General features: G+C 41.1%; 1 protein-coding gene across 1 annotated transcript; it reads left to right on the top strand.

Moving 5' to 3' along the window:
* The first annotated feature begins 16,562 nt into the window (after positions 1–16,562).
* Positions 16,563–91,344, top strand: LOC140187165 (bMERB domain-containing protein 1-like). The gene is made up of 6 exons (XM_072242179.1): positions 16,563–16,641; positions 34,145–34,265; positions 69,537–69,610; positions 72,885–72,999; positions 73,771–73,844; positions 89,413–91,344. The coding sequence occupies exons 1-6, from the start codon at positions 16,563–16,565 to the stop codon at positions 89,529–89,531; spliced, it is 582 nt and encodes a 193-aa protein (XP_072098280.1). The 3' UTR covers positions 89,532–91,344.
* Positions 91,345–131,707: the final 40,363 nt, after the last annotated feature.

Here is a 131,707-nt window from a genome sequence, read left to right as displayed (position 1 = left end):
CGTCAGGCTAACCAGTCTATAATTCCCTGTTTTCTCTCTTCCTCCCTTCTTGAAGAGAGGGACAACATTAGCCACCCTCCAATCCACAGGAACTGATCCTGAATCTATAGAACATTGGAAAATGATTACCAATGCGTCCACGATTTCTAAGGCCACCTCCTTAAGTACCCTGGGATGCAGACCATCAGGTCCCGGGGACTTATCAGCCTTCAGACCCAACAGTCTATCCAACACCATTTCCTGCCTAATATAAATTTCCTTCAGTTCATCCTCTACTCTAGGTCCTTTGGCCACTATTATATCTGGGAGATTGTTTGTGTCTTCCCTAGTGAGGACAGATCCAAACTATCTGTTCAACTCATCTGCCATTTCCTTGTTCCCCACAATAAAATCACCTATTTCTGTCTTCAAGGGCCCAATTTTGGTCTTAACTATTTTATTTTTCCTTTTCACATACCTAAAGAATCTTTTACTATCCTCCTTTATATTCTTGGCTAGTTTACCTTCGTACCTCATTTTTTTCTCCGCGTATTGCCTTTTTAGTTACCTTCTGTTGCTCTTTAAAAGTTTCCCACTCGTCTTTGCTATGTTATACTTTTTTATTTTTATACTGTCCATTACTTCCCTTGTCAGCCATGGCCTCCCCTTAGGATCTTTCTTCCTCTTTGGAATGAACTGATCCTGCACCTTCCGCATTATTCCCAGAAACACTTGCCATTGCTGTTCCACTGTCATCCCTGCTAGGGTATTGTTCCATTGAACTTTGGCCAGCTCCTCCCTCATAGCACCATAGTTCCCTTTGTTCAACTGTAATATTGACACTTCCGTGTTTCCCTTCTCCCTCTCAAGTTGCAGATTAAAACTTATCATATTATGGTCACTACCTCCTAATGGCTCCTTTACCTCGACGTCCCTGATCAAATGCGGTTCATTTCACAACACTAAATCTAGTATTGTGTTCTCTCTGGTAGGCTCCAGTACAAGCTGTTCTAAGAATCCATCTCGGAGGGACTCCACAAACTCCCTTTTTTGGGGTCCAGTACCAACCTGATTCCTCCAGTCTACCTGCATGTTGAAATCCCCCATAACAACTGTAGCATTACCTTTGCAACATGCCAATTTTAACTCTTGATTCAACTTGCACCCTACATCCAGACTACTGTTTGTGGGCCTGTAGATAACTCCCATTTGGGTCTTTCTACCCTTAGAATTTCTCAGTTCTATCCATACTGACTCTACGTCTCCTGATTCTATGTCCCCCCTCACAAGGGGCTGAATATCATTCCTCACCAACAGAGCCACCCCACCCCCTCTGCCCATCAGTCTGTCCTTTCGATAGGACGTATACGTATTTCTTAGGCACCAGTATAATTGAAGTCTGCTTGAAGCAGGTGGGTACCTCAGTCTGCCAAAGTGAGAGGTTAAAGATGTCAGTGACACTCCAGCCAGTTGATCAGCACAGTTCTTTAATACTTGACCAGGTACCCTGTCTAGACTGGATGCTTTCCATGGGTTCACCCTCCTGAGGCTCTCACATCAGCCTTACAGACTGAAATCAAAGTGTCAGCAGGGACTGTGGGAGCTTGTGAAGGTGCCTCTATGTCTTGATGGTCAAAATGAGCATAAAAGTCATTGAACTCATCTAGGAATGAACACTTGTCACCTTTGATTTCACCTTGTAGTAGGTGATAGCATTCAAACCCTGCCACAGTTATTACCCATCCTTCAGTGATTCCAGTTTGGTCTAGAATTGCCACTTTGCACGTGAAATGGCTTCCAGAGATCGTTCCTGGACCTGTTGTATCTGACTTGGTCACCAGACCTGAATATCACCGATCTAGCTCTCAGCAGATTGCAGATCTTGTGGTTCATCCAGGGCTTCTGGTTGGTAAGACACTGTATGACTTTGTGGGGACACACTCATCTAAGACTGTTCTTATAAAGTCCATGGCAACTGTGGTGTATTTGTTCAGACCCTCTGAGTCCTTGAATATGGCCCAGTCTATCGACTCAAAGCAATCCCACAGCTGCTGCTCAGCCTCACACGACCACCTCTTTGCTGTTCTTGTTTCTGGAACCTTGCTCTTTGCACTCTGTCTAGAGGTAGGAGGTGATGCAATCTAGGCATGGAATGGTGAGCATTTCTAGTTGTAGAGTAACAGTGGTCGAATGTGTTGGAATCTCAAGTGCTGGTAGTGATATGTTGATGATAATTGCGCAAGGCTTTCTTCAACCAAGCCTGAATGAAACCCTTGACTATGATTTGAAAGGCGTCAGCGTAGGCTATTTATTTGCTGATCAAGTGCTTTTTTTTAAAACATCTGCCTTTGGCGGTATGTAAACTGCGGTAAGGATCACAGAGGAGAACTCTCTTGGAAGTAGAACAGATGTCACTTAATCATCAGATGTTCCAGGTCAGGGAAATAGAGTGCAACAAGACCACTGGGTCTGAAAGGAGATTATCATGAAATACAGACCCCCACATTTTGCCTTCTCCAAGTCAGCAGTCCAGTCCATCTGGTGTATTACGAAGCTCTTGGGCCTTACCAACATATCTGGCATGTCCAGAGTGAGCCATGTCTCCGTGACACATAGAACATAGCAATTCCTTATTTCCTGCTGATACAGCGATCTTGCCCTTGGGTTCTCAATCTTGTTCTCCAGCAACTGTACATTTGCTAACAAGGTGCTGGGTAGAGAGTTTCATTCCTCGGTGTTTCAGTTTGGCTTGGAGACCACCCCTCTCCCTTCCTCTGTTTCAGCTGTGTCCATGTACCTTTGTCTGCTTAAAAGTGCTGTGCATGCATGCTTGAGAGTTAAATCTACCGAGTCCTTCAGAAGATCATTGAGTTCATTACAGCAGTTTACAAGTGCAGTGGTTAATGGAAATTTCAGGCTGCAGATCGCAGTGAGAGCAATTCAAAAGAAGTACATAATCCTGTTAGGCAAAACAGGCCTGGTTTGTGGAAGACCAATAATCTCCATTAAAGCGAACAGGATTTTATGTAGAATAGTATTCCACCTGCATGATAATGGGGACTCTTAATCTGTTTAGATTAAAGACAAAAACCCAGGAGTGTTGTAAAACAATATGACAAACTTTGACAAAGTCCGATAGATGTGTGGTGGAGAGTATATTGACTAGTTGCATCTTGGCCTGGTATGGAGCACCAATGCCCTTGAATCGAAAATCCTACAAAGGGTAGTTGATATAGCCCAGTTCAACATGGGTAAAGCTCTCTCCGCTATTTAGCACATCTTCATCAAGTTCTGTCACAGGAATGCAGAGTTCATCATCAAGGACCCCCACCACCCAGCCATGCTCTCTTCTTACTGCAGCCATCAGGAAGAAGTTATGAAGCCTCAGGACCCACACCATCAGGTTCAGGAATAGTTATTACCCCTCAACCATCAGGCTCTTGAACCAGAGGGGATAACTTAACTTAACTTCACTTGCCCAGTCACTGAACTGTTCCCACATCTAAGGACTCACTTTCAAGGACTCTTCATCTCATGTTCTCAATATTTATTGCTTATTTATTTATTATTATTTTCTTTTGTGTTTGAATTGTTTTTGCACTTTGGTTGTTCATCTGTCCTGCTGGGGGTGGTCTATTGATTTTATTGTGTTGCATGGATTTACTGTGTATGCCCGCAAGAAAATTAATCTTGGGTGAATATGGTGGCATACTCTGTATGTACTTTGACAATAAATTTACTTTGAACATTGAAATGTAGGCACTGCAATTCTAGTGCAGAGCAAACCAAAATTTGGTGCAGTGAGTTGGCTTGCGAATCAGGGACTTCAGTGTTTATTGCCATGTTTGAATCCGGTAAACACTGGTGGTCAGAATTAAGTTGAATGTGAAAGTCTTCAACTGAGCCTCTAGAATACAAGTCTTATTAGGAATAATGGAAAGCTCAGGGGTTAGGTTTCCCATGATCAAAGTCAGCAAATATAAAGTGAGATTGATGAGAAGTATTGTGATCCTAGTGACAAAGTGAAACATTAAAACTTATTTGTTAGCCATGCACTCAGAAATCCCTGCGGTTTGGTGCCTAGTCATCTGGTGATGTTTTCTATTTTCCTTTTCAGTGCACCTGGGTTTGTTTCTCATTCTTCACTGAAACTCACCAGGGCTCTGTTCCTTACATTCCTATAAAATATACTGGTGCCCATTTTCCTGCACTCCCTATAAACTGGATCTTTTAAAAATGTTACTGTGTAATTGTAAACTAAATTTAATGTTGGTACACAATCTTAGCTTAAATAGCCTTGTCTAAATTAGTATTCATTCCAGAGGAGAAATTTCCTTTGTTTCTTTACAACCAGTTATTAAGATGCAATTTACCCAGAAAACTACAGCTTTATGGCAAATATTTTAAACTTGAGTTTGGTGCCAAAAATGAGCCAGTTAATATAGTTAAGGAGTCCATTTATGACATCCGCCTTCCCTTTCTTTCTTTCCCGTTCTGTCTCCTGTACCTAATCAAAGAACTGAGAAATGTCTCGTTCCCACCCAGCAGATTTACTACCTGCAGCCCTACAGCAGCCAGTAAATTCATCTCACTTGTCTCCTAATTGGTAGTTTTAACGTACTAATTGGCCCAGAATAAGTGTTCCTGACTTTGGGAGGACCTAAATATCATGTAATTTACTAGTGCAGTTAGTGTAGTAAGTTCGAAGTTTTGAGCCGAAACCCATACTTTCTAAGCACAGGTCAATCATGATCTGTATTCCAATTAAGTTAAGGCTGTTCTGCATTTTAACCTCACATAATCTGTAAGAATCTATCAAGCTCAGTTTTGATTTTTGATAACCAAGTGTCTTTTGAGAGAGTGTGTTCCAGATTCCTACTGGAGGAAGTTGAGGGATCTTGTGATTTTCTGATCCACAGGTTCTTTAAGGAGTCCAAGAATGAGTGAAAACTTGTTGCTTCACAGTCATTTATTTGGAAGATTAAACAAAGACAAGATATAGAACACATGAAACTAAAAGAAACTTAAGGCAAAGACAAGATGGCAGTTTTTGCAGAGATTTTTATACTGAGTAAAGCAAATTCCTGAGATAAGGAAAGGGTTGATTAAAAGATGCACAGTCACAGCACGTGTGTCATGAGCTTACACTTAGCCAATGAAAAATGAAAAGGTGATAAACCATTATGTAACTGCTGTACTGCTTTACATCCAGTAGGTGGAGACAAATACCAGATATAATGAAAAACACAGGTTAAAATGTTTGTACAACTACAATTGCTAAAAAAGAAATTAATTCAGCTAATACTCTATTAAAAAATAAAAGCAGCTCATTCCAACAAACTTTTCAAGTCAGGCAGCATCTCTGGAAGCGGAGAGACGGCTGACATTTTGGGTCGAGGTCCTGCATCAGGACTGAGTGTAACCAGGAGATAGCCAGTATATGGAGGTGAGAGGGGAGGATTGAGGCAGAAGTTGGCAGGTGGTAGATGGAATATAAGGCAAATGATTAGCAGATAGAGGTGGGATGGGAGGATGGAGGCAGAAGCTGGCAGGTGATAGATGGAATCAGATAAGGCAAATGAATAGCAGATAGAGGTGGGATAGGAGGATGGAGGCAGAGGTAGGAAGGTGATAAGCGGAAACAACAAACTGCTGCAGATTTTGGAAGGTGATAGGTGGAACTAGATCAAAGAGGGAAATCAGGCAGATGGAACCACTAGGGGATGGGAAAGAAGCTGGGTAATAGTAGACAAGGTGAGGTGTAAGAGAACCTGGTCGGATAAAAAAGAGAGAGGGAAATGAGCGTCGGGTTTTGTGTTACCTGATCCCAGAAAATTCAAAGTTCATGGCATTGGATTGTAGATTATGCTGGTGGAGTATAAGGAACAGCTCTACTTTGCATTTTGCCTCACTTTGGCAGTAGAGAAGGATAAGTACAGGCAGGTTGGTGAGGGAACAGGAAGAGGAGTTGAAATCAAGAGTGCAGAAGGTAGTTTTGTTGTCTAGTTCTTACCAATGTTGGGGAGGCCACATTGGCAGCTCCAAATGCAATAGACCATTGCATATGAATCTTTGTCTCACTTGGAAGGATGACATTTCGGGAGGAAGGTCCTGCCTGTTGCACCTCCTGCAGTTGCAGGGGAAAGTGCCAGGGAAGGAGTGGTTGTTGAGTGATGAGCAAACTGGGGAATCATCGAGCCAGTGCTCTCTGCAGAATGGGGTGAGGAAGGGAAGAAGTGACTGTAGCTGGGATCGTGTTGCTGCTGACATAAATATCGAAGATTGATGTGCTGAATGTGATCACCAGTAGGGTGATAGGGAAGGACCAAGGGAACTCTGTCTCTTCTCTTTTGAGGACATGGAGTGAGAGCAGAAGTGTGTGAAATGGAGGTGATGTGATTGAGGGCTCCATTGACCACACTAGAGACGAATCCACATTTCCTGAAAAAGGGACATTGCAGATGTCCTTAAATGGGAAGCCTTCTCTCAAGAATAGATGTGGTGGAATTGGAGGGAATGAAAGAAAGGAAGGCATTCTAACAAAAGGCAGGGTGTGAGGGGTTGTAGTCTAGGTAGTTGGAGTTTATAGTAAATGTCAGTTGAAATGGAGGCAGAGGATAGGAGGGGGTAGGAGGTGCCAGATCCTCCCTATACATTCTTCATCCAGACCTGAAATATGTTATCCTTCTGCTTCCATGGATGCTGCCTGAACTGCCGATTTCCTCCAGCTGAGCGCGTTTATTTTTTTTTTGCTTCATATTCAACACCTGAAGACTCTTGTGTCTCCAGATTCCCATTGTTACTGCAGAAAGGGTCTCTGATATTTGCCAAGCTCCACTTGTAAATTTCCAGTCCGTTGAGGAAAAAAAATTTCTCACCACACCATGTTCAGTCACAGTTAGTCATATTAATTATATCAGCCTCTAATTTTCTTTACCTGAAGCTTCATTTTGTGAACTTTTCTCACAATTCAATCTTGCTAATTGTACACCCATGATATTGCTTCTAATGAAGGATATAGATTAACTATTATACAAAAAGTTAATGTTTTCTTCCCACAGCTGCAACCTGATGGGTATTTCTTACATTTTATTGTTTTTTCATTCCTCACAAGTTTTTTTTTTCTGACACTTGAGTGTTGACGAAACATGTTCAATTGAGGCCTGTATGTCAATAGATTCCAAAGGAACATTTTTATATGACAGCAACCATTATAGTTCCGAGCATCTTCCCTAGAAAATTAGTTAAACTGTTCTGTAGATCAGCTTATTTCCTCTAGAAATGTAATTCATCACCTATTGACACTGTAATGTCTTGTAAGAGTAAGTTGAGTTATGAAGTCTGAGATCAAAGTTGCTTAATTACTAAATATATTCATTTGATTATAAATCATGTTTTAAGTCATTCTTTGTTTAGAAATTTATTTCAAAGTTCAAAGTAAATTTATTATTAAAATACATACTGTATATGTCACCATATACAGCCCGCAGATTCATTTTCTTGCTGGCAACCGCAGTAAATACAAGAAACACAATAGAACCAATGAAAGACCATACCCAATAAGACAGACAATCAACATGCAGAAGACAACAAACTGAAAATCCAAAAAAAAGGAAATAATAAATAAATAAACATTAAGTATTGAGAACCTAAGATGAAGAGACCTTGAAAGTGAGCCCACAGGTTGTGGAATACTTCAGTGATGGGATGAGTGAAGTTATCCCCTATTGTTCAAGAACCTGATGGTTGAGGGGTAATAACTGTTCCTGAACCTGGTGGTGTGGGTCCTAAGGCTCTTGTGCCACCTTCCTGATGGCAGTAGTGAGAAGAGAGCATGGCCTGGGTGATGGGGTCCCTACGATGGTTGCTGCAGGATTTAACATTTTCAAGAGTCAAGTTTGATTGATGTAGTTTCCTGTACACAAGTGTAAAGAGAACAAAATAGTTACTTCTGCAGATCCGATGCAGCACAAAAAAAACAGAATAATAATAATTTTAAAAATACAATAAACTTAGAGCAGCATGCACAAAATGCTGGAGGAACTCAGCAGATCAGGCAGCATGTATGGAAATGATGAAACAGTCAATGTTTTGAGCTGAGACCCTTCAGCGGGACTGAGACGGAAGGGAGAAACACCAGTATAAAAGGTGGGTTGGGAGGGGAAGGAGGATAGCTAGAATATGATAGGTGAGGCCAGGTGGGTAGGAAAAATAAAGGGTGAAGAGGAAGGAATCTGATAGGAGAGGAGAGTGAACTGTAGGAGAAAGGGAAGGAGGGGAAACTCAGGGAGGTGATAAGCAGCTGAAAAGAGGTAAGAGGCCAGAATGGGGAATAAAAGTAGAGGGAAGGGGGAGGGATGGTTAGTGGTAGAAGCCCTTCCGAGATGGCAGAAATTGTGGAGGATGATGTGCTGGATGCGGAGGCTCATGGGATGATAGGTAAGGACAAGAGGAACACTATCAGGACATTTACAAAGACAGGTGTGAGAAATGAGCCCGAAAGATCACTGGAGACCCAAGTCACCCCAACCAAAATCTATTCCAGCTGCTACCATCGAGGAAATGGTATCGTAGCATAAAAGCCAGGATCAACAGGCTCTGGGACAGCTTCTTCCACCAGGCCATCAGACTGGTGAACTCACTGATCTGAGTGTATTTCTATGTTACAGTGACTGTTCTATATATTATAAATTACTATGATTGCACATTTAGACGGAGACATAATATAAAGATTTTTACTCCTTGTGGTGAAGGATGTAAGAAGTAAAGTAAATTCAATTCAATTCAATGTTAAGGGACAGTAGGCTAGGGTGAGTGCAGATGTTTGGGAGATGGAGGATATCAGGTGAGTGCAACATCAAGGGTGGAGGAAGAGAAACTGCGTTCTTTGAAGAAGGGGGACATATCTGATGTCTTGGAAAGGAAAGCCTCATTCTGGGAACAGATCCAGCAGAGACAAAGGAACTGAGAAAAGGGGATAGCATTTGTACAGGAGACAGGGTAGAAAGAGTTATAGTCAAGATTATCATAGGAATCAGAAGGTTTTTAAAAAGATGTCAGTCGACAGTTTGTCTCCAGAGATGGAGGCAGAGAGCTTGAGAAAGGGGAGGGAGGTGTCAGAAATGGACCAAGTGAGTTTAAGGGCAGGGTAGAGGTTGGAGGCAAAGTTGATGAAATTGATGAGCTCAGCTTAGATGCATGAAGCAGCACCAATTGTCAATCTAGTGGAGGAAGATTTGGGGACCATTACCGGGGAAGGCCTGGAACATGGATTGTTCTACATTGCCAATGAAAGGGCAGACATAGCCCGGGCCCATGGCTACCCCTCAAGTCTGGAGAAAGTGGGTGTAGCCAAAGGAAAATTTGTTGAAGGTGAGGATCAGTTCTGGCAGATGGAGGAGGGTGGTGGTGGTGGGGGGATACTGGTTGGTTCTTTTATTGGGAAAGAAATGGAGAGATTTAAGACCTTGATTGGGGATAGAAATGTATAGGAACTGGACAACATCTTGAAAATGAGACAGAGAGGTCCAGGGAATTGAAAGCTCCTGAAGAGATTGAGAGCATGAGAAGGGTTGTGCATGTAGGTGGGAAGGGACTGTACCAATGGGGATAGAATGGAGTCAGGGTGTGAGAACATGACTTCAGTGGAGCAGGAGCCTACTGCCCATTATGCCACTGCCATTTAGGGCAGCAATGAATGTCCTTCATCTCAGGCGGAGTTCAGGACTTCCTTTATCATGTCAATAGCTCATTTTTCACTACTGTTAGTCATGCAAGGGTCTGGTGGAATACCACCGCATTCAGATGTAGAAAGGTTCCTCATTGCTGTTTCTGTAACTGTTTTGTTTTACCAGTCAGGGCTGTTAACCCTGAGTTGAACCCCTGAACCGGGAGGACTGGTGGACACATAGACTAGCCTCTACCCTTTTTGACCTGTTTGACATGGCTGACTCTACCAAGATCCAAAGCATAAAACCCTGACTCCAGCCAATGTAGCTGTCTGGGTCTTTGAGGTACGCAAGCCTCCTAACCCTACCACGAATTTGTGGTCCTCATGGAGGAGCAGAGCAGGAGCAGGCAGAGACAGTAGGTCTACTTGGGCAGTCAGGATTGTGGATCTAAACTTAAACTATTAGATAGCTTATATACATTGATTGTATGTCTATTAAGAGAGGCTAGCCTATGCATAATGTGACTTGCTGTTGTTTCATATGGCAGATTTTTTTTTCTCTCTTCACACTTCTAACTGGTTTTTGTCAAGCCGCTCCTCCAGCTCATGGCCGATATTGAAAAGTTGGCTTGATTCACGATGAAGTGTGGCCTGGGAGAGGCAGGGGTGAGTCCGTCTGTTCAGGAGCTGGGGTTGAATCAATCTTCATCTGCCATCTTGTCCACAGCCATTCCAACATTTGTGGCCCTGAGTTGGCATTGCCTGATAGAGTCTTTGAAGCACACAAGCCTCCATGCGATGTTAATGTGTTAATCCAGGTTGTGGTGGATAAGGTGATTGATGGGAAATAATAAAGTATTGGTAGAGTTATTGGGTGGAGTTGATCAGTCTTACCACTTGGGGAAATTAACTGTTTTTTTAGGCTACTGGTCCCAGCATGGATTTTACGTAACCTCCTCCCTGATGAGTGTGGGACAAACAGCCATGAGCAGGGTGTGTGGGATCCTTCATGATGTTACTAGCCTTTTTCCAGCACCTTTCTGTATATATGTTTTAAATGACATTATGTCGCTGGTGGTATATGTCAAAGAACTGAAAGATATGAAACATCCTGTTTTTATGAACAGAGCTTTCAGCATACAGGAGTACTGTTGTCATGGTAACACAGAACGATGTGAGTTGTGTGTTTCCAAATCTGTCAAGTCGTTTAGATTAAATTTAAAAATTGACAGAAAAAGTACATGTAGGTGCTTATTTTCAAAGAGAACCAAATTGTGCTCTATATAATCACATCACAATTACCTAATTTATTCTAACCAAGGCTCTCAGTTACTAAAGGATTCTACTCTATTTCTAAATTGCAGGGCCAAATTCCTGCTTGCCATTTCATAACCTCATCATTGCCCATATTAACTAATGATAATCTGTCATGTGCACAGTTTCAAATACCTTACAACTTACAGTGAACAAATTTTGATGTACTAAATTTTCCTGGCTTATTCATTTTAAAACTATTATAAACACTTTTTTTTAGAAAATAAAGGAGTGTCTCTTTTGAAATTGTCTCTGCTTGTAACTTCTGATTACTTCATGCTTCTTTCACACTGAAATGGCCATGAAATGCTTGCATTGTACCCTGTTGGCACCAGCACATTATTCACATTGTGCGTCTATATCAGAAATAATACATTCAGGGATTCATGCATTTGAGTAGTTATCAAATTCTAGCAGTCTACCATTTAGCATGTCTGTTTTCTGCAAACATCATGTCACTTGGCAGCAGTTTATATACAATATGCATGGCAGCCTCATAAATATAAGTGGGTTATTAGAAATTCAGAATAAATATATCTACCATGAGGGGAAAAAATGCAATCTTCAATGAGATACTACTAACAAACATGCCTTACTTTCTCCTACCATTTCAGCATTCCAAAGAGATGATTATCTCTGCAAGCCCTTGTTCACTCTTATTCTCAACCAACTGACTTTTATCCCACACAGTAACAGGAAATGGAACATCTACCTTCTTACCTCTTTCCACCATCCAGGTAACAAAGCAGTCATTCCAGGCAAAATAGCAATTAATTTGCACTACTTCCAATCTAGTGTACTTCATTTAGTGTTGATGATGTGGTGTCTTTCACACCGGAGGAAACAATTGCAGACTGCAGGACCCATATACTGAATTCCTTCTTCAGTTCATAGTTGCCCTATCCCTTTCCTATTCTGACATGAGTCTCAGGACTCAATGTGAACTTGGCACATCACTTCATCTTCCATCTGACTATGTTACAACATTGAGAACCTAATATTCAATTCAATAATTCGTGCACAATTCTGATTTGATGGAGACGGACGTGAGAGTACGGAGGAACATCTGGAAAGCTTCTGAAATGCCCGCTTCGCTGCTGCTGCTACTGTGTGGTAACCGGAATCTCCAGAGCAGAAAGCTTTGAATCCTCAGCTTTGCTTGTTTCAGCGGCCGGGGCTAGGTCAAAGGCACTCGGCAGAGGATGGCGCTCGGGAGGCTGTATCGGAGGGGCTAGTCGGAGGCTCGAAGTTTTGGAACAGATAGACTCACTCAGTGTCGGCTGTGGTCGGCTGCTTCCAAGGCATCGGCAAGTTGATGGTGCCTGGCGGTTAATGGCAGGGAGTTTCTCCCTTTTGCTGCCTATCGGGGACTCGGGAGTCGATCGACTTGGGGACTTTGATACTTTTTTTTTACCGTGCCCATGGTTTGTTCTTCATCAAATTATGGTATTGTTTTGCACTGCTGTAACTATATGTTATAATTATGTGGTTTTGTCAGTGTTAGTCTTTGGTTTGTCCTGTTTTCTGTGATATCACTCCAGAGCAACATTGTATCATTTCTTAATGCATATAGGCATTTCTAAATGACAATAAAAGAGGACTGAGTGTTCTCATAATCTAATTTCAGGCAAACACCCCTTTATTTTTCTTTCCACAGATATGATGATACCTGTCACTGTGTTCAGATATGGCCCAAGTGCGGAGTGAGAAACACTGAAGTAGGTCAATAGTTCACAGACTTTAATGCGAACAGAGTTAGAGGGAAAGAAAACAATACATGCTAAGCCAAACAGGGCCATTAACTAAAACTCTCAAATGGAAAATGAGGCCTACACTGCAGCTGAAAGAAATAACTAAATATAAAATGAACACAGCTGGTCTTCAGAGTCAGCAGACTCTACAGTCCAATTTCTCAGGCAAGGCCAAATGCAAGAAGACAGCAAAATGTTGCTGTGCTTTGTTCAGGTCTCAACAAGCGCTATGATGAAAAGAATGGAGTTGAATACCATCACAATGAAATAATAATTAGCTGACATGTGCATGTTCACGAGCGCAATTGCAATATCTGCTGTGCTGCCGACTCTGTGGTTGTGACAATATCTTCTGTTTCAATTAGTTTATTTTTTCCCCTCTCTTCTATATCTAACCACAAGGTTTTAAAGTTATTGTTACCTCGACAATTTCAATCTACACCTTATCATGGACAAGCGCACTCAGATTTTTCTCCATTATCCTCCTCTCTGCAGCTTTGAACAAGCCTGTTTTCTTATGTTGAATCATTGACTCTCCTCAGTATTTCTTCCCTCAGATGCTCTTTGACTGAGTGCTATCATTTATTTTGCTCCACTAAGGGATGCTCAGTTTGCTTCAACTCAGAAGTAGTAGGACAAAGCCAATCAAGCAGCCTTTTGCAGTGTGATACTAGACTGCTGATTCTCCTTACCTGTAAGTTTCTTTGTGAAGGAAAGGGTGGTAACTTAAATACAAAGTTGTTCCTGTTTCAATCTAATTTATGTAATGAAAACAAATCATCTTCTCATAATCCTGAAGGGTTGCAGCATTGATGAGTTTGCTCGCTAGGTGTCAGTAGTCTCATTTACAAAAATACTACCACCATCACAAATGGTAACTCTACTGACCAATCAGATTTGTGATGTGTTTTGTTTGTCATCTGACTGACGTGTAACTTAACAGCTGAAGTCTAAATGTAAAATGTTTCAAACAATGAAAATCTGAAACGAAAATGAAAAGTTGAAATAAATAGAGAAGATTGATTATTAAAGTAAATGAGAAATTCCACTATGTTTTTGATGTACACATGATAAATAATCTTCAATCCTGGATCTTGAGATCAGACCCCATCCATAGACAAGGAAACAGTTAATGTTTCAGTCAATGATCTTTCATCAACGCTGGAAAAAAGATGGATTTTTTTCCTTATTTCCAACAATTCTGAAGGAAGGTCATCAGAGTGAGGCATTAAATTCTGTTGTCTCTCCGCAAATGATGTCCTACTTGCTCATTAAGAGCTGGTATTGATATATGGTTGACTCCTTGTTAGAAGAGTTCTACTTGGTTAAAAATAATGTAAATAAAATGTCAATTAAAATAACATTGGATCTTTACCTAGTGCTTCCCTTTTGGGCTGCTTCTTCCCAAGCTTAATTTAACCTAGAAATCTGCAGCCTGATTGCTTGTATACTTATAAAAGATTCCTATAAAGGATTTTGCCACCAGGCAGGACATCAGCATTTGGAATTACAACTCCAAGTTCACAATATACTTGCTACATAGATATTCACTGAATATGTCTGGATCATTGTTGACAATAAATTCTCATTTATTGTCTTGCTCTTTCCTCAAAAACATATTAAGCTTCGACTTCCTGTGTTGTGTTTTTGTTGCTCCCATAACAATTTACTAATATACCCCTCTTCCCTCCATTTTCATATAAAGTCCTCGAGATACTTTTTCCCCCAAGATGGGCACATAATAAACACATTTTTGTAGTACAAAAATACAAAACAATTCCTAAATAAAAATTGCCAACCTGTTGGAAATAAGAGAAAATTCCAGATCTGTTTTTTTTCTTTTCAATCACCCCCTCGCCCACTCCAGGGACTGCTGGGGAAGGGGTTGGTGACGATGGCAAATGACAGATTTGACAATTTGATGGATGTGGGGAAGCGGAGTTTGGGGGGGGGTGAGTTCAGTTATATAGTTGGAAAGTTATTCAGATTGTATAAATAATGTGGGGGAGGGGTGATAATGTTGAGAATGAGATAACCTTGACGTTGATCAGTAAATGTTGGGAAGTTAAAGGCCTCGTGCGCAGGAGAGAGAGGGACTTGTTGAACTTTGAACAGCCAGCACCAACATGAGATTCTGGAGCTGGTGGAAATCTTCAGCAACACACAAAATGCTGGAGGAACTCTGCAAGTCAGGCAGCATCTATGGAGGGGAATAAACAGTCAACACTTCAGACCAAGACTCTTCATCAGGACTGGAAAGGAAGGGAGCAGAAGGCAAGGGAAGGGAAGAAGCACAAGCTGGCAAGTAATAGGTGGGCAACACGCACAAAATGCTGGAGGAACTCTATGGAAAAGAGTAAATAGTCGACTCAGTCATGATGGAGGGTCTTGGCCTGAAATGTCAACTGTTTACTCTTTTTCGTAGATACCACCTGGCCTACTGTGTTCCTCCAGCATTCTGTGTGTGTTGCTTTGGATTTCCAGCATCTCCAGATTTTCTCATGTTTTGGGTGAAACCAGCTGAGGAGGAGGGGGAGAGCAAATGAAGTAAAAAGCTGAGAATTGATTGGTAGCTGAAAATGTGGGCAGAAGGACAACACCAAAGCGTGCTCATCCCTCAGGATAAGGTTTGTCTCAGCATTCTTAGCAGGTTGAGAATGCATAGGAGAAAATCACTAGTGTTTTGTACTCTACACAGTATAGCCAGCAACAACTCTTACTTGCTGCCTTCTGCCTTGTTCCGAAATTGGCCTTCCAAATCTGAAATTTTGGGCATCCCAGATTAAAAGTATTAGTAACATTTATGCTTTATTTCAGAAGATGTAAATAAAGGAAACTGTGTTTCTTTATGTAAGGATCAAGAAGCAATGGCAGAGTTGAATTGACAATAATTATGTTTTCAGTGGGATCAAAGGGTGAAATGATTTTTGGTCTGGGTGTTTTTATTTTGGTGCATACTGTGTACACACAGGAAGTTGCATTTTACTGATGCCCGTTCTAAACAGTGCACCAACAAAACAAAAGCAACTCCACATCTTTAAAATGAAAAAGAAATCTGTCACAAAAGACAATAGTCTAATTTCATGGGTCACTCTTCTTTCGATGTTCACTATCCACTTATAGGTGGTTTTGTTTATTTTTAACCAGTTCTAATTGTGAATATACATCTATATTAAGCAATTAAAATACTGCCAATAGAATCCAAGAGGCTTGCAAATTTAGCAAACTGGAAAATAGAAATCAAAATCAGGTTTATTATCACTGATGTACTATATGTGGTGAAATTTGTTGTTTTGTGGCAACAGTACAGTGTAAAATATAAACATTTAAGTTACAAAAAATAAATAGTGCAAAAGAATAATAGTATGGTAGTGTTCGCTGGCGTGAGAAATGTCTATTAACATCAGAAGAGATAAATTCAAATAGTTACCCCTAATTCTCTGTCCACTTTACTCTACTAACATTTGAAATGCTTTTAAGATATTTGTAATCAGAAAAAAAATCTTTACCAAGAAAGAAAAGATCCTCCCATAAGAGACAATTCCTATAGAAGCCACCAGATGTCTCTACAACTCACCTCTGTGGTAAAACCTGCGCTCACCGCCGTGGTCAATTTCAGAATTGAGACCAGAGGAGCATCAGATCCATCCAGCTCCCACCCTAAGTGCTGCTGCTGTCTCCTGCTAATTTACTGAATTGTTGCACGCGTTTAAATAATGATGTAAATCATGCCATGGTATTGTAGGAATCTACTTTAGAAGATCACTGACCAAAAAAAACCTGAGGCGTGGGGAGGGGTTTGGGGCACGGCGGAAAGTACATGTGTGTTTTTATCATTGAATTTAGAAATGATGGAGAATGAAAAAGCATGCGCAAAACATTATGGATCTCTTGAATCAACTGCGTGGAGTGCAGACGTTGAAAAAGGTAAAAATAAAATATCAAATCCGGACATGGTAGTTTTATTATACACTGTCGTTCCAGAGGTTGGAACGGTGTAAAGAACACAGAAAATTGATGTTAAAATAATTTCTTAACCACGTCACTGATACAGGGTTTAGACTAGTGCTTCGTTTGCTTTGATGGCAAAGTTAACATTACCGAGTTGCCTTGCACATCATTGCTTCTTACTATTTATTTAAGAATGCTATTTGTTGCTGGTGGCTAAATCTTTCGAACCGTATCTCTTGATTCGTGCAAAACAGATCTTAAATGCCGTTATGCAGATTATTGAAATACTTGAGTATGCGAAATATCAGTAATGGTCATAGTTGTGCTGGTATCAAAACCACTTCAAAAACCAAAGTTTGGCATGCCATTCTGCGGGTGCGTGCTGGAAGGTGCCTCTATCCTTTCATTGTAAGGACCGAGTTGAAATGCTTGCAAGAGCGGAGGACGGAACATTTCATGCTCGCACACCGATGGAAGATTTTCGATCTTGCAGGGGGCTCAGTGGACAGAGGAGACAACACGAATCTACTAACTCCAGAATTTAGATTCCCGTTGCTCTACCACAGTCCAAATTAGCTGCTAGATTTCAAAGAATAACTATTAACTAATTATGTCTGTATGATGTTGCATCACGCTTTGCCAGTATCATTGTTTTTATTAATATAACATATTTTGATCTAGTTATAGGCGGAATGATAATTAATTTCCTGCATTAAGAGTGTATCATATTATACCCTGCTTTTGATCTGGAAGCACTGCTATACTTAGCACCAAACCTAACTTTTTTATAATCAAATATTTGTTTGGCAGGAACTGGATTAGAATCTAGTTTGGGTTTTAGAAGATCTAATATTTGTTAGTTGGGGTCACCCATGACCCATGAATCACTTTTGTAAGGATGAAACCCGTTGTAAAAGCTTTATTCAATGGCCAGCTCGCCTCTTTCTAATTTGTAGGAACTTGATATTCATTGCCCCTACAATAAATGTTTTATGCCTCCTCAGTACAATCCTGAATCTTGAAGGTACAAAAATGATTTCTTTGTAAACTTGCTGCATCCTTGGCATATGGAAAAAACACTTTTAGAACGTTTGCTGTATATAAATATTTGATTTGATTGTTATCTGCTCCTGATCTCATTTGCATAACAATCATTTGCATCTTGTCCAGTACAAATGACAAAATTATCAATAGCAATTTACCCAGCAAGATGAACTTTTCAGAACTAATTATCAGATTTCCATTTATTGAGAAAATGTTCAAACAGCTGTTTTTAATTGACTTCTAACTTGTTTACTGAAGGAGTGGAAGTCCACTTTATCACAGTGTCACAATTGGGGGGCACTGGTAGCGGACCCAAATGCGAGACACAGACACTGAAGTACAAGGAACAGAACTTGACTAGAGTAGGGACGTGACAGGAAACAGATAAGGAGCAGGGACAAGAACACAGACTTGGACTAGGACATGGACAAGACAGGGAATCCTGACAAGGAACTATGCACTAGGAGCCTGGGCTTGGGCTCCGAGCCAGAGACTGGACAAGGACCCAAAACCTGGGTCTTCCCTCGGGCTCGGGCCCTAGAACCAGGCAAGGACATGACATGACTATGGGACAGGATGTGGCTGGGGTCTAAAGGCTTGGGGCTGCAGGCTGGGATCTTGGTCTTGAGGCTTGAGGCTGGGGTCTTGGTCTTGAGGCTTGTGTTCTTGGAGCTTGGCTTGGCATCTTCGAGGCTTGTGTTCTTGGAGCCTGGCTTGGCATCTTCAAGGCTTGTGTTCTTGGAGCTTGGCTTGGCACCTTCGAGGCTTGGGTTCTTGGAGCTTGGCTTGGCATCTTCGAGGCTTGTGTTCTTGGAGCCTGGCTTGGCATCTTCGAGGCTTGTGTTCTTGGAGCCTGGCTTGGCATCTTCGAGGCTTGTGCTCTTGGAGCCTGGCTTGGCGTCTTCGAGGCTTGGGTTCTTGGAGTTTGGCTTGGCACCTTTGAGGCTTGGGTTCTTAGAGCTTGGCTGGGCATCTTCAAGGCTTGGGTTCTTGGAGCTACACTCGGGCAGGACGCGGAACTTCACCCCACGGAGGCAAGGACAGGGAGGGACAGACCCAACTGCAGGTTAACGACAAACGGCCTACTTACCCGATGGAGACAAGGGACAGGAAGAGACAGAACCAACCGCAGGGTAACAGCAATTGGCCTGGCTTACCCAACGGAAGCAAGGGACAGGAAAGGACAGAACCAACCGCAGGGTAACAGCAGTTACAGCCTGGCTTACCCAATAGAGGCAAGGACAGGAAAGAAGCTCAATCCGGGATGGCTCTGAGTTTTGGGGGCAGCCAGCAACCTTGGCTGGCTACAGAAACGGCCGAATCCATACCATGATGACTGCTCTGACGAGTGGTAACAAGGCTCCATGAAGCAGTGGTCCCCCAACCAGGCCTAGAGATCACGAATGGTTTCTCTAGCCTTCCATCAGCAGGTTGCTCCAGGGGGGACTGACGAGACAAACCAGCAGCTCACACTCAACCCCAAGGCTACTTATAATCCAAGCCCCAAGATGGGAATCGGGTGCCTATGTTTAACTCAATCAAAACAAGGGACAGCTGGAAGACCCAGAGTCCTGAGTCCATGGACCGGACTGTGAACCGGAATGCGGACTTCATGGACCAGACCATGACACATAGCTAATGCACTGACATCAGGTAGAAAGCCCTTTGCACCTTTCTACTGTGAATAGCTTAATGTTAGTTTTCTCTTTGAGTAAACCAAGCTCTAATTTTCAATATGAATATTTTATTAAAATATAAGCTTTCACAGATAGTACTTTTCAAAAATGGTCATATTTATTACTGTGATAAGTTGCTATTGTTGATAAATGTTTCACAATTTATAAGTAAATGGTAAAAAAAGTTGTTATAGTTGTTATAATCCTCTGGGCAATATGAGGTACCCATGTCAACAGTTGAGGATTTTGAAGGAAAGATCAATAGCTACCTTGGAAGATGACTGGGCCTCCCACATAGCCTGAACAGATTTGCTGACTATGGGAAGAGGAATAAACTGCAACTTCCCTTCCATAACTTAAGAAGTTTATGGTTTTCCGTACAAGAGAGTTGCTGTTGTACAGAGATTGCAGTGACAGCAGGCACTGAGGTTGAGACAAGCGGGTTGGAAGGCTCAGGATGCAGTGGAGATGGCTGAGTCATGTCTGAGGTACAGGGACCTAGTAGGAACGGTGGCATCTGGTCAGGTGGGGCTTTTAGCTTCCCTTCAATCTGCTTCATCAGGGCCCAGGGCAGGGAGAGACACAATCTGGTCCAGGAAGGAATATGAGTGGATTTCCAGGAAAACAGCAGGTAGCAGGGAGCTTGGAGAAGGTCGGAGGGTGCACAAGCAGAAGATTTCCTGGTCCACCATCAGGTAGGCAGAATCCCAGTGCATCAAGTTCATGATCTGACTGGCAACAGAAAGCTGATCTTGGCAAGTATTTAAAGTTCCCTGACTTCATCGTATTGTCATCCCTGAGGTCTGACATGGTCATTATGTTAGAAACTTTGAAGCAGGTAGCCATGGTAGAGCCGGCAGTGCCTCAGGAAGACCAGATTAAGGAGGCATTCAAGTGTAAAAAGGCCAAATACCAGGAGCTGGTAGAGCAGTGCCAAGTGGAGGGCAAGTTGAAAGCCTATAGAGCAGGGGTGTGGAGGTTTTGCTAGCTGCTCACTCTGCAGAACCTACTGTCTCCCAGGATTTCCGGGTGAGTGTGTCTGATGTTGAAAGATCCACAGCACTCGATGACTCCAGATTACATCACCGATGATGTGTCCCAGCACCTCCGAGGATGTATCTCGGTTTCACTTCTGGTCTCTCACAAGGAATTTATGTTCCATAAAATCATTTTATGATATGCTGTGAGTCAGTCAATAAATATTAGTGTGATCTCTATTTCAACTCAATAATACAAAATTTAATAAAACTGTATGGTTACAGTCTGAGCTATCTCCCAGGATCACATGAAGTAGCTATGAGATTAGTTCTTAAATTAATCTACAGTCTATGAGAGATGGAAAGGAAGATTATAAACTAATGGACAGGTTTGACTGACTTATTTACAAGTACTTGAATTTCAGTCAGTATTGATAGACTGGATTGTTACAACTAGGTAAATAGAGCGATTATTTTTTTTCTGTGTAAGCCAGTGGTGCCACACAGCTGTAGAATATACTTTTACTTCTTGTAGCCTTTTATGGAAGTTCCTGACTGTGTGGGATAGCAGGCCAGGCCACTTCCAGAAATTCCAACTGATCTGAGAGAATATTGTCTGGCTGAAGAAAACATAGAAATTACCTCTTCAGTTTCTTACTCATGAATGGTTTAGACCAGGGAAAACCTATTTAGCAAATAGTTTAAAATAAAATATTTTTCATGAACTGCTTAAAAAGAATGACAGAAATAAAAGCCATTTGGCCACTTTATCCCGGCTTCCTGCTGAATCTTTTACCCCCAGTTCTGCATTCCTGTATTATCCTGATGGTGCGTGATTGCCAGAATATCTTGAAGTTTATTTTTCTGCACTTTGTAAATGGTCAGCAGCTTAGTCTTCACAGACCTTTTGGTAGTGAATTACAAAGGTTCACCGCCTACCCGGTGTAGAAATTTCTCCTCATTGTCACGAAGGGACAGTTTTTCATTTTGAGAATATGACAACTGGTTCTAAAAATGCCGATGGAGAGAAACATCAACTTTGCTTCTACCTTTCAAACACTTTTTTAATAAAATTATTTGTAGTTTCCAATGAGAGAATCTCTCATTCATCAAAAGACTAGAGAGTACATGCCGAACCTGCTTAATCTCTTTTCATACAACAAACTTGTCAACATTAGAACCAACCAATGCTGCACTCCATCTATTGCATGTATACATTTTCTAGGTAGGAAACTATATATACACAGATGAAGTTTCCTGAGGGGTCCTTGTAATGGGTGTGACGACAAACCAAGTTATCAGACGATTGATGCTGATGAGAGAGATAAGGGAGACAAATGGAGAAGCGTTCAAAATATTAATGAGAGAGGAGAGAGATAATGAAAAGAGACGCAATTCAGAGTATTGACAGACCGGTTGCTTTGAACCTGAACTGTTTGAAGTTTGATGGACAGGCGATACCCCAGCAGGGGGATAAAAAGAACAGGTTCGCTAAGGCACCACACACCACAAGATCACGAGATAACAAGACCCTGGAAGAGCGGTGTGCCCCCACAAGTTGGTGGGAGTTGGAGGTCTGGTTCGCGGGAACCGACCATAGACGCACAAGGTGAAAAGGGTACGATCGGTGGGAACCTGCTGTGTGTGTCCGCCCTTGCCTGGGTGCCGGGTTCACAGTGGAAGAACGGTTGTATCCGGAATGGAGGGGTCACAGTCGGTGACCACAGAAGACATAAAAGGGTCTGCCCGAAACCACCTGTGAACATCAAAGGTCTGCTGAATCAAATTTGCATTCTCTCTCTCTCTCTCTCTCTCTCTCTCTCTCTCCCTCTCTCCAACGGCACAACAGCGATTACTGCGAACTGTACTAAGCTGAACTGAACTCTGCGTCACTTGAGACTGATCATTTTACCCCTAGACTGCGATAGAGCTTGATTGATTCCTATTACCCTAGTTCTGTGTACATGTGTGTTTTATCATTGCTAACCTGTTGCATTTATATCCGTACGATTAGAGTACTGTGTTACTTATTTCTTTAATATTAGCTTCCAGTAATCCAGACTCCAACTAGTGGTGCATTTCTGCTGGTTTGGCAACCCAGTTACGGGGTACGTAACATAGGCCAAATATGTCTTACAAATCTTCATACCTAGAATGTCTTTGTGTTTGCTGCCTTGCTTACTAAACCTGTTTATAAACTTTAGGTGATACACGTACAGGGCACTTTAACCACCAACGCCTTTCACTCTCACCATATTCTCTGCCATTTTATTTTTCTGCCAAAATGGTCTTTACAGTTGTCTGTGTTATATTCTATCTGCCATCCTTCTCCATTCAGTTACCCTATCTGTATTCCTTTGTGGCCTCTCGGCATCAACCTTGGAACCCACACTGCCACTTAGTTTAGTCTCATCAGCAGCCCTGAATATATTGCACATGATCCCCTCATCCAGGTTACACAACTGTGGCCTTAGTTCTGATCCCTGAAACATCTTGAATCCTGTAGCCTACAACCTCTCAACCTGAGATGACCTAGTCATTCCTACACAAAAGAATTCTGCAGATGCTGGAAATCGCGACCAACACATACAAAATGCTGCAGGAATTTAGGAGCTCAGGCGGCATCTATGGAGAGGAATAAGCAGTCGACGTTTAGGGCCATTGAGACCCTTTGTCGGTACGGCTCGAGTTATTCCTACTCTCTTCTTTCTTTCCATGTCAGGATATTACCCCCATGTTACACAGGATATGCCCTCTTCTCATTGTTATCTTCAGGAAGGAGGTACAGAAGCCTGAAGGCACACTCTTGGCAATGCAGGAACAACCTCTTCCCCCTGCCATCCGATTTCTAAATGGACTTTGAATCCACGAGCGCTGCCTCACTTTTTAAATATTAGTTTTGTTTTTGCACTATTTTTAATTTATCTAGTTAACATTTGCATATATACTTACTGTAATCGATTTGCTTATTTTACGTTTTTTTTCTATATTATCATGTATTGCATTGTAATGGTGCCACTAAGTTAACAACTTTCCCGACACATGCTGGTGATAATAAACCTGATTCTGCTGTGTGCTCAAATTATATTTAATGATCTCATGTGGCACCTTAGCAAGTCCTTCTGTAATTCTGAATCCACCACATCATGGATTCACTCTCGTCTCTCCTAGCAGATTCAATCTCCAAAGTATTCCCAAAGATTTGTCACATATGATTTTCACTTGCATTAAATCCATGCATCTCTCCCCAGTGCCACATTTATCTTCCAAGTGCTGTGATGCCATTTTCAGACATCCCACCCTGCAAAAGCTCATTTCAGTGAGGTAGCACCATCAACTTGTGGGAGACTTCCGGGAGAGGTGGGATGTCTGCAATAGAGTAGCTCCTTAGCAGCTAGCCAGCTAGTTTAAATAATGTTAGCTATGCTAATCAGCGAATGACACCTGTTAAACTCACCTCAACACGTCTTTTACAGTCTTGACCCACCATGGGCAATAGAAAAGTCATTGTTGCTAACAGTGCTGCGAGCAACACTGTCATTATTTTGACCCCTATTAGGCAGGGGTACACTTTAGTGTAGTCTGGGCTGATGTATGTTTTATGTATTTTTTTGGAACACTCTGCCATTGCGCGCTCTCTCTCTCAGGGTCGCTCGCGCGCTCTCGCTTGCTTTCTGTCTTGCTCTCGTGCGCGCTCTCTCTCGTGGTCACTCTTGCGCTCTCTCTTGCTTTTCTCTCACTCGCTCTCCCTCTCTCGCTTGTGCGCTCTCGCTTGCTTTCTCTCTCGCTCTCTCTCGTGCGCGCTCTCTCTCGTGCGCGCTCTCTCTCGTGGTCGCTTTCATGCTCTCTCTTGCTTTTCTCTCGCTCGCTCTCAAAAAAATTGATTTCCGTGATATTGTATATAATTTGCGGGCATCAGGGAGCCAATATTAATTTGCAGGAGACTCCTGGAAGTTCCGGGAGAGGTGGGATATCTGCATTTTCTTGGTCAAAGATTCAATCACTTTCTCTACCACTGATGTCAGAAAAGTCAGATTTAATATCAATTGTTGCATCTATTAATTAATTGTTATTTGTTCTAAGGATGTTAGTGCTGGTAGCAATTCTACATACAGTATATTGCCTGTCCTAGTTTTCCCGAGAAGGCGTTAATAGGGAACATTCATAGGATATAGTCATTGCTTTTGGACTAAGTGAAGGCATTTAATTTTATGACTTATTTGGAACATAGAACATAAAAATAGAATATTTTCACACAGTAACCAGCCCACTGGCCCAGAATCACAAACAAGAGAAATCTGCAGATGCTGGAAATCCAAGCAACACACATAAAATGCTGGAGGAACTCAGCAGGGCAGGCCAGGCAGCATCCATGGAAATGAACAGTCGACATTTTAGGCTGAGACCCTTCGGCAGGACTGGAGGAAAAAAGATGAGAAGATTTAGAAGGTGCGGAGGTGAGAGAGAAACACGAGGTGCTGGGTGAAACTGGGAGGGGTAGGGGTGAAGTAAAGAGCTGGGAAGTTGATTGGTGAAAGAGTTACAGGGCTGGAGAAGGAGGGGGTCTGACAGGAGAGGGCGGAAGGCCATGGAAGAACGAAAAGGGAGGGAGAAGCACCAAGGGAACTGATGGGCAGGCAAGGAGATAGGTGAAAGAGAGAAAAGGGGATAGGAAATGATGAAGGGAGAGAGGAGGGGGCCATTACCAGAAGTTCGAGAGATCAATGTTCATGCCATCAGGTTGGAGGCTACCCAGAAAGAATATAAGTGTTGTTACTCCAACCTGAGTGTTGCCTCAACACGACAGTAGAGGAGGCCATGGATTAACATACCAGATTGGGAATGGGTAGTGGAATTAAAATGGGTGGTCGCTGGGAGATCCTGCTTTTTCTGGCTGACGGAGTGTAGGTGCTCGGGGAAGTGGTCTCCTAATCTACATCATCTATGGTGCCATCTCCAATGGCATCCTACCACCAAGCACATCTTTCCCTCCCCCCCCAACTTTCTGCTTTCCGCAGGGATCACGCCCTATGCAGTTCTCTTGTCTGTTCGCCCTTCCCCACTGATCTTCCTCCTAGCACTTATCCTTGCAAGAGAACAAGTTCTACAGCTGCCCCTACACCCCCTCTCTCACTACCATTCAGGGCCCCAGACAGTCCTTCTGGGTGAGGCGACACTTCACCTGTGAGTCTGTTAGGGTCATATACTGTGTTCAATGCTCCCAGTGTGGCCTCCTGTATATCGGTGAGAACCGACATAGATCGGGAAACTGTTTCGCCTACACTCCGTCCGCCAGAAGTGGGATCCCCAGTGGCCACCCATTTTAATTCCACTTCCCATTCCCATTCCAATATGTGCATCCATGGCCTCCTCTACTTCCCAGCTCTAAACTTCATCCCTCCCTCTCCTGGTTTCAGCTATCACCTTGCATTTCTCTCTCACCTCCCTCCCCCCCCCCTTTTAAATCTACTCCTCATCTTTTTTTCTCCAGTCCTGCTGAAGGGTCAACTGTACTCTTTTCCATAGATGCTGCCTGGCCTGCTGAGTTCCTCCAGCATTTTGTGTATGTTTCTTTGGGCCACAACTTTGTGCTGAACTAATTAAATTAGTAATCAAATGCTCAACTAAACTAGAACCTTCGGACTACACAATTCCGTTTTCTGCACATTCATGTGCCTATCTAAGAGCTTCTTGAATGCCTCTGTTGTATTTGCTTCCACCACCACTTCAGGCAGTGCATTCTAGGCACCCACCATTCTCTCTGTATTTTTTTAAAAAATGAAAACTTGCCCCATACATCTCTTTTGAGCTTACCCCACTCTCGCCTTAAATAAATACCCTCTGGTGTTAGACATTTTAATCATGGGAGAAATATTCTTGGCTGTTTACTCTTATTAGATACTAATTGTATAAACTTCTGTATGAGATCTCCCATTTATCTCTGCCACTCTAGAGAAACCAACCCAAGTTTGTCCAATCTCTCTGCTTTATAGCTCTAACCCGGGGAGCATCCTGATCAACCTCTTCTACATCCTCTCCAAAGCCTTAACATCCCTCATATAATGGGGCAACAACGGACACCAACACACATCAAGGTTGCTGGTGAACGCAGCAGGCCAGGCAGCATCTCTAGGAAGAAGTGCAGTCGACGTTTCAGGCCGAGACCCTTCGTCAGGACTAACAAAACCACAGTTTTGCTTCCTTTTCTTAGAAATTCTATTCTTTTAGGCTGTGGTATCCAATTGACGTCTTATCATAGTAGCTAACAGTAATATTTCAGTTTTACAAACTCAGCAGCATTTTCTTTTTCCCTGCAAAGTCATTTCTTGTGGTGAAATATTCAAGATCAGCTGTGTCAATGTACAGGCTTATTCTGGATCTCCTAATTCATTCAAGTGTATTTCTGGAGATTGAGTGGAAATAGAGAAAACCTTTGCGATGAAAGGCCAGTGGCTTTCACCACAAATTGTGTGTTTATCGCCAAGTGTTGAGGTGGATCAACTGATTTTCCGATTGTAAAGAACTATGAAGGATGTCGGTGCGTGGCCAAGTGGTTAAGGCATCGGTCTAGTTATCTGAAGGTCGCTAGTTTGAGCCTCAGCTGAGACAGCGTGTTGTGTCCTTGAGCAAGGCACTTAACCACACGTAGCTGTGCGACAACACCAATGCCAAGCTGTATCGGCCCTAGTGCCCTTCCCTTGGACAACATCGGTGGCATGGATAGGGGAGACTTGCAGCATGGGCAACTGCCGGTCTTCCATACAACCTTGCCCAGGAAAACCTTCCAAGGCGCAAATCCATGGTCTTGTGAGACTAATGGATGCCTACGAAAGATGTACTTGTAGCATGGATTTTGACACCATGTTATATACTTGGAAATGTCCAGTATGAAGAACTTTGCAAATAGCATAATACATGGAATATAATACATGGTGTGCCAATGCAAGGACATATATAGGTAAAAGGGGCAGACAGATTGCAAATAAAAAGTATAAAAGAGTGAGGTGACTCTTTTAGTAGGAAGAATGAGAACAGTTATGTAAATGAAACAGTACAATTTTAAAAGCAGTGCTGTAACATAGGTGTACATTCATCAAAAGGCAGGTCCAGTTGAGTCCTGCCGAAGGATTTCAGCCCGACATGTCAACTGTACTTTTTTCCAAACATGCTGCCTGGCTGAGTTCCTCCAGCATTTTATGTGTTGTTTGGATTTCCAGCTTCTGCAGATTCTCTCTTGTTTCCAGTTGAGAAGTGTGTTTGAGAGAAATGTAGAATTGTTAGCTTCAAAACTATAGGTTTAGAATACAGAAGCAAGGAAGATATATTAACTTATAAAATACTGGATATTTTGGGCAGCAAACTTTAGCGAGAATATCAAGTTCGGGCAGGGTTGCTGTAGAGGTTTACTGCAATGATACCAAGATTGATGAAGCTAGAGTTGTTCTCCTTGGGGCAGAGAAGATTCAGTGGAGGCATAATAGAGGTGTTCAGAATCACCAAAGATACATTTTAAAAAAGACACTTTCTGGCAATTGAGGAGTAAATGCCAGAAGCCGCAAAAGGTGAGAGGATAATAACAGAAACTTTACACGAATTATATATCTGAAAAGCACTATATGAAAGTGATTTAGAAACAGATTCAATAACTTCTAAAAGGGAACAAGATGATAATTGAAGAAGATTTTTTTTCAGGATTATGGGAAGGAGCAGAGGAATGAAGTAATTAGTTGTCTCTCAGACAGCTGTCCTGAGAGTGATGAACTAGGTGACCTCTGCCCATTCTCAGTGGAAACCCTTACCAAAACGTTCAGTAAATTTCAACAAACTGCTGAAAGTATTAGCTTGTACATATTTTTGCACTTGTTGACTATGGTAATGTGATCAATGCTTGTATCATAAGTTAGTTTGTGACAGAAAAACACAGAATACAGAGAAAGAGAACATTTGTTCTTCTAAAAGGCAGAGTCCTTTTCAGCACAATTGTCTGAAGAAGGGTCTCTGCCCGAAATGTCAACTGTTGATCCATTTGCTTAGATGCTGCCAGACTTGCTGAGTTCCTCCAACATTTAGTGTATGTTGCCCTAAGTATGGTTTTACTGCTTGTTTTCACTGTGATACCTCCAAACACTGGGAGAAACTGACAAAAGTGGCATAAAAAGATGAGTTTTAAACAGATGGATGCCACGCCACTTGGGATCATGTTTTAGTTTTTTTTTGTCCATGGTTGAAGACTTAAATCACAAAATTCCTTGTCACTAAACAGGCCGTTACACAGATTTTAATAGTGAGATTCTGCTGCTTGCTGTTGTTCAGAAATACTTTACAAGTTGCACCTGTTTTCCTGGATAAATGAACACTAGTAAAGCAGGCATCGGCCCAAGCTATCTGCCTTTTCATTGGTTACATGGAACAGTCCATGTTCCAAGCCTTCCCTGGTAATGCTCCCCAAATCTTCCTCCGCTATGTTGATGATTGCATTGGCACTGCTTCATGTACCCATGCTGAGCTCGTCAGTTTCATCAATTTCGCCTCCAACTTCCACCCAGCCCTTATATTCACTCCATCCATTTCTGACTCCTTCCTCTCCTTTCTCAATCATTCTGACTCCATCTCTAGAGACAAACCATCAACCAATATCTTTTATAAACCTAACGATTCCCATGGTTATCTTGACTATACCTCTTCTCACCTTGTCTCTTGTAAAAATGTTATTCCCTTTTTTCAGTTCCTTCATCTTTGCTGCATCTCAGAAGGATGTGGTTTTCCTTTCCAGGACATCAGAGATATTCTCTTTCATCAAAGAAGAGGGTTTCCCTTCCCCCACTATTGATTCTGTAAACACAGGCATCTCCTCCATTTCTCAAATATCCACATTCATCCCATCTTCCCTTCGCCTTAACAGTGATAGAGTTCTTCTTGTCCTTAAGCACCACCCCATGAGCCTCCGCATCCAATGCATCATTGTCCGCATCTTCTGCCATCTCCAAAGGGATCCTACCATCAAACATAACTTTACCTCCCCCTCCCCCCCCAACACAACTCCATTTTTTGCTGGGATCCCCTTCTCCCTGGTTCCCTTGTCTGTTTGTCTGTCCCCACCAACCTCCTTTGTGGCACTTATCCCTGCAAGTGGCCACAGTGCTACACCTGTCCATTCACATCCATTCAGCCCCTCCAGGTGAGGCAACACTTCATGTGTGAATCTCCTGGGGTCATCTATTGTGTCCAGTGCTCTCGATGCAGCCTCCTCTACATTGGTGAGATGTGTAATAAATTGGGGGACTGCTTTGTCGCTCACCTCTGCTCCACCTGCCAAAAGCGGAACTTCCCAGTGGCCAGGCATTTTAATTCCGAGTTCCATTCCCGTTCTGACATGTCAGTTCATTTCATGGCCTCCTTTTGTGCTAAGATGAGGCCACCCATAGGGTGGAGGAGCAACACTTTATATTCTGTCAGGTAGCCTCCAACCTGATGGCATGAACATTGATTTCTCCTTCCAGTAAGTACATATTTTTAAATTCCCTCACCCTCTCCTCTTCTATTCCCCACTCTGGCCTTTTACCTCTTCTCTCCTGCCCATCACATTTTCCTTGGGCCTCTCCTCCTTCCCTTTCTCCTATGGTCACTCTCCTCTCCTATCAGATGCCTTTCTCTCCAGCCCTTTACTTTTCCTACCCACCTGGCTTCACCTATCAGCTTCCAGCTATCCTCTTTCCCCTTCCCCACCTTTTAAATGTTGGTATCTCCTGCTTCCTTTCCAGTTCTGAAGAAGTGCCTTGGCTCGAAATGTCAGCTGTTCATTCATTTCTGTAGAGGCTGCCTGACCTGCTGAGTTCCTCCAGCATTTTGTGTGTGTTCCTAGTAAGCAGATTATTTTTATCTTATGAAAAGATACTTCAGTTACTAAGACACCAGTGAGACTATTAAATCATTCAGTATAGTTTAACAATCAATTTCCAGTTATGTTTAAAAATGGGTAAGTCACAGTAACACTGATTTTAAAGCCCTCATTTTTTTTAATGGTATGTGCCAGGTTGTCACTTTAATTACATAAAGGAAAATGATTCATTTTCGATAACAGGAGGAAAATATGTTCTATTATTCTTCACAGTTGTGCTCCTTCATGGATTTATGATCATGTATATAGTTTTATCAGGAACATGAATTGTAATATACCCCAGCTAAATTTATTATATTTAGAAAGCTTTTTCTTACTTTTTTTCTCAAAACATAAAGTGTGTCGAATTCCTTTGATTAGGTAAATTTATTCAGCTGATCCGGAGGAAGATGATGCCTGTGAACAACGTTACCATGGGCGACATCCTCCAGATGAACCATAATTGTTTCTTTCACTTCTTTTTTGTCTTCTTTTTCTTTCAAATTTGTGGTTCTGCTATTGAGCCTGTGATTTACTGTTTGGTGGTGTGTTTTCGGGTGACTGAGTGATCTGGCAGTTTGTTGTCTCCGAGAAGATTCTTGGAGGTGAGCGGCTCCAAGGCCATGATTGACTCCATTTCTCGCCAATCTGACTGATTAAAGCGTCGAAAAAGATTGAAAATATCGAGGTGGGTGCGGAAGGTGAGTGAGTATTCAGCAACGTCTACCAGCTTCTCACTCACTGCTGCCAGAGGAAGGTGTCTGCATGTGATGGTATCTCTCTCTCTCTCCTCACTTGCGGCTCCCGCGGGAAGGCCCTGCATTCAAGTGGTCTCTTTCTCTCTTTTTCTCTCCCTTGATACTGTTGGAGCATGGTACTGTAGTACTGGCTCTGTGATTTGTGAATTTAATTGTAGTTTCTGGTTGCTTCGTTTTCTGTTGTTATTTTCAACAACTTTGAATTGGGGCGGTCTGCAGATAATGAACACAGAGCTGAAATGAACATGGACTCTTTCGATTTTCTGTTTTATATGGTGTTTTTGCTCATTCTTTCTTGTTGCTATTTGCATGATTTGTTATTTGCACGTGGGGTGGGGGGGTTGATCTTTTTGTTGCCATTTGTGTGGTTTGTCTTTCATGTGTGGGGAGGGTTGATGTTTTTTATTGAATGAGTTCCATGGCTTTCTTTGTTTCGTGGCTGTCTGTGAAGAAGACAGATCTCAGGGTTGTATACTGCTACATAGTTTGATAATAAACGTACTTTGAATCCCTTTGGTTAAGTATTAATACCCGACCAAGCCGATTATTTAACAATATCTAATCCATTAAATCACAACAGCCTTTGCTGTTGCTTTGTGGGTAATAAAGGAACATCATGCAATGTCATAATGTGTGGAATTACAAATTTAAAATAAATATTGTTGAAATTTCCAGTTAGAAGTGTTTTCTATCACCTATCTCTAAACTTCCATCCTTCTGTCTATGTTTTATCTGTTGCACTCCATGTGATCCTTGCATCTAATGACTGACTGGGTGAACAACTGCTGCCAGGATTTGATGCTTTGATACCAGCACATCAGGTGCCAGTCAACTTTCCTTTTGACTTACCCATGGGAAGCAATTTAATTATGGCACTACATCACCACATGCCTGATTCAAATTGACACTTACAGCTGGATATTAATATTTTAACATCTTTCATCTGTTATCATTCAGAAAATATTTACTTCTTTTGCTGATGTTGAGAAAACCTTATTTTCTTAGAACCTTATTTTAAGAAAATTAACATATCAAACTTAGACAATTAAATATTGAATGTTCAAAATATGCCTTTTGAAAATACATTGCGAGAGAGTATTCTTTCAATATTTAGTTTTGTATTTTCTCATTTCAATTTTTTAACCTCTTCCATCATCTTTTATTCTCTTCCCTATATGTCATGGAAATAAGAGTTTCCTTCATTTTAGTTTAATATGTAAAATTATTCTATTTACTATATGAAAGCTACATTGTAAGTTTGTAATTCTTTCATTGTACATTCTGTCATAGCTTCGTCTTAATGTTGAGTTTAGATTCTGACTCACTGCAATGTTAGATTATCCTTCGGAGGGACTTTGTATAATCTGTTGGAATATGGACCCTCCCCAATATGTTTAATTTCACAAGAAAGGCAAATAACTATGAGTAAACCTTTCAAAACAGGAAATTTCTTCTGTGAATTTTAACATTCCATTTTAATTAGCTAGTCTTGGATTACTTTGACAGCCAATATCTGAGTGTTCTTCCAAGGGAGAAGAAACGGTATACTGTTCATAAAGGACAAAGTGTTAAGGAGAATGATTTATTTTGGTATCATTGAGATTACAGTATGATTCATCTTTAACACATTGCTAGCAATGACCAGTGTTTATCCCAGTACTTTAGAAGAAATTCATAAAGATTCTGTGATTATTAAAAGGAGTTGTTGAACAATGGGAAAGTGTCAGCAACTTAGAAATGGGCTAGCGTGACACATGGTTTTACAATGAATGACAGAGGTGATGTTGGCAGTTAAAGAACTTGCAGATCTTGTGTACCTGCTTAATGTAATTGGTTATCAAGAATAAATCTGTGGATTACCTGTAGAAACAAGAAAGTAGTAACAGTCCACGTTAGATGAATGTGGTTCTTGAACTGGTTCCTTGACTTTTTAAGTAAGTATCGTTCAGGCACTGATCAGAAGGTCATATGGTATAAAACATATTTCCTCTTTTGTATAAGTTGTATAAGTCTTAAAAAGCTGAATTAAAATGTAATTATATTGCAACTCCTTGAAGATACTACAAATCTGTATGATTTTTGTTCCTTTGGCCATCTTAATGTGATGAAGGCCCAATTCTGAAATGCATTCTTTTCCTTAATCAAGGCTTCACCACACTTGACAATGTTCTTGACAGCATCTGTTCTATTTCCCTTGCTTCTTCCCTGAAACCCCCTCCCACATTTCCTGTCCAGAACTAAGAGAAGATTCCCTTTCACTTCCCCTTCCACTCAATCAGCCTCCTCATTCAATGCATCATCCTCCATATTTTCCCATAATCATCAAAAGGATGCTATCACCAAACACATCACAACTCTACGTACCATGGTCCTTTCCCATGCAGCCGCAGGAGATACAACTATTTTACTTTTGCCTATTCCCTTCCCTTTGTGTGGTGTCTTAGTCATTCTTTCCAGGTGAAGCCGTCAATACTTGAACTTATAATTTAGTAAGTTGTTTCCAGTGCACAGAATGTGATCTTCTCTACATTAGAGAAGCTGAATGCAGGTTGAATAAGCAATTTTCAGAACATTTATCTTTCCCCATCCTACCCATATGGTGACCTCCATTTTGGAGTTTCGTGCACTCTTCCAACTTAACCCAAGGTAAGTTCAGGAATACCATTTTAATTTTCAAGTACAATTATTGTAGTTTTGAGGACAGTTGTATTCAGCAGTTCAAATAATCAGTCTTTCCCGTGTGTATCAGAGCTGACCTGTAGGGTCTTTCCAGCATTCACTTTTAAATCAAATTGCTAGCAACCCTCGTGTTTTTATCACATATTTCCAGCATTGTTTTCTCTTCTCTTCCCCTCCTCCTGACATCTCCTCCAGACAGAACAGCTGTTACTAATGCCTTCACCATCCTCTTTCAGCAACCAGTGCCACTGTATCAATTAGTCTCACTGATCTCCACCCTATCATAGATATTCTTCTTTCCATCTCTTCACCTTCTCAGTGTTTTGATTTTTTTTAACTTTTCCATGTTCTAATACCTGAAATGTTATTTCTGTTTTTCTTTGCACTGTTGCTGGCCTAGCTGACAGAATATTTCCAGCCATTTCTGTTATTATTGCAATTTTTTTGATATCTTTCTTTCTGTTACAGAGACAGATATTATATCAATGGCCGATTCTACCATAACAGTGGATGACATTGAAGATGAGCTATTTAAAATTGAAAGGATAAGAGATATATTGGTTCGAAGAGAATCTGAACTCAGATATATGTGAGTATAAAATGCTTCCTTGATTTTAACATATATTATTGATATATATGGATTGAATTCTATGCTGCTGATACTCTAATATTTGTCGAAGGATGTAAGCTTTCTTGCTTATCTGTAGTTTTTCAACAGAATATGTAGCAATGAGAGATAGAAATTACTAGCTTTATTCACCCTAAAGTGCTACACATTTGCTCTTTTTGAATAACCAGGCAAAAGATTGTAGCCTAGAGATTCTACCTCACAAAAGTGAGAAATGGCACTGGGTAGTAGATTTGTAGCAGTTTGCCCCGGGTCTGCTGCCAGAAGTGATTTATTGTGTATGCGTAGACTGTTGGATATCTTGTGTTCCCATTAGAATGAATAAGTAAACAGAGGTGAAGCTATGAATAGAACAACCGTTATTGAAGATGTATGAAACCCTCTTTTACTAGGCGGCTCTGGAAAACCAGCTCGTTACCCACCTTGCTAATCGCCACTGGATTCCGCTGTGAGAAACCCACCTTTCCCCGGCTACATATGTCTAGGATGTATACAACTTTGGTCCCGCCAAATTCGTGAGGTTGAGATGTCTTGCTCACCCAAACCCCAGTTTGTGTAAATGTTGTGTGATTTACCACCCCCAGCAAGAAATAACAGATTGTATATTGCATACAATTATAAAGAAGTATATTTAAGAATGCTAATTTAAGCAAACAGTTATTAAAGGAATGAGAGAAAAGAACAAAAAGGGCCCATTACTCTTAAATAGACAAATGTGCACTTAGTTGGAGCTTATCTTGAACCTATCTGTCACTCTCCCACGGGAGTATTGGTCCTTCCTCCTTGAAGCCATTCAACTGCACAAAGTTCCTTGTGCAACAGGGACAGCATCCTCATCCTCCTGTCTTCTCCCAACACCTGCCAACAAAGACCTTCTAACCCAGCATCCTCCAGAACTTTCTCACAATTCCACTATCCTGATTGGCTGACAGCACATTCCTAAGTTGAATAACAAGCCTCTTATCTTAGCTCAAACCCTAACAGGCTGAAAGCAGAACAGACTGCTCCTACAGACCTGCTAAAATGAAATACCTTCAGCATAGCAGTAAAATTCTTAACCAGGGTGTTACATATATGACTGAATTGTAGTGGTTAGTGTGACAATATCTTAAGGTCATTCCCTGGTGTACCTATTTCAAAAGTTGCTTCCTTTTTAAAAAAGGAGATAAGCCCATACAAATCATCAGTTATTTGTACATATAAATTTATACAATAGGCTAAATGTTGACATTTAAACACAGTTATAAGCTTAATTATTTTCCTGATCCTCTGAGGTTTTCTCAGTTGTATCTGTGAAGGTTGATCCAGGTTCACTGATTCAGGGCAGCAGGGGAGCTGTGTGGCCTGAAAGCGCGGTGTTGCTTGTTTACAGCCGCCCAGAAGAGTGGCATCAGAGTCGATGTGCTCCACGGGAGGCAACATGGTGCAACATCCAAACTGGAGTTAGTGCTGCCTGCTACCCCCCCCCCTCGCCCCGCCATTTTTCGCTCAGCAGAAGACAAGATGTATTGTGTTCAATTGCATAGTCCTGTAACATTCATGGGCTCAGGGTCTTCGATGACCCTTTACTGCTCTGTGTGATTATTGGTAGTGTGATTTCCACCTAGGCCCCAGAGTTATGCTGTTTCATTTGGCAGTTTTCATAAGTGTTCATGTATGGTTGATTGACAATTAAACTTGAATTTGAATCCATTGGCATGGTGGAATGGGAGATGATCCTATATATAAGCAGAAACAAATCCAGCTAATGCTAGCAGTGCAACTCAACTCTCCTGTGTAGCAGCCATTGCTTCATTGTTTCATTCACCATGCAGACAGAATGTTTGAGTCTACCATGAAACACTGGGTGATGTGGACATATTGAGGTGTGCCAGATTCCACGGGAGTGCAGGCATATGACAAACTTTGCTAAATTAAATTGCAACCATTGTTGGATGGCACAGGTTCAGAGCCTTAAAGGGCCTTGCAGAAATGCAGTAGCCGAATAACAAAACTGTCACCTTCTTCCTAGTGCCTGTGAACCAGCAAAAAAAAATTCCATTCCAAATGAAAACAATCTGTTTGCATTCTCAGAAAGGAATGAACAATGTTTCCTCTGGAGAAAGGAACTGCTGTGTTGTAGTGTAGAGCCCAAGAGATCCATGTTTATTAAGAATTCCGGTGGTTCTTTCATCATTCCCTGAGGAACCAAACAGTACATTTACTTCTAGTCCAAAAAGCTGCCGTTCACCACTACTGTGTTTCCCGTCAGCAAGTCAACAGCTGTCTGTATACCTGGTCATGAGGCAGGGTGAGGACTGTCATGAACTTGGTTAGAAGAACAAAAGATATATTGAAAAGTATATTGATTTTTTTTGTGAAGCTCTTTAATAAGTTGTTTTGGAGGATTTGGAATTTATTTTAGAAAACTGCAGGGGAATTCTGTCACCTAGTGTTTGACCCTTATGGTTGAACTTTTATCAAATCAAGATTGACCTTTTGTGCCTGTTTTGTTACAGATTAGATTCAGATACTTTGCAGATACTTGTGGTCACTAAGATATGCAGTGAGGTCACCTGAGAAAGCTGTGTCTGCTTTTGTGAGAATTGCCAGTTGTACAAATCACCCGTAACTAAAAGGCTGAAGTCTTCATTCTTAACTAAATGGGAGTTGGGGTGACAGAGGTTTTCACCATTTTTATTAATTGGTTTCTTTGGTCCATACTTCCATAAACCATTTTGAATATGAAAAGCTCTTTCCAAAAAACTCTGACAAAGCTCTTATCCCCTCTCTGACCTACTAAACTCTGGTCCTCTCCATGTCCATGATTGTGATTCCTTTTCCCTGACCCTTACTTTATTCCATCTCAATCCTCTGTCTACTTACTTTCCCCCTTCTCCTCCTCTACTCTCAACAGCCATGATCCACAGCCTGACCGATGTCCTGCACTGGCAGCACCAAGCGGAGGAAAGGCCTTTGTGTGTAGAACAGTGACTCCCAATGGGGGCAGTATTGACCCCTCAGGGGGTGGTTCTCCGTCCTAAGGGGGCGTTAGGGGAAATAGAAGTCATCAGGAGGTGTAATTTGAGGCACAAGACCTGACCAGCTGTGTCAATTTGCTGCCATCGTCAACATCCAGTAGGCATTCCCAGTCTGTGTTAATTTTAAATTTTTTTTAGCCCCATTAATGATGGATAAATATGTACGGCATGATCTCTATGAGTCTGAAGGTGGTGAAGCCTTGAATGCTAATCAAGCTAAGAAACAGAAACTACAGAAAGTGCATCAGTACATTGCTATATACCTGAAGTGCGGTTTTATTCCATTCCCATCAGATCAACGATGCCCTATGTGTCTTATCTGTAATACTGTACTGTCTAATGAAGCCATAAAACCATCAAGATTGCAGAAACAGTAAAAGACACCCTGAAAAGGCTACTTATGATATAAGTCATTTCCAGAAGGTGAAAGAAGCATTTTAAAAGCATTGCACACTCGAATCATTTGCCAAGAAAGTTAAAAATGTCCTTGATAGTGATTTCATTCTTCTTATAACATTTCCAAAATAATAGCAAAGTGTGGAAAATCTCATACAACTGGTGAAAGATTATTAATGCCAGCTGTATCAGATGTGCTCACCACTGTTCTCAAAATGGATACCCGTATTTTAAAATCAACTCCTCTGAGTAACTCTGTAGCTCGTCATATTGACAAAATGAGTGAAGACATTGAGTATTAACTATGCACAGAGCTATAAAAAGCAATTTGGGATACAGCTGGATGAGTTGACTGTGTGAGACAATGAGGTATTGCTAATGGCATATGTATGGTTTATCAAAAATGGAAACATTTATGAAAAGATTCTCTTTTGTAAAAAGTTAAAAACAATTATCAACAGAGAATCAATCTACAGTGAGCTGAAAATGTTTATTGGGATAAAAGTATTCTGATGAGGAACATGATTTCTTGTGCAACAGATGGAGCACCATATATGACAGTTCACCATGTTGGTTTAGTGGCGTTTATGAAAAAAGAAATTCCAAGTCTGTTTGCAATCCATCATTAACATCTCACAACCAAAATCCTCAGCCAGTGACTTTTTTCAAGCATGACTCTTGTAATATCTGCGATCAACAAAACAAAAGCTCATCCATTAAATAGCAGAATATTTCGTCAGTTATGCCAAGATAATGATGAAGAGTCTGAAAACTTGCTACTTCACACTGAAGTGCATTGGCTGTCAAAAAGGTGCTGTTTAAAAAGTTTCTTTGATCTTTTTGACACTGTGGTTGAATTTTTGCTCAAAGTCGACAAGAGCTTGGGAAACAAGATTGAACCTCTATGTGGAGATGTGGCATACTTAGCCGATCTGTATGACAAAATGAACATTCTAAATATGAAACTGCCGAGTGACAATTTCAATTTAATCCAGGCAAAAAGTTCATTGTTCACTTTTATGGGAAAATTGGAAGTATAAGCAAAACATTGGGAGAAGAATGTTCTCACAGTTTCCCTGCATGGAGAGTATGGAAAGTATCACTTTCACTGACAGTGATTTTCAAAGGTACTGTTTACACCTGAAGTCACTAAACAAGGATTTTCGGAATCTATTCAAGGGTTTGAACAATCTGGAAATTCCAGACTGGGTAATTTCTTTGCAAGGTGGAAGGACAGGAAGAGAGTTTGCAAGAATAAATTATCAAAATTCAGAATGACGAAGAAACAAAAATACTTTTCAAAAATGTCAGCTTTTGTGGTATGTGGCTACACTGACATATGAAGTTTCCTGGTCTTTGGAGAAGAACCAAATTGCTCTTCATTGTGTTTCCATCCTCCTACCTTGTTGAAAGGAGGTTTCAGTGCAGTGAACCACAAACTCATAAAAAACAGAAACCGCTTGGATATTGTTATACATGCGGACTTAAGGCGTTTGCTGTCACAACTTAACCAGATATTTCAACTCTTGCTAAAAACCCTCAGGCTCAAGGATCACATTGATATCGAAGCTATTGTACAGTGCACAGGCCCAAATGTCAAATTTTATTCATTCCCATAGATGCTGCCTGACCTGCTGAGTTTCTCTAGCATTTTATGTGTGTTGCTTTGGATTTCCAGCATCTGCAGATTTTCTCATATTTTTAATCCAGTATATTTCTAACCAATCTTTTCACAAGCTGCTTGCTCCAAGAAAAATAATTGTGGTTTTTGGAAAATGACGTTATTGCTAAAATCCCTCATGGTTGGAACTATTGTAGTAATTATTTTCTGTAGGCTCTCCAGGACCTTACAGCCTTTCTAAAACTGGACGACTAGAATGGCCTATAATCTCCAGTTATAGTTAAACTTATAGTTAAAATGCTGACTAGCTACATTACATCCTATGGGAACACCGATTGCTTCGAGCACAAAATCCTACAAAAGGTAGATTCAGCCCAGTACATCATGGGTAAAGCCCTCCCAACCATTGAACCCATTTACATGAAACATTGCCGTAGTAAAGCAGATTCTCATCATCAAAGATCCCTACCATCGAAGCCACGCTCATTTCCCCCTTTGTCCCCCTTTGTCCACAGCTCAGCGAGTTCCGTGTGTGCCATGACGCTGAACTCTTCTTTCGCCGGCTCTGTCTTCGCGCCTACTTCTTCGGCAAGGACTCTTCCACCCCCACTGATGACCCCTTCTCCCGTCTTCAGCCCTCCTCCTCTTCATGGACACCCCGCTCTGGTCTTCTGCCTGCTCTGGATCTCTTTATTGCTAACTGCCGACGGGACATCAGCTGTCTCGACTTCCCCACACCTTGCTCCAATTCCAATCTCACTCCTTCCGAACACTCTGCTCTCCACTCCCTCCGCACTAATCCCAACCTTACTATAAAACCCACTGATAAGGAAGGCGCTGTTGTAGTCTGGCGTACTGACCTGTACTTTGCTGCGGCACAGCGACAACTCACTGATACCTCCTCTTATTTACCCCTCGATCATGACCCCACCAAGGAGCACCAGGCCATTGTCTCCCACAGAATCACCGACTTTATCCGCTCAGGGGATCTCCCATCCACTGCCAGCAACCTCATAGTTCCCACACCCCGCACTTCCCGTTTCTACCTCCTACCCAAGATCCACAAACCTGCCTGTCCAGGTAGACCCATTGTCTCAGCTTGCTCCTGCCCCACCGAACTCATTTCTGCATACCTCGACACGGTTTTATCCCCCCTTGTTCAATCCCTTCCCACCTATGTTCATGACACTTCTCACGCTCTGGATTTCTTCAATAATTTTAAGTTCTCTGGTCCCCACCGCTTCACTTTCACCATGGATGTCCAGTCCCTATATACCTCCGTCCCCCACGAGGAAGGTCTCAAAGCTCTCCGCTTCTTTTTGGATTCCAGACCTAACCAGTTCCTCTCTACTACTACTCTCCTCCGTCTAGTGAAATTACTCTTACTCTTAATAATTTTTCCTTTGGCTCCTCCAACTTCCTCCAAACTAAAGGTGTAGCCATGGGCACCCATATGGGTCCCAGCTATGCCTGTCTTTTTGTTGGCTTTGTGGAACAGTCCATGTTCCAAGCCTATACTGGTATTCGTCCCCCACTTTTCCTTCGCTACATCGACGCCTGCATTGGCACTGTTTCCTGCACGCATGCGGAGCTCGTTGACTTCATTAATTTTGCCTCCAACTTTCACCCTGCCCTCAAATTTACCTGGTCCATTTCCGACTCCTCCCTCCCCTTTCTAGATCTTCCCTTTTCTATCTCTGGAGGCAGCTTATCTACTGATGTCTACTATAAACCTACGGACTCTCACAGCTACCTGGACTATTCCTCTTCCCACCCTGTCTCTTACAAAAATGCCATCCCCTTCTCACAATTCCTCCGTCTCCGCCACATCTGCTCTCAGGATGAGGCCTTTCATTCTCGGACGAAGGAGGTCTTCCTTTTTAAAGAAAGGATCTTCCCTTCCTCCACCATCAACTCTGCTCTCAAACGCATTTCTGCCATTTCACGCACATCTGCTCTCATCCCATCCTCCTGCCACCCCACTAGGAATAGGGTTCCCCTTTCCTCACCTACCACCCCACCAGCTTCCAGGTCCAACCAACATATAATTCTCCGTACCATCCCCCACCTCCAACGGGATCCCACCACCAAGCACATCTTTCCCTCCCCCCCTCTTTCTGCTTTCCGCAGGGAATGCTCCCTACACGACTCCCTTGTCCATTCATCCTCCCCATCCCTTCCCACCGATCTCCCTCCGGCATCTATCCTTGTAAGCGGAACAAGTGCTACACATGCCCTTACACTTCCTCCCTCGCCACCATTCAGGGCCCCAGACAGTCCTTCTAGGTGAGGCGACACTTCACCTGTGAGTCGGCTGGTGTGATATACTGTGTCCGGTGCTCCCAGTGTGGCCTTCTATATATTGGCGAGACCCGACGCAGACTGGGAGGCCATTTCACTGAACACCTACGCTCTGTCTACCAGAGAAAGCAGGATCTCCCAGTGGCCACACATTTTAGTTCCATGTCCCGTTCTCATTCTGAAATGTCTATCCACGGCCTCCTTTACTGTCAAAATGAAGCCACGCTCAGGTTGGAGGAACAACATCTTATATTCTGTCTGGGTAGCCTCCAACCTGATGGCATGAACTTCCGTTAATGCCCCTCCTCCCCTTCTTACCCCATCCCCTATTTATTTATTTATTTCCTTTCTTCCTTCCTTTTATCCCCCTCTTTCTTTTTTCTCTCTCTGTCCTTCTCACAATAACTTCTTCCCTGTTCTCCATCTTCCTCTGGTGCTCCCCTCCCCCTTTCTTTCTCCATAGGCCTCCCATCCCATGATCCTCTTCCTTCTCCAGCCTTGTATCCCTTTTGCCAAACACCTTTCCAGCTCTTTTCTCCATCCCTCCCCCTCCTGTCTTCTCCTATCATTTCAGATCTCCCCTCCCCCTCCCACTTTCAAATCCCTTACCATCTCTTCTTTCAGTTAGTCCTGGCGAAGGGTCTAGGTCCGAAACGTCGACTGTGCTTCTTCCTAGGGATGCTGTCTGGCCTGCTACATTCCACCAGCATTTTGTGTGTGTTGCTCCAATATAATATTTGTGTTTTTGAACCCTACGTCTGTATTTAAGAATCCCAGAATCACTTATCAGCCACTCTATCAGCATGCCCTGTCACTCCTACCCTTAAGATCACGTTATTTGAACTACATCGTTCCCCTTCATTCATTCTCCCATATTATCATTTCTTACTTCCCTGTATTAAATTCTATTTGCTAGTTGTTCACCCATTCAGCCAGGCTATTTTTGTCTTATCTGTTACTACCTGTCACTTTATCTGTGATTCAGTTGTTGAGATCTATGAGACAACTCCCTTTCTAAGGGCTGCGATGCACCATACCCTACTGCTGTCTGTTAGACCTTCTGTCAGTTATCATTAACTTTTTGTTTTTGCAGTGCTGTAAAATCTATTCACTCTCACTGGACTGAGTGCGCCATGCTCCCAGAAAGATTTTGTATGTAGTTGCACCATTTCCCTCCCCTGCAAGGTACTTGATTTTTTTTCCAGTATTTGTGGGCCTCAGGCAGTGACTCGTGCCTCACCCGTTCCAAGTATCTGCCCACAGCTGATATTCAGAGCACAGTTCATAAACACAAGAAATTCCGCAGATGCTGGAAATCCAGAGTAACACACACACACAAAGTGCTGGCGGAGCTCAGCCGTTCAGGCAGTATCTATGGAGAGGAATAAAGAGCCAGAGTTTCGGGCTGAGGCTCTTCGTCAGGACTGGAAAGGAAGGGGGAAGGAAGCCAAAATAAGAAGGTGGGGGTTGGCAGAGAAGGAGTACATGCTGAAAGCTGATAGGTGAAATCATAAAACCATAAGACATGGGAGCAGCATTTGGCCATTCGGCCCATCGAGTCTGCTCTGCCATTCCATTCCATCACGGCTGATTTATTATCCCTGTTAATTCCATTCACCTGCCATCTCCGCATAACCTTTGATGCCCTTACTCATCAAGAACCTATGAACCTCCAGTTTAAATGTACCCAATGTCTTGGCCTCCACAGCCATCTGCGGCAATGAATTCCCTCTGGCTAAAGAAATTCATCCTTAACTCTGTTCCAAAGCAGTGGCTCCCAAAGTGAGTGAGATCGCCTCCCCTGGGGTCAGTGGGAGTTTCTAAGTGGTGATAAAGGTAAAGGAGGTGGTGGGGGGGCACATGGTAGCAAGAGGGGTAGATGATAGATTACAGGCTTAATATAAGAAATTAATCACTTATTATAAACATTTGTTCCTCAGTACTTCATAATTGATTACAATGATCATGTAATCATCTCGTATCTTGCTAACCCATCATTCTCATAGACTTTGCTCGAAGCACGTTATACTTGTTGAAAAGCAATGTGACACTTCTTTATTTGGCATATCATGAGAAATCAGGACTGAAGAAATTGTGTTATTTCTTGGCCCAGCCCATGCATTATCAATGTTCACTACTGTAGTACAGTGTTAGCTAGTATGATTTCCTTACTCTAATCACACACTGATGCAATTCTTGTGATGTAGTTCCTGTGAATTAGGGGGTAAAGTTCAGAATCTTTCGCCGTGCCCTTTCAAGTAGTCTTGACCACATTTAAAGACTCCTTGAATATTTGAAGATAATACAACTTTGATAAAGTGAACAAGAATTTTGCTTATTTTCAGTCACTTTGTGAAAACTTCCAGAAACGGAAAACACTTCAAAGCATGCTTGCCAGCACTTCACAACAAACCACTAATGGTTTATGTGTTTCACATTGCTCATTGTTAAATCTGGAAAGCCCCATACAATTGGAGAAGAACTGATTCTGCCAGCAGTATAACAGGTTCTGAGTACAGTTTTACATAAGTCACCAGACCGAATAATTAAAGTGATTCCGCTCTGCGATGACTCTGTTCAAAGATGAATAGATGAAACGTCTGATACTCTGGAAAACACGTTGTGCAATATCCGTAGGGCAACAGAATTTGCTCTGTAGTTGGATGAGTCAATTTTGTCAGGCAGCGAATCTTTGCTTCATGGTTCTGTTCGCTTCATAAATGATGAAAGCATGGTCAACAGTTGTTGTTTGCAAAGGGACTAGAAATAGATACTAAGCGGAGTCAATATTTCAGGTTGTTGAACATTTTTTTCCAAAGAGAAGGGCATTCTGCTCTCCAGCACTCTTGCTTGTACAACAGTTGGGGCACCATCAATGACAGGACACCAAGTAGCGGTATTATTTTCTTGAACAATGCTGTACCCAATGTATTTACCATTCAGTGTGTAATTCACAGAAATGTTGTCTCAAAAATAGTAAGTGATTGGCTGCACAAATTATTAAATACTGTTATCACAGCAGTAAATAAAATCAAGTCCCATGCTCTCAATCCTTGACTATTTTGAGAACTTTGTATTGAGAATGATGAATAGTTTGAATGCTTGTTGTTGCACACAGAATTCAGACGCCTCTCAAAACGAAATTGTCTGAGATGCTTTTATGCACTATTTGAAGCTCTGATAAAATTTTTTGAGGACTCCAATGATTCATTCAGTAATCAACTCAAGAATATTAGGCATATCATTGCTTCTTTATCAGAATTATTTGCAAAGCTTAAATAAATCAAATTTCAATTTCAAGGAAATGATGTGAACCTTACCAAAGTCAGATCAGATTTCTCCACATTTCTTGCTCAAGTTAACCCTATTTAAGTATAACATTGGCTGTCGCAACCTTTTCCATTTTCCGAGGCTTTCTGAGTTGGAAGAGGAAGGAAGATTATCAGATGATAAGCTTCATGTATACTATGCCCACCTGGGTGAGCTGCTTAATGACAAGTCAGAAGATTTCAGAATCTTCACTCAATTCAAATTCCAAATTGGGTAATAAATCCATTCCTGAACACTTGTAATGGGGAATTAACAGGAAGGATAGAGGAAGAACTGATCTCACTACAAATTGACTTTGACCCGAGGCCGTGGTTCAAAAAATCATATCAAGTCATTTGGTTGCAGAAAGGAATCTCTGAACTCTATCCTGCACTGTGGATAAAGGTCAGGATGTTCTTTATTGCCTTTCCAACACCATATTCAGAGAAATCACCCAACTTCTTTCAAAGCAGTGAAACAGACTGCAAATTACTTAACGTGGGGATCCAAGACTCCTTCTGAGTGACATTCGGCCTGATGTTGAGAAGCTGATATCACTACACCAAGCCCATCCACCTCATTAAAAGGTGAAAAAGCAATGAAGTAGTGAATACTTGAATTTAATATATACTCTGAAATTGTTGATGAAAACTGGTTTTTAACTGTAATTAAATAAATAATTTTATTTGTAGCTTTAAATATGTTTGAATAATTTTTGCAATTATTTGTCACGGCAGTGTTTGTATTCGTAGTTTCTATTTTCTTTCACTGCGCATCGTAAATCAAAGTTCTTTATAGTTTTTATGTAATGGCTGGAAAGGGAGAGGGTTTGCTGAGGATATGGTCTGGGAGCTAAGTGGGTGGTAACCCAAAGAAGTTTGGGAACCACTGTTCAAATGGGATATCCTTATCTTACATGGCTATGCCCTCCGATCCTGAAATTCCCCACTATAGGAAACATCCTTTCAACGTCCGCTCCAGCTAGGCCTTTAAGTATTTGATAGGTTTCAAAGAGAATCCCCCTTCATTCTTCTGAACTCCAGTGAATATAGGCCCAGAGCCATCACTTGTTTCTTACACATTAACCCCTTCATTCCCGGAATCATTTTCGTGAATCTCCTCTGGACTCTCTCCGATGCCCATACATCCTTTCTTAGATAAGGGGCCCAGAAGTGCTCACAATACTCCAAGTGCAGTCTGACCAATACCATATAGATCCTCACTATCCTTTTTTTTTTCAATTCTACTCCTCTTGAAATGAATACTATAACCAGGTGAGGGGATAACACGTGGGGGGGTGGGGGAGAGTGGGAAAGGAAGGACAAAGTGAGAAGCTGGGAGGTGATAGGGGGAAAATGTTAAACTAAAAGGCTGAAGAAGAAAGAATCTGATAGGAGAGGAGAGTGGACAATGAGAAAAAGGGAAGGAGGAGGGAGAGGGAGGTTATAGGCAGGTAAGGAGAAGAGAAGAGGAAAGAGAGGAGCCAGAATGGGGAATGGAAAGAAAGAATAGGGAGTGGAAGGAGAAATTACTGAAAGTTAGAAAAATCAATGTTCGTGCCATCAGGTTGGAGACTACCCAGAAAGAATATGAGGTGTTGCTCCTCCAACCTGAGGGTGTCCTCATCGTGGCAGTAGAGGAGGTCATAGTTGCTTCTAATAACCCTTTGCTACTACGTTTATTTGGATTGGATGGAAACTTCAAGTCAATGTGATTCTATTTGGATTAGAACTAATCATAGAATTAGCCTGAATTTGTTGTAAATTTGCTGATATCTTTATGCGAAATTGTTCAGATACTTTGAGTGCAGTTGTAAACTTACCTAAATTACTATAACAATAATCTTGAAGTAATACAATGCATTATGTTTTTAAAATATTAGTAGAAAGAGTTATTTATTTACTTAGCTGCTCCGGCCTATGGTCAGGCCACACTTAGATACCCTCCAGTTCGCCTACCAGCCCTGACTAGGAGTTGAGGATGCTATCGTCTACCTGCTGAACCGTGTCTACGCCCACCTGGACAAGCCAGCGAGCACTGTGAGGGTTATGTATTTTGACTACTCCGGCGCATTCAACACCATCCGCCTTGCTCTGCTGGGGGAGAAGCTGAAGCGATGTAGGTGGATGCTTCCCTGGTATCATGGATTCTTGATTACCTGACTGGCAGACCACAGTACGTGTGCTTACAACACTGTGTGTCCGACAGAGTGATCAGCAGCACTGGGGCTCCACAGGGGACTGTCTTGTCTCCCTTTCTCTTCACCATTTACACTTTGGACTTCAACTACTGCACAGAGTCTTGTCACCTTCAGAAGTTTTCTGATGACTCTGCCATAGTTGGATGCATCAGCAAGGGAGATGAGGCTGAGTACAGGGCTATGGTAGGAAACTTTGTCACATGGTGTGAGCAGAATTATCTGCAGCTTAATGTGAAAAAGACTAAGGAGTTGGTGGTAGATCTGAAGAGAGCTAAGGTACCGGTGACCGCTGTTTCCATCCAGGGGGTCAGTGTGGACATGGTGGAGGATTACAAATACCTGGGGATATGAATTGACAATAAACTGGACTGGTCAAAGAACATTGAGGCTATCTACAAGAAGGGTCAGAGCCGTCTCTTTTTCCTGAGGAGACTGAGGTCCTTTAACATCTGCCGGACGATGCTGAGGATGTTCCACGAGTCTGTGGTGGCCAGTGTTATCATGTTTGCTGTTGTGTTCTGGGGCAGCAGGCTGAGGGTAGCAGACACCAACAGAATCAACAAACTCATTTGTAAGGCCAATGATATTGTGGGGATGGAACTGGACTCTCTGACGGTGGTGTCTGAAAAGAGGATGCTGTCTAAGTTGTATGCCATCTTGGTCAATGTCTCCCATCCACTACATAATGTACTGGGTGGGCACAGGAGTACGTTCAGCCAGAGACTCATTCCACCGAGATGCAGCACAGAGTTGCATAGGAAGTCATTCCTGCCTGTGGCCATCAAACATTACAACTCCTCCCTTGGAGGGTCAGACACCCTGAGCCAATAGGCTGGTCCTGGACTTATTTCATAATTTACTGGCATAATTTACATATTACTATTTAACTACTTATGGTTCTATTACTATTTATTATTTATGGTGCAACTGTAATGAAAATCAATTTCCCCCAGGATCAATAAAGTATGACTATGACTATGACTAGAGGTACAGCACAGTAACAGGGCCTAGCTCTTATTTATACAACATCCTTACTATTGCATACAATGAGATAAAATTAAATTGAATGCAACATAGATTATATAAGGGTAAACATTCATCTAAAACAAGAGTTCCCGACCTGGGGTCCACAGACCCCTCAGTTAATGGTAAGGGTCCATGGCTTATAACAATTGGGACCCCTGATCTAAAGTCAAGAATTAGCTACTGTTCATGAATTACTCATTGCATCCAATGTAAATACAATGGCCTGGAGACTAAACAGTGCCCTGCTACTTATTTCAGTACTACACAACTGAAAGTGCTCTTTTTACATTATAAAATGTGATAACAGCTATTTCCATGTTGTTTTGAATCTTTCTGGAACATCATTTGAATGCTTCCTTGCATGAGGTATGTTTACGTATCTGACTTGATACCACATTAGTGTAGATCAGGTGATGTCATGACCCTCTTTTTGGAGTGTTCCCAGCGAGACTGAGCCATGCTATCCTGGAGAATGACCATCACTGGTTGTCATTAGGACTAGAATGTTCTATCAGCATTGAGGTCAGTCTTCTAGCCTTCAAGGCAACCTTCCCCACAGTATCGACCTCACTGCTGCCAAGCTCATCTCCAGCCTCTCTTTTGAATATTGACCTTATCCCTCATCTACACCACAGTCCTCAAGCTCTTCTACACCCAATGCAGTCTCCAAGCGTCAGATGCCAGACCACTCCAACCCTTTTACTCTCTGATTGAGACCTTTGTCCATAAACAGAAATCATTTACTATGCTCCCTCGGGGTCTGAGCAGGTCTCTAAAATATCAAACCTGTCTCTCTCAAACATCATGGGCCAGCTTCGGTTCCACATGGCCTATTTTCTGTAATGCATGGCGCAATAAATAGAAGAAAAAGTTACATTTGCTCGATTGCGCATTGCTGTGCACAACAACTTGTAGACTAGTATTGTTCAGATGCCTGCACTTTATTGGCTTCTGAAAATTTTCCTCTTAAAATTTAAAGACCCTTTTTGTGAAATAGAAATTTATCTTGCACCATATGTGTTGGTGCGCGGCCAAGTGGTTAAGGCGTTGGTCTAGTGATCTGAAGGTTGCTAGTTTGAGCCTCAGCTGAGGCAGCGTGTTGAGTCTTGAGCAAGGCACTTAACCACACATTGCTCTGCGACGACACCAGTGCCAAGCTGTATCGGCCCTAGTGCCCTTCCCTTGGACAACATTGGTGGCGTGGAGAGGGGAGAGTTACAGCATGGGCAACTGCTGGTCTTCCATACAACGTTGCCCAGGCCTGCACTCTGGAAACCTTCCAAGGCGTAAATCCATGGTCTCACAAGACTAACGGATGCCTATATGTTTCATATATGGTTGAATTCAATGTGTGAACATTACTTCCTCAAGAATCCATACTGTGCTCTCTGATAGTTTTTTCTCTCAGGAATTGATCAATCAATGTTCCTTTTCAAACTGATAGCAGATTAGAAGCAGGTAGACATTACTTATCCTGTTATTTTGGTTGTTCTGTATAGATAGATACTTTATTGATCCCAAAGGAAATTACAGTATCAGAGTAAGATTACAAATGCACAGGTATACAAATATTAGAAGTAGAAGGAATAATATAACTTACTTCAAACAGTCTAACAGGAGGGGGTCATCACTTCCCCCATAATAGGTTGACTCTTTATAGTGCCAAATGGCCTAGGGTAAGAATAACCTCATTTAGCACTTTTTGGAGCAGCACAGTTGTCTTAGTCTATTACTAAAAGTGCTCCTCTGATCAGCCAATGTGGCATGCAGAGGGTGAGAAACATTGTCCAGAATTGCCAGGATTTTCTGTAGGGTGCTTTGTTCTACAATAGCCTCCAGTGTGTCCAATTTGATTCCTATAATAGAGACAGCCTTTCTAATCAGTTTGTTGAGCCCGTATTGATGCCATTGCCCAGCACACCACTACATAGAAGATTGTACTGGCAACAACAGACTGGTAGAACATGTGAAGGAGGGGCCTGCCTACTCCAAATGACCTCAGTCTCCTCAGGAAGCAAAGGCGACTCTGGCCCTTCTTGTACGCAGCTTCATGTTGGTGCTCCACTCGAGTCTGTCATCCAAGTGCACCCCCAGGTACTTGTAGGTCCTCACCACATCCATGTCCTCACCATCAGTAGTAACAGGGAGCAGCGCAGGATTAGTCTTCCTAAAGTCCATCACCATCTCCTTTGTCTTACCAATGTTGAGTTGCAGGTGATTCAGCTTGCTCCATTTGACAAAGTCCTCCACCAGGGACCAGTATTCATCCTCCCTTTATACACCCAACTACTGCTGAGTCATCAGAGAGTTTCTGCAGATGACATGACTCAATGTTGTATCTAAAGTCTGAGGTATACAGGGTAATCAGGAAGGGAGCCAATACAGTCCCCTGTGGGCCCTAATGCTGCTTATAGCCATGTCTGACACACAGCTCTGAAGCTGCACAGACTGTGGTCTGCCAGTCAGGTAGTCCATTAACCAGGATACAATGGAAGTGCCAACCTGCATTGAATGGAGCTTTTCCCCCTGCAAAGAAGGCTGTATAGTATTGAAGGCACATGAAAATCAAAAAAAAACCATGATCCTCACAGTGCTGCTCTGCTTATCCAGATGGGAGTAGGCCCTGTTCAGTAGGTAGATGACAGCATTGTCGACTCCAGTGTGCCCCTGGTAGGCAAACTACAGGGGATATGAATCAAAGTTCAAAAGTTCAAAGTAAATTTATTATCAAAGTACATGCTGTATATGTCACCATATGCAGCCTTGAGGTTCATTTTCTTGAGCGCATACTCAATAAATCCATAATAGTATAACAACCATAATAGAATCAGTGAAAGACCAAAACAACTTGGGCATTCAACCAATGTACCAAAGACAACAAACTGCAAACACAAAAAGAAAGAAATAATAATAATAAGTAAATAAGTGATAGATATCAACAACGTGAGATGAAGAGTCCTGGAGAGTGAGTCCATAGGCTGTGGGAACATTTTCAATGGTGGGCAAGTGAAGATGAGTGAAGTCATCTCCACTGGTTCGAGAGCCTTATGGTGGTGGGGTAATAACTGTTCCTGGAGCTGGTGGTGGGAGTCTTGAGGCTCCTGTACTTTCTTCCTGATGGGTAGCTTTAGTTGCACTGTAAGCTCACTATACTTTCATGAAAAATGGTGTGGTGCAGCATCATTTGACAATTTTTAATAGACGGTCATACAGCATAGATGTGCAAAGATAAAGTGGGCAATCATTTGACACTGGAAAGGAATATTTCATGCTGAGAGATGTTGAAAATACCATGTTTAACTAATCAGAAATAAAAGTATACAATTGGAGGATAAATTGAATCAATATCATTCCATTAAAGTGTAAAGTAAAACTAGATTTAAAATGAATTTGAAATGGTATAAAAACTACATATTTCAAAGATGTATATTAAATATAAAAAGAACTTGCATTGATAACACCATCAACAATTATGGAATTAACTTATAAATTGGAACATGGCCAAATTGGAAACAAAATAGACAAACTTGTGGATAACTATTAGTTTTGTACATTGCAGAAGTTTGTAATTTTTTTGTGGAGGGAAAACAGCTTCTGTTACATAAATGCTATTATAATATTGAAAATTAAGTTGAATCATCTGGTCCATTGTAGTATAATTTTGGATTTTGTAATTTCCAACATATCATAATAGGATAGAGCTATAACCATCAATATCTTGGTTCCTCAGTGTGCTTTACATCTAATGTCTTACCTTTGAAGTTAGTCATATTAATGTCATAGTTATAAAGTGTACCATTCCGTCTGCACATCATTGCCGACCAGTAGACAGACACCCATCCATGGTAATCTCATTTTCTAGCTTTAGAATTGTAGCCTTTTGTGAATAGGCAATTCATATTGTTGGCCAGACTCTTCTTAAATGCTGTTAGTGACTTAATTGCTTAATTCCTGTTAATCTGCAGAGCAGGAGATCGCGGAGAGAGTTGGAAACAGTTACTTGTGGGCATTACGCACCACTTCTAAAAAGTGAGTGGGCACTAGCAGGAATTGTCTGCGTAATGGGAGATTAACTTAGTGGCCAATAAAAATAAGTTAGTTTTAAGTGGAGTGGCTGTTGTTGGAGTGGGCCAGGGTAAGAGTGGAAGGCTTTGACTCAACAGGCTTCGGTGAGAACAGGAAGAGGCTAAGGGTGCTGAGTCATTTGAAATCATTTATTTGATTGCGGAACATAAGCTTAAGAAGTTAGAACTAAATGTATAACAAGTTTGGCATGAAGAGGCTGAGTAAATGACCTAAGTGAGACAAGACACATGTAAGAACAGGTAGGCTTATTTTTGTTGTCAGTAAATACCAAGTCCTTAATTCAGGAAAGGTGGGGGAATGCTCTTCCTGCAGGATGTGGGATTTCATGACACCTAACAGTATTCCTGATTGCCTGTATCTATGGGAAGTGCACTGAACCTCAGCTCCTGACTGAAGAGGTCGTGGAACTGAAGCAGGATGTACTCAGGACCATCTGGGAGGCTGAAAACCTCTTAGATGAAACTTTTACTGAGGTGGCCACATCAAGAATGCAGGCTTCAGACAGTAGATGGGTGAATACCAAGGGAAGTAAGCAGTCAGAGCAAGGTTTCTCTGTGGACGTTCCCCTCGGCAATAAGTATACCCCTTTGGACGCTGCTGGGAGAATGACCAACCAGAGCACAGCAGCAGCAGCTAGGCCGGTGGCACTGTGGCCAGCTCTGAGACCCAGCTGAGAAGAATAAAGTCAGGCAGAGTAATAGTACCAGGAAACTCAATATTTAGACAGATAGATGCTTTATTGATCCCAAAGGAAATTACAGTGACACTGTGGCACTACAATTGCACAGATATACAAATATTGGAAGAAAAGTAAGAAAGAATTTTTAAAAAATACTTACCTCAAACAGTCTATCGGGTGGAGGGGTCATCACTTCCCCAGGTATAGGTTGACTCATTATAGAGCCTAATGGCCGAGGATAAGAATGACCTTATAGAGCACTCTTTGGAGCAGCACAGTTGTCTTGCTCTTTTACTGTTCAGCTACGGTGGCATGCCGAGGGTGAGAAACATTGTCCAGAATCACCAGGATTTTCCGTAGGGTCCTTTGTTCTACCACAGCCTCCAGTGTGTCCAGTTTTGGCTCCTATAACAGAGCCAGCCTTTCTAATTAGAATATTGAGCATGTTGACCTCACCCATCTTGATGCCATTGCCCCAGCTCACCACCGCATAGAAGATTGTACTGGCAACAACAGACTGGTGTGAAGGAGAAGCCTGCATAGTCTAAAGGATCTCAGTCTCCTCAGGAAGTAGAGGTGACCATGGCCCTTCTTGTACACAGCCTCTGTATTGGTGCTTCACCTGAGTCTGTCATCCAGGTGCACCCCCAGGTACTTGTATGTCCTCACAACATGCACGTCCTCACCATCAATAGTAACAGGGAGCAGTGCAGGCTTAGTCTTCCTAAAGTCCATCACTATCTCCTTTGTCTTACTGATGTTGAGCTGCAGGTGATTCAGTTTGCACCATTTGACAAAGTCCTCCACCAGAGCCCTGTATTCATCTTCCCATCCTCCTTTTATACACCCAACTATTGCTAAGTTATCAGAGAATTTCTGCAGATGCCATGACTTAGTGCTGTATCTAGGGAGATGGACAAGAAATTCTACAGCTGCAAAAGAAACACAAGAATGGCAGTAGGATCCAGGATATCTCAGGGCAACTGCGGAATATTCTCAAGGGGGAGGGTGAGTGGCCAGAGGTCATGGTGCACATTAGCACCAAAGGCATAGATAGAAAGGGAGGAGAGGCCTTGCACAGTGATATAACAGGGAGTCAGGAAAGAGGCTGAAGAGCAGGACCTTCAAGGTAGTAATCTCAAGGTATTACAGATGAATGAGTCACTGAGGAACTGGTGCAAGGAGCAAGGATACGTGTTCTCAGTACCTGGAGCTATGGTGTAATGGCCATTAAAAAGACTGGTTGAGGGAGGGACAAGATTGGGTGCTTAGTGTCCCAGGGTTTCAATGTTTTAGGATTGGGACATAATGGGGGCTTGTCCATTGGGTGTATATGGGTGTAACTCAGATAATGGCATGGCTAGCTTTTACAATGAAGCCTGCCTAGTAAAAGAAAACATAGTCATCTTCAACTCAGGCACAGCCAGAAGCAAACAGCTAGTTTTAAAGTACAAGGAAATATAAGGATTAGGGTTTGTCAGTCACCACATTCACGGAAATCATGCATTCTTTAAAATGGAAACAACAGGAATTCTGCAGATGCTGGAAATTCAAGCAACACACATCAAAGTTGCTGGTGAACGCAGCAGGCCAGGCAGCATCTGTAGGAAGAGGTGCAGTCGATGTTTCAGGCAGTTAGTCCTGACGAAGGGTCTCGGCCTGAAACGTCGACTGCACCTCTTCCTACAGATGCTGCCTGGCCTGCTGCGTTCACCAGCAACTTTGATGTGTGTTGCTTGATTCTTTAAAATGGTTTTGTTTATCCTCATTGAGGTTCTTAATTTCCTCCACTGATTGCTACTTATGACTCAGGCATATTGCTGTTATGCCTTTTGAACATGTGGTTTACTTCCCTCTCGCAAACAATTAATCTCATTGTGAAAGCACATCATTCTAGTCTGTTTTCTTTGTGTACAGCACAGATAAGAGAGCAAGTGTTCTGATTCGAACTGGTGCTGCCTTGATGAGACAGATATAATCTTGCTAATTGGTAATTTGCATTTCTTTTCGATTATAATGATACTAAAGTTTCACAATACAAAAGTGGTGGGTAGAGGAAAGAATTAGACTCGATGAGATTTAGAGCTCCGAGATCAACTGAAACATATAAAAATACAAAACAAAGGATACTGGCCAAATGTATTCAGATTTAACTTGAGAATAATTTAATATTACAGCCTTGACCATGAAAATATATTTTTCAGATTGAATTGATATGGAAATAAAAATTCCATTCTATGTTAATAGTCAGACTCTGAAGAGTGACAGGTAGCAGGTCTATCATTATGTGATGCACACAAATGCAATAAGTCTCCAATACCAAACCGAACGAAACCTTAGATCTTTGAAAACAGTGAAGAAGATCAAAGCTATTTATATTCTTTGCCTGCTGCTGGGAAATCAAATCATCGATCACTCCTTGACATTATTCTCAAGAAAAGAGGCTTGCTGTAATTCCTTTTTTAAAAGGCTGCACTCCATAGTTAGCTGTCCTTGGTAACTACACTGAATAAGGTTTCTACAAATAATAAAAAATCCTTTAAGTGTTTTTACATTTCCTAAACAACTATTTTGTTATATATTTTTGGCACTGTGTTTTGTTCAATTTCAGTTCAAATTACATTCATTTTAAGAATTTCCTTCAGCTGACTGTGCCACGGAATAGACTTATTCCTCCAGACCTGTGCACTCAGATCTTGAGAATGTATTCAATAGGAAGCACTTGACCTAACTGAATTTTCATTATTGCTTTCATTGTCCCTGTTAGAAAACTGTTTAAAAATATGAGATAAATTCAATAACATATCTGAGATACTGATATTCACCTTGAACTGATAAACATTATCTATCTTGTTATTGAATCAATAAGGAAAGTTATCGGAAAAGCACCATTTAACGTACTTTAGTGAGATCCAATGTAGATTTGGGGACCACTTCATTGAGCACCTTTGCTCCGTTCACCACAAAAACACGGGATTTCCAGGTGGCCACCCATTTTAATTTGACTTCCCATTCCCATTCCAATATGTCAGTCCACGATTCCTCTACCGTCACAATGAGGCCACACTCGGGTTGGAGGAGCAACATATTCTGTCTAAGTAGCTTGCAACCTGATGGCATGAATATTGATTTCTATCATTTCTTCACTTCCCACTCTCTCTTTTAAAGATTAACTTTATCTGTCACATGTACATCAAGACACAGTCAACAGTTCGGCTAAATGCCAAACATTATCTTTTGCCTCTCTTTTGGCTAGACAGTTGGTTCTTCTTAGGTGGAAAGATGCTGCCCCACCCACTCATGCTCAATGGGTTAATGATATTATGGCCTGCTTAGACCCCAAAAAGGTTAATTATTCACTTCTTAACTCGGACATAAAGTTTCATAAAGTGTGGGGACATTTTCTTGAATATTTTCACAGTGCTTCTTTAGTGTAAGTTTATTCTTTTTTTTTAGCATGCTACAATCCCTTACTTTCAGCACTGTTTTCTTGAAGGTTATACAGTTTTTTGTTATGAATTATACTATACTTTTGGTAGTTGGCATTATGTTATTTTTTATATATATTTACAGTTCTCTGGGATTGAATGTTCCGATTGTTTTTTTTTAATATGTGTAAAATGGTTGGCCTGGGTTTTTCTTTCTTTTCAGTGGGAGGTTGGGGTGGATATTAATTTTACATAATTCTCTTTTGGGTGCTTTTTTTTCTTACTGTTATGAACTATATATTGGATTTGTTTGTTTTGCACTGTATAAATTTCCATTTTGTTGCTGGGTTCTTTGTAGTTCCATTGTAGAAATGCATTAAAAAAAAAACACAGTCAACTGCATTTTTTTGTGTCAAATCAAATCAGCAAAAGTTGCACTGGGTAGCCTACAAGTCACCATGCTTCCAGCACCAACTTAGTATGACCCATTTTCCACTGTTTTTCCATTCTCCATTCTGATTTCCCTGTCACCCCTTCTCACCTGCACATCGCCTCCCTCTGATACTCCTCCTTCTATGGTCCATCAGATTCCTTCTTCTTCAACTCTTTACCTCTTCCACCTATCACCTCCCAGCTTCTTTCTTCATCCCCCTCCTCCACCCACCCACCCACCTTCCCTCTCACCTGGTTTCACTATCAACTGTCAACTTGTACTCCTCCTCCGACCCATCTTATTTTAGCTTCTGACTCCTTCCTTCCCAGCCCTGATGGAGGGTCTACATCTGAAACATTGGCTGTTTATTCCCTTCCATACTTGCTGAGGTCCTCCAGCAGTTTTGTGTGTTGCTCAAGATTTCCAGTGTCTGCAGAATCTGTTGTGTTTATGATACACATTATCCACAGTGTTATTTTACAATGTAATATTTCATTAGGGCTATAGGAAAGATGACAGGAATTAGCAATCATCATTTTTCTTCACAAGATATCAAAATTTCAGATGGTAGTCTAATAATGTAATTGTGTTGACTATATTTTTAAGCACTGTGTGGTTGATTTTGCATGTGAAATATAATTTGAAACTTAACTATGTAGCAGATAATGCAAACTTCATTCTAGGTTCTATGTGCATGAAACATCAATGTGCTGAACACATAGAGTGTGGGTGATGTCAGTCCAGAAGCAATAGTCAGTTGACAGACCTCCTGTCAAAATGAATTATAAAAGTATAATTAAGGCTTAGTGTGGACCATGCACAGGAAAGCAAGTCATGGCAGCCGAGACAAGATCTGGATTGGTACTATTTAAAGATAGCATAGGTTACCTATATAACCATATAACAATTACAGCACGGAAACAGGCCATCTTGGCCCTTCTAGTCTGTGCCGAACTCTTACTCTCACCTAGTCTCACCAAACTGCACTCAGCCCATAACCCTCCATTCCTTTCCTGTCCATATAGCTGTCCAATTTAACTTTAAATGACAACATTGAACCTGCTTCAACCACTTCTGCTGGAAGCTCGTTCCACACAGCCACCACTCTCTGAGTAAAGAAGTTCCCCCTCATGTTACCCCTAAACTTTTGCCCTTTAACTCTCAACTCATGTCCTCTTGTTTGAATCTCCCCCACTCTCAATGGAAAAAGCCTATCCACGTTAACTCTTATCTATCCCCCTCATAATTTTAAACACCTCTATCAAGTTCCCCCTCAACCTTCTACGTTCCAAAGAATAAAGACCCAACTTGTTCAACCTTTCTCTGTATCTTAGGTGATGAAACCCAGGTAACATTTTCGTAAATCTTCTCTGTACTCTCTCTATTTTGTTGACATCTTTCCTATAATTCAGTGACCAAAACTGTACACAATACTCCAAATTTGGCCTCATCAATGCCTTGTACAATTCCAACATTACATTCCAACTCCTATACTCAATGCTCTGATTTATAAAGACCAGCATACCAAAAGCTCTCTTCACCACCCTATCCACATGAGATTCCACCTTCAGGGAACTATGCACCATTATTCCTAGATCCCTCTGTTCTACTGCATTCTTCAATGCCCTACCATTTATAATGTATATCCTATTTTGATTAGTTCTACTAAAATGTAGCACCTCACATTTATCAGCATTAAACTCTGTCTGCCATCTTTCAGCCCACTCTTCCAATTGGCCTAAATCTCTCTGCAAGTTTTGAAAACCTACTTCATTATCCACAACACCACCTATCTTAGTATCATCTGCATACTTACTCATCCAATTTACCACCCCATCATCCAGATCATTAATGTATATGACAAATAACATTGGACCCAGTACAGATCTCTGAGGCACATCACTAGTCACCGGCCTCCAATCTGACAAACAGTTATCCACCACTACTCTCTGGCATCTCCCATCCAGCCACTGCTGAATCCATTTTACTACTTCAATATTAATACCTAACAATTGAACCTTCCTAACCAACCTTCCATGTGGGACCTTGTCAAAGGCCTTACTGAAGTCAATAGACAATGGACAATAGACAATAGGTGCAGGAGTAGGCCATTCGGCCCTTCGAGCCAGCACCACCATTCACTGTGATCATGGCTGATCAACCACAATCAGTGTCCAGTTCCTGCCTTATCCCCATATCCATTCACTCCACTATATTTAAGAGCTCTATCCAACTCTTTCTTGAAAGCATCCAGAGACTTGGCCTCCACAGCCTTCTGGGGCAGAGCATTCCATATATCCACCACTCTCTGGGTGAAAAAGTTTTTCTTCAACTCCGTTCTAAATGGCCTACCCCTTATTCTTAAACTGTGTTATTCTTAAGTCCACATAGACAACATCCACCACTTTACCCTCGTCAACTTTCCTAGTAACCTCTTCAAAAAATTCAGTAAGATTTGTCAAGCATGACCTTCCACGCACAAATCCATGTTGACTGTTCCTAATCAGACCCTGTCTATCCAGATAATTATGTATACCATCTCTAAGAATGCTTTCCATCAATTTACCCACCACTGACGTCAAACTCACAGGCTGATAATTGCTAGGTTTAGTCTTAGAATCCTTTTTAAACAATGGAACAACATGAGCAATACGCCAATCCTCCGGCACCATCCCTGTTTCTAATGACGTTTGAAATATTTCTGTCAGATGTATTACCTGTGGGGTTGTTGTGGAGTCATTTGGATTTGAGTACATTACTTTGTGAGCTCTAAGACTTCAGGTGCAAGTTATGGACAAGGGCCTTTACTGCAGTGGCCTCTTAACTCTCAGGATGGCCAGGAACAGTAGAAGGGTCAAAGGTAAGAGTTATTTGACAGAAAGTCTGAGAGTGGACGTGAACAGCTCTGACTAAGATGCCTCATCACTTAAGAGCTTTTCAGAAGTTCTCCAGCTACCTCAGGCTGTCCAGGGAGCAATGACTGCAGAATCTAAACTCCAAGGCTGGGTTGCTGCTGCTCTGCCAGGTCCTGCAGCTTCACCGATGGTCAATGTTGCCCTGAACTCAACTCATGCATCTCTGGATCAGGGTGCCCATCCTGTGGCAGTGCTGCCCTCCCTTAACATCAGCTGCATGAAGAGTCGCCGCTGTGGTTGGATTCCTTGCTGACCTCCCCTTTTAAATCAGGCTGTGGTGGATAGACTGAATCAGTTTATGTCTGTACCAAGTTATTTGTGCTCAGTCAATTCTATTATTGTACATACATGAAATGCATACACAAGAGACTTCAGAAAAAAATGGCAAAGGCACCACGTTAGCACCTTCTTAGAACATTTTTTAAATGATAAAACACTTTTTTGCTCATTGTGTTTATACCATGGAAATGGCAATAATAACAATGCATGGCATAAATCATAGCAGTGGCTAAACAGCTTTACAAGAAAACAAGAGAGTAGGAACAAGCTGGTCACTTTTGGGATTTGTAATTAGAAGGAAGCCATTGGGTTGAGAGTTGGCGCCTTGGCTGTTCGCAATTTTTATTGATGGTATGGATGGGGCGTCAGTGTAATCTGTCTAAGTTTGCTGATGATATGAAGCCGCATAGCAAAATGGGTTGTAAGGAAAGTGCAGCAAGGGTTAAAAGATGTTGGTGTTCAGCCGGAACCAGGAGTCCTTGCGTACAAATCATTGGAAGTTAATTCAGAGGTGTGGAATGCAACTTGAAAGACAAAGGGCATTTTGAGCTTTGTTAGAAGCAGAGATGAATACTGGAGGACAGTTAGCTTGTTCTAGTTGGAGAGAGACTACATCAGTACATTTTGTCCAAGTATGGACTCCCTATCTGAGGAAAGGTATACAGTACTTATGATAAAGGGAATGCTACGATTCATTGGATTAAGACCATAAGATATAGGAGCAGAATTTAGCCATTTGGCCCATTGAATCTGCTCTGCCATTTTATCCTGGCTGATCCATTAATCCTCTCAGCTACAATCTCCTGCCTTCTCCCGTATCCCTTCATGTCTTGATTAATCAAGAATCTATCAACCTCTGCCTTAAATATTCATAAAGGCTTGGCCTCCACAGCTTCCTGTGGTGACTTATTCCGCAGATTCACCACCCTCTGGCTGAAGAATGTCCTCCTCATCTGCATTTTAAAAGTACACCCCTCTATTCTGAGGCTGTGTCCTCAGGCGCTAGACTTTCCCACCATAGGAATCATCCTCTTCCCATCCACTCTATCAAGAGCTTTCACCATTCGATAGGTTTCAATGAGGTCACCCCTTATTCTTCTGAATTCTAGTGAATACAGACCCAGAGCTATCAAACACTCTTCTTATGACAAGCCATTCAATCTTGGAATCATTTTCATGAATTTCTTTTGAACTCTGTCCAGTGTCAGCATATTCTTTCTAAGAAAAGGAGCCCAAAACTGCTCACAACTCCAAGTGATGCCTCACCAGTTCTTTAGAAAGCCAAAGCATTACATCCTTCTATATTCTAGTCCTCTTGGAATTGATGCTAACATTGTATTTTTCTTCCTCGCCACAGATTCAACCTGCAAATGAACCTTTAGGGAACCCTGCACAAGGACTTCCAATTCCCTTTGTGCTTCGGATTTTTGGATTTTCGCTCCATTTAGAAAATAGTCTACTCTTTTATTTCTTCTACCAAAGTGCATGACCATACACTTCCCAACACTGTTCCATCTGCCACTTCTTTGCCTATTCTCTTAATCTGTCCAAGTCTTGATGTAGCCCCTCTACTTTCTCAAAACTACCTGCCCCCCCACATGTCTTGGTATCGTCACCAAACTTTGCAACAAAGCCATCAATTCCATCATCCAAAACATCGACATAATAACGTAAAAAGAAGCGCTCCTAACACAGACACGTGGAACACTGATAGTCTCCGGCAGCCAGCCAGAAAAGACTCCCTTCGTTTCCACTCTTTTTTTCCTGCCAGTCAGCTGCAAGTACACAACATCACGCAGTTATCCTTTGTCTATCCTGCTTGTTATTTCTTCAAAGAATTCCAACAGATTAGTCAGGCAAGATTTTCCCTTGAGGAAACCATGCTGACTATGGCCCATTTTATCACGTGCCTTCAAGAACCCCAAAACCTTAAGTATTGGGGTACCCCTTAAGTATTGATTCCAATATCTTCCTAACCACTGAAGTCTGACTAACTAGACTATAATTTCCTTTCTTCTGCCTCTGTCCCTTCTCGAAGAGTAGAGTAATATTTTCAATTTTCCAGTCTTCTAGAACCATTACAGATTCTATTCATTCTTGAAAGATTATTAGTAATGTCTCCATAACCTCTTCGGTCACCTCTTTCAGAACCCTGGGGTGTACGCCATCTGGTCCTAGTGATTTATCTACCTTCAGATCTTTCATTTTTCCAAGAATTTTCTCTCTAGTAATGGCAACTTCACACACTTCTCTGACGCTCTAGAACTAACACCACAACACCATAGTGTCATTTCACTGATCAAACACTGGAGGGCAGCACCAGTGGGAGGGGCCAGCCTGATCAAGCATGGTTACTGTGCTAAACCGCCTCTGGCATCTCCTCTCCTGGACCGCTGCAACAGGCAAGACCGCAGCTTGAGGTCTAGTCCTCACTAAAACCAAGGCCAGCAGCTTCCTCACTGTCTGTCTCACCAATAAACAAGGGAAACACACTTGCAGCATTGTACATTTTTGATGTCCAACAGAGTCTTGCAATTGCAAGAGAAATCTCCAAGACGATCACTCGCAGTTAGTCTACACATTGTCTTGGCGCACTGATGCCTATGCCTTCCTATAGCAGGTCGTAACATGATCTGCACCAGGTCCAGCTTGTCCACCAACTCACTGGTGGGGTAGACCTGCAGTTCCTTAAGTACTTAATAACCGACATTGTCCTGTGATCGTAAGCAAAAACATTTTAAAAAGACAAAAACACCTTTGGTTGGCCCCTGAGAGGCATCTGCATCCGAACACACTTCCATCTTGCCAGAACACCAATGAAGGTGGTATCCATTAATAAGTACCTCACCATCTGAGACATGCCCTCTTCACATTATTATCAGCAGGGAGGAGGTACGAGAGTGTGAAGATGCACAATCAACATTTTAGGACCAGCTTCTTCCCCTCAGCCATCAGTAGGGTTTGCCAACTGTCCCGTATTAGCCGGGATATCCCATATATTGGGCTAATTGGTTTGTGCCATATGGGACCACCCTTGTCCCGTAATTCCCCAGCTAAGGTGGAGCATTCCTATGAAACCATTTGTAAGCCGAAATGGCGTAAAGCGAAGAAGCAATTGCCATTAATTTATATGGGAAAAATTTTTGAGCGTTCCCAGACTCAAAAAAGAACCTACTAAGTCATACCAAATAAAATAACACTAACATATAGTAAAAACAGGAATGATATGATAAATACTCAGCCTATATAAAGTAGAAATAATGAAGGTACAGTCAGGAAGATTAAGCCAAAACCGCTTTGTAGAAAAAAATCGGCACGTGCACGCATGCGCACATCATGTATGTGCACATCACACATACACACACAGGTGCCCGTGCAAGGCTTCATGGTCATGGTAGTCTTTCTCGGAGTAAACATAAGTGTCCCGTATTTGACTGCTACTTTTGTCCCTTATTTGGGAGTGAGAAAGTTGGCAACCCTAGCCATCAGATTTCTGAATGGTCCACAAACACTACCTCTCTATACCTCACCCTTTCATAGATAGGCACAAAACTCTGACAATATGCTGAGTATGGCTAATGTGGGTGATTCCTGAGATAAAAGGAGCAAACATTTTGGGCCTACATTAATGGGACTGAAAGTGATTTTATTGAAATGTATAAAGACAAGATTCTGCAGATGCTGCAAATCTACAGCAACACACACAAACTGCTGGAAGAACTCAGCAAATCAAGCAACATTTATGGAGAGGAATAAGCAGGCAATGATTGATCTCAGCCCAAAAGGTCGACTGTTTATTCCCCTCCATAGATGCTGACTGGCTTGCTGACTTCCTCTAGCATTTTGTGTTTGTTGATGTTGAAATGTATAACATTCTGAAGGGGACCAAAAGATTGGTTTGCTGAGAAGATGTTTCTCTTGTGAGGTATATGGAAGCAATTGTATGGTTTTAGAATGAGGGAATGAGGAGGAATTTCTTCCTGGCAAACTTCAACAGATATGTGGTGGAAAGTATGCTGACTAGCTGCATTATAGCCTGGTATGGGAACACCAATGCCTTTGAGCAGAAAATCCTGCAAAAAGTAGTGGATTCAGCCCAGTACATCATGGGTAAAACCCTCCCAACCATTGAGCACATCTACATGAAACATTACTGTAGGAAAGCAGCATCCATCATCAGAGATGCTCACTACCCAGGCCATGATCTTTTCTCACTGCTGCCATCGGGTAGAAGGTACAAGAGCCTCAGGACTCGCACCACCAGGTTTAAGAACTGTTACTTCCCCTCAACCATCAGGCTCTTGAACAAAAGGTGATAACTATACTCATTTAAGGACTCTTTTATCTTGTCACTTCATGCTATTTATTGCCATTTAGTTATTATCTGAATTTGCACAATTTGTGTACAGTTCCTGATATTTATAGTTTACAGATCCTGTTTACAGTTACTGTTCTATTGATCTGCTGAGTGTGCCCCTGAAAAAATAATCTCGGGGTTGTATGTGGTGACCTGTACGTACTCTGATAATAAGTTTTACTTTGAACTTTGAACACTTTTTTTCAGAGAACGGTGAAACTTTGAAATTCTCTATCCCCAAGAGCAGTAGAGGTGGAGCTAGGGAATATATTCAAGGTGGAGATTGACAGGTAGTTAAGCACAAAGGTGATGCAGAGAATAGAAATTGGGAGTGGGAAGAATTGCAGACTAGCCATGAAGGGCCAACAGAGCCATAACTGTTTTCGGTTTAAGATGGCACTACTGAAGATGTGCGACATCTTACTGATAAATCATGAGGCAAGAGAATCGACTAAAAATGTTACTTACTCTCCCATGAATGTTCATTCTTTTCTCTGTGGTGCCGAGGCTATGAACTGATCTGACTGCTGTGCGTTTCTGCCCTGCTTGGATGAAAACTGGGGCGCGAGGCTGGGCTTGGGCCTACTCTAGCTGCTTTGGGAGTGGAACTGGGATTCATTCTAGTTTGCGATGCTGTTAGCTTGCTTGTATTATTTGAACAATGTGTGTGTATATTTTTTTTCTCTCTTTCTCTGCCCAGTGATGTATGGTCATTTTTTAAAACTGGGTTATTCGAGTTTCTTGCTTTGTGGCTGCCTATTAGCAGACAAATTTCAAGGTGTGTAATTTATACATTCTTTGATAATAAATGTGCTTTGAAACATTGAATCTTAGAATTGGAGGGACATGTATATTTTTATGAAGCTAATTAATTTTTGAATTCAAGAACCTTGTGCAAGCATTACCTAAAGGGGATGAGAAATGAACGTACAATTGTCAATGCACATCCTGTCCTTGAAATCAGCCTGGAAAAGTTGATCAGTAATGATATTTCTTGAAGCTTTTGTTAAAAATTGCATCATACCTATGCTCAGAATGTAATGAAATTGTCATTATTGTGGTAAAGCATCATCATTTTGGAATGTTAATGAAATATAAAGCATTACATTAATTTACAAAATTTGAATATCTTTAATTGGAGAAAATCTAACATGAATAACATGAACACAAATCTTTTTGCACATCATCTGTACAGTCAAGCGTGAGTTGCAGGATTAGGTGATTTAAAAACTGAATGAACTCAATGCTTTCATTATCTGTTCTCTCTTCAATGTAAGAGCAATTGTATTCAATAATGATGAATACATTCATTTACAAAGGAAGAAAAGTTGAGACTGTTCTTCCATAAGAGAAAATTAGAGGTGTTGTGAATTATGAGGGATTTTGAACAAAGTAAATGCTGACAATAGAATCATTATTCGATAACTAATTAGTGAGATGGGAGGGAATTTTTGTTATGTTGGAGTTGTTATGATCTCAAATACATTGTCTAAAAGAGCATTGGAGGTAGATGCGGTATGCCATATACCTGAAAACTATTTATTCCAAGGGAAAGAATGAGGGTTTGCAAATAATTGGAAAGTCTTTAGAGCTAACGCAAACACAGAGAGCAGAAGTGCTTCATTTTACAGTAGTATTAGTGTGCCTCTAGTTATGAAGAAAATCAGTGACTTCCCTTTTTCTGTTTGAACATGGATTTCATCCCTAATTAGTGAAAGGATGAAGCTCAAAAACTGAGCGCAGAGAAAAAGGCAGCCCGTCTGGTGGTGATAAAGAGCCCAGATGAAATGTATTTTCATTTTTTTCCTTACCCTGGTCATAACTTGAGGGCGAATTTTCTGCTTTGATGCACATGAGCAGCTCTTATTGAGTATTTGCACATCTGCAATATCCTGTCCATTAATTCCAAAAGGAAACTTAACCCTCTCCCCTCTTTATCTTTGTGGTGCACTGATTTGAGGCCATTTTACGTCTTACATGCATAATAAGCTTCCAAGCATTGGTGGTTTTGACTATGAAAATAAATGATAGAGCTCCAGTGTTTTATGACTATTTTTATAAAATCACTCAATGTTTAACCATTTCTGTAGCTGTCATTTTCTATAATATTAGATTAAAGAGCTCAAATGAATCCACTCTCAGTCCATGTTTTTAATGTTAATTTATACAGTCATTGGTTTCTTAGTTTAAGTATTGTCATAACTGTTTGCTGCTTCACACATACACTATACTTGCAATGAAAATAGTGTTTTGTTGATCAAGTTAACATTACATGGCCAGATACATTTCATTAAATAATATCAACATTAAAATCATAATAGTATATACTCATCCGTAGTGAAAATGCTATAAATGTACTATTATAATGCTTTTTAATGAGGTTTGCTATATATAATTGAAAGATATTATGGAACTGGAGGTTTTCAATGACAATGAAGTTCAAGGCATGAAATAAAGTAAATCAAATATTATAACCGAGCTAGACTGAAACAAGTAATGCTTTCTACAATTTGGAATTGAACATTTTTGAAAGAGACCATCTGCAACATTTTTCATCTGTTTCCATTCACTGTGTTTCTTTGTTGAAACTCAGACCCCCTAACTGAGCTTGAAATTAGAAATGGATTTTAGAGCTCTGCAACTTTTTAGTTATTGGTTTTCGTTATTCAAAAGAAAGACAAGCTGTTGATTGTACACACTGAACCTCCTTCTCCCAGGGAAGAGCGAGCATCAGGATTACAGAGTCAATGAGCAATATAATGTTTTTTGGTTGTGTCAGCTGAGGCTTTCTGAGGGAGTAGGGCTCCTACCATGGTGGGGGGGGGGGTTGAAAATGAAAATATGTATGATGTAGGTTCTTTGTCACTGCCAGAGCTAGATGCATTTTCCTCTGCATTCAGCTGTCAGCTTCATCATTTCATTGATTCGGATTGAAATTCCTATTAAGTAGAACTACGATACAACCCGCATTTCTTCATAATGAAAAATACACTAATGCAGTTGAAAGCTTCTTGATAGAATTTTACTGCAAAACAAAATTTCCAATTATTTTCCCATTGTACTACTTGAAAGTATTCTGGACTTGGTTTAGATAAGGATATAATTTCCAGTGGGAAGACTGCAATGTAAGGAGAAAACAATATAAATCATTATGTTATAAATCATTTATGGTTAGAAATTGCTGCTCTTACATTGAAAGACATACAGCTGTAAGGTTACCATTGGAATAGAGGTATATATACATAAAGTACAACCTTATTCATGCACACGTAATTGATTATTAAATTAAGTATTGAAGTGAAGTATTTTAATTTTGTGCGTAACTTTTAACAGTGATTAATTTATTACTTAGCTAATACTTTGTATTGTCTGTTCCAGAGAGTTGACAATCCATTGTTAGAGAATAAAAGCTGTTTACGGCGAATGTTCACTTAGAATGTACAATCGGAATCAAGTTTATTATCACTGACATACAATATCTAATGAAATTTGTTGTTTGCCGCAGGATTACAGTGCAATACTTTAAAAAGTTACAATAATTTACTGTAATAAATATATAAAAATAAATAAATAGTGCAAGCAGAGACTAAGTAGTTCATGGTTTCATGGACCATTCAGAAGTCTGATGGCAGAGGGGAAGATGCTATTCCAAAAAAGGTGATTGTGTGGCAAGTAACCTTTAAATTTATTTTTAACATTGCTGAATACATATTTACTGCAATATGCTTCAAAAAGTTAATAAAATCTGTAGCTATATCAATCTGTCTGTCTGGGTACCATATCCGATGCGGACTTTGGTGACCATGGTTTTCCATATAGATCTATCCTTCGTTTTTTGGATGACTTCCATTTCCTCGATGTGTAGCCACCTGGCTATGCTTTTGATGTACATAAGCCGAGGTCTTCCTCTAGGTTTACTCCCCTCAATCTTTCCAGAAAGTATGAGTTTTTCTAGTTCATCTTTCCACATGATGTGTCCTAGGAATCTGAGTTGTCTTTCTCTTATCGTTGGTATGAGTGATTGAACTGCTTGGGCTCTTCTGAGAACGTCTTCATTTGATGTGTGTGTGGTCCATGATATTTTTAACATTCTCCTGTAGAACCGTAATTCAGCTGCTTCTAGTCTCTTTTCCATTGCTGGGGAAATGGTCCAGCATTCACTTCCATAAGTCAGGATAGAATAAATGTAGCACTGCAGTATTCTGTTTTTAGTGTGCATGCTCATCTTTCTGTTTGTTAATATGGTCTTCATTTTTTGGAAAGCTTCTTTCGCCATTGCTATTCTGTATTTGATATCTGTGTCGCACCTGCCATTACTTGTTATTAGGGGCCAAGATATTTGAATTTGTTGACTTGTTTGATGTTTGTATTTCCGATCTTGATCACACATTGTGGGCTATAACGATAGTTATTTGATTATTTGATTTTGAACAGACCACAAGAAATGGCAAGTTCGCATTACAGAAATAAAATGATCCACAGAAGCACAGGAAGGAGGTGATTGCACTGGAGAGGGTGCAGAGGAGATTCACCAGGATGTTGCCTAGATTGGAATGTCACAGTTATAAGGAAGGGTTGGATAAACTGGGGTTGTTTTCCCTAGAACTCAGGAGTCTGAGGGGTGATCTGATACACATACACAAAAGAAGGATTGATAATAATCTTTTAATATTCTGGAACTCTCGAGAGTAAGGTAATAAAGTAAGAGATAGAGGGTCTATCTGAGGGGAAATTTCTTCACATAGAGTCGTTGTAAACTGGAACACACTGCTTGAGGAGGTATTCTCTCAATATTTAAGAAGCACCTTGATAAGAACTTGAATCATCAAGGCATAGAAGGGTGTAGACCTAATGCAGGTAAATAGGATTAGTACAGAAAAGTACAATGGTCAAAATGGACAGGAAGCCAAGAGCTGTACAATTCTATGATTTTGTGCACCTAATATGCTGCTGTGAAATAAAAAAAGCTAACTATAGATAGGGAGTAGTTTGTTTACCTGCACGAGGTTTTACCCACAGTTTTGAATGCACCTTATTTTATACATTGGAACTAATTAGTTTATTTTCAATGCATAAAATTGTTTAATAAAGATTTTCTTATTGGATTTCACTATTCTGCTCACTGAAATTGCCCAATGTCAACCTGTTAAATTTATCAATGTACTATTTTGACATTTTCTAGGATGGATGACATACAACTATGCAAAGAAATAACCCGACTTAAGAAAGAGCTGCAGAAACTGGTCTCAATACCAGGTGAGCATTCGGATCTATCTGAATCTTAAGGAAGTAGAATAATGAGCTAGGTATCACAAATCAAGAACCAGCATCTTCTACAAATAGTTAAAACAGTGATTGAATTCTCTGCTAATCACAGGTATAAACATTGCTTCCACTATATATGAAATATGGATCGATTACATCACTATTATTTTAGTCTCCGTGTTCCAGAAATGGATATAACAAACTACAATGTATATTAATCCAGTCAGTTTCATTGAATTATGCTTAACAAGAAAAGTGATCTACAGAGAGAAATAACATTTCAGATCAAGTCAGCTTTTTCCAGCATCTGCAGTCTCTTGTGTTTCCATTTTGCCACGCACTAATACTGTGTTCACTTGTGATGCACCATACATTAGAGTGAAAGAAGCCAGTTTACCCTGTGGTGTCTCAGAATTGTGCTTCAGTAACTGAAGTAAATCACCTTTTACAAATAACCTATCAGTGTAGGTCTGCAGGGTAAATATGACCGGACAAGAAAATCAGTTCCTTTCAAAAGCCATAAATCACCTCCATATTTTGCAGCTTGCATTCTTTTATCAAAAGAACACTTTTAGGCCCTTCTGAAGGATTAAATAAAAATATTTTTTCACTGTTCTGGAGGTTTACATGTTTTTAATTATGTTTGGGAATAGAATTGTGTTTTTTTAGCATTTTGAGCCTACAGAATCAACTCTGAGCCCTTATGAATCAGATTACCACACTACAGTTGCAAGATAACTATTTATGATGGACCAAAATTGAAGCTGAAATTATTCCCTTTTAATATCTTACGTAACAAGCTTATATAAAATTCCTATTAGAATTCAACAAGCAGATTAAAGCCATTTATATTAGATGGGTTAGTAATTGGTAAAAGAGCTCACGTAAGACTTTAGTTTTTCATCTTAGTAGTTAAATTATATTCAGGATATTTCCAAACACTGTGTCTTAACCACTGGGTTATCTGTTTTTCACATATCACTCCAACCATTTTGTGAGACTGCTTTGCCTCACCTTAATTGAATAATTTTCTGAAGTTCCAGGAACTGAACTTCACCAAGAACCTGCATGCATTTCCAATGTTCCTAACCAACTAGATTGTGTTGAATTTTATTCCATGTACTTCTCAATCTTCTCACATGATTATTAGATTAAAATGTTAACAATTCCACAACTAGCATTAATGAGAAAATGGGTTAGATAGCAAATATTGTATTCCTGTTAAACTGTCAAATGGATGTGGGCAGAATATTAATATATTACTCTTTATGTTGGATTAGTGAGTGTAGTCTTTTCTTCCACTCCCAGCCCCTACCTCATTTGTAAAGCAACAAATTCATGTGGATTTCCAAGGATGCTATCATCCACAAGTTACCGTTCCTCACGTGGTCTCTACTGGTTCATAATTGAACCACCTCTTGCATTCACTAGAGCCAGCAGATAGCACCGTGATCAGAATTGGAGTCCTGGATGACTTTTGATTTCTCACTTCAAGTGTTTCACTTTGTTTGCACTAAATATATCAAGACTGTTCATATTTTTATATTAAGATACAGCTTGGAGCTGCCTTTCCAGTCCTTCGAGCCACGCCCGCCCAGCAATCCCCCAATCTAATCCTCATGGGATAATTTACAATGACCAATTATCCTACCAACCAGTATGTCTTTGGACTGTGGGAGGAAATCACAGCACCCAGAGGAAACCCACGCAGTCACGGGAGTACTTACAAACTCCTCACAGGCAATGGCGGGAATTGAACCCTGGTTGCCTGTACTGTAAAGGGTAGTGCTAATCACTATGTTACCTGTGCACAATGGAAACTACGATGAGTTGTGTCATGGTAGCACCAAAAAGAAAACATACTTGGAAGAAATAATCTGTAGTAAATGGAAGTAACATTTGTGTATCACTACACCTGATGCAGGTTCTTGACCCAAGACATTGACCTACAACTTTTGACTCTACACGTTATTCAGAATTTTAGTATCTGCAGCCTCTTTTGTGTTTGTTTATTTGAACTCCGCTTCTGGAGTTTTGTCTTCATCTCCTGTTCCTGGGATGCTAGTCTTCTCTGACCTTCACGGAAGTAGAACGTAGCCATTCAAGTTGCCACTTCTTATAACTAGTGTTCTTGGAAATTTGCTACATAACCATTAACTAACTACCTTGCCAGTCAGACTGTCTTTTCTTTCCCACCCCCTATATTTTAATTACTGGTATCCTTCTCGTTCTCGTTTCATCCTCCGCCAGGTAACAACAGGATTCCTGAATGGCAAGTTTACCAGTCAGTAAAATATCTGACTCAGGCATTGTTAGTGTTGGACGCCATCAAGTCACTACCGCCTCCTGATGGCACAATGTACAAACTCTCAAATGGCAGCCATCGCCAAATTAACTTAAGATTCTAGTAATTTTCTAGGCTAATCAATCTATGGTTTTTAGGATTTCTTGGTTGTTCTAAAACCAAGAAGTGAAATTATCCCTGAGACTTTGTTACTCTTAACTGGCATTAACATGAAGGACTATAAAAACTAGAACCAAGAGCAGTCCATTCAGACTTTGCCATTCAGTGAGAACATGGCTGATCTACTTCACTGTCACTCTCCTGCACTATTTCCTTGCCCCTTGTTTTTCATTAATTTATTCAATAGTATTTAGTTTCTTGTTTACTATTACATTAATTTTTGTGAGTCTCCATCCCCATATCATTTTTGGATGGCTGATATGTTATCCTCTTCTAATGCTGAAAATTACGTGCCCACAGTTTCCATAACTGTAGCAGCCATCTTGTGCACAGCAAGCTCCCACAAACAGTAGTGTGAATCATCTGCTTCATGTAGGATAAACATTGACCTTTTCACCAAGGATTATTGGCCCGTTGCTCTTTGATATAACTTGCATCTAGCTTCAAGAACAAACAAGACATCAGTTTAGCTTTACATCCAAGACCTGTTCAATACTGCACTATGTAAGTTGACTTTTGTACAAATCTATTAAGTGGGACACATATAGTCAGAAGTGAGGGTGCTCCCCACTAAGTCATCAGGTTTTTTGTCCTTTGTTAATTCATGGGTACTTGTAAATCCATGTCTTACCTCCATTGACACCACAGTTGAGGTAATTGTTGTCAGACTATGGGTCAAATTGAGTAAGTTTGATTCATATGACTCAGATACTGATTGAAAATCATTCTCATTAAAGAGTGTTTCAATACATTTTAGTATAATTACTACTAAAATAACAATTATTATCATTTAACATGTAGATAAGGACAAATCAAATGAGGATAAGCAAAAGGAAGAAGAATTACTGCAGCAGATCCATAAATTGGTGGAAACAAGAGATTTCCTTGTGGATGATGTTGAATTTGAACGACTGAGGTACAGTGACTTCATTTAAACAAGAAATATGTAAGATTTATTTCAAGGGGAATAGAATATAAAAGCAAGGACATAATGCTGAGGCTTTATAAGACGTTAGTCAGGCCGCACTTGGAGTTTCGTCAACTGTTTTGGAACCCGCATCTCAGAGAGAGTGTGTTGTCATCGGAGAGAGTTCAGGGGAGGATTACAGCGATGATTCCGGGAATGAATGAGGTTAACATATGAGGAGGGTTTGGCAGCTTTGGGCCTGTACTCACTGGAGTTTAGAAGAATGCAGGGAGATCTCAATGAAACCCACCAAATGTTGAAAGGACTAGATAAGGTGGATGTAGAGAGGATGTTTCCTACGGTGGAGGTATCCAAAACTAGAAGGCACAGCCTCAAAATTGAGAGATAACCTTATAGAACAGAGGTAAGGAGGGTGATTTTTGGCCAGAGCATGGTGGTGAATCTGTGGAATACTCTGCCACAGATTGCAATGGAGATCAAGTCCGTGGGTATATTTAAAGTGGAAGTTGAGAATTTCTTGATTAGTCAGGGCGTCAACGGATATGGTGTGAAGGCAGGTGTATGGGGTTTAGTGGGACCCAGGATCAGCCATGATGGAATGGTGGAGCAGACTCGATGGGTTAAATAGCTTAATTCTGCTCCTGTGTCTTATGGTCTTATGGTCTAAATATGAGGTGTGAGTTATCAACAATGTTGAATAAATCTATATGTTGTTTTAGTCTGATGATTATTTTGAAACTTAATTGCTTTTTATCATAGAGAAAGAGAAGAAGACAAAGAAATGGCAGATTTCTTGCAGACAAAATTATCAAAGGCCTGTTCTAAAAAATCAAGTAGGTATCTGTTTGTCAATTTGCTGATGATTCCCCCCTCTCCATTTTACATTGCTGAGGCAAACGTAAATAAAGGAATGGACTTCGAGTAATGAAGCAAAAAAATCAAGAGTTTGGGGAATGGGAATAAGTAAGTGTATTTTCCACTCGTTAAAAGGTGGAAATAGAGGGCTATGGGTAACACTGCTTAGATCGAAAATATTAAATATACAAGTCAAATTTCCTGGATCATTACATTGATCTCTATCTAAGAATGCATGACAGTTCATCATAATGCTGCTGCCCAGGGAGGAATTTTGGATTGCAGCAATATACAGAATTATTGCCCTACCATTTTGTGACTTTCTTGTATTTAAATATGCATTTAAAAATATACAATAGGGTCTTTTAAGAGACTCCTGGACAGGTACATGGAGCTTGGAAAAATAGAGGGCTATGGGTAACACTAGGTAATTTCTAAAGTAAGGACATGTTCGGCACAGCTTTGTGAGCTGAAGGGCCTGAATTGTGCTGTAGGTTTTCTATGTTTCTATATGTTTATCCTTCACTGGGCCTTGCACTGAAATTTCTGTTTCTTCACATCTAACGTTCTAGCATCTGAGTGACTCATCTTAAATGGAAATTCTTCAATAATGAAATGTTCTGAAGCAGGGTATATTTAATCTACTCAAAATATAGGAAATAGGTTGAATTTTAAATACACATATTTCACAAAATGTACATGATATGAATTCTACATTTCCTTCTGATTCTTGTGCAGATTTCCACACATTCCTGCTGTTTTTTTTTGCTTCCTGATATGTTACTGAGATTGTCAGATGTAAATCTTGCATATATTAGTAAATTTTAACAGTAACTTAGCAATTGGTCCCACACAGGAATCTCCATGTCAGGTTTTGAGTCTGTTCTAAAAGATAGTTTTGACGTTGAAGGCATAAGAGTGTGCACTGACAGAATTCTAGAGATTAGACGTGGATAAAAATTCTTCACACAAATGTTGGGTGTTGGGAACTGAGGTTTCACCAATGGCCAGAGTAGGATGAGTAAAGGAAGCAATGTGAGATATAGGGATGGAGGAGGTAGCTGAAGTAGCATATGGAAAGACTATGCAGAACTGCCTTTGAAACGTGCTCCGTGGAAGGAAGTCAGTCAGATGATATCAAATATTTAAACTGCGGGGAAGGATGGAAATTGATATGGGAGGCAACCCTTTGCTCTCTTGATGGAAATATTGAATGGCCAAAGGGTATTTATTTCACTCTTCCAGCAGAGCATGAGTTTGTGGTAATTCCCCAGTAGTTATGCTGGGGAACAGCTGCAATGGAAAAAGGTAAGTGCAACAAATTTGCATTTAAAAAATAATTATGCTTTCTTCAATTTTTAAAAAATTTGTTAAAGATTTAAGTAACATACTAATATTTTAAATGGCTAATTATTTAATTTTCAATAGTCATTGAATATTTTTGAATGTACAGTGGAATTTAGAAATATTTATAGCTTTTGAGTGCTTTGACAGCCAGTAAAGCTTTGGGGAGGCTAACATGGCTTTGCTACCTATCAGCGTTTTTCTGCCATTTCAGTGTTTGGAGTTTTCTCTGTCATGCCCACACAATAGTATTTAATCACCCAAGGCCTGACACCTTGCAAGGTCTAACCAATTTAAACCAGGGCCATACTTAACCAAGAAGTCAATATTGATGGATCTAGAAAAAGCAACTCTGTGGTTAGTGTGGATTCCAGCAGTGAATATAAGAGAGTTAAGCTGGCAGCAAGTTATGACCCAATGTTTTCACACAGCTGATACATTGTTAAACATTTATATTGCCCCTTAAGAGTGTAGGAGTTTTTTCAAAATTGATTCAAGTCATCAAATGAGAATCAGAATCAGAATTGGTTTTAATATCATCAGCATATGTTGTGAAATTTATTGTATGCGGCAGCAGTACCTTGCAATACATAATAAAAAACAATGAATTATAATGTGTGTATAGTAAGCTAAATATGTTAAATTAAATAAGTAGTGCAATAAAGTAGTGAGGTAGTGTTCATGGCTTCAATGCCCATTCAGAAATTGGATGGCAGAGGGGAAGAAGCTGTTCCTGAATCATTGAGTGTGTACCTTCAGGCTCTTGTACCTCCTTCCTGATGGTAGCAATGAGAGGAGAGCATGTCCCAGATGGTGAGGGTCCTTAATGATGGATGCCACCTTTCTGAGGCATCATTCCTTGAAGATGTTCTGAATACTGGGGAGGCTAGTGCCCATGATGGAGCAGAATGAGTTCACAACACTCTGCGGCTTATTTCGATCCTGTGTAGTGCCCCCCACCTCCCTACCAGATGTTGATACAGCCAATTAGAATATTCTCCACAATGCATCTGTACAAATTGGTGATTGTCTTTGGTGACGTACCAAATAAATAATACCAAATTTAATATGAAGTTACACATTGCATGCATTACTGTTAATGTGGCTGGATGATTAAAATTAAGATTCATTGCATAATTTGGCCCAGTGGTCAGACCAACTCATTCATTACTGTTGTGCATTAAATCTATCAGTTAGATAAGTTTGATAGGCCACATTAGTTTGTTTTCCTCCCAGCAAAAAAAAAGATAATCTTACATTATTCACTTCAGCATCACTCTTAAGAGTCATTCTTTACCTTTTATGTGAGCCGTCTTTAATTACATAACTCCCAGTGTGCTCCTGGCAATCACACCCATGCTCACTCGCCTGTTACCTGGCTGCACAGAAACTCCAGCGTTCAGCCGTATACAAATGAGTTTCATGTTAAATCAAGCCAGCACAATTTTGTTGTATTTTAATTAGTTCATTTACAGGATTTTGGCAGTAGTGCCAAATGTGGCACTTGTTGTCCCTCACCAATTGTGCTATTTCATAATGCTAATGATTAGAAACCAGGAGGTCTTGGACCCAGTGAGACTGAACAAGCTGCAGTTCTGACAAAGTCTCTCTGACTTGAATAAAAAAACCAGAAAATACTGGAAACACTCAGCAGGTCAGGTGGTGTCTGTGGAAGGAGAAACAGTTATTATTCAGATATGAAAATGTTTTACTCTCTTTCTAAGTTCGGTAGAAGATTCTCAGATGTGACACAGAAACTGTTTCTTTCTCTACAGATGCTGCCTGACCTGTTGACTGTATGCATCACTTTTTAGTTTTCCAAGTCAGATCACTGGATTACTTGTAGGAGAGTTGAAGCTGATAGCCTTTCATTCCTTTTTAGCCTCATCTTTTATGGGTAATAAATCACAGATTTGGAAGGTGTTCAATTAGGTCAATGGTGCACAGACAGGCCCCTTGCACTGGCCGTGAAGGGAATGAGATAACACAGGCCCTTGTCAGGTTACAACAGGGTTCAGAATCAGTATCAGGTTTACGGTCAGGGACATATTCTATGTGATTTGTTGGTTTGTGGTAGTGGGACAGTGCAATGTACATTCGGCCCTCCTTATCCGCGGGTTCCACATGCGCGAATTCAACCAACCGTGGATCGGGATAGCCCGGAAGTTCTCTCTCCAGCACTCGTTGTTTGAGCATTTTTTCTTGTCATTATTCCCTAAGCAATACAGTATAACAACTATTTACATAGCATTTACATTATATTAGGCATTATAAGTAATCTAGAGATGATTTAAAGTATACGGGAGGATATGCGTAAGTTGTATGCAAATACTACGCCATTTTATATAATGGGCTTGAGCATCTGTGTTTTTGGTATCAGCAGGGGGGCCTGGAACCAATTCTCCACGAGTAAGGAGGGCCGTCTGTATAAAAAAAAATACTTTAAGCTTTTTTTTAGATTTTTTTAGATTATGAGGACACGCAGTCCTCTTTTATTGTCATTTAATAATACATGTATTAAGAAATGATACAATGTTTCTCCAGAATGATATCACAGAAACACATGACAAACCGACTGAAAAACTGACAAAAACCACATAATTGTAACATATAGTTACAACAGTGCAAAGCAATACCGTGATTTGATAAGAACAGACCATCAGCACAGTAAAAAGCCTCAAAGTCACTCGAAAGTCCCATCATCTCACGCAGACGGTGAACCTCCAGCGCCACAAACTTGCCGATGCAGCATCCTGGAAGCATCCGACCACAGTCCGACTCCGAGTCCGTCCGAAAACTCCGAGCCTCCGACCAGCTCTCCAACACCGAGCACCATCTCTGCCAAGTGCTTCGACCCTGCCCCAGCCACCGAGCAACAAGCAAAGCTGAGGATTTGCGGCCTTCCCCTCTGGAGATTCTCGATCGCACAGTAGCTGCGGCAGTGAAACAGGCATTTCAGAAGTTTCTCCAGGTGTTCCTCTGTGCTTCTCACAGCTGTCTCCATCAAATCAGGATTGTGCACGGCCCCTAGTTACACACACGATATCATTTGGAACGGCTGCGCGCGCTGCATCGCGCCGCCATCTTCTCCTCCCTCCTAAAATAATAAATCATACAGAAGTGGAGTAGTAAGGTAGTGTTCACGACTTCGTGAACCATTCAGAAATCTGATGGTGGAGGGGAAGAAGCTGTTCCTAAAATACTGAGGATGGGTCTTTAGGCTCCTGTACCTCCTCCCCGGTGGTAGCAATGAGAAGAGCATGTATTCTTGATGGTGAGGGTCCTTAATGATGGATTCTTGAGGCACCAGCTTCTGAAAATATACTCAGTGGTGGGGAGATTGTGCCATGATGCAGCTGGCTGAATCTGCAACACTGCAGCCTCTTTCTATCCTGTGCGTTGAAGCCCTCATACCAGTCAGTGATCCAGCCAGTCCCAGTGGTACATCTGTAGAAACTTGCTAACAGTCTTTGGTGACATATCAAATCTCCTCAAACTCCTAATAGTTGCTGGCATGCCTTCTTCGTGATTGCATCGTAAGAACATAAGAAATAGGAGCAGGAGTAGGCCATCTGGCCCATTCAATAAGATCATGGCTGATCTGGCCACGGACTCATCTCCACCAACCTGCCTTTTCCCCATAACCTTTAATTCCTCTACTATGCAAAAATCTATCCAACCTTGTCTCAAATATAGTTACTGAGGTAGCTTCCACTGCTTCATTGGGCAGAAAATGTGAAATCTAGATGCCCAGCAATATATTTATGTTTGTAAATAAAAACAGGTCAACCAAGGGTGCTGTGTAGTTAAGTTCAAGTTCAAAGTTCAAAGTAAATTTATTATCAAAGTACATATATGTCACCATATACAACCCTGAGATTTCATTTTCTTGCAGGCATGCTCGATAAATCCATAATAGGACAACAATCATAATAGAATCAGTGAAAGGCCACACCAACTTGGGCATTTGACTGGTGTGAAAAAGACAACAAATTGTGCAAACACAAAAAGAAAGAGACAATAACAATAAATATATATTGATAACATGAGATGAAGAGTCCTTGAAAGTGAGTCCATAGGTTGTGGGAACTTTTCAGTGATGGGACGAGTGAATTTATCCACCTTGGTTCAAGAGCCTGATGGTTGAAGGGTAATAACTCTTCCTGAAACTGGTGTTGTGAGTCCTGAGGCTTCTGTACCTTCTTCCTGAAGGCAACAGTGAGAAGAGAGCATGCTGGGTGGTGGGACTCTCAGATGAATGCTGCTTCCCTGCAACAGTGCTCAATGTAGATGTGCTCGCTAGTTGGGAGTGCTTTACCCATGATTGACTGGGTTTTATCCATTTTGTTTTGGTAGGGTTCGAGGGTATTGGTGTTTCCATACCAAACTGTGATGCAGCCAGTCAATATACACTCTACCCTCAATCTATAAAAGTTTATCAAAGTTTTAGATATCATGCCAAATTTTTGCAAACTGCTAAGAAAGTAGAGTTGCTGCCGTGCTTTCTCTATAATTGCACTTACATGCTAGGGCCAGGACAGGTCCTCTGAAATTATAACACCAAGGAATTTAAAGTTGCTGACCCTCTCCACCCTTGATCTGGGTGGACTGGCCCATGGACCTACAGTTTCCTCCTCCTGAAGTCAATAATCAGCTCCTTGGTCTTGCTGATATTGAGTAAGAGGGTATTGTTGTGGTACCACTCAGCCAGATTTTCAGTCTTCCTCCTCTATACTGATATGTCACCATCTTTGATTCAGCATGTGACAATGGTGTCATCAGCAAGCTTAAATATGATGTTGGTGCTGTTCCGAGCACGCAGTCATAAGTGTGAAGTGATTAGAGCAGCCTTGTGGTACACCTGTGCTGATGGAGATCGTGGAGGAGATGTTGTTGTCAATCTAAACTGACTGTGCTCTGCAGTGGGGAATTCGAGGATCTAATTTCACCAAGAGCCTTCGAGGCCAAGGTCTTGGAGCTTTATGATTAGATCTGAGGCGATGATGGTATAGAATGCTAAGCTGCAGTTGATAAAGAGCATCCTGATATATACATTTTTGTTGTCCAGATGTTCCAGGGTTGAGTGAAGAGATAATGAGATGGCATCTACTGTGGACCTATTACTCCAGTAGGCAAACTGCAGCAGACCCAAGTCATTTCTCAGGCAGAACTTGATATGTTTCATCACCAAGCTCTCAAAACACTTCATCACTGTGGATGTAAGTGCTGGTCAATAGTCTTTGAGGCAGGTTACCAAGTGTTTCTTAGGCACTGGCATATTTGAAGTCTGCTTGAAGCGGGTGGGTACCTCAGACTGCCGAAGCGAGAGGTGAAAGAACACTTCAGATGATCAGCACATATCTTTAATATTCGGCCGGGTACCCCATCTGGGCCGGATGTTTTCCATGGGTCGACTCTCCTGAAGGATGCTCGTACGTTGGCTTCAGTGACTGAAATCACAATATCATTGGGGGCTGTGGAAGTTCCTTTTAAGGGCAGAAGAGCTTCAGAAAAGCAGATAAATCACTTAATTTGTACTTTATAATTCCCAGATGTTATCGCAGGGACAGCAAAATTGATTGTTCCATTCCTTTCACCAAAAATCTAAAATACTTAACTTGATGTTACCAATTTCTTGGAGTTTACAAACTAGGAATTAATAAGAAAAACATAAATGTGAAATGCCGTATACACTCTGCTTAGATTGGGCAATTAATACTTCTGGACTAATAAGTTGCTTTGTTTTGTGTTGCAGCTGTCTGATTAATCTGTTCGTTTGTGAAAATTCTGCCTTGGATATTGTACTTCAGTTGCAATTGCTCCTAATCACCATTCCTAGTCAAACTGTCAGATGTATAGAAATGTTCCTTCAAGAATCTGCTTGGCCATTGTAGATTAACATTCTGAAACATCCTCCACGTTTTAAAGATAGTAAAGTTTAATTTGTCTGTCACACCCCCACAAAGCAACTGCCTATAAGTTAATGGTTGGGAATTATCCTGAAGCTAAAAGAAGTCATTTAATTTGCTGTTGCGGTTAAGTCATCAAGAATATCATATGCAAAAATTCTCCTACCCTTTAACAGTGCTGTCTTTTATCTTCATTACTCTTGCCTTTTGATGAGCTCTGCTTCAGGAGAGTTGTGATGTGTGTAAGTTAGCACTTGCTCTTGCCATGTCTATTATTTGGCCAGTGTGCGTTGCCACCTTACTGTGCCTCCAACTCTTACATAGGCCAGGCTGCAGTTGTATGTACTGAGGGACACACTGTAGCTCAGTGTGGCCTGCTCTAAGGCTCTGTGGGGAAGGGGCAGAGTACAGGATCCTTCCATGACCACACATGGGTGGGAATGCCACTGAAACAATGATAAGGATATATCACCTCATGCTGGCAATAGCCCTATTTTTTGTATTTTTCTTCCCCTCTCTTTGAAATTTACACTGTGTATTGTACTGACCAGGAATGTAAAGTTCTTTTGCACTATTTCTTCTGTTTATACTGTATATATCTATCATGAATTATCTTTGCAGTATAGGTAAATTAATGGTCTTTGGCACTTCCGTTAGTATTATGTCTTCATTAAATGCCTCTCGTTGTCTTGCTACATTATTTTGAACTTCTGTGATTAGCAGCTTTTTATTAAGAATGACAATCTAGTTTTCTTCACAGAACTGCTCATTATCCTTGTTTTGGGGTTTTGCTGGTCTAGGATGCACAAGTAGAGTCTGATCGAGATGAATGATTTTTTAAGCAGTGCTCTCTGCCTCTTAGTCTATGACATATCAGGCCAAATTGAATAGAATCTACCAGGTTTGTATCCACTTCACTACTAGTGGCGTATAAAACTGACCTAAGAGCAACTCTTAATTCAAAGATTCAAAGTACATTTATTATCAAATATGTATACAGAATACGAGTCTGAGATTGGTCGTCCTGCAGGCAGGTATGAAACACAAAGGCAACACAGAACCCGTTCAGGAGAACGCCAAGCACCCAATGCGTGAGAAAATGACAAGTTGCACAAACAGCAAAAAGCAGGTGAACAACACAGAGAATACCAAACATCAAACCAGGTGTCCAGTGGTATTTAGTTCAGTTCACTTCACTGCCAAGCTGCTAGCCCACGGCATGCTGTATGCAGAGTCATTCTTCGCTGAAGTGCCGCTGTCTTTATCGATCGCCCCAATGAAACCATTTACAACCAGCAAAAATAAAGAGTAGCTGGAATCTAGAAATACATGCACCATGAACCTCAAATGAGTCCACAGCCTCACCGATCAATCCTTGCAACATGAAACCCCAAGGGTCCCGCACTTACCTCAGACAGCATCTAGCGAGGGAGAGAGGAAGACTGGTCAAATGCAGGCAGACGGCGCCAAGTGCCCACCCATCTCCTGCTCTCGTCCTTGTTGACTTCAACCTAGCTCCCAGTGACCCAAACAGAGAGAAGCAATGGAGATGATGTTGGGCTGATGCACTCGACGACTCGATCAGAGAGAGGCAATGGAGTTGATCATGGACTCACATACTCAACAACTCGTTCGGAGAGAGGCAATGGAGTCGATCATGGTCTCTCACACACTGAACGACATGATCGGAGAGAGGCAATGGAGTCGATCATGGGCTCAAACACTCAACGACTCGTTCGGAGAGAGGCAATGGAGTCGATCATGGTCTCACTCATTCGATGACTCGATCAGAGAGAGGCAATGGAGTCGATCATGGGCTCACACACTCAACTGGATCAGAGAGAGGCAATGGAGTCGATCATGGGCTCACACACTCGACTCGATCGGAGAGAGGCAATGGAGTCGATCATGGGCTCACACACTCGACTTGATGAGAGAAAGGCAATGGAGTTGATCATTGTCTCACACACTTGACGACTCGATCAGGGAGAAGCAATGGAGTCGATCATGGGGTCATGCACTCGACACGATCGGAGAGAAGCAATGGAGTCCATGGTCTCACGCACTCAATGACTTGATCGGAGAGAGGCAATAGAGTCGATCATGGTCTCACGCACTCGACTCGATCAGAGAGAGGCAATGGAGTCGGTCATGGGTTCACGCACTCAACGACTCGATTGAAGAGAAGCAATGGAGTCGATCATGGGGTTACACACTCGACTCGATCGGAGAGAAGTAATGGAGTCAATCATGGTCTCACACACTCAACGACTCGATCAGAGAGAGGCAATGGAGTCGATCATGGTCTCACACACTTGATGACTCAATCAGAGAGAGGCAATGGAGCCGATCATGGACTCACACACTCGACGACTCGTTCGGAGAGAGGCAATGGAGTCAATCATGGGGTTACACACTCAACTCGATCGGAGAGAGGCAATGGAGTCGATCATGGTCTCACACACTTGATGACTCAATCAGAGAGAGGCAATGGAGCCGATCATGGACTCACACACTCGACGACTCGTTCGGAGAGAGGCAATGGAGTCGATCATGGACTCACACACTCGACGACTCGATTGGAGAGAAGCAATGGAGTCGATCATGGGATTACACACTGGACGACTCGATCAGAGAGAGGCAATGGAGTTGATAATGGACTCCCGCCCCGTCTGTAGGCTGCCACGCCTCTAGGCTGCACATTTCACTCAGAATCTCACCGAACTCCCTTGGAGACAGCAAAGTGCCAGATCACTCAATTGGCACAAAAAAACACTCCATCAAATTGTAAATCACAGGTTCCAATCACATGCAGCTTAGTAGTAGAGTCATACTTGAAGGAAAAGGAAGTAAAAGAAGTAGCTTTGTGAACTGTATGCAAGATGCCGCTGTTATTCACTGGTGCCATCTTGCCACTCCCTGAGCCATCAGTCTCAAAGTTGCACAGTTGAACCCAATACATCATGAAGTAAAAAACTGATAATTTTATCTATTCACTCTGATATCAGTCTGTAGCTATTTCTGATTTGTACATTTCATGCTGGTCGTTCCATGGAATTCGTTATGTATTATTTGTAGAAATAGTTTACCAATGTACAGCATGCATAGTTTACCCCAGGTATGGGACATTTCTTCCAAGCTGCTCATATTCCTATCTTACAACAACATGGTAGTGTTCTCCTCTTTCTTCCTTTTTTCTTATGTTTCGCCATAAGTCTATTCTTCTGTCTATTTACCATTCAGCGTTTCTCAGCCTGTCTTTGTGTAGTCCTGCTTCCTCATTTGAGAAGGATCATGTCTGCTGTTCAGTATTGTTAATCAGACGTGGTCCAAAATGTAATGGTTTCATCAACCAACATTTCTGATCTCATGTCTCAATGCTTGTCTTCAGTCTATCTACTAGATACCATGGATATCCAGCAAATTAAATTATGAAACAAAGTGATTTATTCATTAAAAGAACTAAAAAGTTAAAACATTTTTACTTACTTTTTTCTAGAGAGGCAGACAAATTACAGGCATGTTCTGCCAGTAGCTTTTGAAAATGTTGCTAACCACATTTATGTAGCAGTGCACACACCCATAAAGTGAAACTTCAGAGCTGGACATTTCAATTTTCTTCAAAGATCCTGGCCGACAAGTGGGTGTCTTGGTTGCTAGCCAGTTTTGTTAGGCAGTGAAGATGAGCTTAATTTTAAAGATTAAATTTATTTGTCAAGTGTATATCAAAACATTGAAACATACAGTGAAATGTGTCTTTTACGCCATTGGCCAACATAGTCCGAGGATTGTGCTGATGTAGCCCGCAAGTGTTGCCATGTTCCAGTGCTAACATAGTATGCCCACAGCTTTACTAACGCTAACTGTAGGTCTCTGCAATGTGTGAGGGAACCAGGGGAAACCCATGTGGTCGGAGGAAAAGCACACAAACTCCTTACAAACAATGGTGGGAATTGAAGCCCGATTGGTGATTGCACTAGCTGCTACACTGCTACACTAACGTGCTGCCTGCTAGCTGCGTGGTTAGCTGACGCAGAGTCTTGATCCAGAGTGCCAGCAGCTCCTTTCCTTCCCTCTCCACTGAGACTCCAGCATTTGCATTATTGTGTCTCCTTGGGCGTACACTAATCTTCCAGTATGTGATCGCGACCTACTGCAACTTCTCAAATGGCAGGAGGAGAAGATGGCGGCACGACACAGCATGCGTAGCCTTTCCGGTGAAATGATATTGTATTGTTAAATAGGGGACGTGCACAATTCTGATTTGATGGAGACAGCCGTGAGAGCATGGGGGAACATCTCGAGGAACTTCTGAAATGCCCAGTTTGCTGCCGCTGCTACTGTGCGATCGAGAATCTCCGGAGGGAAAGCCTCAAACTCCTTGGCTTTGCCTGCTGCTGGCAGCCGGGGCTGGGGTCGAAGCGTTCGGCAGAGATGGTGCTTGGTGCTCGGTGTCGAAGAGCTGGTCGGAGCTCGAAGTTTTTGGACGACTCAGAGTGGGACTGTGGTCGGGTATGGCAGGGAGAGTTTTCTTCCTTCTCCCATCTGCGTGAGATGTGGGACTTTCGAGAGACTTTGAACTTTTTACCGTGCTAAATGGCCTGTTCTTCATCAAGTTACGGTATTGCTTGCACTGTTGTAACTATTATGTTATAATTATGTGGTTTTTGTCAGTTTTTCAGTCTTGGTCTGTCCTGTGTTTCTGTGATATCACACCAGAGGAATATTTTATCATTTCTTAATGCATGCATTACTAAATGACAATAAAAGAGGACTGCGTGTCTTCATAATCTAATCTAATCTAAATGTCTCTTCATACCTGCACTCTTGATAATGTTCTAGTGAGCCCAGAATCACATTTCCAAATGTTATACTCTCTTTATAGTGAAGAGACTAAAACTGTATATTCTCTGAAAAGCACGACCTTTTGAAGTACAAAGGACCTTCTCTTGGTTGTGTAGAGTTCATATGCGGCATCACAATTGGATCACAGTGAAGCTATACACAGTTACAGAAAAGCATCTGTTTTGTGAAGCCAGTTTTCTGTTTGGCTCTCCACAACCTGTGTATACGGTATGATCTTTGCAGCTCGTCAGGAACTGCACTGCCAAGCCTACTGTTCAGGAGCTGACAAAGAGAGGGTGGCGGCTACTGCAAAGAAAAAGATGGATGCAGACAGTGATGAGGAGGCTGAAGTTAATTCACTCCTGCCGTGTGTTGTTTGCCTGCCTCTGTAAAGTGGAGCAGGTTATATGGTTTTGTACACATAGAGAAACACTTTGCAAAAGAGAATTTACTGATAGAAGCTACTAAATAGAAATTGCTAACAATCTGGCTGGCATTTTAAAACACCAGCTTCACTAAATTGTTCATTTTACCTGCACTTCTTAAATGATCACAGTGCTTTGGTTTTGCTTTTGGTTTTAAAGTTTTCACATTATCTTAACAAATTTGTTATTTCTACACATGAAACTTATTTCTCAGCTTGGACAACCATCTCTTTGGAATAAATATAATCTATTGACACTGGTAATAATTGATTTTCCTCTTCACTTATTCCTCTCCTGTAGTACAATGCTCCAAATTTGACAGTAATTTGCATGTAGTTAGCACCTTGTATTGGAAGAGCAGTTTATAGGAGAGATGATTTGCCAAAAAATAGATTAAAGTCCTAAAGAACGTGGGAGTAATAGCAATGTTGGAAGGCAGGACCAACAAGAAATTGAAAATTATTTCAAAGCTCTGTTTGTAGTACTTCTGTATGCTTTCAGATTTATCCAAGATAGTGAGGAGAATGCTTTTCTTTCAGACTTTACACCTGATCTGAGAGACGTTTTCCCTCCACTTGGCATGAGCTTCTGTGCTTGCTTTGGCCATCAGAACATGGAGGTCCCATCATCAATTCCCACATACCCTGATGATCCTGTGGTCTTGTTCCCTGAAGCTAATGTGCAGGCTGCCTTCAGGAGGCTGAATTCATGGAAAGCATCTGGACTGGGTGGCACGTGGCCAAGTGGTTAAGGCGTCGGTCGGTCTAGTGATCTGAAGGTCACTAGTTCAAGCCTCAGCTGAGGTGTTGTGTCCTTGAGCAGGGCACTTAACCACACATTGCTCTGCGACGACACCAGTGCCAAGCTGTATCAGTCCTAGTGCCCTTCCCATGGACAACATCGGTGGCGTGGAAAGGGGAGACTTGCAGCATGGGCAACTGCTGGTCTTCCATACAACCTTGCCCAGGCCTGCGCCCAGGACACCTTCCAAGGCGCAAATCCATGGTCTCACGAGACTAACGGATGCCTATCAATATCCATCTATCTGGACTGGACAGGGTACTTGGCCACTTACTAAAAATCTGTGCTGACCAACTGGCTGGTGTGTTCAGAGAGATCTTTTAACCTCCCGCTTCAGCAGTGTGTGATACCCACCTGCTTCAAGCAGGTTTCAATCATACCAGTCAAGAAGACTGTGCCTCAAAGACTGTCACCCAGTTGCACTTCCAATCCACAGTGATGAAGTGTTTTGAGAGGCTGGTGATGAAACATATCAGCTCCTGCCTGAGAGGTGACTTGGATCCGCTCCAATTTGCCTACTGAAGCAACAGATCCTCAGCAGATGCCATCTCAATATTGGAACATTTGGACAGCAAAGATGCATACATCAGGATGCATTTTATTGACTACAGCTCAGCATTCAGTAACATCATGCCCTCAAAACTAATCAATAAGCTCTAAGACCTTGGCCTCAATATACATCCTTGTGCAATTGGATCCCAGATTTCCTTACTTGACTTCATGAGAGGGAAACCAGAGGTCCGTGAGCCAGAACTCATCTGAGGATCGGGGTGGAGAGTGTTAGCAACTTTAAATTTCTGGGTGTTACTATTTCAGAAGACCTGTCCTGGACCTAGCACATAAGTGCAATAGTGAAGAAAGCACGGCAGTGCCTTTACTTCCTTTAGAGTCTGCAGAAAATCGCCATGACATCGAAAACATTGACAAACTTTGATAGATGTGTAGTGGAGATGTATATTGACTGGTTATATCATGGCCTAGTATGGAAACACCAAAGCCTTTGAACAGAAAATCCTACAAAAAGTAATGGATGCAGCCCGTGTGTGTGAGAAAAAGAATGCTGGATCTTCAGTTCCCAAGACTCAAGGCTTTAGAAAGTTCACTATACTTCTTCCACTCTCTGTTTTAAGGAACTAATTAAAACCTATCACTCTAAACTTTTGCTTACTTTTCCCAACATCTCCTTGTGTGATGCATATCAGATTTAGGTTGCTGACATTGTGTGAAGCACTCTGTTCTTCACAAGATTAAATATGAACTGTTTTAGAGCAAGTTTTTTTGTCTTAATATCCAGTGCTTTGAAATTACACAGGTAATCACATTATTTTACTCCAGTATTTTCATCCATACTCTCCACTGGCATTTACAGAGATAACTAGTTATTACAATTATAAGCATTTTGTTAATGAATCTGCTGCATAAAAACTAAAACTTGAATCTAAAGATAGAAATCTACTAAGGATGGTTAAGTACATATTTTTGTAAATAACTGTTAGGTAACATTATCTTAAAGCATATGTTAGTACAGCAAAAATGCACGTGTTAGAAATGGTAAAAAAAGATGAATTGTTAACCCTCAATGAACAAAACATGTTAGAATTAACCTATAGGTTATGACGTTCCAGTTGACAAAATAGAACAGGCAAGGAAAATTATTTTGTCACGGATTATTTGAAACTGAAGGAGATTTACTTCAAGAACTCCTGTAAGAGATTTTAATATTTTGCTCCTATTAGTCTGGTGCATCAGCCAGACACCTGGAACCTGATGTGCATGGACAACAAACACAAAATGCTGGAGGAACTCAGAAAGTCACACAGTATCTATGGAGAGGAATAAACAATTGGCAGATGAAGGGTTGCAGCTTGAATCACTGAACAGGTATTCCTCTTTGTAGATGCTGCCTGACCTGAGTTCGTTCAGCATTTTGTGTATGTTGCTGTGGATTTCCAGTATCTGCAGAATCTCATGTGTTTCTGATGTGCAAGAATTTTCATAATATTTTGCAACCCATCTAATCTGACTTTATCGCCTTCAAAGGGTTAACAATGTAGGGTGGATGAGGAATGAGGAAATTCTTCAAACCAGTGAACATAGATTTAATTGGCACCTTCTCCAGTTATTCTGAATGCAATTCATTGACGCCTGTACGGAGGAGGAAATATTAGATCAAATCAATATGAATGCTGCAGATAATCAAAAATCTTGTTGTCTCATCACAGATGTTGCAAAGGAAAGAAAAATGACATCCAGAGCACAGCAGACAACTAAACCTTTCATGGCGAAGACTGGGCTGACTCTGCTCAAAGAATGCTGTGGATTCACCTGCTCCATCATGTAAAAGTCAAAGATTTTAAAACCTGAATGTTTTGCAGGAATCACCACAGAAGTATGGATGGGATTATAAATATTTCACTATTGCATCATCCCAAATTGATAATTGTGTAAAACCAGTTGATATTCATACTTGGCAAAGTGATGTATTTATTGGACTGGCAGCCACTAACCAAGATGCTGCAGGAGTCCATTCAGCTCTTCGAGCTATTTGACTATTCAATAAGATAATGGCTGATGTAAATCTTATCTCCAGTAATCTTCCCTTCAATCGTTTCTTTTGAAGCTCTTAAAAGCAGTCTGCGAATCTTAGTTGTGACACTAATTGACCCAATATCCACAACACTTCAGATTTTCACTGCAAACTGCATGAAAAGTGCTTTCTGATCTCACTCCTGAATGTAATGACTCTAAGTTCCTCACTGGAAGAAACTGTCCGTGCTTCACTGAAGCCTTTTTATCATGTCAAACACCTTGGTTAGATTACCCTCTGCTTTCTAAATGCAAGACTACTGGCCACACTTAAGGCACACATTATCCTCACATTTTAACTCTTTAAACTCTGGTGTCATTCTGGCAAATCTCTTTTATAGATTCTGCTCAAAACAGACCATTGTATCCTGATGTGATCTGACCATTGCAATAAAGATCAGCGTTGCATATGTCCTTGTAACTTCTTAGTCGTTTTGCACTAGCTTTCAATGACTTGTCTGAACAGAGAACCAAATCCCTTTGTTCTTCAACAGTTACAAGTTATTCTTTATTGCAAAATTATTATTTTACCTGGGAAAATGATGTCAAATTTCCCTTCCTCCCTGATCCACCTGGGCCCCGTCACTCGGTGTCTTTCCCCTCCACCACCGTCTCTCACAGGTTCCCCTCCCCACCTCTTATCCTTTATCCCATACTCTACCATCCTCTCTTCCCAGCCCTTTGTCATGTCTGCCTATCCCCTCCCAGCTTCCAATGTCATTCCCACTAATCTCCTTCCCTCATCTGCTTATCATCCCCTTACCTGGATCCACCTATCACCTGCTAGCATTTGTTCCACCCCTTCCCTCCATTTTTTTATACTGACTATCTAACTTCTATCCTTCCAGTCCAGTTGAAGGGTCTTGAGCTGAAACCTTCACTGTCCATTTCCCTCCATAAATCCTGCCTGTCCCACTAAGTTCCTCCAATGTCTATCTGTTATATCAGCTTTCCTTGCATTGATCCATCTTCCGTAGAAGTCATATAATCTGTTAGTGTCCTTTTACAACACTCTTCTTGCATGGAAAGCCCACGGTGCCTCCTACCCTTGGGTCTTCAGCAAACTCGGATATATAGCTTTGTAATGCCTTTGACAAATCTGATCAAGTTGAGCACCTGGTACTTATGCCAGATCAACTGTCACAGCGGATTAGATGCCAGTTATGCTTTATTTATTACATACCACAAACTCTGTCAGAAGAAGAGAGGGCTGGCAGTCCTGGACAGCAGCAAATGTAAGCTGTAGGAAATCAGTATAAAGCCTCTCTCCTTTCAGATTACAATGCACCTTTTCAATCCTAAAGCTGATCAAAGAGTATAATTTCTTCATTGGTGTCTCACTGGCAAAGCCTCAAAGTGAACACCACCAGCAGATTACAACTGGATTAAAGTGATGAAAGTTCCAGTAAAATAATCATTTTCTTTAATTTATTCCATTCAGCCTGCATTGCTGAGGTTTATATCCCAGTACTAAATGAAATTTTGTGTCATTTGCTCTTTGACAAGGTGGTGATCTTTCTTCTGAATGGACTTCTTTGAGCCTGATTGAGTATCTTTATTCATTCATGAGTTGCATACAGAGGAAGTTTATTTTTCCATATACTTGAAGAGCCCCTTGTGACTACATGTGATTTTAACCCAACATTTGTTCAAATGTTAAATGGTAAAATAATTTGTCAACTCTGCTATTGATCCAATATGTGTTCCCCATATCACTAACTCAGAAAATCAGAATCCGGTTTATTTTCACTGACATAAGTTGTGAAATTTGTTGCTCTGTGGCAGCAGTACTGTGCAATTATAAGTAGTCAGGCACTTTCATTTCTTTTAAAGTAAGATGTACCCCAAAGATAAAGAAACTCTAGTCATTTTTCTGAATATTACCAGTTTCCTGAATTTTCTTCATACAGCCGAACAGACCAAGAACTATATTAAAATAAGATTCCAGTCAGTGTTCCTACTTCTTCATCTTGATCCAGTATTTGTTAGATTTAACCTATCCACTTTGGTTATTCCACCCAATGAGAAAATAAAATATTTTCTTAATATACAATTGCAAAAATAATATGTAATACAAGTGACGACTGATGATGGCAGTTATCTGTTAGGATATATTATTTATCTAATACATACAGTGGATTCCGGTCAATTGGGACACATTGGGACCGGTACATTTTGGCCAAATTAAGTGGGCTGCCCCAATTAGCCGAAGTTTCATGGAAATTGTTAAAAAGGTATAAAAAAAAGGCAAATTGATTAACAAATTATGCATTTATAATAAATTAGATACAGAACAAATTAGAACACTACCAATAGTACAACAGTACTATCAAACTATGTATTAGTTCTGAATAGTTATCAACAGAGGAATTCATCCAATATGCACATTGAACAAAATCAGAACAGACACCTAGTGCATATAATGAACTGCCTTTGTGCAATGCTATTGACGATTGCATCCTCCAAATCTTCCTTTTCATTATAACATTCAAAATGATACTCGATACTTTCAAATTGTTCATAGTTCTTAACTTGTTGAAGTAGTAAAATCATTTAATTTTTATTCTGGCTGTTTCTGGCATTTCTAAGCCTGAATACTTGAAGCCGCAATAAGCAGAACAGTTCTAAATTGTCTTACTGCATATTTTTCGCTAACTATCAGTGACAAAAATCACTACTTTTTGAACACAAATGCACTCAACTGATGCTATTTAAAATTTTTACTCTAAGTACGGTGTAGCGGCTACAGGCCACAGAAGAGCACACGACTGACACTAGTTAGAACTTGTTCGGCAGCAATCTCCTGCCCCAATTAAGCAACCTAGTGTCCCAAGTAAAGGAAGGGAATCCTGACTAAATGCTGCCTGTTTATTCATTTCTATAGATGTTGCCTGACCTGCTAAGTTTCTCCAGCATTTTGTGCGTGTTGCTTTGGAATTCCAGCATCTACAAACTTTCTTGTGTTCATAATTTTCTCAATTAGTTTTTGTTCTTGAAGAGTTGTCCTAAATAACTGGCTGCCCTGAGTAATTGATGGAGCAATTAACTGTAATCTACTGTTTTGGTATTGGTTATTATCATCACATGTACCAGGATACAGTGAAAGGCTTGTCTTGTGATCTGTCATTAAGATTGAATCATTACGCAGTGCCTTGAGCTAGAATAAAGTAAAACAATAACAATGCAGAATGAAGTGTAAAAAGCTACTAAAAAAAGTGTAGTGCAGGAAACGATAAAGTGCAAGATGATAATGAAGTAGATTGTGAGGCTAAGAATCCATCTTGTTGTACAGGAAATCCATTCAAGAGACTGATAGCTTGACGCAATCTACCTCATTTGTTTCTTATATGCATGTGGTTTTGAGAGACGAAAATGCACCCTGTGCACCATGATAAATCAGTGACAATACTGACTCATAGTTTTATAGGATGGAGTGATAGGATAGTATACAGTCCATTGAGTCTGTCTGTAATAACCAAATAACCTACCAATGAGCACATTCTTTGGGATGTTGGAAGAAACCAGGGCAGCTGGGGAAATCCATGCAATCACATGGTGAAAATTTAATCTCCATACAGATATCCAGGATTTCACCCAGATTGATGGAAAAAATATCATCCTTAATTTGGTCCAGAAATACATTTTATTTATGTAGTAACCAATTACAAAAAACAATTCCAATTGTCGAACATCAGAAAATCTGCAGAATCTGGAAATGCAAGCAACACACACAAAATGAGATTGTTGAACAAGTTAGGTCTTTATTCTTTGGAGCGTAGAAGGTTGAGAGGGGACTTGATAGAGGTGTTTAAAATTATGAGGGGGATTGATAGAGTTGACGTGGATAGGCTTTTTCCATTGAGAGTGGGGGAGATTCAAACAAGAGGACATGAGTTGAGAGTTAAAGGGCAAAAGTTTAGGGGTAACATGAGGGGGAACTTCTTTACTCAGAGAGTGGTGGCTGTGTGGAATGAGCTTCCAGCAGAAGTGGCTGAGGCAGGTTCGATGTTGTCGTTTAAAGTTAAATTGGATATATATATATGGACAGGAAGGGAATGGAGGGTTATGGACCGAGTGCAGGTCGGTGGGACTAGGTGAGAGCAGGAGTTCGGCACAGACTAGAATGACCGAGCTGGCTTGTTTCCATGCTGTAATTGTTATATGGTTATATGGTTAATTTCAAAGGAAAATTTGGAGCTTGTGTTACCAAATAGTGCAAGGTTATCCCCTATAAAAAATATATATTGAAGTCAATAACAAAGGCAAAGTAGAGTTTATTATCATATGCACAGGTGCAATGAAAAATTTACTTGCAACATCATCACTGACACATAGCATCATGTAATTAGCACTCACAATATTGATGGCCCGTGAGCAATACTTGGAAACTTCATGTCTAACCAAGAGATCCATGTTGGTTAACTATTTTTAATGGTAAATTATTTTATGCAAATAATAAACTTACCACCATAGGTGATCACTGAGTGATTCAGTTAATGGTAATATATTAATAAGTTGTTGAACTTATTAATCCACATGCTTGTGCGCCAACGTGAATCTCAAATGATATTAAATATTTGATCATATGACTCAACCTAAATATAATCCCACCTCCTCCTCACCTCAAACCCCTGCCTCAAACTCACCATCATCCTTTATGATTCATTTTGGATTGTGTTCAGTGTTAACTAATTGAGAGAGAGATGGAATAAATTCACATTATATAATGATATGCAACATCCAGATGAGCAATGAAACAACTAATTGCTATAAAGCCACTTGTTTTGAAGAATATATATATAATTTCCGTTTAATAACTGGAATGGAAAGTGCACAAAAGATGGGCCATTTATTACTAATGGCTATTATAAGGGAAAGTTGTTCATTGAAGAAGCAGTCACTTTTAAAATTCTTGGTTAATTACTGAGGAACAGCATGTATCAGTTCAAAGAGGATGCCTGTCGATTGATTACCTTTTTAATACAAGTATTGTGACTATTATCAATGGCATTTTTAAGAACTGTTTCATGCATTTTGTTGTCCAGGTGTAAACATTAAGTAAAAGTTGTTCTCTTTCCTGTGTGTTTTAATTACAAGCACTTGATGAAAACAGTACCTCAGGCAGTTTTGCATCATTATTCATGCACAATTGCTGTAACATCTTTAGTTTTCATATTTAATAGCACTCTGAAACTCTATAAAGGTGTTTATTTTGCATATCCCTTTAGAACATTCATTTTACATTTGTAGCTAATACAAACTTCATGAGTTGCTAGAAATATATTCTGGATTCATGCTAGCTAATTGATATACATTAGGTGTGGTTCAATGTTATATAACTAGCTCAAAAGCAGATGAATATTTCCTTATAAATGTGCTTTATATTGTAAGGTGCTTTAAGTGTTCAGAACATTGTAAGACGTTACAGAGTTATGCCTGCCCTGCTGCTTTATCTTGTCCAAAAGAAGCATGCTTCTCATGGCTAGGAAATCATAGCCAGAGAAATCCAGTAGCATTTTGTATAGATCAATTGTTAAATGTGTGAAATAATGTATATTGTTGAAATTAACCTGCAGAGTGTGATAAAGTGATAGTGCCTTGATATTGCAATGAGGTCATACAAAATACATAAACTGCTTTTCTATAAGAATGGATTGGTATGTCTGCAGGAACTATTAAATAGATGTGAGATGAATAAATGACAATGATATAAATAAAGTGCTGTGGTTGTACTATTTCCTTACACCATAGGGCCCAAGTCCCATCAGTTCTACTCCCCCACTCATTTTCCTACCATCTATTCTCTCTCACATGGCCATAACCTCCAGATCGATTTTTCTGCCACCCAACTATACTAGTGGCAATTAATCTTCCAGCACATCCCTGACATCCCAGAGCACCTGAGAAAAGCCCAGGTTGTCACAGGAAGAGCATGCAAACCCCACATAGACAGCACAGGATGTCAGATCCAAATCCAGGTCACTGGAGCCGAGACAAGGCATGACTTCGTAAGTATCAAATTCCAAGATACTTTGTATGTAATTTCTGCCATGCCATCTGTAACTTCATCATGATCAGATGTTTTACTTTTGCTTTGCTGTCCCATAACCGTTACTGTGTCACAAAACGAGGCAAAAGGTCCAGAATCTCAGAGAGTATCAGAGTTCATGATGAATTTCAAGACCTGTTAGAGCTTCTGATCAATAATGAAGAATACATTTCTAATTGTTCATTTTAAACAAATGTACATTGAGTTTCTAATGAGGAGCAAAGAGAGAAAGTAAGTGGAATAAATTCACTATGGTTTTAGCAACTGGTATCAGGTACTCAATGTACCTAGCAACAGCAGTTCCTGCCCTTATTCCCTTTATTTTCTTCTGAGAAGTTAATTCACTCAAATCACCAAGGAGATCAGCTCCATTTGCTTTCCTCAAAGTATACTGCAAAATTCTAGAACAGGTACATATTTGACCTCTGATGTTTTTATTATTAAAACTGAGTAATAAATAGATTTGAATGTTTGATCCCTTTTTAATTATTGTACCCCAACACATCTGAGACTGTGTTAACTCACTTCAAAATGATGGAATGAAAATTTCGACTTTTGCCAAATACATGGATCCTAAGAAAAGTGATGATGACAGGTTCAGGTTTACTGAGGGTAGAGCACAGCTGTAACTCTGCAAATAAAAAAACATTGAAAGTGAAACTGGTTATAATCTACATGACCAAGGTGAATGGAATGGGAATTTTCTAATTTTTTCACTCTACCATGAGCAAGATTCTGACTTTTGCTGTGAATGAGCAGTCAAAAAAGGCAGCATGGTAGCATAGTGGTGAGCAAAGTGCTTTACAGTACAGGCAACACAGGTTCAATTCCCAGGCATGCCCGTAAGGAGCTTGTATGTTCTCTCCGTGACCACGTGGGTTTCCTCCCACAGTCCAAAGATGTGCCTTTTGACAGGTTAATGGGTCATTGTTAATTATCCTGGGATTAGGCTGTGGTTGCTGGGCAGTGTGCCTAGAAGGATTTATTCCATGCTGAATCTCAATAAAAAAAGAAGAAACTTCATTTTGCCATTTTATCAAGAATAAGACATTTATTATTTTTTCTATCAATTTAATGCAATTATGCAAATTGTGGGCAGGTGAATGTGGTTCCAATAGAAATGGAGTCAAGACTGAATAGGTATGTAAAATCTTTTTGGTGTCCACTCCATTTCAGGAAAGTCTGAACTTAGTGATATATTTGTCGGTCAAAATAACCTGTCCATGTTTAATCTGTGTCTGCCTAGCATCAATTAAATTGCGAGCATTTATTGCCTTCCTTAACTCCCTTTGTTCTTCAACTTTGTACTTCATTGGCTATAAGACACTTAGGGATTTTCTAAAAAGTTTGTGAAAAATGCCATATAGATACAATTCTATCTATATCTTTCTGTGAAATGGGCGGGTTGACAGGCCATGTTCAAGGACAACTAAATGTGCACTAAATTTCTATGAAACTGGAGTCTAAAAAGGACTAGAGCAGCAAGGGGCATGTTGCTTTTGGTAAAGATTGGATTTTTAAAACTATACAGTAGTTGTATGTCTATCATTATAACATTAGCTTATCAGAGTGGCAAGCAACGACCACTTCCACAATGGGAGAGTCTCACCCCTGAATTTCCCAGCCTCTTCATCATTACCTACAGACTCAGCTTGATCAGCCATACAATGGCTACAACAGCAGGTTGGGTGTCTGGCCTTCTGATACTGGAAAACCTTCCACAATCTAGAAGACACAAGTTAGGAAGGTAATGAAATCCTCACCACTTGCAGTTGAATACATCTATAACAACTTCCGAGGAGACCAATACTATCCAGGACAATGAATCAATGCTCCATTCATTACCGTAAATATTATTCGTACATATTGGCTCCATTGTTATTCATAAAACTACTCTGACAACACTTCCAAATGGATAGTCATGAGAGATTTTAACATGCAGGTGGATTGGAAAAATCAGGTCGGTAATGGATCTCAAGAGTGTGAGTTTATTGAATGCCTAAGAAATAGGTTTTTAGAGCAGTTTGCCATTGAGCCTACTAGGGGATCAGCTAAACTAGATTAGGTGTTATGTAATCAATCAGAGGCAATTAGGGAGCTTAAGGTAAAAGAACCCTTAGGAACCAGTGATCACAGTATGATTGAGTTGAACTTGAAATTTGATAAGGAGAAAGGAAAGTCTGATGTAGCAGTATTTCAGTGGAGTAAGGGAAATTACAGTGGCATGAGAGAGGAGTTGGCTAGGGTGGATTGGTGGGAGCTGCTGACAGGGATGTCAGCAGAGCAGCAATGGTGTGCATTTCTGGGGAAAATGAGGCAGGTGCAGGACACATATATTCCAAAAATGAAGAAATACTCAAATTGTAAAATAGTACAATCATGGTTGACAAGGGAAGTCAAAGCCATTGTAAAAGCAAAAGAAAGGGCATACAACAAAGCAAAAATTAGTGGGAAGATGAGGATTGGGAAGTTTTTAAAAACCTACTGAGAGCAACTAAAAAATCATTAGAAGGAAAAGGTGAAAAATGAAAGCAAGCTAACAAATAATATCAAAGTGTATAGTAAACGTTTTTTCAAATATGTTAAAAAATAAAGGAGAAATGAGAGTAGATATAGCACTGCTAGAAAATGAGGCAGGAGAAATAATAACGGGGGACAAGGAGATGGCTGATGAACTAAGTGAGTATTTTGCATCAGTCTTCACTGTGGAGGAGACTAGCAGTATGCCCGAATTTGTAGTGTGTGAAGGAAGAGAAATGGGTGTAGTTACTATCACAAGAGAGAAGGTGCTCAAAAAGCTGAAAGAACTAAAGTTACACAAGTCACCCGGACCAGATGAACTACACCCTAGGGATCTGAAAGAGGTAGCATTAGAGATTGTGGTGGCATTAGAAATGATCTTTCAGAAATCATTGGACTCTGGAATGGTGCCAGAGGACTGAAAAATTGCAAATGTCACTCAACTCTTTAAGAAAGGAGGAAGGCAGCAGAAAGGAAATTATAAAACAGTTAGCCTGACCTCAGTGGTTGGGAAGATGTTGGAGTCAATTGTTAAGGATGAGGTGATAGAGTACTTAGTGACACAGGGCAAGATAGTACAAAGTCAGCATGATTTCCTTCAGGGAAAATCCTGCCTGAAGAACCTGTTGGAATTCTTTGGGGAGATTACAAGTAAAGGGGATATAGTGGATGTTGTATATTTAGACTTTCAGAAGGCCTTTGACAAGGTGCCACACATGAGGCTGCTTACCAAGTTAGGAGCCCATGGTATTACAAGAAAGTTACAAATGTGGTTAGAGCATTGGCTGATTGGTAGGAGACAGAGAGTGGGAATAAAAGGATCCTTTTCTGATTGGCTGCCAGTGATTAGTGGCGATCCGCAGGGGTCGGTGTTGGGACCACTTCTTTTTATGCTGTATATAAATGATTTAGATAATGGAATAGATGACTTTGTTGCCAGGTTTGCAGATGATACAAGGATTGGTGGAGGCACAGGTAGTGTTGAGGAAACAGGTAGGATGCAGAAGGACTTAGACAGATTAGGAGAATGAGCAAGTAAGTGGCAAATGAAAAACAATGTTGGAAAATACATGGTCATGCATTTGGTAGTAGAAATAAATGTGCGGACTATTTTCTAAATGGGTAGAAAATCCAGGAATCTGAGGTGCAGAGGGACGTGGGAGTTCTTGTGCAGAACAACCTGAGGGTTAACTGGCAGGTTCAATTGGTGGTGAGGAAGGCAAATGCCATGTTAGCATCCATTTCAAGAGGTCTAGAATACAAGAGCACAGATGTGATGCTGAGGCTTTATAAGGGACTGTGAGGCCTCACCTTGAGGCTTGTGAACAGTTCCTTATCTAAGCAAAGATGTGCTGGCATTGGAGGGTGTTCAGAGGAGGCTCACGAGGATGATTCTGGGAACGAAAGAGTTATCATTTGAGGAGTGTTTCATGGCTCTGGGCCTGTACTTGCTGGAATTCAGAAAGATAAGGGGGGATCTCACCGAAACCTTTCAAATGTTGAAAGGCCTAGACAGAGTAGATGTGGAAAGGATGTTTCCCATGGTGGGAGAGTCTAGGACAAGGGGGCACAGCTTCAGGTTAGAGGGGCACCCTTTCAAAACAGAGATGCAGAGAAACCTCTGTAACGAAAGGGTGGTGAATTTGTGGAACTTGTTGCCACATGCAGCTGTGGAGGTCAGGTCATTGGGTGTATTTAAGGCAGAGATTGATAGGTTCTTGATTGGACATGGCATCAAAGGTCACGGGGAGAAGGTCAGGAACTGGGGTTGAGGAAGAGAGAAAAAAGGATCAGCCATGATTGAAGGCAGAGCAGACTTGATGGGCCAGATGGCCTAATTCTGCTCCTATGTCTAATGATCTAAAAGAAGTGAGGTTCATGGGAAACAAGAGAAAATCTGCAGATGCTGGAAATCCAAGCAACACACACAAAATGCTGGAGGAACTCAGCAGGTCAGGCAGCATCTATGGAAAAAAGTATAGTCGAGGTTTCAAGCCGGGAACACCACCTGCAGATTCACTACCAAGTCACTCACCATCCACACTTTAAAGTATACTACTGGTCCTTCACAGCCATTGGTCGGATTCCTGGATCACCCTGCCCAACAGAACTGTGTAAGTACCTACGCCAGACAGACTGCAGCAGTTCAAGAAAACAGCTCGTCACTATCTTCTCAAGGGCAGTTCAGAGTAGGCAATCAATGATGCCTTTGCCAGCAACGCCCAGAAATCTGAATAAAGCCATTAAAAACTGCAGGTTTATTAGAAAATTTATATTCCTCTATCGCCGTTGCAGAATTTGGATTTAGCATTTCTCAGTTTATTAATCTAGACCTGAATTATTATCTCAGTACAGTAGTACAAATTCCATGCTGTTCTGCCCTCAGTGAACAAAAATGGACAAGAGGATTGTATGGTAAATATCTGCAGCTATTAGTTGTTGGATATAATAGAATCACTGATGTTTACAAAATAGGTGATCATTTGCCTCTTCATACCCATGGCGACTCCTGCATATTTCTAAATAATTGATCCTGCTTTCTTGTAAAAGATGTGATAAGATATGGTTGGCATATTCTGTGTCTACGACTCTCTGCTTTTACTTCATTTAAATGCTTGAAAGCTGACGTCTGGGAGTGTACGGGAATCAAATTAAATTCAGCCTGTGATAAAATATTGTATGCAATATGGCTACTGTCTGTAACAAGTTCCTAATAATAAAAATGCTTATGATTCAAGAAGGTGAGGGAAATGTCAAAACACAAAATATTTTTCAGCTTTGGTGCTAAGTATAAAAATTACTGGATCTTTCCTTTCAGTGGGTGATTCCAGAACAATTATCTGATCTGGAATATTGGATTACAGTTCTAAAGTCTCATGAGGTTTAAAAGTGAATCCTTATTGAGTACTTAGATAAGGGTGTTTGACCGTGATGTAAAGGCCGCAGAATCCCCAGAGGCAGCACACAATATGCACCACACCAAGTACATGCTGTGATTATTATTTTCAGTTTTGTAATTGACTGAACTTGAAGTTATTATCAACTACAGAAGAAGTAATAAGTATATTGTGGAATTGGTGCATAGTGATAATTTGTGTGAACATAATCATAGGAAGAAGCAGTCTTCTCAGAACTATGCAATTGTTTTGATTGGACGCAAAAGGGATGATACATTGTCCCAGGGAAGTATGTGTGTGGGAGGAGAACTCCAGTACTATCAGTTGATTGGACAGGTCTGTATGCTAATAACAAACTAATATGGAAACATTTTTATTCTAGAACTAATAATAAATACTTTATTGATATTGAGCTGAGAATTCTATAATTACAACAGCTACATTTAAAAACTCACTTAGCAGTGTGCAGACTTAACTACTATTATAAAGTACAGAATAATAATGTACACAATAATAATTTACCAATGCACACTAATAATGCATGAAATAATAAAACAGAAACTATCGTACTATGATGTGTGTTCTCCTGTCACACAGAGATGAACTGTTGTATATGCTTATTGCATATGGTAGGAAAGATTTTCTGTAACGATCCTTGTGACAGTGGAGCTGAATGAGTCTGTTCGAAAGGGTGCTCCGCTGCTTATTCAGTAGGTCATGGAGAGGATGTCCATAATGGATAACAGTTTGTTTAGTGACCTCCTCTCCTCCACTAACTCAGATGAGTATGGGTTGTAGTCGAGGACAGATCCAGCCTGTCTGATGAGTTTATTTAGTCTTTTTACATCACTAGCACCAATGCTGCTCCCCCAGCATAAAACCGCAAAGAAGGCCGCACTCAACTCAACAGACTGGTAGAAGATCTCCAACGTCCTGCTGCACACATTGAAGGATCTCAGCTGCTCTGCTCATCTCCTTCTTGTAAGCAGCCTTGGTGCGGTTTTCCAGTCAAGTCTGTCGTCAAGTTGAACACCCAAGTATTTGCACTCCTTCACCACCGCAAAGTCTTCTCCAAGAATGTGTACCAGACTCGTCACAGTCCTAAAATCCATCACCATCTCTCTGATTTTGACCATATTCCCGCACCACTCCACAAACTTGTCCACCAGTCCTCGTACCCCAACTCCTGCCCATCTTTGATACACCCAACTACCGCAAAGTCACCAGAGAACTTCTGCAAGTGCCAAGACACAGATTTGTACTGAAAGTCTGAGGTGTGCAGTGTGAACAGAAACAGAGACAGGACAGTCCCTGGTGGGGCTCCAGTGTCACTCACCACCATCTCAGACAGAGAACTACCCAGCCGTACAAACTGGGGTCTATCTGTCCAGGAGATAGTGGATTTGTCTATGCTCATCCTTTGCAACTTCTCGTTCGGAACAAGTGGCTGGGTTGTATTGAAGGCACTACAGAAATCAAAAAGTGTGATTCTCACAATGTCACCAGCATCATCCAGGTGGGAGAGAGCTCTCTGCAATGGGCAGATGATGGCATCATCCACCCCCACATGAGGTTGGTAAGCAAACTGTAGAGGGTCCAAAGAAGATCTCACCTGTGGTCCAAGGTAAGTCAGGACCAGCCTCTCCAGCACCTTCAACACATGAAATAATCTGCAGATACTGTTGTCAAAGGAACACTCACAATGCGCTGGAGGAACTCAGCAAGTCAGTCAGCATCAGTTGAAAAGATTAGTCGACGTTTCAGGCCGAAACCCTTCGTCAGGACTGAAGGAAGAACTTTGCGGAGGGTTTGAAGAATGCTGGTAGTTGAAAAAAACAGTAATTTTTAAGACAAAGAGGTGGGGGAGGGGAAGCAGGGAGGTGATTGGCAGGAGGACAATAGTAGAAGGAGGCGGAACCATGAGAGAGCTGGGGGAGGGGGCAGAGTAAAATAGGGATAGAGGAAGGGAGGGGGAGGAAATTACTGGAAGTTGGAGAATTCTATGTTCATACCAAGGGGCTGGAGACTACCTAGACGGTATATGAGGTGTTGCTCCCCCAACCTGAGTTTAGCCTCATCATGGCAGTACAGGAGGTCATATATGGACATATCTGAATGGGAGTGGGAAGCAGAGTTGAAGTGGGTGGCTACCGGGAGATCCTGTCTGTTGTGGTGGACAGAGCGGAGGTGCTCGACGAAGCGGTCCCCCAATCTGCGTCAGGTTTCACCGATGTAGAGGAGGCCGCACTGGGAGCACCCGACGCATATTGGGGGACCGCTTCGTCGAGCGCCTCCGCTCTGTCCACCACAACAGACAGGATCTCCCAGTAGCCACCCACTTCAACTCTGCTTCCCATTCCCATTCAGATATGTCCATACATGGCCTCCTCTACCGCCATGATGAGGCTAAACTCAGGTTGGAGGAGCAACACCTCATATACCGTCTCGGCAGTCTCCAGCCCCTTGGTATGAACATAGAATTCTCCAACTTCCAGTAATTCCCTCCCCCTCCCTTCCTCTATCCCTATTTTGCATCACCTCCCTCATAGTTCCGCCTCCTTCTACTATTGTTCTCCTGCCAATTACCTCTCTGCTTCCCCACTCCCACCCCTTTGTCTTAAAAATTACTGTTTTTTTTCAACTACCAGCATTCCTCAAACCCTCCCCAAAGTTCTTCCTTCAGTCCTGATGAAGGGTTTCAGCCCGAAACATCGACTAATCTTTTCAACTGATGCTGACTGACCTGCTGAGTTCTTCCAGCGCATTGTGAGTGTTCCTTCATCACATGAGATATGAGGACAATCGGTCTGTAGTCATCAAGTTCAGATGGAGTCACCTTCTCGGGTACAGGAACCAAGCAGGAAGTCTTCCATAGCACCGGTATCTTTTCCTGGCTTAGACTCAGATTGTAAAGGTGCTGCAAAATCCCAGACAGCTGGCTCGCACAGGCCTTCAGTACCCTGGACTGATACCGCCTAATCCAGCTTCCTTGCCTTGATGTAGTCTCTCTGGCTGTCTCCTAATCTGACCTGAAGTCACAGTCAGGCGAGGGAGGGTGGTGAATCCCATGGAGGCAGGATACTCCAAAATTGGGTGGTCTGGAACACAAGTACTCACCCGAGGGGAGGGAGGGGTGGAGGGAGAAGGCTTCAGGGGCAGGGAGGGTGTGTGGCCTGGACAAGTGCAGGAAGGGACAGCAGGAGATCCCATGCTGTACCTGTTGAAAAACAAGTTCAAATCATTGGCCCAGTCTTCCTTTCCTTAACCTTGAAGCCAAGAACTATGATATTCCTTTAAAATCTTGAAATCATATTTTTCCTGTCATTCGTATTTTAAAAGACAATATTTTCTTCCATGTTCATATTGTGCCGCAGCAAAGTTTGTGAGGTGAGAATGAAGCAAAGTCAAAGTTGAGTTTATTTATTGTCAGGCAACACACACATGATGCTGGAGGAATTCAGCAGGCCAGGCAGCATCTGTGGAAAAGAGCAAACAGTCAACATTTCAGGCCGAGACCCTTCATCAGGACTGGAGAAAAAGATGAGAAGGCAGGGTAAGAAGGTGGGGGGAGGGGAGAAAGAAGTACAAAGTGCTAGGTGATAAGTGAGACCGGTGGGTGGGGGAGGGGTGAAGTAAAGAGCTGGGAAGTTGATTGGTGAAAGAGATAAAGGACTGGAAAATTTGATAGGAGAGGGTAGAAGACCATGGAAGAAAGGGAAGTGGGAGAAGCACCAGAGGGAGGTGATGGGCAGGTAAGGAGATAAGGTGAGAGAGGGAAAGGGAATGGGGAAATGGTGAAGTGGGGGCAATTACCAGAGTTTGAGAAATTATGTTCACGCCATCAGGTTGGAGGCTATCCAGACGGAATATAAGGTCATGCTCCTCCAGCCTAAGTGTGGCCTCATCACAACAGTAAAGGAGGCCATGGACTGACATGTCAGAATGGGAATGGGAAGTAGAATTGAAATGGGTAGCTACTGGGAGATCCCACTTTGAATGATGGAGCGTAGGTGCTCAGCAAAGCGGTCTCCCAATCTACATCAGGTCTCACCATATACAGGAGGCCACACCAAGAGCAAAGGATACAGTAGATGGTCCCAAAAGACTCACAGGTGAAGTGTCACCTCACCTGGAAGGACTGTTTGGGGCCCTGAATGGTAGTGAGGGCGGAGGTGTAGGGGCAAGTGTAGCACTTGTTCCGCTTGCAAAGATAAACAGTGGGAAGGAGATCAGTGGAGCGGGACAAAGCAACAAGGGAGTCATGAGCAAGCATCCCCTGTGGAAAGTGGAAGGTGCAGTGAAAAACTTACTGGCAGTAGCATCATAGTCACATAGCATATAATCACATCCAACTCCACATCTCAGCCAGTGTTTTACACAGAACTAGAATCTGTGTTCTGCACACAACACCTAAGACCAGGCTGCAAAATGATAAATTACTTTGTTTGCATAATTTTCTGGGATTCTGGGCTTAATGTTTGCATTGGCCACAAACATAGGAACCAACACCTACTGAAATCTTACTTGATGCCATTTGGATACTGGATTCACTTCTGTTTTTCAAGGTTAATAATCAAATGAACTTATATCTTAAAGGAATTGGCTTCAAATGTAAGCAGGATAACTTTGAAGATGAAGTAAGTGACAGCGATGAAGTCAGCCTGGGTAGATTAAAGTGCAATAAACAGAGCTAAAGAGTTCCTGGGCTGTCATATCAGAATATCACAGTTAATGAAACCCGTGTTTCATTGTCATTGGAAAGAGTTATAGCAGAAAGTCTTGTCTGAGAATAGTTGCTTTGGCGATAACCACAAGTGTTTATGCGAATCCACTTTCTTCTAAGAATTTAAGATGAGGTATGTTATAAGCACAAACATGCATCAATTTGAAATACACTTAAGTCCATTACAGTGCTTCTTTTCATGGAAGTTCATTCCATGTACTACGTTATCTAGAGCCTGATACTTGTCAGAAAATATTGTTGTAAACCAAAGAAGAAACACATTTGCCCTTCTTTAGGCAGCAATGTCCATGACAAGAGGCAAACTGGAGAGAGCAGGGTGCTCTTCAAGGAGCTGAATTCTATTTCTGTTTCATAGCCAACACTAGCACCACTCCATTCACTTTATTATTGAATTCTCCCTTGCATTATGGAACATCTGTCTATTTTAAATTGAAGTCCATAGGTACAGTATGTGTACTATTCTGCTTGAACCCAATTTGTGCTCTCTACAATGCTGGACTGATTGGGAATACTTGCCTTTGAACGCATCATGGATCTGTACACAGACGTGTACTGAATAATGCTAGTAATTGAACATAAGCTGCCTATTGGCTTCCCAGCCTCTTTAACAATGTCCTGAACACAAACTCTATTCCCCATTTGACACCGTTTCGTAAGCTAGCTGTTCACTGCTTGAGGTGATAGAGTTGCAAACCAGAATTCATGATATTCCTCAGAAGCTGGAAGATGTTTTTCTTTGAACTTTTTGAACTTTGAACCTTATTATACAAATGAGAAACTGGATTGAGACTACTCACAACAAATTTAAACTGGAGGAGAGAAGAAACTTTTATGCTCAAACTGCATATTATGTACAAATCCCATGGATGTAAAGAAACGAGCTATAGTTATTCATTTATATTTTAAATGTGACATTAACAAAATGTAATGAAATTTGTTTGCATATCCACCTCATAAAGATGATCAGTTTGTGCTTTGAGCAGTCATGGTTTTTACATTACCAGCATCACTCTGCACCATTAACAAGCATTAAGGAAGGAACAATTTCCAATGTGTCATCCATTTAGTATCACATTTAAATGTTTACACATTCTTCAAAAGAGTCTGCTCTCAATTTATTCAATTTTAGCATTCGGAGTGTGACTCACTGTGAAACTGGCTCAAAAGCTAGAGCTTACTGGTGCTGGCCAGGAAGAAACAGCTTGCATGTCACTGTTCATAACTTTGCTAATTTTGGGAAATGAAATTGACATCTTTAAGCTATTGCAAGTCCACGGGATAGCATGTTACTTTTCAGAAGACTCATAAGCTTAATGCCATCGCATTATAATAAACCGCTTATTTTTTTTAACCAAATTACATATCCCCAGATGATACAAATTTGATGAGGTTTGTCAAAGGAAGCTATAGCTTCAAACTTTGAGTTTACTCTAATAAATATAGGAAGAAAGAAAATATTTTTTTTTCTCATTCATAAACTACTTTGCTAACACCTATTGATCTCATGTGAACTGGAGATTGATTTGAATGGTATTGCTGTGAGTTAGGCTGCCATTACCATTTTGTTTATTAAAGGTCTGTGGGCTTTGCAAACTGAGCCTGCATTAAATTGCCCATCTGTAACTGTGGTTGACAAGGTGGTGGTGAGTTGCCTTCTGAAACTGCTGCTGTCGTTGAGGTGTCGGTACGCCCAGCTTGCTGACCCACTGACAATGAAGGAATGGCGATACGTTTCTAAGTCAGGGCAGTGTCTGGCTTGGAGGGCAGCTTCCAGGTGGTGATGTTGCCCTGTTTTGGCTGCCCTTGTCCTTCTAGCCGATAACATGCCAGTCATGATTACCCTGGTATTTCATTAAACCATGCCACCAAGGTAGAAGCTCAGTTTTTTTTCCCTCTGAGTCCAAGCTAACACTGAGTGAAAGAAATGGAAATATTTACTATGAAAAACACTCAAATCCCACTAAAGAAAGGTGAGGTCAGAAATCCAGGCTGACAAGGCTGAAGTTGACATCTTTTGGGTGAAACACAGGAGGTATTCTACCTGATCTCTTGATGAATATTAAAGGTCACACAACAGCAATCTGAAGAATAACTGGATGTTAACCTCAGCGTTCTGGCTGATCAACATTCTAGAAACAGATAATATCAACTGTATTAATTGCCCTTTACTCCTGCTTACTGAATTCTGGCTATAAAGCCCTGGGGTACACAGAAAGGAACATGAAAGTCCTTTTTCTAATCCATGTCTATAGCTGCAGTTAGAATCCTTTTGCTCTTGAACAAGTGCAGGCGTCAGTTGTTTTTCATTTGAGGTGCTTTTCCTTAAGCATGACTCATACGTTGAAATAAAATTGGATACTAACCACAAAATCTCACTGGGGCTGTCCGTCGCCTGTTGTCACTGCTTGACGTCTTCTCTGGTCTGGCTGCAGAGAACTAATTGAGGTGACCTTTTACAGGCAGAGGTTAGACACAGAGTTGTCTTAAGTCCTTTGGGCTGATCAACCTTGGAAACTTACCACAGAACCTCATGGCACTCTTTGACATGAGACAATGCTGAAGACAGAAACACAGCTACTGTTGAAGTTGGGACTGTGTTTTAATATTTTTAACCTGTCTAATGTCTGATACATGTAGCAACTATTCCTTGAGATGAAAATGAGATTTACAGGAAGATGTTGTTTCCTGCTTGGCTTTGCTGCCTTCTGCACCTCCAACAGTTCCCTTAGGTCAGCTGCACGGTGGCGCAGTGTGATCAGTGCCGGACTCTGGAGCGAAGGTTCCCGAGTTCGAATCCAGGTCGGGCCATCCCCGAGCACTCTTTCCATCCGTGCCGGGTTGAGTGTCGAGCTAGCCACTCGGCCTCATAAGAAATACAAGGGTCGAGTCAGGAACGTTCATAATGTGACCCGGTTAATCCTGACACCACATGCCGGACAAGAATGGCTGGATATCTGGTACGACACACTTAAAAAAAAGCTGCATGTGTCTTCAGCCAGGGATCACCACTCATTGATGTTTCGCTACTTCAGCCCCAGTCCATCTCCCGGTGGTGGAGCAGGTCAGGGACATTGCAGCTTCCAATGGGGTTAGTCAGATTAAATACAATAAATATTATTTAAAAGATTATAGAATTTAAGAATGAAGTATCTCCAGGAGTAGCCTGGTGACCCTGTAGATGAACTTATTCCATGGCACTGTTGCCCACTGAAGTGTTGCAGGAGAACAAAACACCACGTCAGCAGAGTACGCTGCCATCAAAATAAGCAACGCTGCAGACTGTTACATCAAAACAGGGAGGTGTGCTTAGCCCCCTGCTCAACTCACTTTACACCTATGACTGTGCGGCTAAGTACAGATCCAACACCATATACAAGTTTGCTGATGACACCACTGTTGTGGGCCGAATCAGAGGTGGTGATGGATCAGCAAACAGGAGGGAGAATGAAAATATGGCTGAGTGGTGTCATAACAACAACCTCTCACTCAATGCCAGCAAGACCAGGGAACTGATTATAGACTTCATGAGAGGGAAACCAGAGGTCCATAACCATATAACAATTACAGCATGGAAACAGGCCATCTCGGCCCTTCTAGTCTGTGCCGAACTCTTACCCTATCCTATTCCCACTGACCGGCACTCAGCCCATAACCCTCCATTCCTTTCCTGTCCATATATCTATCCAATTTAACTTTAAACGACAACATAGAACCGCCTCAACCACTTCTGCTGGAAGCTCATTCCACACAGCTACCACTGTCTGAGTAAAGAAGTTCCCCCTCATGTTACCCCTAAACTTTTGTCCTCTAATTCTCAACCCATGCCCTCTTGTTTGAATCTTCCCCACTCTTCAATGGAAAAAGTCTAACGACGTCAACTCTATCAATCCCCCTCATAATTTTAAACACCTCTATCAAGTCTCCCCTCAACCTTCCAAGCTCCTAAGAATAAAGACCTAACTTGTTCAACCTTTCTCTGTAACTTAGGAGATGAAACCCAGGCAACATTTTAGTAAACCTCCTCTGCACTCTCAATTTTATTGACATCCTTCCTATAATTCGGTGATCAGAACTGTACACAATACTCCAAATTTGGCCTTATCAATGCCTTATACAATTTCAACATTACATCCCAACTCCTATACTCAATGCTCTGATTAATAAAGGCCAGCAAACCGAAAGCTTTCTTCACCACCCTATCCACATGAGATTCCATCTTCAGGGAACTATGCACCATTATTCCTAGATTCCTCTGTTCTAAAGCATTCTTTAATGCCCTACCGTTTACCATGTAAGTCCTATTTTGATTAGTTCTACCAAAATGTAGCACCTCACATTTTTCAGCATAAAACTCCATCTGCCATCTTTCAGCCCACTCTTCTAACTGTCCTAAATCTCTCCGCAAGTTTTGAAAACCTACCTCATCATCCACAACACCACCTATCTTAGTATCATCTGCATACTGACTAATCCAATTTACCACCCCATCATCTAGATCATTAATATATATTACAAACAACATTGCACCCAGTACAGATCCTTGAGGCACACCGCTACGCGCCGTCCTCCAATCTGACACACAGTTATCCACCACTACTCTCTGGCATCTCCCATCCAGCCACTGCTGAATCCATTTTAGTACTTCCATATTAATGAAAATAAGCCATTAATCATTGGAGGATCAGAGATGGAGAGGGTCTGAGACTTTAAATTCCTGGGTGTCAATACCTCAGGGGATGTGAGGTTGCAAAGAAAACATGACAGCACCTCTACTTCTTGGGAGTCTGCAGAGATTCGGTATGTCATCAAAAACCTTGGCAAACTTCTCTAGGTGGGTGGTGGAAAGTGTACTGACTGGCTGCATTACAACTTGGTATGGGAACACTCCAGATCATCATCGCTTTGGGGGTTTTACTATTCCTTGCATGGCAGGTAGTTGGTTGGGGTGGGGGAAGGAGGTACGGAAGTCTGAAGGCACAAACTCAGTGATTCAGGAACAGATTCTGCCCCTCTGCCATCCGATTTCTAAATGGACATTGAACCCATGAACACTGCCTCACTACTTGTTTTATTTCTGTTATTTTGCGTTACTTATTTTAACTTAACAAATTTAATAGTCATATATAAACTTAAAGCTGGCTGGTGGTGTAGCGGCATCAGCGCCGGACTTCGGAGAGAAGGCTCTCGAGTTCGAATCCAGCCGGCTCCCTTGCAAACTTTCCATCCATGCTGGGTTGAGCGTCAAGCTAGCGACTCAGCCTCGTAAAAATGAGAAAGCCTGCCAAAAAAATGCCATCATGACAGCGTCCCGATGACTCCACTTTCTTCTTTTTCTATATCTACTTAATGTAACTCAGTTTTTTCTCTATATTTATTTATCATGTATTTCATTGTACTGCTGCCATAAAGTTTCATGACATACGCTGATAATATTAAATCGGATCCTGATTCTGATTGTGTGGGGGCAGGCTTCGTGTTTCTAATATTTTCCTGTCATTCATTCTGTTTTGTGGATGTCAGTGGAGAATAAGAATTTCAGGTTGTATACCATATACATTCTCTGATATTAAATTGAACCATTGAAAGCATCAACATTCAATGATAATAGATCAGAACTATAAAGCAATTAATAATATTAAAACAAAGTGATATAACTAAATAATAAATAATTTATCCTTGGCCTCTCAGTCAGAGAGAGCTCTTAGCGTAGTGACAAATACATTCAGCAAGTCTTGGAGTTCTGCCTTCAGTCACAGATGGACATGGCTCTGAGACCTCCTGACATTTAAAAAGCTGTAAATCTGAAACTGCCCACTGAAGTCAGCAAGATTTGTCTCATTGTCATTCTATGCAGAATGGTTGGTTGTTAACCCGTTAAATGTTCTTTTCCTTATAAACAGAATGTACAGGCACCACCCAGAAAAGCAAGCCGCACCCGCAAAAAGAGAAACAAATGCTAACACTCAGAATCATAACCCTTCATCAGAACTCAATCTGTTGAGGTACATCATTGAATTAAACTGCAGGTATCTGTCTCAATCAGATTTAGTTGATGATCAATCTCCCTAGTGAACTTCAAGCAGTGGAAGCATTGTTTTCCCTATGCTTTTGAGCAATTGAATTGTTGATCATAGAGCTTTACATGGAGAGGTGATTGTTTTTGACTTTTCTCTTCCATTTGCTCATCACATTTTCCAACAATCTCCTGGTAGCAGTTTCACTCCTGTGATGCAGAATGTCTCATCATTTACTTCGTGCTATGGTTCTTGATTCCTTCTGTGATACTTCTAAACTATCCTCAGAATGTGACTCATTGTCAACAGTTCACTGCATCTGCATATTAATACTTTATTAGAAGTTTTATCATGTTTTATGTTCTGGCACATAAACATTTTTATGTCTTCTATTTTCCACCTGGCATCCAATTAAAGTTAAAACTGCTGGTACACAAATTAATCCCTGAATCCATCTTGATGATAAAATATATTCTCAAATGGATATAAAAGATCCCAGGATGTTACTCATGAAGAGTAGGATCCCAGAAATAGCTGTGCACTTTAACAGATATGATAATGTTCAAAGTTCAAAGTAACATTTATTATCAGAGTACATACATGTCAGCAGATACAACCCTGAGATTCTTTTTCCTGTGCAAATCCAGAGAACAGTAACTGTAAACAGGATCAATGAACAACAAACTGCAAATGCGGATGTAAATAAACAGCAATAAATAACGAGAGCATGAAATAACTAGGTAAAGAGTCCTTAAAGTGATATAACTGGTTGTGGGAACATCAGAAATAGAATGAATGTAGTTATCCTCTTTTGTTCAAGAGCCTGATGGTTGAGGGGTGGTAATTGCTCTTGAACCTGGTGGTGCAAGTCCTGAGGCTCTTGTACTTTCTACCTGATGGCAGCAGTGAGAAAAGAGCATGGGCTGGTTGGTGACAATCTTTGATGATGGATGCTGCTTCTCTATGACAGCATTTCAATTTGATGAGCTTAGGGATTGGGAGGGCTTTACCCATGATATACTGGGCTGAATCCACTACCTTTTGTAGGGATGTCTACTCAAAGGCATTGGTGTTTCCATACCAGGCTGTAATGCAGCCAGTACTCTCCACTACACATCAGCAGAAGTTTGTAAAGGTGACAAGTCAAATCTACGCAGGATCCTAAGAAAGTAAAGACATTGTCATGCTTTCTTTGCAGTGGTCCTGAACCAGTCCTCTTAGATAGTGACACGTAGGAATTTAAAGTTACTGACCCTCTCTGCCTCTGATCTCCAATTACTACTGGCTTATGGACCTCTGTTTTAATTTAATAGTCATATATAAACTTAATGCCGGCTGGTGGTGTAGTGGCATCAGCACCGGACTTCGGAGAGAAGGCTCCCGAGTTCGAATCCAGCTGGCTCCTTTGCACGCTTTCCATCCGTGCTGGGTTGAGTGTCAAGCTAGAAACTTGGCCTCATAAAAATAAGGAAGCCTGCTAAAAAGATGCCATTATGATGGCATCCCAATGACTCCACTTTTTTCTTTTTCTATATCTACTTAATGTAACTCAGTTTTTTCTCTATATTTATTTATCATGTATTTCATTGTACTGCTGCCATAAAGTTTCATGACATATGCTGATGATATTAAATCGGATCCTGATTCTGATTGTGTGTGGGGGGGGGGTGGGCGTTGTGTTTCTAATATTTTCCTGTCATTCATTCTGTTTTGTGGATGTCAGCGGAGAATAAGAATTTCAGGTTGTATACCATATACATTCTCTGATATTAAATTGATCCATTGAAAGAAACAACATTCAATGATAATAGATCAGAACTATAAAGCAATTAAAAATATTAAAACAAAGTGATATAACTAAATAATAAATAATTTATCCTTGGCCTCTCAGTCAGAGAGAGCTCTTCCAATGGACTTTGCATAGCGTAGTGACAAATACACTCAGCGAGTCTTGGAGTTCTGCCTTCAGTCACAGATGGACATGGCTCTGAGACCTCCTGACATTTAAAAATCTGTAAGGCTGAAACTGTCCACTCCAGTCAGCAAGATTTGACTCATTGTCATTCTATGCAGAACGGTTGGTCGTTAACCCATTAAGCGTTCTTTCTCTTATAAACAGAATGTACTGGCACCACCCAGAAAAGCAAGCAGAACCCGCAAAAAGAGAAACAAATGCTAACACTCGGAATCATAACCCTTCATCAGAACTCAATCTGTTGAGGTATGTCATTGAATTAAACTGCAGGTGTCTGTCTCAATCAGATTTAGTTGATGATCAATCTCCCTAGTGAACTTCAAGCAGAGGAAGCATTGTTTTCCCTATGCTCTTGAGCAATTGAATTGTTGATCATAGGGCTTTACATGGAGAGGTGATTGTTTTTGACTTTTCTCTTCCATTTGCTCATCACATTTTCCAACAATCTCCTGGTAGCAGTTTCACTCCTGTGATGCAGAATGTCTCATCATTTACTTCGTGCTATGGTTCTTGATTCCTTCTGTGATACTTCTAAACTATCCTCAGAATATGACTCATTGTCAACAGATCATTGCACCTATGTATTAATACCTTATTAGAAGTTTTATCATGTTTTATGTTCTGGCACATAAATATTTTTATGTCTTCTATTTTCCACCTGGCATCCAATTAAAGTTAAAACTGCTGGTACACAAATTAATCTCTGAATCCATCTTGATGATAAAATATATTTGGATACTTTGCTATGCTCAAAAATATTGCATGTCCTTTGTAAGTTGCAAAGGGCTATTTGGTAATGCCAGTTTATCTCAATCCTGTCTGATTTCTACTCATCATGCATTACGAACAAGAACGTCAACTATTTTGATATTTCTGTTTTGAAATTACTAAACCAGAAGTTTTTTACTGACGATATCAAATGAGATAAGAAACTGAAGCTTCATCTATATTCTCAAATGGATATAAAAGATCCCAGGATGTTACTCATGAAGAGTAGGATCCCAGAAATAGCTGTGCACCTTAACAGATATGATAATGTTCAAAGTTCAAAGTAACATTTATTATCAGAGTACATACATGTCAGCAGATACAATCCTGAGATTCTTTTTCCTGTGCAAATCCAGAGAACAGTAACTGTAAACAGGATCAATGGACAACAAACTGTGCAAATGCGGATGTAAATAAACAGCAATAAATAACGAGAGCATGAAATAACTAGGTAAAGAGTCCTTAAAGTGATATAACTGGTTGTGGGAACATCAGAAATAGAATGAGTGTAGTTGTCCTCTTTTGTTCAAGAGCCTGATGGTTGAGGGATGGTAATTGCTCTTGAACCTGGTGGTGCAAGTCCTGAGGCTCTTGTACTTTCTACCTGATGGCAGCAGTGAGAAAAGAGCATGGGCTAGGTGGTGACAATCTTTGATGATGGATGCCGCTTTTCTGTGATGGCATTTCAATTTGATGAGCTCAGTGATTGAGAGGGCTTTACCCATGATATACTGGGCTGAATCCACTACCTTTTGTAGGGATGTCTACTCAAAGGCATCGGTGTTCCCATACCAGGCTGTAATGCAGCCAGTACTCTCCACTACACATCAGCAGAAGTTTGTCAAGGTGACAAGTCAAATCTATGCAGACTTCTAAAAAAGTAGAGACATTGTCATGCTTTCTTTGCAATGGTCCTGAACCAGTCCTCTGAGATAGTGACACCCAGAAATTTGAAGTTACTGACTCTCTCCACCTTTGATCTCTGATTACTACTGGCTCATGGACCTCTGTTTGCTCTCTCCTGAAGCCTACATTCAGTTCCTTGGTTTTGTTGACATTGAATGAAAGGTCTTGTTATGACCTCCCTCCCGTCTGCTGATTCGTTACCACCTTTGACTTAGCCCACAACAGTGGTGTCATCATCAAACTTGAATATGGTGTTGGAGCTGTTGCAAACCTCAGTAGTATTGAGGTTCAATATTTTGTCCACCTCTAAACCAATGATGCATTTTTCTTTTGAACATTGCAGATATGAAAAGGAAATGGACCAAAGCCAGTTCCAGGATGTTTAGTGGGTGGGAAGAGAGTGTCATCGTTACTGGATCATGCATAGGTGGGTTAGAGCAGCAATCAGTATTGTGCCATTCTAAGAAGAACAGGACTTCCATCTTGAGGTTCAGGGGTTTAAAAGAAGATGGACTGGGAACCTGTGACTTCAGAAGGTCAGGTCTGGGTCATTGGAGTTTCAGGATATCGGAAAGTGGTTCAAACAGGGAGGATGAGGGAATAAATTCACTGTTTAGGCTGTCCTGATCATAGTAGATGGAAACCTAATGGACAGATGTATGGGGCTTACCTTAGTGGGATCACACTCTAATGCCCTGGCATGGAAGTGTGTTTGACTCAAAGATGAGCTCTTCCTGGAAAACATAGACTAATTTCCGCACCCCCCCCCCCCCGCCCAGTAGATACAGTTGGAGATTTGCTTGATGAAAATTTGCTTGATTGCACGTGTGTAATCCTTTTCAGAAAGTGCCTGAGTGAATTTTAAGGGAGATACAAAATGAAGCAGAAGTGGCCACGATAGCATATTGTTCCAACCAATTCACAGTCACATGGTGCTGAAACAATCAGAGCTATGTATCAGATTTCTAGATTAGGAAGTATTTCCAGTGTCCCTGGAACTAACATGGCCATTCGATTGTCTGTCTGGTGACTCATTTTGGAGCTTGTAAGACCTTTCTGTTTACAATTTGATTGCTAAGATGGCCAACCTGACAATGGTTCCTGTCTTTCCAAAGTAACTTAACAATTGTTTATGACCATTTGGCCCATACTTAACTATTACTCTTTAGGCCCCAATCTACTGTGACCAATTAGGAATATTATGCCAAAGTGAAAATAAAAGTGTAAAAATATTTCCTTTCCGTCTCACATCCAGGTCCATTTTGAGAGGTTGAAGATTTATGGACATCTTCTACCTTTCATTTAAGCAATCTAAGTTACCCACCTCCTTCAAAGAGGCTTCAATCATACCAGTACTCAAGAATAACGTGGTAATCTGCCTCAGTGGCTGTTATCCAGATGCACTTACATTCACTGCGATGAAGTTGGTCTTGAAGCGTATCATCTCCTGCCCGAGAAGTGACTTGGATCCACTCCAATTTGCCTATCATCTCAATAGGTCAACAGCAGATGTCATTTCATTGGCTCTTCACTCAGCTCTGGAACACCTGGTCAATGAAGATGCATACATCATGATGCCCTTCCTTGACTTCAGCTCAGCATTCAACACTATCATCCCCTCGCAGCTCATCACTAAGCTCCAAGACCTAGGCTTCAACACCTCCCTGTGCAACTGGATCCTCAATTTCCTCACATTCAGGCCCCAGTCGGTTTGGATTGGCAACAGCATCTCCTCCACAATCACTATCAGCACAGGTGCTCCACATGGCTATGTGCTCAGTCACCTGCTTTACTCGCATTATACCTATGATTTTGTGGCTAAGTACAGCTTCAATGTCGTACTTGATGTTTGCTGATGAAACCACTGTTGCTGGCTGGATCAAAGGTATTGATGAATCAGTATGGAGGAGGGAGACTGAATATCTGGTTGAATGGTACCACAACAACAAACTCCAACTCTTCACAAGCAAAACCAAAAACCTGATTAATGACTACAGGAGGAGGAAACTGAAGATCCATGAGCCAGTCCTGACCTGGAGTGGAGAGGCTCTGTAGCTTTAAATTACTTGGTGTTATCTTATCAGAGAATCTCTCCTTGGATCAGCACGTAAATGCTTTTGCAAAGAAGGTATGATGGTGCTTCTACTTTCATAGAGATTTGTGTTGATTCAGTATCCCACCAAAAAATCTGACAATCTTCTATAGATGCACAGTGTAGACTGTCCTAACAGTTTGCATCACGGCCTAGTGTGGAGAAAAAGCAATGCCCAGAAGTGGAAAAGTCCAGAGAAAGTCATGATACACCAGTCCATCACAGGAAAAGGCTTCCCCACCATTGGGCACATTTACGTGGAGAGCTGCCAAAAGAAAGCATTCATCATCAAGGACCCCAACCATTCAGGCCACACTTTCCTCTCACTATTATCATTGAGCAGGAGGTAACAGAGCCTTAGACCCCACACCAACAGGTTCAAATATAGTTATTACTCTACAACTGTCAGGCTCCTGAACCAGCATGAATAACTTCACTCACCACAACTCTGACCTGATTCCACAACCTAGAGACTTATTTTAAGGACTCTACCTTTATTTTTTTTTTAATTATTATTTTCACAGTTTCTCTTCTTTTGCACATTTGTTGTTGGGCAGTCTTGAACATACAACATAGAACGTAGAACAGTACAGCACAGGTACAGACCCTTTGGCTCACAATGTTGTGCCTATCCAATTAAATTAGTAATCAAATGCCCAACCTAGCTAATCCACTCTGCCATTTTCCTCACATTCATTTGCCCGTCTAAACTTCTCTTAAGAGTCTCTAATGTATCTGCCTCTACCATCACTCCAGGGTGACGCATTCCATGCACCCACCACTCTCTGTGTAAAATAACTTTCTCTTCACATCTCCTTTGAAACTACCCTTTCTCACCTCAAATGCATGTCCTCTGGCATTCGGCATTTCAACCTTTGGAGAAAGGTACTACCTGCCTACTCTATCTATGCCTCTCATAATCTTCTAAACCTTTATCAGCTAACCTGTCAGCCACAGCCACTCCAGAGAAACAAATCAAGTTTGTCCAACCTCTCATTACAGCACATGCCCACCAAACCAGGTAGCATCCAGGAAAGTCTCTTCTGCGCCCTCTCGAAAGCCACAACATTCTTCCTATAATAGGGCAACCAGAACTGTAGCAATATTCCAGATGTGGCCGAACTAGAGTTTTATAAAGCTGAAATATAAATGATTTTGGAACTCAATGCCTCTACTAATGAAGACAAGCATTCTATGTGCCTTCTTAACCAACCTACCATCCTATGTAGTCACTTTCAGAGAGCTATGAACTCGGACCCCAAGATCACCTAGTCATCAACACTGTTAAGAGTCTTGCCTTTACATTTGACCTATCAAGGTACAAAACTTCACACTTGTTTGAGTTAAACTCCATCTGCCATTTCTCTGCCCATATCTGCAAATGATTTATATCCTGCTGTATTCTATGCCGGTCTTCTATGCTATCCACACCACCACCAATCTTCACTCAACTTCACTTACCTCGTGTATTTCTTGTATTTCTTTTTCTCATGTAAATGACCACAAGAAAATGAAATTCAAGGTAATGTTGTAAAATATATGTACTTGTATAATAGATTTTACTTTGACTTTGACCTTGATAGCTGGGCACGCAGAACTGCATTACTGTACTCTGCAGGAATGCTTCCATTTGTTACAATCCGCTGCATAAAGATTTAAACTTTTTAACATTTCATTTTCATACCTACGTGCAAGATCATATAGATTTTTATACAGGGACATTTCCTTCTCCCGAGGGAAAACATGATGTGCTTTGACTACTGCAATGTTTCTTGAATGTCAGAAGCTTTAAGCTATTGTAAAGGTATTAAGACCTGTGGTGAAATGCTGAGGTATGAAATATACATTTCTGAATCTAATAGCAATCTGTACCAAGGCAATAAAACATTGTATTGTGCTTTCAGGAATGTGCTTAGAGCTCAATGGACCTTATTCAGTTCATTTTAACTTCAATATGATAACCACATATAATTTGCATGCACATACAAGCAAGCCAGAAAAGGAAACACTTCCTCAGTGATAATATTGAGTTGTACTTACAGTGTAAATAATCATCTGCTGTACTGCATATTTCAAAATAATTACTCCAGTTATTTGCTATTATTTTATCAACTTACACATGGTTTTGCTTTCTTATTAACAACTGCACTGCAATAAAATAAATTTTAACCTTTTTTTTCTTGTAGATCATTTTAATATTGTGGCTAATATTTTGACAGAAGTAGACACAGGAGAGTGAGTTATTTGTAAAACTTTGTACTACCGCTGTTTAATCTTAACTTATCATGCCAGACACGTAGACAACTCATCAGTAATGACAGGGGGTGGAAATGCAGTTAAACTCAAGATGATTCACCAAGCTATTGATTGCCAATGTAAGCCTGAAGCAGAGCAGCACTGTGGAGCTTGATGTGCATGGGAAGTGCAGGCATTAGTGGTGGGAGAGGGCAATGACGAATGCAGGTCAACATATTCAAGGTGATGAAGTGAGTGGAAAGCATAAAAGTTAATGCAGGTTGACCTTCACTAACCTGACACCATTGGGACCTGAGGATTAGTGAAAATGCTGAATTACAGAAGGATCACATTAAGCATAATCAGTGCCGGATTATCAAAGGAACCAAATTACAGGTAGACGGTTTAGTGAAGGTCGACCTGTATTGAAGAAGAAAATGCTTACATTAGACCTAACAATAACACAGTTGAGCTTGGGTTAATCCTTGCTGGCAAGTATCCAGAATCAGCCAATCCTTCTACACTTCTTTCATCAATTTCCCCCCTCCTGTCCCCATTGCCAAGCCGTATTGCCCTCCCTTCACCTGGTTCTACCTGCTCATCACACACATCACCGTCCACTTCAGATTCTTCTTCTTTGGTTAACCTTTTCTATTCCATCAACCACATGGTTCCATCTGCTCACCATTTCTCCCTTGTCTGATTCCACCTGTCACCTACAAGCCTCTGTTTCACGCCTCCCTCTCACTTCCAAATACTGGCTATCTTCTCTGCACACTCTCTCTCTCCCGATGTAGGGTCTTGGTACGGAATATCCATTGTCCATTTGCATCTACAGTGCTGACCTGCTGAATTCTTCCAACGCATTTTGCTCCAGATACCAGCATCTGCAGTCTGTTGTGTCTTCAAGAACAAAAGCTCCAGCTGTAAAAGGATGTATCCAGTGAAGGTAACATCTCAGAATAGGGCCAAACTTACTTATGCCAGGGAACCGAATGAGTTTAGGCCCTGCAAAAACCCTTATTCCAGCAGCACATATATTAGTCTAAAGGAATTTTTTGCAAATTATTTTTATATTTTGGTTAGCTATTTAATTGGCTGAGAAAATATATCAGATGTACTGGAGTGTTTGGTTGGCTTGATTTTTGATTGTTGGCCATGGAAGCTGTAGAGGCTTTTGCATTTAGCTAATGGCAATACTTCAAAAGCAATAAGCCAACTCATAAATTGTGTTGGATATTCTATGAATGTGAAAGGAACAATTGCAATGACTCCTTTCATTTTAGGATTTGTCCACATCTACCTCTATTTCAAGTAATCAGAAAAAATTAATTTAGAAGGTGGATTTTTTAATATTTTCTGAAGATGCAGGCATCTTAGCCATATTTATTACTGATCCCCAGTTGCCCTCAAAAGCTGATATCCTTTCTTGAATTATCATAATCCTTAATTATAGGCAAATAGTGGTTTTCTTCTTAAGAACTAACCTTATAGTATTGCAGTATGCATAATCTTTCTGGGTCACTTCAAATGGTATTAATGTCAACAGCATAGTGTGATAGTTTCCTGATTTCATTGAGATCTGTTTTGTAACTTAAGAAACTAATTGAAAGATCAACAGGGAAGCCGGGATGCGTTTTGTCTACTTAGTTTTTCTTCAGCGAGTCACCTACATATGGCATGGTGGCATAATGACGTATACCATTCACGTACTTCTTACAAATAACCCGTAATGAATTATATAAATAAAGAAAGAATGCTTAATCAAACAATATATTTACAATATCACTCAAATATTACTGAAACAATAAATACACTGCAGTCCTCCCTGCTTAGCTATAGACTCCAATTCAAATATGTAACTTTTTGCTCTCTAGTCATCTTAGGCAATACTATATAATACACCATATAATACCCTGTATTGTATCTGGCTGGAGAACCATCATCTACCTTGTGGAGATAGGATGCCAGGGCACCATCAGTGCATCGACAACAAGGTTACTCCATGATATGGCGGTGACTCGGGCAAAGCTCAGGAGGGCCACCAGAGAGTTGCCTGAAGACTGTGTCTGTGGCTGATGAGAAAGGACAGAAATTGTGGGACCATCTAGCCACACTGGAAGCTGCAGAGGGTGGCTGGGAGACATCTCTGCCACCAGGAGATGTACCAGGGCTAAGGGAGTGAACCATCAGAGAGCAGTGGTCCCTGGCTGATACCATGCAGCTGACACAAGGGCTCAGTTGGAAGTGTGGCAGGCAGCAATGCCAAGCAGGAAACATCTTCCTGTAAATGTCATTAATACAACTGCTATATAGACATCCACGGCATAGTAAATTTTAAATTGTCCTATTCAGGTCAAAACATTTAACCTCTGTAGGGGATTTCTTACTTCTGTGAAATAACATTTATTCTGACAAGGAGAATCACTTTGCTTGGCAGGTGAGACTTGTGGCTGCGAAATAATCTCAGGTTCAGAGGTGGTTGTAGGAGTTGACTCCGGCACTGCAGGAGGTGGTTCTGGCAGTTCTGGCCACCTTTCTTCTCAAACAATTGACTCAACTATCCTCAGCAGATTGATATGTCACCTCCAGATGACATCAGATGCCATCTCCACTGTGTAGGAGAGTGGACTTTGAACTTTGAACTTTGAATGGTGCTTTGCAAGTTGTGATTGTAATTGCTGTGCTTGATTGACTGAATTCCACAGCACAACAACTCCCACTCCATTAGACACCAAGGCTATTAATTATAAGAAATAAAATTTAGTTTTGTTTCCCTAACTCAGATACAGACATTTCCTAAAAACATAGCCACAAACTACGAACAATTTCAAGTGTTATTTATTCCTTATCAAGAATTTTTACCACAGGAATAATTGTTATGCATAATACAGCTACAAGACACAGCAAAAGTGAAACTCCTTTAGAACTCAGGCTTTTTAATATTCTCAAATTAATCTATGTTTAATAAAGCAGTAAACAAAAGTATCCAGTTTTATGTCATCTAATTTTTGGATTCCAGTTAAATCATTAGTAGTTTTAAAAAGCCTCTGAATACATTTCTGTTTAATAATTATCTGAAATAATAGTTACTCCACACATATATCTTGCAAATAAATAAAGCCGATTTAAATTTATGATTTAAAATGAAGGATATTAGTATTAACAGTAACAGATTTAGATTACCAAAAGTTGGATAACAGCTCTCAAAGTAAATTGAACTGAAGTTTGAGTGTTTCATTATAAAAGAATATGAACATTCCATGGCAAGGACCAAGAATATTGAAATGCATTTTGTAATCCGGTTATATTTGCCCACAGTTAATTAACATGTATTTAGATAATGATGAAAGCCATCTCATGTAACTCAATATACATTCCAAATTAATAATCATCCTTCTATTATCCTTGCATCTTTATGTCAAATGCTAAATTACTTTATAGTTTAAGATCAGTATATATTCACGTTCCTAATTATGAAGTGACATATTAATGTTAGTGATACCCTGCTAGAACTCTTTCACCATTGTACCTTGCTAACTGCAATATAAAGTGGCTGTGTGCCCAGCAGTACTACACTGTGAATTATATCATTTGACTGAACGTACTGGTTTAGCAGATTAATAGTATTGTGTCAGCTTAAAGGACAATTTACACAGACAAGTTCCGCAACAAAAACTAATTAGACAATCAGCTTACAGTCAATCTATTTTTGTGGCGTTACAGAGTAATTGCAGTACCAGATCAGGCCATTTGGCCTAACAAGTCTATGATGGTATTTTTGCTTCACATGATTATTCTTGCAAACCCTTGGGCATAGTCTTTTATTTCTTTTTCCCTCATGTATTTAAGTAGTTTCCCTTTAAACATATCCGTGCTAATTAACTCCTATTTAGAGTGATACAATCTATAGACCGACCATGGTCTAGATAAAATGCTTATACCTGAATTATCCAATGCACTAATTAGAGACTGCCTGTTGCAAGCAGAAACACAGATAGAAATTTGCCCTCAGATGATAAATGTACATTTCTGAATTCCTCTTTGCTTCCCGAAATGTGACTCCAGTAAAACTTTCAGTGGCTTGACAAAGTACATGTAGGATTATACATCCCCTGATAGGGGATGCTGGAACAATGGGACAGAGTTTCAAACTAAAGGTTAACCATTCAGTGCTGATGTAGTAAGAAATTTCAGTAGCCAGAGTGCAGTGAATCTTTCAGAGCTGTGTGAGAGGATTGGGATGCTATAGTCACTCAGTATGTGTAAGACAGGGATGAGCACATTTTTGGAGATTAAGGGAATCAAGGAATATCAACTTTATAGAGGAATGTTTGGCTGATGAAATATGCCATAAATAATCCTAATGAATGGCAAACAGGTGCAGATGCAAACAACCTGTTTGAAGAAGACCTTGCCCAGTTATCACCAGCATCTAGCCTGTAGCACCAGAGGTCCCAGCACACTAGACCACTGCTACACTACGATAAGGAGTGCCCATCGTTCCTTCCCCAGACTGCATTTTGGAAAATTGGATCACTTGGCTGTCCTCCTTTTTCTTGCATAGAGGCAGAACCTAAAAAGCCAGGCTCCAGAGATTAGGGCAACGAAGAGGTGGTCACAGGAGGCAGAGGAATGATCAGAGGATTGCTTTGAGTCAGTGGACTAGGCCACGTTCAAGCACTCAGCTAGAGATATGCATGAACACACCAGGTTTGTCACAGACTATTAAAACAGCTGTTGATGAGTGTGTCCCCAGAATCTTCCCCAGTCAGAATCCCTGGAGATGTCATGAGATCCAAAATCAGACATCCCACCCTGCAAAAACTCATTTCAGGGAGGTAGCACCACCATTTCAGGAAGGTAGCACCCCCGCCCCCCGCAACCCCATATCCCCATATCCCCCCTCCCCGGTCGACCTCCAAGGGTGTATGTAATACCTTGTTTAGCGATTTTGTCTAATCTGTAAACCAAGTTGGATATATGCAGAAAATGTGGCATTAAAATATGTACTTATATTATATTATCATGTTTATTCTATTACAACTTTAAGCAAGTCTACAGGGAGTTAGGCATCATCACGTAGGACATCAATAGAGTAGCTCCTTAGCAGCAAGCCAGCTGGTTTAAATAACATTAGCTATGCTAATGAACAAATGACACCTGTTAAACTCACCTCAACATGTCTTTTACATCTTAACCCACCATGGGCAATAGAGAAGTCAGTGTTGCAAACAGTGCAGCGAGAAACACCGTCATTATTTTTGAGGTTGACTGTAAAGTCTGACCACAGAGAAAATTGATAGGTCTACTTAGCACCAAGAGAGACCAATCAGGATGCTCGCTCTCGCTCTCGCTCTCCCTCTGACTCTCGCCCTCCCTCTCAAAAAATCGATTTGCGGGATATTGTATATAATTTCCGGGCATCAGGGAGCCGCTATCAATATGCGGGAGACTCCCGGAACTTCAGGGAGAGGTGGGATGTCTGCAAAATTTACTGAGAGCCAGATCAGAGGCATTCAAGTCTGGAGACCAAGAGTGCTACAAGAGGTCCAGGTATGATGTCCGGAAAGCCTTCTCATGGACCAAACTGGAATCAGCAAGGGATGCTCAACAGCTGCGGCAGAGTTTGAACGCCATAACTTCCTATAAAGATAAATCAAGAACATGGGAGGCAACAAGGCTTCACTTCCAGATGAGCTCAATACTTTCTATGCTCATTTTAACTGTCTGAAAATGGGGGAACCATCCAGAACCCCCACACCTCCTGATGATCTTTTGATCTCAGTCTCTGAAGCTGAAGTGTGGGCTGCCTTCAGGATGGTGAACCCACGGAAAGTATCTGGACTGGATGGTGTACCTGACCATGTACTAAAGACCTGTGCTGACCAACTGGCTGGCGTGTTCACTGATATCTTTAACCTCTTGCTTCACAGAGTGTGGTACCCAACTGCTTCAAGCAGACTTCAGTTATACCAGCGCCAAAAAGGAGTGTGGTGACCTGCCCCCATGACTATCATTCAGTTGCACCTACATCCGGAGTGATGAAGTGTTTTGAGAGGCTGATGCCTCAACGTATCAGCTCCTGCCTGAAAAGCAATGTGGATCCACTCCAGTTTAATAAATTGGAGCAATAGATCCACTGCAGATGCCTTCTCATTGGCTCTTCACACAACCCTGGAACATCTAGACAGCAAAGATGCATGCTCTTTATCAATTAAGGTCTAGATAGACAACATCCATTGCCTTGCCTCCATCAACTTTCCTGGTAAATTCCTCAAAAACTTTATAAGGTTGGTTAGATATGACCTACCATGCACCAAGCCAGGTTGGCTATCCCTAATCAGTCCCAGTTTATCCAAATACTTAGATATCTGATCACTTAGAATACTTTCCAATAACTTATGCCAGGCTCGCCAGCCTATAATTTCTTGGCTTATTCTTGGAGCCTTTTTTAAACAATGGAACTACTTTGGCTATTCTCCAATTCTTCTGTACCTCTTCCATAAGGTAGCTAAGGATTTTTAAATATCTCTGCTAGGGCTCCTGCTCTCTCTGTCTCCCCCAGTGTAGAGTTTCCCTCCTGCTTCAAAACATCCACCATTGTTCCTGTACCCGAAAAGCTCAAGGTAACATGTCTGAATGAGTGGCATCCCATTGCACTCACCTCAAAAATAAGCAAATGCTTTGAGAGGCTGGTCAAGGACTACATCTGCAGCATGCTACCACCCACACTGGACCCCTACAATTTGCCTACTGACACCAACTGGTGGACAGATGACACATTATCCACAGCTCTACACACTGTCCTTACACATCTGGAGAACAGGGTTGCTTATGTGAGAATGCTGTTCCTGGACTACAGTTTGGCATTCAACACTATAATTCCCTCCAGGTTCGACAAGAAGCTCAGAGACCTTGACCTTCACCCTGTCTTGTGTAGCTGGATTTTGGACTTCCTGTCAGATCGCTGGCAGGAGGTAAGAGTGGGCTCCCTCACCTCTGCCCCTCTGGCCTTCAACACAGGTGCCCCTCAGGCTGTGTTCTAAGCCCCCTCCTTTACTCTCTGTATACCCATGACTGTGTCACCACCCACAGCTCCAATCTGCTAATTAAATTTGCTGAAAGCATTACACTGATTGACCTAATCTCAAATAATAATGGGGCAGCCTACAGAGAAGTCAACACTCTGAAACATTGGTGTCAAGGAAACAATCTCTTCCGCAATGTCACAAAAACAAAGGAGATGGTTGTGGACTACAGGAGGAATGGAGACAGGCTAACCCCTAATGACATCAATGGATCTGGAGGATGAACAGTTTTATGTTCCTCAGCATAAACATCACTGAGGATCTCACATGGTCTGTACATACCGGATGTGTGGTGAAAAAGGCACAACAGCGCCTCTTTCACCGCGGATGGTTGAAGAAGTTTGGAATGGGCCCCCAAATCCTAAGAACTTTTTATAGGGGCACAATTGAGAGCATCCTGACTGGCTGCATCACTGCCTGGTATGGGAACTGTACCTCCCTCGATTGCAGGACTCTGCAGAGAGTGGTGCAGGTAGCCCAGCACATCTGTAGATGTGAACTTCCCACTATTCAGGACATTTACAAAGACAGGTGTGTAAAAAGGGCCTAAAGGAATATTGGGGACTCGAGTCACCCCAGCGACAAGCAGTTCCAGCTGCTACCATCCAGGAGCATAAAAGCCAGGACCAACAGGCTCCAGCCCAGCGTCTTCCACCAGGCCATCAGGCTGATTACATGCTGAGACAACTGTACTTCTATGTTATATTGACTGTCCTGTTGAACATACTATTTACTATAAATTACTATAAATTGCACATTTAGACAGAGATGTAACCTGAAGTTTTTACCCTTCATGTATATGAAGGATGGAAGTAATAAAGTCAATTCAATTCAATTTCTGCACTTGCCTCCCACATGGTCCGAAGGAACACCTTGTCAGGCCCTGGGGATTTATCCACACTGATTTGCCACCAGACAGAAAACACCTCCTCCTCTGTTATCTGGATAGGGTCCATGCCCTCGCTGTTGCTTTGCCTCACTTCTATCTACTTGTTGCGGTCTCCCAAGTAAATACAGATGCAAAAGATCTTTACCTTTTATTCCAACAGGTGCATACAAGATTTATATTCTCAAAATTTCACTTTTGAAGGCCTCGCACTTACCAAGTACACTTTTGTCAGAAAACTGCTGTCCCAGTCCAAAGCTTTTCTGATACCATCAAAATTTGCTTTTTCCAATTTAGAATCTCAACCTGTGGACCAGACCTACCTTTTTGCATATTTACTTTGAAACTAATGGTATTATGATCACTGGATCACAAAGTATTCCCCTACATAAACTTTTGTCATCTGCCATGTCTCATTCCCTAATAGAAAATCAAGTATTCCACACTCTTTTGTTGGGAACTCTATGTACTGATTAAGAAAATTTTCCTGAACACATTTGACAAACTCTATCTCACCTAGTCCTTTTGCAATATGGGAGTTCCAGTCAATACGTGAAAAATTAAAATCATCTACAATCACAATCTTATGTTTCTTGTAACAATCTGCAATCTCCCTACACATTTGCTCCTCTAAATCCCTGGGACTGTTGGGTGGTTCATAATATAATCCCATTAACATGGTCGTACCTTTCTTATTCCTCAATTCTACCCATTAAGCCTCACAAGATGAACTCTCCAGTCTGTCTTGTCTGAGCACTGCCGTGACATTTTCTCTGATTCATAATGCCACCCTCCTCCTTTAATCCCTCCTGCCCTAGCTCGTCTAAAACAATGGAACCCCGAACAATGAGCTGCCAGTCCTGCCCCTCCTCCGACCAAGTCTCAGTAATGGCTGCAATGTCGTAATTCCACTAGCAGATCAATGCCCTATAGTCATCACTTTTCCTACAATACTCTTTGCACTGAAATATATGCAGCTCGGAACATTAGTCCCACCATGTCCAAACTTCAGTTTCCTGACTCTGAACATAGACTTCACAATCTATATGTCATTCCACTATTGCTCTGGTGCTCTGGTTCCCATCCCCCTACAACTCTAATTTAACCCTCCCTGTCCATGCAGCACTAGCAAACCTTCTAGCTAGGATATTAGTGTGCCTTCAGTTTAGATGTAAACTCTCCCTTCCGTATAGATCCCACCTTTCCTGGAAGAGAGCCCAGTGATACAAAAATCTGCAGGTCTGTAAGGTCTTCCTGTTTCTGGCCTCACTAGCACTTGGTGCATGTCACAATTCTGAGATCATAACCCTGGAGGTTCTGCCCTTTAATTTAGCAGCTAACTCCCTGAACTTCCTTTGCAGAGCCTTGTCACCCTTCCTATCCATATAATTGGGACTGACATGGACCAAGGCTTCCGGATGCTCATCCTCCCACTTAAGATTGCCGTGGACTCAATCCAAGATGCCCCTGACTATAGCACCCAGGAGGCAACATATCATCTGGGAATCTTGTTCTCACCAACAGAATCTCCTTTCTGTTCCCCTGACCAACGAATCCCCTGTCACCGCAGCTTGCCTCTTCTCCCACTTCCCTGCAGAGCCACACAGCCAGACTCAGTGCCAGGGACCTGACTGTGGTGGCTTTCCTATCCCCTTTTGCCCTCAGTGCCTTTCTCCCTCCCCCCCCTGATGGTCACCCAGTTACCTATGTCTTGCACCTTGGATGTAACTACCTCCCTGTGTGACATGAGTATCAACTCCTCAGCCTCCTGAATGATCTAGAGTCATCTAGTTCGAGCTCCAACTCCTTAATACGGTCTGCTAGAAGCTGCAGCTGAGTGCACTTCTTGCAGGTGACATCGTCAGGGACTCTGGAGGTTTTCCTGCCTTCCCACATCCCGAAAGATGAGGATTCCTCTATCCTACCCGGCAACTGTACAATAAGAAAGAATAAATTTTAAAAAATCTACTTACAGTCTTTGCCCCTCCTTGCCGAAGCCTCAATGAGCCAAAGCCTCAAAGCCTCAACTCCCTTCCTGAGAATTTCCATCATATTCTGTTTTCTTTCAATAGCATTTGCTTTGAGAGATTTTTTATGATCTACTTCTCCCTTGATGCAGCTGTAAGTGTGGGCATGTGGCCAAGTGGTTAAGGCATTGGACTAGCGACCTGAACGTCGTGAGTTTGAACCCCAGCCGAGGCAATGTGTTGTGTCCTTGAGCAAGGCACTTAATCACATATTGCTCTGCGACGACATTGGTGCCAAGCTTGGACAACATTGGTGTCGTGGAGAGGGGAGACTTGCAGCATGGGCAACTGCTGGTCTTCCATACAACCTTGCTCAGGCCTGCGCCCTGGAGAACGAAGGCTTTCAAGGCGCAGATCCATGGTCTCGCAAGACTAACGGATGCCTTTACTTACTTCTCCCTATACCCAAACCTTCATGCCTTTTCTCCTGCCATTTGTTGCCTGCCTTCCATTCTGCTTTTCATCCTAAGGAAGATGCTTTGATGAAACTGCTCCTGAATTGGACATCGAGTTCACAATAAAAAGTATTGCACATTTCCATTCTTTTTGTGTGTGTTAATTGTATGGTGCTCCACAGCACAGAATTAATTATAATGTATTTTATTATACAGCCTTAAGGTGTGCATTACTGTACATTTGAACCCAGACCAGTGTAAGTGGGGTTAGAAGGCAGAGTATCAGGTCCATATGTCAAAGGATAAACTAGCGTGTATTTTCCCCAACATTAATCCTATTTGTGACAGATGTAATACTGAGCTGGCCACTTTAACTCATACGTATTGGTCTTGCATAAAGCTGGATAACTTCTGGAGAGATATACAACCTCACTTGCTTACAGCAATTTTTGGGATTATCTCATCGGAAGCAGGAAATATTCCTGCTTCCGCTCAACGTACTAAAACCTTTTCGACCTTACTGGCCATTTTACTGAAGTGGAAGGATTCTAATCCACCTCCGGTCTTTTATTGGCTCTCCTCCATTATGTCCTGTTTAAGTTTAGGGAAAATAAGAAGTCAGACATTTGATACATCCTTTAAATTTGAGCAAATATGGTGACCTTTCATCCAATATTTTCATTTAATTTGATTTATTACTCTTCCAATATTTATTTTCAAAGTTTTAGATTTGATCAGAAAGTCTTCCTTCTTTCTGTTTTTGGTGGTATCCTCAAAATGGACTGCCCAGTCTCTTTTTTTTTGGTTTTATTATAGTGTAGTGGGTTTTTTCCCCTTTCATTTCATTCAAAACCCATTGTTTTTTCCTTTCTTTTCATAAACTGTTAAGAGGAGTGTTGTTATTTTCATTTTTTTATTATTATATATTTTATACTAGTTTAACAATATCTATGATTTTGACAACATTTGACAACAATATAATCTTGGTTTATATTGTTACTGATATACATATTTGAACTAATTCTCCTCTTGACTGTATTTATGCTTTTTTAAAAAAAATCTATAAAAAGATTAGTAAAGAAAGAAGGCAGAGCATAATTACATCAATTTGCAGACATGATTCAATTTCCATTTTAAATTTATGCTTTCTACTCGTATTATTATATTTCCTTTGCAGGATAATTTCCACTGACAACAATGTGTTATTATAATATGACAAGTTTACATTAATATCTATTATATATAAGCACATGGTTGATATTGAGTGTGTAGATGCAGAAAACTGAGAATATTTTAAGAGATATTTTATGACTGAGGATTATAGATTCAGTA

This window comes from Mobula birostris, chromosome 24 (genome assembly GCF_030028105.1).
Source record: "Mobula birostris isolate sMobBir1 chromosome 24, sMobBir1.hap1, whole genome shotgun sequence".
NCBI lineage: Eukaryota > Metazoa > Chordata > Chondrichthyes > Myliobatiformes > Myliobatidae > Mobula > Mobula birostris.
Note: the sequence above shows the minus strand (reverse complement) of the source record. Positions and strands in the feature narration are given on the sequence as shown.

Excerpts from the sequence above, each read along its gene's own strand:
- LOC140187165 (XM_072242179.1), top strand. The coding sequence starts at position 16,563 with ATGATGGAGAATGAAAAAGCATGCGCAAAACATTATGGATCTCTTGAA. Across the intron at positions 34,266-69,536 it reads GAATCTGAACTCAGATATAT|GATGGATGACATACAACTAT; the intron begins GTGAGTATAAAA and ends GACATTTTCTAG. Across the intron at positions 73,000-73,770 it reads GTTGAATTTGAACGACTGAG|AGAAAGAGAAGAAGACAAAG; the intron begins GTACAGTGACTT and ends TTTTTATCATAG.